The sequence below is a fragment of the Apostichopus japonicus genome, chromosome 19 (assembly GCF_037975245.1).
Source record: "Apostichopus japonicus isolate 1M-3 chromosome 19, ASM3797524v1, whole genome shotgun sequence".
NCBI lineage: Eukaryota > Metazoa > Echinodermata > Holothuroidea > Aspidochirotida > Stichopodidae > Apostichopus > Apostichopus japonicus.
In genome coordinates, this window is record NC_092579.1 from 19,859,483 (window position 1) to 20,003,661 (window position 144,179).

General features: G+C 39.1%; 6 protein-coding genes and 1 long non-coding RNA gene across 23 annotated transcripts in view; 2 read left to right on the plus strand and 5 right to left on the minus strand.

The window, feature by feature from the left end:
• Positions 1 to 549: 549 nt before the first annotated feature.
• LOC139960253 (uncharacterized) lies at positions 550 to 25,394 on the minus strand. Its single transcript, XM_071958461.1, has 13 exons — positions 25,245 to 25,394; positions 17,161 to 17,230; positions 16,405 to 16,582; positions 11,754 to 12,049; positions 10,849 to 10,985; positions 10,374 to 10,545; positions 9,120 to 9,239; positions 8,128 to 8,400; positions 7,299 to 7,447; positions 6,141 to 6,357; positions 5,246 to 5,617; positions 4,283 to 4,549; positions 550 to 2,353 (listed from the first exon to the last, which is right to left on the minus strand). Exons 2-13 carry the CDS (start codon positions 17,216 to 17,218, stop codon positions 2,292 to 2,294), a joined length of 2,301 nt encoding a protein of 766 aa, XP_071814562.1. The 5' UTR covers positions 17,219 to 17,230; positions 25,245 to 25,394; the 3' UTR covers positions 550 to 2,291.
• LOC139960258 (uncharacterized) lies at positions 18,500 to 61,006 on the plus strand. Of its 10 annotated transcripts, none has more exons than XM_071958471.1 (15): positions 18,500 to 18,729; positions 18,949 to 19,045; positions 32,651 to 32,833; positions 33,379 to 34,032; positions 35,812 to 36,044; positions 36,942 to 37,103; positions 37,403 to 37,550; positions 39,644 to 39,708; positions 40,788 to 40,909; positions 42,209 to 42,495; positions 42,876 to 42,984; positions 51,996 to 52,158; positions 52,766 to 52,891; positions 53,298 to 57,536; positions 57,908 to 61,006. In XM_071958471.1, exons 12-14 carry the CDS (start codon positions 52,095 to 52,097, stop codon positions 53,513 to 53,515), a joined length of 408 nt encoding a protein of 135 aa, XP_071814572.1. In that variant the 5' UTR covers positions 18,500 to 18,729; positions 18,949 to 19,045; positions 32,651 to 32,833; positions 33,379 to 34,032; positions 35,812 to 36,044; positions 36,942 to 37,103; positions 37,403 to 37,550; positions 39,644 to 39,708; positions 40,788 to 40,909; positions 42,209 to 42,495; positions 42,876 to 42,984; positions 51,996 to 52,094; the 3' UTR covers positions 53,516 to 57,536; positions 57,908 to 61,006. The 10 variants fall into 10 exon arrangements, with proteins under 10 accessions (XP_071814572.1, XP_071814578.1, XP_071814573.1 ...); XM_071958477.1 differs by having other exon boundaries at positions 32,651 to 32,690; XM_071958472.1 differs by lacking the exon at positions 18,949 to 19,045 and having other exon boundaries at positions 18,500 to 18,772.
• A 2,621-nt stretch (positions 61,007 to 63,627) lies between these two features.
• LOC139960260 (uncharacterized) lies at positions 63,628 to 72,511 on the minus strand. Of its 3 annotated transcripts, none has more exons than XR_011790457.1 (4): positions 72,275 to 72,511; positions 70,303 to 70,434; positions 68,919 to 69,003; positions 63,628 to 65,801 (listed from the first exon to the last, which is right to left on the minus strand). It is a non-coding gene; the product is annotated as an uncharacterized lncRNA (long non-coding RNA). The 3 variants fall into 3 exon arrangements; XR_011790456.1 differs by having other exon boundaries at positions 72,172 to 72,510; XR_011790455.1 differs by having other exon boundaries at positions 72,176 to 72,509.
• A 6,442-nt stretch (positions 72,512 to 78,953) lies between these two features.
• Positions 78,954 to 98,372, minus strand: LOC139960251 (zinc phosphodiesterase ELAC protein 2-like). Its single transcript, XM_071958456.1, has 24 exons — positions 97,409 to 98,372; positions 96,370 to 96,420; positions 95,830 to 95,903; positions 95,120 to 95,184; positions 94,381 to 94,435; positions 93,495 to 93,563; positions 92,973 to 93,026; positions 91,611 to 91,757; positions 90,952 to 91,010; positions 90,496 to 90,554; positions 89,950 to 90,010; positions 88,697 to 88,748; positions 87,743 to 87,803; positions 87,346 to 87,444; positions 86,519 to 86,734; positions 86,122 to 86,337; positions 85,105 to 85,243; positions 84,350 to 84,388; positions 83,287 to 83,393; positions 82,271 to 82,358; positions 81,447 to 81,567; positions 81,017 to 81,095; positions 79,882 to 80,026; positions 78,954 to 79,366 (listed from the first exon to the last, which is right to left on the minus strand). Exons 1-24 carry the CDS (start codon positions 97,711 to 97,713, stop codon positions 79,208 to 79,210), a joined length of 2,520 nt encoding a protein of 839 aa, XP_071814557.1. The 5' UTR covers positions 97,714 to 98,372; the 3' UTR covers positions 78,954 to 79,207.
• A 3,339-nt stretch (positions 98,373 to 101,711) lies between these two features.
• Positions 101,712 to 105,138, minus strand: LOC139960254 (uncharacterized). The gene is made up of 4 exons (XM_071958462.1): positions 104,949 to 105,138; positions 104,263 to 104,632; positions 102,470 to 103,520; positions 101,712 to 102,118 (listed from the first exon to the last, which is right to left on the minus strand). The coding sequence occupies exons 1-4, from the start codon at positions 105,136 to 105,138 to the stop codon at positions 101,795 to 101,797; spliced, it is 1,935 nt and encodes a 644-aa protein (XP_071814563.1). The 3' UTR covers positions 101,712 to 101,794.
• Positions 105,139 to 105,463: 325 nt separating this feature from the next.
• On the plus strand, positions 105,464 to 109,413 carry LOC139960255 (uncharacterized). The gene is made up of 4 exons (XM_071958463.1): positions 105,464 to 105,604; positions 106,192 to 106,561; positions 107,707 to 108,757; positions 109,007 to 109,413. The coding sequence occupies exons 1-4, from the start codon at positions 105,547 to 105,549 to the stop codon at positions 109,328 to 109,330; spliced, it is 1,803 nt and encodes a 600-aa protein (XP_071814564.1). The 5' UTR covers positions 105,464 to 105,546; the 3' UTR covers positions 109,331 to 109,413.
• Positions 109,414 to 111,354: 1,941 nt separating this feature from the next.
• Positions 111,355 to 144,179, minus strand: part of LOC139960256 (growth factor receptor-bound protein 2-like) — a 71,047-nt gene continuing 38,222 nt past the window's right edge. For 2 of the 6 annotated variants that reach the window (XM_071958465.1, XM_071958464.1), the window contains exons 2-6: positions 138,834 to 138,927; positions 136,349 to 136,446; positions 133,004 to 133,126; positions 118,229 to 118,391; positions 111,355 to 116,516 (exon numbers count right to left, since the gene is read on the minus strand). In XM_071958465.1, coding sequence (XP_071814566.1) covers positions 116,343 to 116,516; positions 118,229 to 118,391; positions 133,004 to 133,126; positions 136,349 to 136,446; positions 138,834 to 138,914 — 639 coding nt within the window. In that variant the 5' untranslated portion in view covers positions 138,915 to 138,927 and the 3' untranslated portion in view covers positions 111,355 to 116,342. The remainder of the gene's footprint in view (positions 116,517 to 118,228; positions 118,392 to 133,003; positions 133,127 to 136,348; positions 136,447 to 138,833; positions 138,928 to 144,179) is intronic. The other 4 variants (XM_071958467.1, XM_071958466.1, XM_071958469.1 and 1 more) reach the window with 2 other exon arrangements.

Genomic DNA, 144,179 nt, shown 5'->3' on the forward strand with positions numbered 1-144,179 from the left:
AAGATACTTTTGAGTGAGGGGGGGGGGCTGAAGACTGATGGCCGGCCTGGGGGAGGGGTTTAAGGGGAGGGGGTGTCCCCCTCCCCTTTGGAATTTTTTTGCATTTCTAGGTGGCCTCAGATGCAATTTGGTGCAATATAGCACACTTCAACACCCACTCCATTTTGTAAAGAATTTTGCATTTTCACCTGGCCTTAGATGCAATTTGGTGCTTCAAATGAGATTTTTTTTCTCATTTGGAAATGAAAAAGGGGTTTTCTGACTTGCGGAGCGGGGGGGGGGGGGGGCGGAACGATACTTCCGCCCCCCCCATATTTTTCAATGGGGGGGGGGGGGCTGGCGCCCCCCCCCCCAGCCCCCCGGTTCGTACGCCCTTGTTCATGGGCATCCTCCACTAACTTATATTTCAAGCAAAAGTGGGGAATAAATACACCCCCTACCCGCACCGCACCACACCCCCTCTGTCGCTGCGTTTTTCCTCGACTCTTATACTCAAAAATAGTGTCCATGTTTTATATAGGGAGATACACATAAATGAAACCATTTGAGAAACGATGTAGTTTATTCTTGCCCTTCAGTTATGTACATTCAATAACGATATTAAAGAAATTTTAAGCTTAGCTTATAATCATATCAAACTTTCACTTATATTGTAAGATTTTGTTTATGTTTTTCTTCCAAATGTATAACATTAATTTTCGAATAAACCAACATCTGCACGAAGCTAATGTAATATTAAACTATACACAAGATCCTGTTCATTTTTGTGTAACAAAAAAAAAACGAGTTTTCTTCAAACGCATGCTGCTCTGTTTATTTCATATTTGCAATTTTAATACAATTTATGTTGAAATGGATAAAATAGAGCAAACGTTATTATCATACCTTAAAGTCAGATATGGATCAAGAATAAAGGTTATTTCACAATGCAACAAGGTAAACACTGCCAAATATTTCTCTCTCTTTTTTTTTGGTATAATAATAGACAAGCTGATGCATCTGTAAGGTTAGTACTGATATATGTGATAAACTATGTTATTAGGATTATGAAGATCTTTCACTTGAATTAGCAAGATATATATATATATATATATATATATATATATAGATATATATATATATATATGTATTTGAAATGAAAAAAAAATGACACGCAAGAAAAAAGAAAATCTTTGATGCTGGTATTTTAAAAGTACCAAGCTATAACTGACCCCATTACCAATCTATCTTTATTCTTATATGCTCGTGATTCTCATGAAGAAATTATTGAATATGTAACTTTTATTATTATATTTTATAATTAAGGAAACATTTTTTTAACACATTCCAACCCCTTGACGTTGGGATTATACATAGACTAATAATGTATGTATTTTAGATCCTCCTGTAAGCAGGAACTCGCGAAGAAGCCTCATTGGCTTATCAAAGCCTCAAGCTGACCGAAGTCAGTCTCTTACATTCATATTTAACGTCCATGATTATAAATTGTCAACAATTCTGTAACTGGACGACATACATTAATCTTGGAGTGTCTCGAACTCTTGACCTTATGATTGAAAGGCACCGGCGTTAACCACTGAGCTAACACTCCCTAATAATTATGTGAGAATATGACTTATACATAAGCATATCATTATGTTATGAGAAGATAAATGATACAGACCAACTTGATATTAAAATCAATCGTGACATACGGACGGTTTAAATTGTAACATGTTGACTTTACTCGTAGCATGTTGATATTAATCCCGGCATCATTTGTTTTTGCTACAGAAAAGAGTCAAAAGCACAATAAGAAGTGACTCAGTGCAATGTCAATGAGCATTCCCCCCCCCCCCCTAATAAAATAATAATAATAATAAAGATGAATGGCTGGACTTTGACTCACCATGTTCAGGAGTGTGAAAGTCCGTCGTATAATAATTAACAGGTACGTTAATTGACTTCAGTAGTAAAGAATATCCAATTTGCACACTCTTGTATACGTTTCATCTTTCTTGTTCTGTTTTGTACTATATGTCTCAATATGAAGAAAATTATTGCTTAAGAAACCATTTTGGAAACAATCGGTGGCAAAAAACCCCACAGATAAACAACGAAGGGTCCTTGCACCATTGCCATCAAAACTACCATAAAATTGAAAATGAGTTAATTTTTTGGTTGGTCTGTTATGGTTTTGCGTTATAATAATAAAAAAGTAAAAGAGGATTCATGGATAGGTCTTCTTTCTCCCCCCAGCTTTTCTTGTTTGTTATTAATTAGTCGCGACTCTGCCAGCTACAATCTCTAGTTTAAGGATCGTCACTTTTATAATTGTTGTCGTAAGCCGCCGTATGTGCCATGTCAACGGAACCTGTAATGGTAATGAAAATAACATATTGCAAAACAGATCAACATAAATTAACATAGAGCAACACAGATCAACATATATCAACATAGAACAATACAGATAAACATAAATTAACACAGGGCAACACAGATCAACATAGATCAACATAGAGCAATACAGTTCAACATATATCTAAATAGAGCCATACCGTTCAACATAGAGTAATACATATCATCATAGAGCAATACAGATTAATTAACGTAGAGCACCAACACACATTAATATAAAGCAACACATCTTAACATATATCTACGTAGAGCAACACAGAATAATATATATTAACATAGAGCAACACAGCTTAACATATATCGACGGAGATCAACTGAAATTGACAAAGATCGACATATTTCGTCATAGATCGACAAAGATCGACATCGTGCACAATACATGAAAACACAATGAAAAGATCATCGATATTTTACCCCGATACCTACTGCCGTGTTAAATTAGACCAGTCGACTCCGCTTTTAGTATGATGACGTAATTTTAAATTAGTATATATAGTATATTTCCCCCCAAAAATGGGGGGGGGGGGTTAGACTACGACTAAAAAGTACAAGTCCGGGTTCATGCAGGTAGCTATGCTAGAATATACAATATGAAGTGTGGACTCACAACGCTGTACTTTCCTTCACACAGTTCACACGATAACAAACTGCCATTGTTGTAACTTAGAACCCTGGTATTTAAAGCGCATTTTGCTTAGTGCCTCCAATTTTCACATTGATTATGTTGGTGACCCCCTCCAGTGGTAGATGTGTTGTGGCCTGGTAAGATGCAGCGCAATCGATAGCACCTACTTAGAGTAATCCTATAACCAGGGGCGGACTGGGTCTTAAAACCGGCCCGGGCATTTCTCATCTAGACCGGCCCATTGTTCATTGATACGTTACAGTGATCGCCGTCCTGGGAGGATTTTTAGGGGAGGGGGTATCCCCCTCCCCATTGAGATTTTTTTAAGTTAAGGAATGCCTAGATGCAAAATGGTGCTATATTTCTCAAGTTTGTAGGTTACAATAATCCTTTAAAAAAGACCCAAAAATAATTTCCAGAAGCAACACTTGATTAAACTGAGGAAAGTTAAAAACGTAAACAAATATATACAAAAAATATATGTTTTAGACTGGATTTTAATTAGTTTTGCGAGCATTTTGTGACAACATGCTTGAAAAAAAAGAAAAAAAAACCTAAATTAAATCCACTAAAATATATATGTTCAATAACACGAGCACATGTCATTACTACGAGAGTAGGAGCCTACGCAGTTCGCTGCTTATGGCAGCCACACCATCAATGATATTTTTTGTGTAAAGTTTGGCCAAGATCCATTTTTCCACAGACATCAACATGAACGCCTCAAGATGTTCTTGTATCATTGTACTTCTCAAACGGTTTTTGATTCTCTTCAAGGCAGAAAAAGAACGTTCACATGCCACTTGTGACACAGGTAGCGTATACCAGCAGCTTGTAAGCAAGCTCAATGCTCTAGTAAGAATCGGTGAAAAGGTTCAACTTGAGGAGCACCTTGTAGCAGCAGAGATCGAGGACAGTCTTTACATGACTGATTCCCACAGTTAAAATTTATATTTCTACACAGCTCGTCTGTGTTCTATTAACTACTGTAAAAATGGGCTGTAAATTCTATCAGGCTCCCAGTCCACTGGCCCATCGGGCCACCGGCCCACCGGATATTGCCCAAATTCCCGTGTGGCCAGTCCACCGACTGCCTATAACCTATTCCACTGGGCTCAACGAAGTGAACTTGCCAAATGACAATACGTTTTCCATACCCCATTTAACCTCATTACACCAATATGGTAGCCATTTCTAAACTGGAACTTTTACCGAAGCTTTTAACCATTTTTTTCTGAAATTTAAATTATGGTTCCTTACCATCTGAGCCATCGACACCCATCTTTTCCCTTAGTTTAGTCTCCCTACGGCTTATGGTAACAATAGCCGCAATTAGCACTCCTACCAGTATAGTTCCAAGAATAATCACTGCTGAAATGCCGACCTTGTAAGATTTCAGTTCATCTTCCAAATCCTGAATTTGTCTCTCCGCTTCCACTCGCTCAGGATCCCTGGATGATGATGGTTCTTCGGTCGTGGCCGGTGGTGTATCGTGGGGCATACTAGGTGAGACAGTCATATTCGTCTCTGTCGAGACAATTTAAAACAAAATAGAAAATAATATATAATAAGTTATTAATCAACAACAATTTTCTGCATTGTTTTCTTCAATGCGTCGCAAATACAAACACAGCCATGCCCTCCGCCTCCCGCCTCCACCTTCCCATCCCCCTCCCACAAGGAATATATCATCCGAGCAATTCCACTGCATGCAGTAGGCTACTAATGGCTGCAATCAAATTGATCGTAACTGTAGAAAAGTGGACATAAGTTGGTAGAGGGTAACTGAATCATTTATATAATACGATATACCAACAAAATAAGCAAATGTTCGCCAGCGAAGGGTGCCAACAATTTTTTCTTCCATATGTTACTTGTTTTGAGCATAATTATGTTTGCAATAATAATTCGTAGCAAACTTCCTGCTTTTAGTGTCAAAACATTTCTCATGGGCCCCGATTATTCTCGATCTAAGGAGTGTTAGCTCAGTGGTGAACGCCGGTGCCTTCCAATCATAAGGTCCCCGGTTCGAGTCACTCCAAGAGTAATGTATGTCGTCCAGTTACAGAGTTGTTGACTATTGACAATTCATAATCATGGACGTTAAAATATGAATGTAAGAGATTGACTTCAGTCAGCTTGCGGCTTTTATAAACCAATGAGGCTTCTTCGCGAGTTTCTGCTTGCAGGAGGATCTAAAATACATACATCTGTAGTACGTACCTGCGATAAAGTAGTAGTTAAGTTTGTAACCGGTTTCTTGGGCTGAAGAATCGGACTGGAACACGACATATAGAACATCTGAAGTGGACATTAACCATTCTGGGATCTGGTCACCGCAATATCTGCCAAGACTTTCTGCATTTTGGTCATGGCCGTCAAATATTTCTAGGGTGTCCCAGTTACTGTCACAGCTGCCTTCTTCATCACCATCAAATTCGATTCGGAAAAATTCAACTTCTAAATAGACTCTGTGTCCCATGGGGGCGTGGATCATACTTCTGCACATAACGTTACCAGGGTATTCCGCTATCCCATATTTTGGAGAGACGAGATATCCAGGGGCACCGGTCTCCATGGAATCACAAAACCAACCTATCGTAAAAAGTGGTTAGTTGTAAAAGGTAAAACAAAGCATTTGTATTTCAATAATAAATCGTTCGGGATGAAAAATTACTGGTGACGGTAGAATTTTCTGCATGAAAACTGTTAAACTATAAATACAGAAGCAAGAGCTAGTTTCACTACAACAATAGCCATTTGACCAATCAGATCGCAGAATGCATGATATTGGTTCTCGTGACAATTCATATGTATAATTTTATTTCAACATCATATATATATATATATATATATATATATATATATATATATATATATATATATTGACCCATGTAACTAAATAACCATCACGTTTTCGTGTGAAGTAAAATATAGAGATAGAAGGAGATGACATAACCAAGTAATTACACCCCCACTTGTTTTAGAAGGCATATCAGCGGTGGGTTGTGCTTCAGATTGAATGACCGACTAACCGACCGACCGACCGACAGATCGACTTATTGATTGATTGATATGGGCAGATAAACTTGCTGACAATTTTCATATACATACTCACTTGCTCGATAATCTACAACAAATCCGTAATCGTTTGGTTCATGCGAATAAAGTTCCAAGATTGCATCTTCGCTGTCAATCTCTATGTTGGTATCCACGACTATATCACTCAAACAGTTTATATAAGCCATATCCGAGTTCATCGCTTGTATCACGACCAGATTCTGCTTCGAATAATCGTCACAAGTTGACGTGTCTCCGGCATCATGACCCTTAATCTATAAAATTAAAGACACGAAAAGTCGATGTTGAAGAATGGTACAATACTATACTTATAAATTTACAGGCAGGTGGAATTTGGCGGGCGAATGGGGGTAATAGGGGGTGGAGGTAGGTCGGATGTGGTCGGAGAGGAGAATAGTGGGGAACAGAGGCGTCGAGAGCTTAGTTTTGGAGATAGAATATTAAAAATTGTAATAGTGTTTTTTTTTTACCCAAATTTCTTCTATTACTAATATGTTCAAATTTCAGTGTTTCACCAAAAGTTTACCTTGGCAATTTTGAGGAAAAAAACCCATAACGTTAGACTATTATGAAGTATATGAACCGGGTAAAAAACGATAGGCTTGCTTATTTGACATTCCGTTTGCTAATGCAAAGGATCAAACTGAATGACTAAGCACTAGCATGTAGTAAACCCATGACGTCACACCTGTTTGCTTCAAGTTCACGTTTGGTATATACAAGATGTGTCAATTTCAAATATCTCGAAAACGATGTATGCCTATATAGGCATATAATGCACATTTTAACCAGGATGCTTAGAATTATGTTCTCAAGCTTTCATCCGTAAAAAAATAAATGTTCACCTGGACTATACTTATTAATAGCAATTTTTGTTTAAAATATTTTGTTTAAAGTATGTAACTAATAAACCTTCGTGTTTTCACGGTTCAATTATTGCGAAGGTTTACTGACCGACTGAACTCTAAGCCTACCAGAAGAAAGGGTAACATTGGGGGAGGGGGGGGGGGGATTCCTGCGCCAATCCTGACCCTTCATACATCCTCCTTGTTTAACTACGCTTTCCAAACGGCGACATTATTTTAACATATTCAGTTTAACGTAGTATAGAAAGTTGTTTTTATATGCGGATTATTGAATAAAATCAAAGTTTAATAATACTAGCTATATTACTATAGTTATAGAATATACTCACCGATATGAAGTTGAATGTAAGGTGATTGTAGTAGTCTCCATTGACGTCTAGGCTGTATCTGATAGCACCAGCACTGGCATTCACCTCTCCAGCCGTGTAGGCGGGGGAAACGATGGTTCCAAGAGCGCTAGTTAGTTCGCTTCCTGGCTCTGCAGAGAATAACAAAAAGTAAAGTAATATTACATTCAGGTGGCAATGAAGGAGGAAACTAACAGCGTATTCGACACTGATTCGCTTCCACTTGCTCAGAGATATGTATAAAGCACTGTATGGATATGGCATGATATCTGTACTAAAAAACATGTGATCCAGAGTCAGTACATTTTAAGCCTAGATGAAAAAGTGGAAGAGAAGTGGGAGAGAATGGGAATAAGTAGGGGAAAGTTGGGAAGTGGATACTGATGTTTCTGGGAGGTATTGCTCTTCCCATAATTCAGCTTGCTACAAACGTTAAGTCAGTTATGAATATTTATACTTCAAAAACAAGTCCCACCCCCTCACCACCCCCCCCCAATTAAAAATAATGCACATTGAAACCTCTAAACTTACTCTCGTTATAGAACATTTCAATTAAAAGAAAAATAATAATTTTAAAGTTTAGTTGAAATTATCATGACGGTTACGTAGACTCTATTGTCTCAAGAATCCATTGTAATCAACGCAAATGTTTTTCATTATTATTTGTAAAGTAAAAAAAAAAATGTTGTATTTAAAACAAAGTCTACTTCGACTGATTCAAGGTGTGACACGGACACTAACACCGTTACAATTAAGATTATGAAGACAAAAAGCTGGATTTAAAGACAATACAAGTAAATATAAAACAAACCAATAATTGGCCCACGACGGAAGTGGGTGATTCCCAATTCTCTGCTCTCATTTAGTGCAAGGTCTATCGTCATGTAAGCACCAGTCATTGCTAATATGCACACTGTCTCGTTATTCTCATTGAGGTCTGGCATAACATCAAAAGCGTGGCAGTCTGTCTCCAAGCACTCAAATCCACATCCATTGCTCTCTGAGGCATTGAAGTTGTCGAGTCCTGTACTGGTAGGATCAATCCGTTTATCCAAATATACGTCGAACGGTTTCAACGCACTCTCTACACAAAAAATGTGAAAGAAAAAACAGGGACACACAACAACTCATTAATTGAAGAGTACCTTCAATGAAAAAGATCCAAGGTTAAACATCACTACTCCCGCCAACCCCCCTCCCACCCCAGTCTCCGTCATCCGCCCATCCCATTCCCCTCCCCAGACCGAAACAGCTTGTTTTCTTTTCTCCAGATAAAATATGGTAAGACTATACCTCCCAAACCACCTGTTTACATCCAAACATGATCTCGTCTAACCAATTACGCCAATACCATACTGCGGAAATGATAAAGGATTGGTTACATGATTCTATTATCATATCAGCAAACAATGGCCAATGCTGACACCAACGATTACCGCTAATGACACCATCAGCTGTGGTGGTTGAAGTTATGATGCATAGCATGACGTCATAGTGAACTATTCAGCATTGCTGATGGAGACATCAGCAACCTGTAAGTCTGATGTAATCATACAAAGATTTATATCTCTAGTTCCGTGCAATGTTGTAAACAAAAATTGCGTTCTTCTGACCATATCCTGTAGTGTAATGTTTCGCAGAACTGGGTATCCCCTATTGTAGGGCTATAAGAGATCTATTTAAATACAACAACACAACAAAACTGCGCAAGTTATCGACCCTCTATTTAAATATAAACAATTTTGTGTCCCACAAAATTATTATAGAAAGAAAAAGAATTTCAATGATTTCTATAGACTTTACCGCAGTAATTTTCATCAGTTGATTGGTAACAGTCTCGATATCCATCACAGCGCCAATCTTTTGGAACACAGAAACCTCCGCCGCATTGGAAATCGTCATCACCACACTGTCCCACAGGCACTTACAATAGAACATAGAAAGGAAGATTTATTGATGATACTTTTATTTACTGACATCGTAACCAGGGGTGCAATCGTCCCGCCCTCTCTCATCCCTCAGCCGCTACGCATCCCCCCCCCCACCCTCTCAGCCCAACACCCACACAAAGCGATATTCTGGTGGCAAACGATGTGACACCTATGTGGAATAGAAAAATATTCGACAGTGTTAGTTGTAAATCCCATCTCTGTATATTGTCCCTAACGCAAGATATGGTTGCTTGAATGGAACATATTTTGAGTGGCTAACCCACCCCCCCCCCATACCCGCCCCCCCGATTGTTTTCTCGAGTCGTTGTCTGTGATGTCAAAACGGGAAGTGTTCTTGACAAGATTTAATTTTCTATTAATTTGTTCTTTGTTATTGACATATCCTTGAAGTGTGATACATTTGGAATGTTTGCTTAGCTCTCTATTACAGGTTTGTATATATACCTGCTGTGAATGATTTTTTTTTATAAGCGACCAATAATTTACAGTTACCATTAAGGTACTATAGGCTACTATCATTAATTATTTGACTGTTACCAATTATAGATCTATATATTTATGTAGGCAATATATTTATCGTTCATTTGTTGATACTGAAGTTGATATGGCATATATCGATAGCATATAATGTTAATAATGTATAAAACCAAAACAGTGCGACTATATACATAGGTCTAGGATGAATTATTGACTGAATTGACTAGCAAGTAGCAACGCTATAATGAAAGATACGTTGATATGTTGGGATTTTAAAGCATCGAACAGCATCGAATATTTGGCAAACTTCACTACGAAAGCAGCATGAAAGGTCTTCAGACCCCTAATAGGTTAGACAGTCAATGGTCACCCATGCTCAAATGTCGGCAAACCTGTTTTCTGCCCTTTATTGGTAGTTCTCCACACCAGAGATATTTTTAATTGTGTGGCTCAACACTCCTCAAAAGGCGCGGGACTAACATATAAGGCGAGAAAACAAAATCAGACACTCTAGGAAAGTACTGTTGAAAACTTTTAGCAATTTTAGCTCGCTAAAAATATGGCGACAATGCTGAGAACCTCTAAGCTGCTAGTGAATAGCAATGAAAATGGGTTTAAAATGACTTACTTCCATCAGGTTCCCCTCCAGAAAAAATGGGTTCGATCCAGTCCGAGAAACTGGTGACACGCGCAAATACACCAGGATAACCTGGTCGTGCACAGCCGGTACCCCAGCTCACAACCCCAATGAGATACCACTGCTCATCGTGTAAAGCGACCATTGGACCACCACTATATCCCTGTGGATAATGTAATGAGCTAGGTCACATATATAAAGTCAGTTCATGTTACGAAATACCAGTGAGCAGAAAGTGAAATTATTTGCCATTCTAGGCTATACTTGGAGGACAGTTCTACCAGTACAGACAACTTACCAACGTGATATGTTTATATATATATATATATATATATATATATATATATATATATATATATATATATATATATATATATATATCAATATTTGTAATATATATAGTTATATTATACTTATATTTATAAATTATTTATTTATTTACATATATATGCACATTTTTCCTTACCTGACAAGAGTCTTTCCCCCCTTCTGGGATGCCAGCACATATCATATAGTCACTGATGGATCCACTATATGATTCGTTGCAGGATGTTTGATCCACGATTGGAACTTCAACTTCATTCAAGTCGTTAGATTGGGATCCTGGAGAAAGCAAAGAGCGCCATGTTAAACAACGCGGTTAAAAGAGAGCAAAAAAATAACATGTCTCGACCATACATGGAGCTGGGCTGTGGTAACGGGTGAAGGTAACGGTCATTTCAGGTCAATTGGACAAAGTTTGAATGTATTTAGTTTTTATTTGCAAAGACTGAATCATTTTAGAGGAGGTCACGTGTCAATTTGGTCAACAACATTCAAAAACTTTTTTTTCTGTTTTTTGTGGTGTGATCATGGGTCAAATAATGTTAGTATAGATTGGAAACGGTAAAAATCTGGAAAAAGTCCAACATTTTTAAGAACGGTACAGGTACTTGCTCTTATGATATGATAACTTTCCATAACTTTTGGCGGTATCTCAAGAGGTGAATTCCAGCATTACTGTCTGTAAAGCGCTTTGAGACCTATCGCTGGTATAATGCGCTATATAAAATGCAAATATTATTATTACAACATGCAATATGTAGTCATTTCGACGAGCACTGGCTCCTTAAATTAATAAGGATTTTTATAAATAAATAAATAAATATATATAAACACACACACACACACACACACACACACATATATATATATATATATATATATATATATATATATATATATATATATATACATATATATATATATATATATATATATATATATATATATATATATATATATATATATATATATATATATATATATATATATATATATATATATATATATAACCAACGAGAGGACGCGATGATGCATGGAATTGAATACCTCCTTCTGTCTCAGCTCCCCATCCTGTTATTACACTAGGGTGCCCAGGAGGAAAGTCATCGACCATGTCTCCCGAAGGCACGCAGGCCGGGTACACGTAGCCTGCGTCGTCCCATTCAAAAGGCTCGGACATGCGCATCAGAGCTATGTCGTAGTCGCTACTTTCTAACCTGTAGTTAGGATGTACATACACTGCCGTTGTTTGGCGGAACTGGTAATATTCGGATTGATTGTAGTTCAATATGGTGTTACTACCCACCAAATATTCAAAGATCGGTGGATCGTTGATGACATCACTGTTACAAAAATGAAAAATAATAATAATATATTGGAATTCAATAATAGTTAATGTCATTTTTAGCACTATCAACGTCTTATGTAACTATGCATTTCTCGTTATATATGCATTCATTATCTGGTGTAGTTTACACGGTAGCGTATACCACAGTAGGCATATAGGCATATACACTACAGGCAATATCATCTTTGATTAATTCCACACTCCACTTATCTTTGAAGGAGCTTTGGCATCAATATTTGAAGAGAGCAGTGGCGGCGGAACCGGGGGGAGGGGGGGGGGCTTGGGGGGGGGGAAATGAGAAAGTTGAGGGGGCAAATGCATGATAAGCCCCCCCAATATTTACCAAGGCTCCGAAACGTGCATCTGCCCATTTTTCAATGCATACTTGTCGATCTGTCCGATGCACACGTATACTATATAGGTGTAATAATTTTAGTAATTGCTGAGGGACCCTCGGCCCGTCCCCTAGCTATAGACCACATTGTCACCCCAACCGCGTCTTCACGCCCCGTGAAAAGTGGAAGCAGTGAGTGTGAGTACCGGTAAGCGTAACACAACTTCGTCTTAGGCCAATGACTTGCCTCATTTCAGCCAGTTCTCCAACATCCCCTTACTTAGTGGCGGAGCGTCCATATATACAGTCAGGGGGGCGGATCCCCCCCCCCCGACGGACTCAAATGGACTGCTGGCGCCCTTTTCAGCTTTTCACTTCTTTTTACTTATTCGCGATTATTGACTATTTTATTGCGCTCTCATATACCTATTGACATTTGTCATATTCTGTTGGTGTAATTTTCAGACAAAATGGCGACGACACCTATTTATTCTCCGTTTATCTGCAAATTAGCAAGGCCCGGAAAGGGTCATTTCCTGCAATCTAGGGAGTATCTTTACTCAAAAATTTTCAGTAAGCTCCGCGCCAACCTGTGGTGTCGCTCCGCTTAGATAGTGTCGAAAGCGCCCCTATAGACCATTCTTGCCCCCCCCCCCTGACCAATACCCCTAGCTCCGCCACTGCCCTTACTACACTCAAAAACGCCTTTGCGAGTACACTACGAGTAATAGCAACTCTCTTAAAACACCATCGAATATACAAATTACAATATTTTTACAGACTTTAACGTGCAATCTGAGAAATTGCAGGCTTGAGACCCATATTTTAGGGCTAGGTATTCGCAGCATAAAACACTCGGGAAGTGCCGTTTCCGGCCATCTGGGGGTTTGAAAAAACCCAAAATTTTCTTGTACGCTCCGCGCCAACTGATGGTGACGCTCCGCTTAGATAATCTCCACACATTAGCCCCCCCAATAATTTTCCGTTCCGCCGCGCCTGGAAGAGAGCAAACTACACTCGTAATTAAAGATACTGTTTTGTAATTAATGATCGATGGATAAACAATATATAGGCGTTTCGTGATTTCAAAGGGTGATATTTGTGTACCAAACAAAATATATTCCATTAGCCGTTGTCACTCATATTAAATTACAGTGTATTATCACTTGTGTAAACAACAGAGAAAATGGAAGAATTTTCTGATACCAAAAACTTGGTGGAGAGAGAGCTATACCAATAAGCTAGATGCTTTTACAGGAAACTCGCCTTAAGATAATTGAAAACAACATATAGATTGATAAGAACAAGAGGTGTAACAAAAAACAAGAAAAAAACAAATGAAAAAGAAAAGATCACTAAACGAACGAAGAGGAAAAAAAAGGAAAGACAATGAAATGTATCTTATCTGAAGACAACTTTACACTTGTTCTTTTTTATTAATGTTTTTTTGGGCAAAGAGAAGTAACAGTCTTACAGATATTAGTATAAGTTTCGAGGGCGTCCCATAAGTGTGTAACAACTGACTAAATTGAATGATTAAAAATTGTGTACAAAGCTGTGCCTATAGAGTGTACGCTTGATGTAGCTTAACTTCTATGGCTACCAAGCTCGTCAACATGGTGCTATTAAAAGGGGATATTCAGAATTGCAGATAATGTAAACACTTAACTGAACGACGGAGAAAAATATTGAATTATTGTTTGTTGAAAACACCCTTCCAATATCTTGATAGTAACTATTGAGTTGTGATTGATTGATTGAATAGTAACCTATTTTGACCGGCTTACCCTCACCAACCCACCTCCTAACACAAATAAATGGATCACCATTTATGTTTTCTGTGACGTCAACATGGAAGATGTTCTTCAAAAGCTTTTCTTTTCTGTTTTAATTTCATTTTGATTTATCCTTGAAATTTTATACATTTAGAAATGTTTGTTTAGCTTGTAATGTTTTTTATACTTGATTACATTTTAATTAAAAAATAAGTAACCTTTATTCGTTAAACAATTATTTTCTTTTGTGGATTAATGATTTAATTATTACAAAAAGAAACATTTTCAGCTCAATTTGCCATGATGAAATCATTCACTTTACTGTTGCCAGATGCATTCACAAAATATCACCTTGAAACTTTGAAAAACATTCTTTCGTCGCCATACGAAATGCTATGAGATGTGATTTTGACGTACGGATTCCGCCGAAACACGGGGGCACGACACTTTTTGGCGGGGTGGGGGTGGGCACGTGCTTCCACAGGCTCCATTTCGGCGACACCACTGGCTGAGTGAGGGGGAGGTGGAAGTGGGGCTGAAGAGGGTGGGGGAGCTCATGGAAAACTTCCCGAACACACTTTCTCACAATTCCTGTTACCAATCAAAACACATGGTGGACCTACAGCACTTTGTCATTGTGTATCTACCATGTAATTTATGTGAGATTGTGACTTAGTGACGATTCGATGGCCCTAGATTTTAATCTCACCCGTCCTCTCTTTCTTTACCCCTCCCGCCTCCCCTCCTCCTCCTCCTCCTCCTCTTGTCCTCGGTCCTCTTGTCGCTCTATCATTTCTTGCATTACGTCATATTCACTATCCAAACTATGCGGCATCAAATTTGACAACATGAACATGCAACTTCCAATACACAAAGTAAACAGTAAGCACACTAGTCAATTGGCAGTCACCTTCACACTAGGGTTACAAGCAGAGTACGGTCAAGGGTCATAGTATGGAACGCGAAAAGGGAAAACTTATTTCGTTGACTAAGCTAAATTTATTGTTGTCTAAACTAAAGTTGTTGCTGCTGTTTTACCATGCTGTTGCTCAAACTAACGTTGATGTCTAACATGCCGTTGTCTAAACTTACGTCGTTGTCTAAATTTATGTTAAACTTAGCAACGAAATAAGTTTGCCCTATTCGCGTTCCATACAATAGATGGTTCGAAGAATAATTAAGGTAAACGGAGTCGAATTACACACCGAGCTGTCTCAGTTTTTAATGATTGTTTTCACGAGTTTCGCAATTGTAACCTTTCCTTATCATTAGTAATGATAATAAAAATAACGAGAGGGCAATCCATGGAGTTACATATCTCATCGCCAGCAAACACTGATTTCAAATAAACCAATTTTATTAGCGATGCAATCTGGCAATGACGTTTGTGAACCCTATACACTGAACAAAACTAGGATGGGAGTCCTGACTCCAGAATCATACTTTGAACAGTGATCAAAATATTGTGAAATTTTATACTCACTTTTAACACTAGGAAGATTACCACTCATTGTCAAATAAGTGAAATTCTAATGTCGCGTGAATGTAATTGAATTATACACAGACTAGGCCCACTTTGTCCTCTTCCCCCCCCCCCCTTTCGATGCAGGGAATAGACCTAGGCTACGCCGCGCCTAGGCACAGTGCTATATATATCACGCGTACTCACGCATGTGTTTACAATTAATTATAGGCTAGACCCGGCGAGAAGGTGGATCGTGTCACAAAACTGCGACGACTTTCCCATTTCTATCTTTGCAGGCGCTATCATCGCTTGGAAATTAATTGCCCGTCGATAAAGCCAAGTTTTCACACATGACTGGACCAGGCCAGGCACACATAATGTACTTTTGAAGCCTAATTGAATTAATCATTTGCCCAGGCCTAACATAACAGTTAGGTGCATGCTAGTGCCTTTTAAATGGACATTCCGGTATCTGAAATTGATTGCGTGAAGACAGAAAATAAGTCGTTACAAATAACTGGATTTTTTTTTATAGATGCAGACTTCCTAGAATATACCTACTGTGTTTCACTCTCTGGAAAAAAATCAAGGCTTAAGCCATTCAAAATAGGTTACATTCAATCAACCATTATCTCGAGTTATATTGAGATGGGGTTTTCAACTATTTGTGTGGAATATTTGTCTTTTTAAGGATATAAAATGATACATAAGTCTCTCACTAAAATGACCCTTCTAAAACATAAATCATAATCCAAATAAAATAAGTGTATACTAACACGCAGTGTGCTGCTGTGACGATCCATTCAGGATGTACCACTGTAGCTCCGCATATGCGTCGACCATACTGATAGAGGGCGGCCTGCCATGGCCACGCCCCATCTTGTGCTGGCTTCCCGCCTACGATTTTGATCTCTGGATCTAAATCATCTCTTTGTCTTCCGCATTCTGAATAATCTAAAAAAAAAAAAAAAAAACAGAAATGTTGAATGTCAGATATAACGGTGAATGGTGACGTTACCATCAACTAATTAAGAGACACGTAAACTTAGCAGGAAAGCCTGCGCTAGTTATGCAACACAAAGATTCATCCCCCCCCCCCCCACGCACCCCCACCCCTTCTGTGATCTTAAGTGCTACGAGCTTGACTACTTCTAAATATAAAGCATTCTATAAACTGAAGAAATATTATGATAGTCAGTTGACACGGTGAGTGAAGTGTTGACCAACGTAATGTGTTACTAATCTATTCCCGATCATATAGGGACTGGTGATACATACTTGACGTTATAACATCGTCATTGTCAAGCGGTTATAGTTTCGATGTAACGAGACTGACTAATTATCGACGTCTTTCTTCGCAAGGATCATCCGTAAGAAATGTTTGAAGGATACAGTTATGCGAAGGAATTGCGTTAAAGAACTACTTTTGTCAAATCTGGCAAAACATCCCAAGTGTAATGAAATCTTGTAAAAAGTCTCCGTTCTTTTCAATAAAAACTTAAAGGACACTTAACTTAATCAGTATTACTCACCGAACGCAGAGAGGGCGCTGCCGATTAAGACGGCGATTACGAACAGTGTCCGTAACATCTTTGCGAGTACCTGCAAGTTATAACAATATATGGATACACATTAAATAACAATTATTGTGATAACGTGTAGTTGGAGGTCTTCATCAGTGAACACGGTCTGTTGTAGTTACTCTTACTGAGGCCTGATTAACAGGGGCGTAGCGAGCGGGGGGTGTGGGGGGGGTGTCACACCCCCCAATAATTTGGTCGCTGTCGGCAAATTTTGGGTCTGTCGGCAAAAGGAGAAAAGGTGAAGAGAGCGGAGGGGAAGAAAGAAGGAAAGCTGAATAGAGAAAAGGAGAACGGGAGCTTCTTCCGTGCCAAATTTGACTTAAAATATGCACCAGATTGCATCTAAGGACGTTTCAAAACTAAAAAATTTCCAAAGGGGAGGGGTAAACCCCGTACCCTTAGACCCCTCCCCCATTTCAGTCACCACTTCCAGATCCGTCGGCAAATCAAATTTGACTTAAAATATGCACCAGATTGCATCTAAGGACGTTTCAAAACTAAAAAATTTCCAAAGGGGAGGGGTAAACCCCGTACCCTTAGACCCCTCCCCCATTTCAGTCACCACTTCCAGATCCGTCGGCAAATCAAATTTGACTTAAAATATGCACCAGATTGCATCTAAGGACGTTTCAAAACTAAAAATTTTCCAAAGGGGAGGGGGACACCCCCTCCCCTTAGACCCCTCCCCCATTTCAGTCACCACTTCCAGATCCGTCGGCAAATCAAATTTGACTTAAAATATGCACCAAATTGCATCTAAGGACGTTTCAAAACTAAAAAATTGCTAAAGGGGAGGGGGACACCCCCTCCCCTTAGACCCCTCCCCCATTTCAGTCACCACTTCCAGATCCGTCGGCAAATCAAATTCTCCACACCCCCCCCCCCAACAAAAACCCCTTCGCTACGCCCCTGCTGATTAAGCCGAAACCAACCGGAATCCTTTTTTAATCATACTTGTGGTTTGGAAGATATTCCGCTCCTTAAATGTGCCAAAACTCTGGAATGCTTCTTTAAAGCCAAACTGATGATGACATATCTTATATAATTATAAGCATTGTGAAATTTGTATTTTCAATCATACGGATCGCTTTTGGGATAACAACAGATATTGGCACATTTGTTAGCATATATATATATATATATATATATATATATATATATATATATATATATATATATATATATATATATATATATATATATATACATCCTTACTATAATTTGGCTAAGCTTATAATTGTTTGAAATCACTTTTCTCAGTCGTCTGCTGCTCGATTAGACTACAATTTTCGGAAAAGACATAATTTTTTCTTCTTATTGTCCTAAGGGGGTTTAGTTTTGGTATAATTGTCGCGTTTTGGTAACGTAAGAATAAATCATCTTGAAATATCCATTACAGATTGTTTTTCGCATCGTGAGCTTTGTGTTTTAGGTGATATTTGCGCTCCTTCGTCGACGTAGCGCTGCGGTATAAAAGTTGTTTAAATGAAACGAAGTTGTACAGTTTTTTAGATGTAGGCCTACACGCCACGGCAGTAGCGGGACAATTAGTAAGTGATTGGTGAGTTGTGTGATCGGCCCTTCAATTTGCAAGTGAACATGTGCCTCAAACAGTGAGCGAATTATGTTATTCTCGGATTCGGTGTGACCGGGACGTCACCGTACACACTATCCTTAGCCTAGCCTAGAGGTTACAATGTTACACTTGGCGCTGTTCATGTACGCACGGTACGGTAGGCTATATAGTATATCCGAACTTGGCATAGCCTTGGCCTAATGTTTACACCTGGTGCTGTTCGTGTGTAACGTGGTGATGTTCGTGTGACTACGATTGGTGAGTTGTGTGATCGGCCCTTCAGTTTGCATTCAAGTTATGTGCCTCAAACAGTGAGCAAATTATTCTATTCTCGAATTCGGTAGACCTGGTGCTGTTCGTACGCACGGTAGCACTGCAGGTTGGCTATCCTAACTTGACATAGCCTAGGCCTAGCCTTGGCCTAATGTTACACCTGTTGATGTTCGTGTGTAACATGGTGATGTTCGTGTGACTATTCTTAGCCTAGGTCTAACGTTATTTGCATTTAAGTGAACATGTGCCTCAAACACTGAGCGAATTATGCTATTCTCGGATTCGGCGTGACCGTGACGTCACTGTACACACACTATCCTTAGCTATTCTCGAATTCAGGAATTCAGTGTGACCGTGACCATTTTTAGCCATAACCATATGACTTTTCAAGAAGGACAGTACTGTAAATAGCCTACTGGGGTTAAGTGTTCTACTGAAAAATCTTGCATAAAAAGCTTTGTAGTTTTCAATGGTATACACAGTATGCTATGAACAGTGGATGCTTAGTGATAGCCACAGTAAAGAGACAACATGTTACTGACTACTGTATTTAGCTTGACAGGTACCAAATTTCATCTGTTACATTACCTGAAGGGTGCAGACTTAGTTGCAGTGAATGTAGATATATGTTTTCATTTGTTTTCATTGTCTGAAGGATGTAATGACATCTTTGTCATTACATGACAAAGATGTAATGTCATGTAATATTGGTCATGAAATATTGGTCATGAAATATTGGTCAAAAAATTGACCAATATTTCATCGCCTCCCTGCCACAGGCACTGCCCCTAATTCTATCTAATAATGCCTCTTCACCTTTCAATCGGTACAATTCAAAGAGCAGCCATAGTTACAGCCATAACTATACAACCACAGTATATTGGCATATTTTATGTACGGGTATATCTGCTAGTATATATAAATATGTTAATAATAAAAGCAGTAAAAAAATAACCATTAACAAAGAAATAAAAACAGTTATGATATGATCAATACCCAAACTCAGCAAGGCGCGCCCAGCAGTTCAGGCGATTCGTGTCAGTCAGTACTCGAGAACAAAGGTCAAGTCCTACAAGAAGTTATTCATAGACCAAAGCAGTTACTCTAAGAAGTTTGTAGGTGAAGGTCGCCAAGTCGATGACGTCAGAGTTCGCTATATACTTAGTATGGTGTATTTGAAAACAATAGCCTACTCATCTTAGAATAAAAGGCTTAGAAGCAGTACACAGAAAACACTGCAGACCGTCCGCTTGCCTTGCAACCTTTGACCCGACGTATTGTGTAATTAATGTATTCCATTTCATAGGGACTCGTGATACACACGTGAAGTAATATCGTTATCGGTTATAGTTTCGATGTAACAAGACAGAGGTTGATAAGTTTTCGTGACCAGACTCTATCCTGGCTGACTTCTCTGAAATACGTTTTGACTAACATAATGTATAGTAAGATATATGTGTATTCTTTGGTAATACACATGTTTACAGTCTCAGAATTAAAGGGACACGAGCTGCGAGTGGATCAATTTTTTTTACTTTCGTATACAAAGGCTCTGATTTGAGTGACTTTCCCTAAAGATATATATATGTATGCAGGCGCCATGGCTACGTTAATGGGATGTTTGTTCCTATGTTGTTTAAGGACACTTTAAGTACATATGCGGTTATAAGCCATTGTATGTGTCCTTATATGCATAAACCAATCGAAAAAAAGATGCAGTTCATAACTTCATTCTTTTTAAGGCGACATATCACAGACAACATCTCAAATCATCCCTCCCCTCCCCCTCCCGCCCTCCTCCTCTCTCTCGCTCTCCCAGTCCTTTATCCGTGTCCTGTAAACTCTTTTTTGGATGCTGATTATTACTGTGAAATGATTTTTCGAGGAAGTAAATACAGTATACGCTATACTCAAGTGTGTTTTGTGTTTTCTCTCGTAGGCTACATACAACAACCAGCCGTTTTAATCCTTATGCCGGTAACTTAAAAACACTTGAGCTTTTGTATCTCGTAACCAATTAGATGACGAATTTTTCGTTGTTATAGAACGATAAGAGTTTGATTATAAATCAGATAAAAAAGGCTGGGTTACACAACAGCTGCTGTCACAGTGTCACGTGATTAGGTTGAAATATTAACTAGAACGTGAAGACTTTGCTTTAAGAGTTACTTTCAAGTGTATATAGGCTTCTGCATGCGTGAGTTGTGGTTTCTCTGTATACGGGAATCGTATAATCATAGTCTACACAGCAATCACTAACAGAGTTAAACCGTGTTTGGAGGCAGCTGCTAAATATGGCTAAAGATCTCATGCACAACAAACACGCTGCACAACGAAATCAAATTTGGAAGTAAATATTGAATGGAGAGGGGTTATATAATACACCAGATCCCTACCGACCCTCCACCTGCCCCTTCCCGTATCGAAGTGAGCTTTCCTACCGATTGACAGTATTCCTTTTCACGAATCATTTAGTAAAAGTATTAATTAGTCACAGATGACACAGATTATTTTGGAGGGCGTGGTCAAAACGTAGTTTGGGCCACAGCCATTCCATTATGATTTACCTTTTATTTTGCGTTTTGCAGAGACCGAGTTCTGTGAGTTTCCGTTTCAGATAATAACATTTCAGTTGGTGCAAGTGGTGCATTCAATCAATGTTTTGTTAATGACGATTATTTGTATAGTATTTGTGATATCAGAATATACATAGTCCAGAATAAATAAACAACTAAACTAGGAAAGAATTAAGAAAACGAATAAACCAATGTTGCAGTAATTTGAACAGACTGATGTAGCAGAAAATGTATATATATATATATATGAAGAAAACATTTGATCAAGTCTCCTAAAATTTTTTGTTATCTTTATTACCGTTGGTATCTGAAGTAAACTAACGTGAAAATAGTACTGGCTACACGAATAGGATAGTTGTTGGAAATGCTTTATAATTTGTCTAACAATAACTCAAATTTTACAATTTTACAAAGTTGCATGTGGATCCTTCTTAATTTTACTATTCTTGCTGTTATTGTCAATGTTGTAATTTTGTCCCCGTTATTACCGATGTTGACATTTTGTTGTTGTTATTATTATTAATATTGTTATTTGATGATGTTGTTGTCATTATCGATGTTGTGGTTTTGTTTGTTTTAAGACCAATGACTTAGGCCAATTATCCTACCGTAAAGATACATGACAAAATATGTAATATCACGACTGCAGTTAATATAGGTAACGATTAACCTTCTTAAGTTAGTATATTAATAACGCGATGACCTTTATAGGTTAGTACATATATTATCAATGCAAGACCCTTTTATGTACAAAATAATTTACTCCTTATCATGTGTTTAAGCAAATTGACATATTTCAGAAATGAATAACGTTTAAAATGATTTATTATTGATTAAACAAATTAGCATTGTTTAATGTGATGGAAAACAGAGGTTTTGATTATTCATTAATTCTTCCAGCATTTGGAACGATGTGACTGCGATATATCTAATATATACACCTGATTATGAAGGTTAATATTAAATGCATGAGTGTTTAAAGTTAGGTAAACATTGTTACTGAAGCTTTATTTAATCTATAGTCTCATAACATATTTACAGATCTATTTTATTTTGATACGTTGCAGACCTGAACATCAAGAGGCTGATCAAGTAAAGTGACTGCAATACGTAGTCTAACACAGAGACCAGGAGCGTAACCACCATTTTTTGTTATGAAGGGTCGGGACTATGATGTTATGTGGTTATGTCGTCCCGGGGGGAGGGGGTATAAAAGGAGAGAGTTGCCAATTTTGGTAAATCTGCGGGACCTTGGATGCAAAATGGTGCTACATTTTTGGTACTTTTCAAAAATTATTGAAGAATTTTCAATTTTTAAGGTGTTACTTTATATATGTGTTGTTAGATTTACGTAATGTCCTAAACTGAGATTTTTTGTTATAGTAATATTCTGACAGAAACCATTACGCCAGTTCCTCGGATGCAACCGAAAACTCAATAGAAAGAAAGAAGGGTTTTATTGCTTCAATCAACGTGTTTATACAATGCATTAAACATTTATGACTTGAAGGTCAAATGGTTCTCAATGTCATCCAAGGTACCTCTGTTGTTTACATGAAGTTAAACGAACATGCAGTGGCGTAGGAAGGTTCTTTTGAGTGGGGGGCTGAGGACTGATGGCCGGCCTGGGGGAGGGGTCTAAGGGGAGGGGGTGTCCCCCTCCCCTTTGGAATTTTTTGCATTTCCAGGTAGCCTCAGATGCAATTTGGTGCAATATAGCACACTTCAACACCCACTCCATTTTGTAAACTTAATTTTGTATTTTCACCAGGCCTTAGATGCAATTTGGTGCTCCAAATGAGATTTTTTTTTCTCATTTGGAAATGAAAAAGGGGTTTTCTGACTTGCGAAGCGGAGGGGCGGAATGATACTTCCGCCCCTCCGCATTTTTCACTGGGGGGCTGATGCCCCCAGCCCCCCTGTTCCTACGCCCTTGCGAACATGTGTTGATTGCGTTATTTGGAGTTTATAGAAAGATGGATGAATCATAACATTGAGACCAGCAGTTACAAGGCGACGTCACCACCACTTTAGCCTTAAGGGAGCCTTCATTTTAAAGTGAAGAATTGAAAATATAGGAATAACTATAGACTGCATAGAAACAATACTATAGATCTCATATTTTTTATTGGCAAATCAAGACGAAAAATCTGCCTAATGTCATCATTGAACAGAGATTTTTGAGTTAATATTGAAGTCAATTTCAATGATATTCGAATAATTCGATTAACTATGTACAAATGGCCATGATAAAGTAAATGGTAGGTCATTATAGCTTGTAGAATTAACATCATCAATCATTTCACATAACCAGACGAAGTTGAAAAATATTAATATTTAATTAATATTTAATATTAATAATGTTTCTGGGAGACGAAAATCTAATCGTTTAATCGTTCATAATAATCAATCTTCATGCGGTGAAAAAAAAATCTATGGATGTCTAAATTTTGATCAACAACAGTCATTTTTGAGATACTATGCGATAAGTTTGCTTGAATGGCCGACAAGACGCCAACAAAAATTCAGTTTTGTTAACAGCATCTTGGTTTACCCTATGTGTCGTTGAAATGTTTACATTGTAGTTAAAGTTTTAAATATAGTTAAGGATGTAGTGCACTAACAAAACATTGACTTCCTTTAGAAAGACTATAATTGGTTCATCCGCTCTTTTATAACAAGCTTTACATCAATATATACAAATATATTGTGAATATCAAAACCGGAGAAATTCAATCTGTATATGTATCATTCAAATGAGAGAAAGTCTTATGAAATGAAAACGTGAACAAGTTTATCATTCAATCTCGCTTCATGTGGTCTGTTCCACAGAAAGTGATCACATATATATTTTTTCTTAGGAAGTGATTTGTAGGCAGGCGCGTAGCCAGGAATTTGCCAAGGGAGGGGCGAACTTGTAGGCAAACTATCAGAGCCGTAGATTCTGTATTGAAACTATCTAAGCGTAGCGCCACCATAAGTTGGCGCTACGCGTACACAAAAAGGTTGGCTGAAAATGCCTCCCAGATCGCTGGCAATGGCACTTCCCAGGCCTTGTAAGTTGCATCTAAGCTTGAAATTACTAGCGATATCATAAAAACATAGAAACAAAATATGCTCAAGGGGGGGGGGGGCGGTCGCCCGCTTCGCCCCCCCCCCTGGCTACGCGCCTGTTTGTGAGGATTGGGAAAAGGAATCTGTCCTAATAGTTTTCATCGTGCATCTTAGAATATAGGACCCGGAATGCAGTGACGTAATGCTCCGAGCATATATTCGCTTGAAGTCTTTTGACAGATTTTGAGGGAACAACGAATTAATTGAGTATGATATTGACACACATATTATGCTTTATTCATTCATGTACATAAAATGGACTTAAAAATTACTGAATAACCGTGAAAACTGCTGAATTTAATTTCATGAAACAGTCGATAGGTCTATTTCAGTCATGGTGTTTTAGTTGTTGGACATTGTTTGAGTATCTTCTTGGTTTCTATCAAAAGATGCATCAACAGTTTTTTTCTGATAGACAAACTTAGCCATTTAAATCAATAAAAAACAAAAACATTCTGTTGATAACCGTGTATAAATCAAATGTTTAAGCTTACCTTGAAATGCACTATATCTTAAAAATAAACATGTCCCAATGCTTTCTTCTTCTTACAAGTCTTGTTCGTAGAATGACGATGTAGTTTCTCCTCTACACAGCTTTATCTCTCTTACTGGTTAATTATTTGAAACAATTTCACTCTATACTTTATGCCTCACGGCATGGACTTTTTCATGGACTTTGGAACTGGGGAGGACTCTTTTCTCTAAACAGCCGACGTAAGACAGTACGCGAATAGAGGAATAAATCCAGCTGTATGGTCATAGTATGAGATAAGAGCGATACAGGGCACTCGGATCTGGAACCTCTTCATTTGTTTTTCTTTTTATTTGTTTACTTTTTTCTCGTTTCGTCATATACTACCGAGAAAGAATGTTAACAGTAAATGTCACTGAAAACCAATATAAAATTATTATGTCATGCTTAAAAAAAAATTCAATAGCTTGAATTCACCTTTGGCAAAGCTCATCTCCATTCAAAGAAAACAAACATTGTAATAAGTAAAGCAAAATCATACAGAATTGAAGCACAAGTGCCTCGATGATATCATTTCTCGGTTCCTTCAGTCTTTAGTAAATATGTCAAGGGTCATTAAATATGATAAATATATTCTGTTATATCTTCTTAGCTGTTTGACAAGTTGTTCATCAGACAAAAGCGCTGCAATTTATATCACAGAGACCAAAGGTGCGTATGTGTCCTGTAGGGACACAGCCTAATTTCAGTATTCAATTATTCAACAATTGACATGGTCAACACGGACGTTGTTATATAAGAGACATAAATCCCAACCACAATCTTTGGCTTATTGGACAGGCACTTTATCATAAATTTCATTAATTTCTTCGCTACATGTATACTTGCAGAGGGATTATTATAAATAGTACCCATACTGGAGTCTTAACAATGGTCCAGTGTGACGTAATAACATTAAATCGCCAATGTCGCCCTAAGTATTATGGAAAGAATTAAATTCACATAGGGCGACATAAACATGTGGAATTAGTTAATTAGTTAATTAAATTCCTTCCTATATGTATTAAACAAAGGGATTAGTATAAATAGAACCAACACTGGAGTCTTAAATGTTGCCCTAAGTGTTGTGAATAGAGTTAATTTCACATCGGGTGACATGTATATGTGAAATTATTTAATAAGTTAATTGAATTCTTTGCAATATGTACTTTGCAAAGGGATTATTATAAATAGTGCACATACTGGAGTTCCAGGATGAAAAGCCTCAAAACTGTCCGACTTGCCTGAAAAAAATTTCGCGCTCTTCGCGCGCGTTCAACGTGTTCATGTCAATATCATATAAGCAAGCATCGGTTATTACATCGAATGCCATCATGTACCGTACGGTCCGTTAAAATTCCGCAGTATACCGCGGGATGCTAATGTAAACAACGACATGACTCATGTAGATGTATAAAAAGCATGGAGGTCCAATTATGTCAAAACTCTCTTTTACATTAGTAATGGCGAATTAGGGCCTGCACCCCCGCCGCGCAGTGGCGGAGCGTCCATATGGTCAGGGGGCGGATGCCCCCCTGACGGAGGCTCAAATGGACTGCTGGCGCCTTTTTCAGCTCTTTACCAGTTTTTACTTATTCTAGATTATTGCCTTTTTTATTGCGCTCTCATCTACTTATTGACATTTGTCACATTTTGTTGGTGTTATTTGGCGATGAAACCTTATTCTTCGTTAATCTGCAAATTAGCCAGGCCCGGAAAGGGTCATTTCCGGCGATCTAGGGAGTATCTTTACTCAAATTTTTTTTGTACGCTACGCGCCAACCAGTGGTGGCGCTCCGCTTAGATAGTGTCGAAAGCGCCCCTTCAGACCATTCTCGCCACTCCTGACCAATACCCCTAGCTCCGCCACTGCCGCTGTGCCTCCTACGCCTATGTGTGTAGTGTTCGGTTTCGGAAATATCTGCTACTTTTTCATTGCCTTCAACCAAGTTTTATAATAGCCGTTATTACAGATTTTAATATTTGTACACCAATAAATTAACTGTGTCTGAATTTTCGAAAATTTCTGACCAACATTCTACATCACACTTCCCTCCAATCGTGCAATTTTGACCGGTCTGTTAGGGGTTGAAGGAAGTTTTTTCTATATTGGTTGTCTAAAGATGAAATTTTGTACAAAATTATGGGTATGTTTTGAAGTGAGTTTATTCACGAGAAATGTGAATTTTCAAATTCTGAACAAATATGGGGCTTAAAACCTTGAAAAGTGGGGCTGACGGGTATTGTGGGCCGCGACGTAGAATCACCTACAAAAGCAAAGACCCACAGGAGATGCGATCAGGTCGAACATGATGTGTGCCGGGTTGACAATCTTCAAAAAGGTTATGGATGAAAAAAAACTATTAGGAAATACTTGGTTCTCAGGCAAAACGTGTACATCTGGTTGGTCATTTCAAGCCCGAGAAGTGCCGTTTCCGGTGATCTGGGGGGTTTCAAAACAAGAAATTTTCGTGTACGCTGCGCGCCAACCGATGGTGGCGCTCCGCTTAGATAGTACTTCGCGCCCCCGGGTTTGAAAATCCTGGATACGCGCCTGATCATATATTCCATATCAGTCTTCACTACTATATAGTAAAAATAAATACTTGTCTTTGAAGTGCATCTTAAATAATTTTGAATCAAATTATGCTACATAGGTATTAATCATGGCATAAAGTGTAGTGTTTAGTGTTTATACGTTGCGATTGACAAGTAATACGATACCTTGTCTTGCCAAGCAGTATGGCTTCCTCCATTGTCGTTAATATATTTCGTATTTCTCAAGAGGGATCATAGAAGGCATATCATTTGTCTTTGGTTTGTGCTGTAACGACCAGCTTTCAAATATTATCTGCAGGTTATAATATGTATTTAGATTAGATTTTAATATGCATATAAAATTAAGCCATTTGAAGTATGTGCGTTAACGAAAATAGCACAACTAATTATCGCTTGATAAGTTATCAAGTTTTTCAAGAATGCAGCATTGATTAATCAGTGATTTGAATAAGAACGGGTTGGGGCTCAGAGGTCCATCAAGTCAACGCCCTTGTAATGGGGATTGGCCCCTTCCCCATTAAAGAGTCATAAATTTTGGCTATAAATTAGGTATTTCATAAGGTCTACACTGGGATTGTGCAAATATGTGCTTGACGTTTTTATTTTGGTTGTGCTGACAATAAGAGTTGGGGGGGGGGGGTAGGCTACACCATCCACACAACCCATGGAGTTATGCCTAAGGGGGGGGGGTTCTAAACTATACAGAAATTGAAAAGTTTACTGTTTTATCAAAAGGTGCTGTTCTTTTTGAGAAAAGGGTCTCTTTAGCCGCTGAGGTTCCCTTGTCACTGTGACCTGCCCTCCACCCCATATTCACATTGTTTTCAGGCTAGAAGGTTTTTCTCTCTTATTTCCATCTTATCGTTCACATGATTAGGTGAAAACCTGAATCAGCCCCGACACCGCGTCCTCTCTTCAGTTTCACCCTTCACAGAACCGTCATATTTGTCAAATCTGTGCGTTTCGCCATAGGACACACCAAGACTTAGCAAGAATTATAGTATTTTTATAGCTCATTACTGTGACTCATGGAATGTGTCAGTAAATTTCGACGTATATTTTGTCGCGATCGCCAGGTCTGTCAAGCGGTGCGGGGGGGGGGGGGAGAGGGGCGGGGGTCACAGGAAAGGGTCTGCGAACTTGCTCATGATTCCCCTTTGGCCGACCAGTACCATACATCTTATTAACCGCCCTTCAATATGCGGCGATGATAAGAAAGATCTCATTTAAAGTGATCAGGAGTGTCAATACTGAATATAGTGCCATGGGGCGGGGGATGCTCACCCCAGACAATGCACGTACGGTGAACGTCACGCGCACGCGCACACACTACACGTACGAAGGTCTGTTGAAAAGATGGCACGGTATTACTAGTGAGACCGTACAGTATCTCGTATCAACTTGGAACAGAAAATCGACTTCTGCTGTGACCAGGACATCAAGTATTGCATAGCGCAAGCTTAGCATCTTACTGAAAATCAAGGATGTGCACTTTTATAATTAAAATTCAGGACGTTTATAGGCCAAATAGTAAGTAGTATTAATGCAGGTGCTATTTGAGTATATTGGCTAGTTAAGTGTAAAGATAGGCTATATACACGTACAGCTTAACGAACCAATGTCAGCCAGAATATTAACACTAGGCTGCAGCTGCATTCGTAGACAATACAGACTCGCATTCATAAATGTGATGTAGCCTAACATTAACAATGCGTGCTTGCAATGTTAATGTTGTTGTTATTGGCAGGACATTACTAGTGGGGTTCCACAAGGGTCTGTTTTGGATCCCTTGTTGTTTGTTGCCTGTATAAATGACATTGATGGAGATATTAATTGTGTACAGCTAAGAAGTTTGCTGATGACACCAAACAGTATTCTTCTGACTGAGGTCTCTTTTAATAGCAATTCTGAAATTGACAAATTTCAAATGCATTTGGATAACGTTTTTTGATGGTCTCAGGGATGGCAAATGCTTTTTAATATTGATAAATGCAAGGTGATGCAGTATTAGTAGAAGTAACCAAAAGTATACCTATACAATCTTAATGGTGAGGAGTTACAGGAGGTCTTTGTTGAAAGAAACCTAGGTATCTACATTGACTCATCTCTGCAACCTTCTAAACATTGTCTCGAAACTGCTAAAAGAGGTAATAGGGGTTTAGGTATGATCAAGAGGAACTTAAGTTTTCTGAAAGAGGACATGGTTGTATGGCTTTATAAGCAGTTGGCCAAGCCTCATATGGAGTATGTTGTGCAGGCTTGGAACCAATATTTTGATAAGGATAAGGAAGTAGGCCTACTCAAAAGGTCCAGAGAAAGGCTACAGGATAACTAGTTCCTTAAAGGTGCCCCTTATTATAGGCGGTTACAACTGTTGAATCTCACCACACTGGAGGTTACCTGGTGACTTGATTCAGGTTTCCAAGATTGTGTATCATGTTGACAAAATTTTATCCTTCACTGACTTTTTCATGTTTGCTAATAGTAGTTGTACCCAATGTCATTGTCTTAAACTCCAAAAGTCACAAACTATTTGGCATCACTTTTTTATCTAATAGGGGTGTGAATGAGTGGAATGGTTTGCCTTAGAAAGTTGTACTGGCAGGTTATGTGAATGGGTTTAAGAATGCTTTGGACAAGCACTTTAACCATTGTAATCAGGTCTGAGTTTTTTTCTCCTATAGTTTCCTTGATGGGGACTTGAGTGTCCCTCCTGATCTTTTTTTTCTAATAAGCTAAAAAGTTTGAATAGTACTACTTATAGGCAGCTAGACCTGGCCTAATTGTCACTAGGTTAGGCCGAGCTCCCAGAATAATGTATGTGTGCTTAGGCCTTGGCAATTGCAGAAGCCAACCTTCTTAACCATTTTGAATTAGAAGTTTAGAAGGTTAACTTAACCTTTTAGAAGGTAAGCTTAACTTTTTCTTTGCAAATGTTACAAGAATAGGCAGAGCAAGAGTCGTGCCAGCAATGTCACTACATGAGGGAAATTCACAGTGACAGATAGCACCCACAGATGAACACATGTTCGGTATATTACTAATCTGGATTTAAGAATATAAACTGTTTAGTCAGTAACTAGCTATTATTTCCTTACAAAACCACTTCTTAAAGGATGTGACTGACTTTTTACTCTTTAAATCATTCATTAGAAGATTCCATGTTTTTGTTGCATGGTTTTGTAGGCTTAAAGTTCCAATGGTGGTGTTGTAGCGATTATAGTGGGCATGATTAGCATGCCTCGTGTTATCATTATGTGCATCTCTGTTACTGGTTAAAAAATTGTCAAAGGCAGCTGATAGTAATCCATTCCAGGTCTTGTAGGCAAATAGCTTAACTTTAATGAGATCGTGCAATTTTAGTAAGTTGAGTTTCTTAAATAGGGGACCGGTGTGCTCAGGTGGGGCTGAGTGTGTTATGTGGCGAATGGCTGCCTTTTGGAGTAATATAAGATTGTTAAGGTTGGTGTTGTATGTACCAGACCAAATAATGGAACAATAAGTGAGATGCGGGACAACCAGGGTCTGGTATAGTGTTCTGAGTATGTTTTCCGATAGATAATATTTCAACTTAGATAATATGCCAACATTCCGTGCAATTATACTGCAAATAGTTGAAATATGGTTGCGCCAGCTAAGTTTACAATCAATATTTACACCTAAGACCTTAGTAGTATAAACTTGCTTAATTATTTTCCCATCCATACATATATCTTTATTCCAAATATGTGTATTACGAGTATTAAAGACAATGCAATTACTTTTTTGTACATTTAGTGATAATTTGTTGGCTGAAAACCAATTACAGAATTTATTTAATTCATTTGACACGTTGGAAGATAATGTGATTATGTCGTCGCTCTCGAAGAAAATACTGGTGTCATCAGCAAAGAGAATGATTTTGGCTAGTTTGGAGACATGACAAATATCGTTAATATATACAGTAGAATAAATAACAAAGGACCTAAGGCTGAACCTTGTGGAACGCCGCAACGAATTTTAGCAAGATCGGATCTAGAGTTTTTATACAAGGTATACTGATATCTGTTCGAAATATAGCTTTCAAGCCACTTGAGAGTAGTTCCTCTAATGCCGTATGAAATTAATTTATTGATAAGGATGGTATGATCGATGGTGTCAAACGCCTTTGAAAGGTCGAGGAATACACCAATGCAATTTTTGCCATTATTAAGACTAGTATGTAAACTGTTAAGTGCATCTGCCAAAGCCAGTTCAGTAGAATGTTCGGGTCGAAAGCCGTACTGTTCTTTACAGAGAATATTGTATTGGTTAAGAAAATTAAATATGCGATTGAACATAAGTCGTTCTATGATTTTAGAAAAACAAGAAAGCAATGAAATCGGTCAATAATTCTCATATACATTTGAATCTCCCTTTTTATAGATTGGTATAACCTTTGCCGTCTTACGTTTTTCTGGGAATACGCCAGTGTTAAATTATAAATTACATATATGGGTCAAAGGCTTAGCAATAAAAGGAATAACATTTTTTATAATACCAGGTTTATAATGGAGTAATATTTACTCCATTAGTGATCTTCCCTTTTCCGACGGCATTACTGGAAAGACTCTTGCTCAGCCGCATTACACAAACACTTTACGAACAGAATACTGCAGATAGCTGATCGTTAACTATGTTAGGAATCCACATGCAGTTCTGGTTATAAAAATAGTAAGAGACAAGATCTGTTTTTCAAGCTACTGTATGTTTACGGTTAATTAAAATTAAGAAGAATGAATTGTAATTTTAATAAATGAGCCCTACTGATAACTAAGATTTTAATTATCTATTTTTTTCTTTCTTTTACAGTACAGAAATGCAGAGTTGCCCTACACCATTTCCCACAAAGGTAGTATGGCAGAAAACAGGTGGAAGTTTACCATATAATGGTTGATGTGAAAGATTGTCCAATAATTCAGAAAATTTTGAAGAAAAACAAACTTTCTGAAGCTATTGACCAAATGGCTAACAAGAGCCACCATGAAACTTCGGGTTTGTAGACAAAAGTTAAATATGGTGGCACGACTGCAAATTTGTTTTGGACTTGTGAGCAAACAGAAACATTTGAGCATTCTAGGTACCTTGCAGTCTTTGTTCCTGAATGATGGTATTTTTGCTCATGTGGTTAAATGGTCATTTGTCTAGGAATCCAGATATTGTGATGGACTATTGTGATGGAGCCAACTTTAAATCTAATGCTTTATTTCATTTTTTTTTTTCGCCTTTCCAATTGCTACTTCATTGTGCATGAAATGGACACTGATTGTTTAATAGGGATTGCCATGCATATGCTGTTGTAGAGTCATACAAAACATTAATTATTCGAAAGCCAGAGTTTTATTGATCACTGTACATTGCCATGATTCAAAGTTGATGTTAAGAGCTATGTGGTGATCAAGTGTAAGTTTCATGACAAGTATTTTGAGCTGTAGATGTCTATAGATAGTGATAAAATCAACTTTGTTGTTCCAACATCACCATTACTAGCTGCACAACGGTAATTGCTGTAATCTCATTTATTTTCTTTTTTTCATCAGACTGTACATTGTCTAAAAGAGCCAGCATTGTCACACAATGATAATTATGCCAGACCCTGCAACTTTATTCAACGATGGCTCATATTTTGTATTTGCACTGGAGAAGTGAGTGAAGAAAAACTAGACGTAATGGAACTAAATCAGTATTTATGAACTCCTCACATTGGCTATCTATGACCTCACCTTAAAAGAACAGAAACAAGTTGAGGAGTTAGCAACTTTAAATTAGGAAAAACTTTCATATTCAAGAAGAAATCAAATTTCAACTTCATGATAAAGAATGGGATGATTGCACGGGTAGGTGTGGATACCTCTCAGCTACCTCAAAGAGGAAAAGTGAAAGTATTACCCAGCACCTTAGAGCTTATACCATCACAGACTTACACTCACTAAGTAGTACATGTAGCTTATTTGATAGTGAAGGTCCACTATATAGTTTCCATGAATCATCGGTGACTGTTATGGAGCCATCCAGCATATAAGCAGTGTTATTTTCAACTTGCACAACAAATTGACAGTTGCTTATCAACTTCAGAAGCATGGGACATCTCAACAAACAGCCAACACAAAAAGTAGTCATTCCAGATAGGAAGTTAAGGAGAGCAGTGAAGACTCAGATGAGAAGAAGAACTTTATCTGCAAAGGAAATTAAAAGTTAGTAAAAGAAAATCCCAATATTAACATGATTGTCACATGCATTGCTGCATTATCTTAAGCTGTTCTTTTCATTAAAGTGCAATATGAGAACTGCTGTGTAGCATTGCAACACTGATACTAATGTCAGTGTGAAATCAAACTAGCTCTGACCCTACTAATGGGTGTGCAGAGGTGTCTGAGACTGTACAGTATGTTCCAATAATTGACATTAATGTACTTGGTAGTAGCAGTTTGGTGTTGTACTACCAAAAACAGTGTTTATAAGAGGGATACGAACCTTATCTAATTTTGTGCTAAAAGTTTTCATGGGATTCCCATGAAGATGAAATGAATGAAGCAAGAGACCATATTGTGGGATTGGTTTAGATTGAAATTGTAATACCATAGGGTGGCACACTCCTATTAGCGTCTATATCAATCCACGTCTAGTGTTCTCCTTTAATTTAATGGGCGTATGCTACCTTCAGTAAGATTGAAAATTGCCAATTTAAACTCTATCAGCCTTGATTATAGTTGAAGGTGTTGGGTACGATGTGTAATCATGAAATATTACAAAACATCTCATCATTTTATTAGCTTGAGTGATTTTGGTGACAAGTTTCATGAAATATCACCAAAATATCCAAATATTATGGCATGAGATTGCCACGGAAGTAACACATCGGTATACCATGTGCCCAAAAATGCACTGATGAAGTAATGGTTAAATTGGGAGAACATGTTCATGGACTGTATCAACTGTGTGTGTCTGTTTTGAGCTGTCTGCTACTGAGATGTGTAGTAGTGAAAGTAAAGGATGGTATAAGGAGCCACTAATTTTAATGTTAGGCTATGTAACAACTAAAACCTGCGGGACTGAGGTTGTACATCTGGTGACTAGCCTACTTTTGTGCAGTGTACCTAGCAGCTCAAAAGGGACAGTCAGAAGTTTAAAAGCTCACATTACTACCCAATGTGGTTCAAGTATCAGCTGAACTAATCCCCTAGCTGCATTCAGAATAAGCATAGGCCTATATACATTTAGACATATGTAACTGGAAAGCTCACACCTTTACAATGTCAGACCAAGATTGGATGGCATGGGCTGATGACACAAATGAAAAGTTGGCAAAACATAGTACATCAGCCCCAGCAAGTGGCACAATGGGATGCAGAATGTGGACAGGTGCCTACACCATCAGTAAGCGAGGGGCACCAGCATATGACATTATTTTCACAATGCTACCCCTGGCAACTAAGAGAACAGCCAACAGGCAGTAGGGTCCACATTCTGACATATATGCTCTTCAAAGTATTGTGCAAAGAAAACAAGTTTTAAGGACCAAACCGTTTGACGTCTCCCACATATGCCACAACAGCCTACATGTGGAGAGAGGTGTCATGTCTCTCAGCAGTATCTTGCAGTGTAAACAACAGCAGAAGGCCTTGCAACTTTGATGGCACTTGCCAAGGTCATGGTCATCAGCCCAATTGCTTACTTCCCTGAGTGAGTGATACTGTTTTAGCTCGTCACAGTGAGTGTGGATAGGACTCAGTTTACAAATTACTGGCATCACTGATAAATATTGTCATCTTCATCATCATTGTAGTTTTTCATCCTAGAGTAACTGTGGTCATGAATCAGTTGATCTCTTTATAGATACTGGACTGGTTTATGTTTTTAGTTCTACCATGTAGCATGTATGTTCTCTCTCTGAGATATGCTCTCCTCCATCTGTATGCTCTGCCCCTCTTACGTAATTCATCACATTGCTGTTTTCTTTGCATCTATTTCAGAGTCTGGAAACATGGACTATTTTGAGCTCACCTATAATATTGCAGCTTCCATCTTCCTGGCAATGGATTCTTCAGGCACATTATTTGTTATGTGTATGGCACTGGCCCCTGTACTGACTATTGCGTGAAAATGTGGTAGTATGTTTTGGATTGGTCACCTTGAAAGCCTTATTGACTGCCTCTACTTTTTGAGTGGAAGTCTCAAAATGAGTGGACCATAATGTTTGCTGCAGGTGCGTGTCTCAAGTATTTTGTTTAGCTTCCTGCTTTTAGTGTGGGATATTAGCAGAGAACCCTTTGCAGCATTTGGCATACATGGAAATGTGTACTTCCTGCCCCTCTTGCATAGAAATACATGCTTTGGGCAATGTGAATGATTTCCACTGTAGCATTTTGCAAGGCAGTCTAAACATGTTGATAAAGCTTTCAAAATGTTGCAGTGGTCATATTTGAGTGCTCTCCTGCAAGCAGTCACCTCTGCCTGTACATGGTACAGTAGGTCAACTCCTCTGCAAAGCACTTTTGTGTCAAGCGCTTCTTAGTCATAGTTTTTGCAGGAACATATCAGAGGAGAATACTGCTTTAGTCAGTGCTCTGCGGAGTGACTTGAGTAGGTGAACTTGATCTAACAGGTTCTCTGTTTCAGAATGAGTAGTTACAGCCATTGTACTACTGAACCCTTTACATATGCCTTGCCATCAGCATCATCTTGTGAGACACTTGACCATTAGTGGATTCTTACCTGTAAGTAATTTGGATTCACAAATCTTTCCATCATTTTGTTCATCTCTGAAATAGGGCATCTTTACTGAACTGCTCTCATGGTCTGGACATTGTACCTTGTGATCCCTTCTTCTTTTCATTTCACCCATTAAGCACAACTTGTTACTGTGATGGTAACTAATAACATATTTATCCATGGCAACATTCTCAACAGTCACATCTCTGCATTGGCTTGCAGGAGCAAATGGAGTCTTACTTCTAGCATTACTCAGAGGGTTGTTATATTGATGATCATATTCTGCATGAATTGGAGAGTCTTTGGAGAGGCCACGCAGTTGCAGTGTCTTCTTAATTAGACCCCTCTTTTGTGCCATATCATTTTCATTAATTTCTTTCATTACATGTAGGTCCAAATTGGTTGGCTGACTTTTGTAGTATACTGACAGCAGGACTGGGAAGAGACATGCTGTTGAGCAATCTACGAGCTGCACTAGAACTGCCCACTACTCAGAGGCAGCGGGGTGTACCCGTTCCTGGGAAAGGCAGCCATACCTGGAGCTCATCCTGTAGTAAGTAATGTTGATATGCACATGCTATTGTGTCTGGGCTGGGTAAAATATAATTCCTTATCCTAGGTTGCCAAGGTCAGCTCTGTGCATCGTTGTCTTTGTAGAGAGTTTCAGAGTATGTTTGGTAGACCAAACCAACTGTGGATAGGAAATAACAGCTTTTGAACAGCATGTGTTTGTATTTGATTATATGTGTGTGCATGAAGCTATGGGGTTGGAATGGGATTTATTGTGATTAGTGATTACCCAGTATGTGAACATAGAGCATTCGATATTATTTATAATTCCTTTTGAAACAGGAGTACTGGAGCATGAAGTTGATGGACAAATTTAGGAATGAGAGGAACACATGCAAGCAGAAAAGAGGAGAAGAAACAGTTAAGTGACACCTTTTCCACTGAAAAATAACCAAGTAGATGACCCAGCTAGCAAACAAAGGCATAAAATGTAAGTATAGGTATAACTTTTGAGAATGAAGCTCATCTTGAGGAAAATAGACATCATTAAATAATAAACATACAAGACTAAAATTGCATTATGCAGTCCTATTCACAAATGACAGAATAGTCAGGAGTTATATGCAATGTGCTAACACACCATCACATATGTAACAGAGAGCTCATATTTTGACACAAAGTTAGTGGATGTTTATTGTTTTAATGCCCTTAATGAATTGAAGTCAGTTTGAGGTATGATAAAATGTGTTATATTTACCACCAAACCAGACAAATATCCCCGCAATGGTATTTGTACCTACTCTTCCACCAAATTAGATTTCTATATAGAAAGGGTCCACAAGTATTCCTTCCAGTGTACATTAGAGCCAGACCCTGGAAAGTTTTCCTCAAAAAATCCCAAAACTTTCATTTTCTTTCATTGCTTTCTCTTCCATTTTGTTTCATTCATTGCTTTAAGTCTTTTTTTTATCTGTTCAGTCTAAACATTTACAATGTGATAAATATTTTTATTACTTTTTTTAAATTTTTTATTGGCTTCCCACACTTTTTTCTGCTTCTTTAGTCTGTACTCCTGTTTGTTCTTGATTTTTTTGTTCTTTGTTTGTAAAATTTTAAGTTCTTAGCTCCAATGAAAAACAATCCTTTGAAATATTTAAAAAAAACCTCCTGGACTCCCTGATTCCAAATCTCCATCATCTCCAAGTACATGATGAATAAACCTTCCCCAAAAAATAACTTAAAATCTAGATAAGCTAGAATTTTTAAACTGGGAGGAGCTAGGCTCTGACAGAGGGAGGGGCACCCATGTTTAGGAAATCGGTGGCTAGAGGGCTTGCGACTCAAACTCTCAATGAATAGGTCTTCCGGGGAAACAGTCAAGCCACTGGGAAATGGTTTCTCCTTTTCTCTGTTTTCTTAGCATTGTTCTCATCTCAGGAGGGTGGGATTGCCAGGTTTGGAGCAGCCTCCTAGTATTTAAGCTTCCCCTTAATGTAGTTTTTAAAGCTTCCATTCTGTGAATATTGCTATTGTCTTCTATACCCTTACAGTTGTATATTTTATAGTCTGTTTTTAAAAAACAGTTTGCTAACCTGCAGGAGCAGTGCTTCGTCTAGCTTGATCAGGCGTGTCGCCCCCCTGGCACTGATCTTTCTGTCAATGTAAAGTATATGAATTGAAACTTTTTCAAATTTTATCAAACAGAATTTATTGACAGACATGATGCATATATGATATATAATATAAATATTCAAAACATGGTAAGCTTAGTTTATGACAGAACTCAGTCAGCCACTTGTTTCCTTGTGTGTTGCTTTTCATTGCCGAAGATGTCATAATCTTTCACATTCACATTTCACATTCAATAATTCCTGAGTACTGTAAGTAGGTGTGTGTATGTGTATACATTTACATTGGAATGTGTGTGTATGTATTAGTGTATGTCTGCATATCTCAAAACAGGATTTTTCATTTTGAATATTCAATTTCCTCATTAAATATTCATGATGGTTGATTCAGAAACTAGAATAGTGTTCAAAATGTAATATCCAGTGGATCTAGAGTCTTAGTACATAGTTCCTTTCTTTAGTGTCAATGTCAAACTAAGACTTCATGAAGTCAGACCATCTTAAAATTGATCCCCAGAATTGGGCTTTTTGATAGGTCTATTTATATGTAGGGATATGCACTAGTTTATTGCAATTTCAGCCCTCCAAACTAGTGTAGGGATATGCACTAGTTTATTTGCAATTTCAGCCCTCTAAACTAGTGTAGGGATATGAATTAATTTATTTGCAATTTGGCCCTTCAAACTGGTGTAAGGATATGCACTAGTTTATTTGCAATTTCAGCCTTCAAAACTTCATGTAGTTGTGGGTAAGGAACCTGAAAATGTTTGTGGTCAGGACCATTGACAACATGGTTCACACACGAAATCTAAGATTTTTGTTTATATCCAAAAATATCTGTTATTTTTAATTAACTTTCCTTGCGGAAATTCATCATCAAAAGCTCTATGAGGTAATAATATGTTTCATTTGTAACTTTTCTAAGATTTTGACTGATATGATGCTTTTTTTGTAGTTTGATGTGAAGTTGCAGAAAAATGTACATTTGCAGTGTATGCTGAGGGCAGCTACGGAGATCAGGTACAATCAGTTCAGTTCGTTCCTCACTTTTTAAACATCTTAGGTCCAAGCATATTATGTGATAAGCCTGCTACTACTGTCCTAGATCAAATAATTATTTCAGTATGTGACAGAAGACGTTACAAGTATTCATATTTGCTTGAATTTCATTTGTATATTGTAGGTGATTTCCACTGGTAGACAGCATAAGGCTAGATAGGTTGTACATATTCTGCGGTATTTGCCAGTAGCACCCTCAGTTTTATCACAAGTGTTTGTAGTATAAGATGGCCGTGTCCATGTGTTCGTTAAAGGTAACTGTTGTGTACATATTGTTGTTGGCGTTGGTACATAATAGTAGTCCATTGCATTGGGATTAGTTGGTCATATGTATACTCAGAGTTGAAATAAATAAGCTGTATTCATTCCCTTCAGCTATTATCTATTGACAAAGCAAATATTTTTATATTTATTTGTGGATTTTGAACAAATTTTAAGTTCATGTATGAAAGCTGCAATGGTGTTACATTTTTTATCTTATTTTTCTTTACCATATGTACGTTAAAGTGATGATTTTTAGAATAGAAGGTTAAATTTTGACATGAGAAGCATTGTGGGCTGCATCTCATAAGCATTTAAAGGAGCCTTCTACTCCTTAATATTAATGTGATAAAGGGAAAAATTTGATAGTACCCCCTTTAACTTAGCCCTTGCCAACAACCCTATGTCAAACAGTGTTCTCTTTGTTTATTCATCTGTCCCTTGAGATTGAGTAGTTGTAGCAGATATTTATAGACCAGGGGTATGAGTTGCATATCCTGTCCGTCATTCACTCAGGTGTTCTTGGGCACAAACTAGTGTAGTGCTTCAATCTTTCCAGTGAAAATAAACTGAGATACCAGCAACAATCTTGTCTTGCTTTGTGTGCCCCAAGGCTTACTACCTCAAATCAAGCAACATTTCATTAACGGAGCCATTCACTCTTTAATATTTTCTGAGCATTAAAGGAGTGTTCCAACATTTAAAAGCTAGTTTTTTATGATTTTATCAAGCATTGTTTATTACACATTTGTTTTTCCTTTTCCTCTTTTTTGATTTAGAGCTCGCTAGTTGGGACCCAAAAACAAGATCCTATTCTTGCGTAACCATCGTCTGCTGTGGTGGGTCCATAGAGGAGGCGTACTTCCTAGCCCTCAACTGTGTAGCAGCATGCGAGATACAGGTAAAGAAGGTGGTCGGATTTCTTGTAAAACTTAGCAGTGTGAGGCCAAATGTTCTCTGGGTTATGTTACAGCTTGTTCTTTCTCCTCCGTTCCAGAATATTTTGGAGACCTGTGAAAGTTACAGGGTTTTCCTTTTTTTAAGCTGTGTTTTAAAGAACCGGGAATGGGGTGGGGGGGGGGGGGTTGAGGGATGAAAAGGGACAAGATTAGTCAACTCCAAACACAAAGTAAATGGTATGGATTGAGTTAATCTTTGATATGACCTTCTGAGAATAGTTATCTGAAATTTTCCAAACACAATAATCAATTTGGAAGATTTATTGTCTTGGGAATGATTGTATCTCCTAGCCTACACGGAACTTGATTTTGCCATTAGCGTAGTCTACTTCTGTTTCAATATGTAGTCATTACACACTCCTCAATTCTCTCCACCTCCAAAGATTCCACTTCTGTACAAACTTTTGTTTGCTTTTTCCCGAGTCGAACTAGGTTCTGAGTAACAGCAGAAAGCCACCTGCAATAGCAAAGCCTTCTCCATGAAATGAAAAGAAAATAACAGTGGTTGAAAACGTACGTTTGGCTGGAAAAATAGCTAGTCTTGAAGCGACTTGCCAACTCCAAATCGGATTTATGGATTTGGATGAAGGCATAGTTGGGGATGTTTGCTTTCTAACATGTATGTGCACTAATAATGTTGACATTCATCGATAAAGTTTCCATAATATTCTTTGTAATGTCTGACTCCTAGTGCAAGGTAACCCACCTGGGAGATGTGTTTCATTATTGACCTTGGAATCCAAGGTATTTTGGCTACTGTAAATCCTTAGAAAGCTACCAGTTGAAACTGTGGGAAAAATTTCCCTTAGAGATCTTTTATGAAAGTCATAATTGAGTTTCTATTTGTATGTCTGGAAGGTTCAGCAACACACTTTACTAGTGGGTTGGGATTACAAGTGGTGGGGGAAGTGGGGGGTGTTGATGGGCAGGAATGGGAGTACTTGGTCCTCTCTTCTCCCTGCAGCATCAAGAGCTGGTTGTCTGGGTTTTGTCAACCTACAATTTATCAATCGGTGTGTGTAGTTTTTTTTGTCGAGTCTGGGTAACAAACAATGGTCGTTACAAAGCGGAGATTTTCAAAGAGATACTTGTGGAAGACTTGATATGTAATCATTTCATGAGTAAAACCGCAAAGAAGACAAAGATGGAGGAATGTTGTGCTGCTGATGTTAGATGTAAGAGTGACTTAGATCTGCACCCAGCACAAAACTTTGATCACAGGAACTTTTTAATTGTGACAGGGTTACAGAACAGGCTACGTGTACCGCCAGCCGTTTGTGAGACACAAACTGAGCGAAGTCGCCTACCCAGCCGCCTCCACCAACTTCACCTACATCTACAACAACAAATTTGAGAAGAGCAAATACGAGTTTTACCCATCAAGATGTTAAACAGGAGGCAGGCCGGCGAGAAGACGAAATGGCTGAACATGCCAAACACATACTCCAAGGTGGAGGTAGCCCAAGAGTACGCCGACTGGGGAGAGAAAGAGGAAGGGGAAGACGAGGGCTATAAGACGAAGATACACGTGAGTAGTAGTGACATGTAATTGGTGGTAGGCACATCATCCGTTTGACAGAATCACCCGACAGAATCCTCAATTTTGGGCAATTTGGGGACTTTGTCAATTCAAGACATCGATAGGCACTTGCCAAGGTGATGAAAATGTTTTGATTTTAGCACTTCAGGAACAAAAAAATCTAAATCTAAAATGTCCTTCAGATGGAATTATCAGAAGTTAGTCATCCTTTGTTTGTTTGCTATTTATTTAGCAAATGTTTGATCTTTTCAGAGAGAGAACAGGGATAGAAGGGTTGGGGGGGGAAGGAAAAAGCGGGATTGTCACTATTCTGGACAATGTGATTATGCGTCATCCACAACTTTTCTCTCTCGTTACATTTTTCACAGTGGGTAGGTGACAAGGACCCCAAGAGTGGTGATGCAGTCGCTATCACCGATCCACAACAGTTTGCAAGACAGACAAGATCCTAAGGAGTACAAGAAGAAGGCTAAAACCGTACGTTGACGACGTTATACACTGTTATTTCTAATTGATTGTTTTATTTTTGTTATTTGTCACCACTTTCTCCTTCCTCTCACTTCTTTCCCATTTTTCGCCTTTCCCCTAATTCACAGAAAGATCAAATGTAAGAGACGATCAAGGTGACTTTCTTTACTTTGCATATAGCAGAAGGGACAGAGGTGATCAGGCTAATTAGCCATGTGAAGTTGCACCTCTTTGGGCGTTGGTTGGAGGGGGAGAAATACACCAAGGGTTTCGTACAGAAATATTGCATAATATTGCGTTCACCTGGTGGTAATTGGAATTGATTATAAAGTGTAGTAGGTTAAATGCTACTTCACAAAATTGATTGATCTTTTAGCTTTCAATTCAGTCTTCATCTCTGAAATGCTCTCTCAACCGATTCTCCATTCAGTGATTAAACGACATCTGGAGTCTACTTTAAGTCTCTGCTTGTTTGTTTGTTTCTGTCCTCTCTAAATACAAAAGTCTCAATGTCTGCCCCATCCATGTTTTGCCATGCCAAGCATCATACATTTACGGGCTAATTGCACCCATTTCGACGGCACTGAAGTAAAACTCATCAAAGTGTTTTTAGGGAGCTATCCAGTAGCTACTTAACCAGATACAGGTTATTTAAACAAGTAGTGAATTGCTACCAGCCACTCTACTGATTGCAGGTTTGGCTGCCAGTAATCAATGTGGTTTGAATACCTTCAACAAACTCTATATTCCTTGGCTTTTATGCTCTCTGTCTTTGGCTTATTAAAAAATGTATACCAAAGCTAAAAAGACGAAAACACAACCCATGTGCTGTAAAATGCTTTTCCTTTACACGCTAACAGCAAAATAATGCCTAACAATACTAGTGTAAAGCCGGGGGTGGTAAGGTTGTCGGTGTGGTGACGCCCATGGGGGGAGATGAGGTGACACAAATGACTGAGTCAAACAATAAGTATTGAGGTAGGCAGTATATTAATGGCTCCTCTCTAGCGAGCTCTCATAGAGCTTTTAATCTGCCACGCAAAGGTGAAAATAAACATCTTGAAACAATGAAGTGTCACACAGACGAGTAGTTATTGTGAACACTGAATAGTAAGTGAAAGTTATTAGAAACTGTGAGGGGTGTCCAACCCTCAAACAAAGGAGCTGTGGGAAGCCAAGGAGGTAAATAATGCATATTCCCACATCCTCCCCTGCTTTAACTAAGTTTGTCCTCAAACTTTTAAACGCATCAGTTTGTCACATATTCTTGCAAAATACTTATCACTTACAAAAGTAACATATATACCGATACTTGAAGGAAGTTAGTAAAAGGTGAACAATAAAATGAGATAGCGAGGTTTTGTAAAGATAAACCCTAAAAGAATTGTCAATATGACAGAGAATGCACAAATGCTATTCCTCTAAAACATGAATTTTCCGTAACTGTACGAAACTAAAAATTGTTGATACAATGTCAAACACATCTTACTTTTCAAGACATTAAGGTTACAACTCTGACTGCTCAGATTGTTCAAACTAGGAATGTAGGCAACAATTTCCTCAAATAAAAAGATTATCCAAACAGAGTTATGACATATTTCCAATCAAAAGCACTATACCTCAGCATGTCAAAATTTGGTGAACACGGCAATTTAGTAAACTAAAGATAAATCAAAAACTCCACCACCAAAGTAAGCTAATCTACTAAAATGAAACACTAAGAATGATTTTCTTCTCCCCAAGGTTGTCATGATATAAAACCTTATTGTCGAAGAATTGACCTCGGCTCGTGATATGGATTCCAATGGTGACCCTTATTGACCCTAGAACTCCTGCGTGCTGGTTCGGATTCGTCGCTTTGGAAGGAATCACTATCCTCCTCGCCCACCCCAAATGAATTATTACTACTACTAGAACCCCCACCCAACATGATACCTTTTACTTACCCCTCACTAGAACTGACACTAGAACTATCACTATCAGACATTGGTTCCACACTATGACCCTGACGGACGATTCGCTTATTCACAGCCCATCGTCGAGGCTCTGAATGTACAGCTAAGGGACAGAGGCGAAGCTCACGACGATGTACCACTTTTGTTCTGCCACTTCCATCTGCTGGTTGTATTTGATAGACACCCTCATCGTTGGGTCTTGAAATGACCTTGTACACCTTATCCCCCCCAAGCATTTGCTCACTTGTGTCGACCAGTTGGATGACTGCGAAGGTATACCCTGGCGCCAACATCTAGAGGTGTATCCTTTGCCTTCTGGTCGTAATGATCCTTTCTGGTTGAAGCATGTTTACGGATAGACTCCCCTGCTTTTTCAAATGCTCTGGTTAAGGCTTCCGTGTGGGAGGCAAGCCATTTGTGTACTACAGTTCCTTCTATGTTGTCTTCCTCTTCAGACGAATACGTTCCCAACAGAAAATCTACTGGCAACCGAGGGTCCCTACCAAACATGAGATAGAAAGGAGTAAACCCTGTGGAAGCATGCTCAGTTGCATTATAAGCATATGTCACCTCGCGCAAGTGTTCCAACCATCGACGTTTTTGTTTTGGCTCCAGTGTCTTCAGTAAGTTGTGTAATGTTCGGTTGAACCTCTCTGCTTGTCCATTCCCTTCTGGGTGGTAGTGAGTTGTTTTTGATTTTGTAATGCCATACAAATTACAGAGGTTGTGGATAAGTGACGACTCAAAATTTCGCCCTTGATCCGAATGTAGGCGTTGTGGTATGCCAAATCTGGAGAACCATTCTCTCATAAGAACCTTCGCAGTTGTCTCTGCAGTCTGATCTTTCGTCGCAACAGCAATGGTGTACTTGGTAAAGATATCCGTCATCACTAATACATTTTCCTTCCTATGGAGGTCTGGATCCAAAAGGGTGAAATCCACTGCTAGTATCTGATTTGGAGTGTTGGCAATCATTGGTTTCAAAGGTAGTCTAATTCTTGGCGGCATCTTCGCCTTGGTGCAACGGTCACAGTTTTCACACCACTCTTCTGTGTCAGCAGACATACCTGGCCAATAACATCTTGCTCTAATGGTTTGCAAGGTTTTCTTTACTCCTTGATGTCCTAGTGAATCATGACAGGCACGTAAGACATCCTTTCTCAAAACAGTTGGTAACAATAACTGTTTTGTCTCTCCCTCATTACAAATACAGTAGAGAAGTCCATCCTTCTCAACAATCTTAGTGCGTTGTCGGACAAGAAGCATCACTTCTTGGAGTTCCCATTCTCTTTCCTCTGCTGTGGGCACCTTATTCAGAGTATGATAGTGTTTGTACCGTTTAAGGGCAGCATCCTTGGACTGTAGCTCCCTTAAGTTCTCTTGGGTGTAAGCTGGAAATAAAGGCAAAGATGAGTTCAGAGTGGCACCCTCTTCTGGTTTCATTGATGTCTCTACCCCATGGCTCATCACTTTGGTCTGGACTAAATCAATGGGAATGGTAGTCAGCCCCACCAGTTGTGTAAAGGTACTGGAGCATGTTAAGTGTCCTTCTGGGGGTGGTTTGCGAGACAGTCCATCAGCTGCACCATTTGCCTTTCCTGGTTTATATATGACCTTGAAGTCAAAGAGTGCCAATTCTGCCATCCATCACTGGGTTACAGCATCTAACTTGATACTGTCAAGGTGGGCTAAGGAGTTGTTATCCGTAAATATCATGAACTTCTTTCCTAGCAGGTACTCACGGAATTTTTCCGTCACGGCCCATTTTAGCCCAAGCATCTCCAGTTTCATGCTTGAGTAACTCTCCATGTTCCTCCCGGCACCCCTGAGCGTTCGGCTGGCATACGAGATTACTTTCTGCATACCATTCTGATGTTGAAATAACACAGCCCCAAGTCCTTGATGACTGGCATCTACTTCCAATTCAAAAGGCTTGGTGAAATCAGCATACCCGAGTATCGGTTGTTCACAAAGCTTTGACTTAAGCGTTTCAAAGGCTACTTGGTGTTCTGTGGTCCATGCTAATCTCCGAGTTGAACTTTTCTTGCTTTTCTGGTCATGGGAAGTGGTTGCTACTAGCTAGGGTATGTAAAGGTCCAGCAATCTTAGAGAACCCTGGCACAAACCGGGGATAAAATGAACAGAAGCCTAGGAATGACCTCAGTTCCTTCACACTATAGGGAACTGGCCATGTCTTCACAGCTTCTATTTTGTCTTGCTGTGGCATCACTCCTTCCCTCGTCACTCGGTGGCCAAGATATCGTACTTCTGGCGAAAAAACTCACATTTGCTGGGCTTAATTTTTAGCCCATGTTGTGTGAGTCTCTGAAACACCAGGTTTAACCTCTCCAAATGATCTTCAAAAGTCGATGAGTAAACCAGGATGTCGTCCAAATAGCACAGGAGAGATTGGAAATACTGATCCCCCAAGCAAACCTGCATCAAGCGTTGGAACGTACCGGGCGCATTACAAAGCCCAAATGGCATACGCACATACTGGTAAAGTCCAAAAGGGGTTATGAATGCAGTCTTTTGAGCATCCTCTTCTGCCATTTCTACCTGATGATAGCCAGATATCAGATCAATAGTAGAAAACCACTTAGCATTCGTCAGGGCATCCAAGGACTCCTGTATTCTTGGTAACGGGTAAGCGTCCTTTCTCGTCTTACCGTTAAGTTTTCAGTAGTCAATGCACAACCTTAATGTACCATCCGTCTTACGTACCAGCACCACTGGAGAAGCATAAGGACTAGTACTTGGTTTAATCACTCCCTTCGCCAACAACTTTTGTACATGTTCCTGTACCTCTTCGAACTGACATGGTGGTATACGACGGTATGTTTGTTTAACTGGTTCATCATCCACTGTTGGTATGGTGTGTCGAATAGTGTTGGTTACACCCAGGTCATAATCAGTTGAGGCAAACACATCCTGGTTCTTCATTAGCAGACACTTAGCTTGTCTTAGTTGGTCTTCAGATAAGCCGGGCCAAAGTAGATTTGGAACATTGAACATTTCTGGAGTCTTGCTGCTATCAGTAGATACATGATTCACCTTGGCTTCACAGCCTTCAAATACGACAGTTGCATCTTCAACCCAGGAAACCCCTTGTAATTTACCACGTGGTGTCCTCGGCCTTAGCCATACCTCTTCATCAGTTAGATTGAGAACCTGTAGACAAGACTTTCCTCTAGGTGCAAAAGCCAGAGTTGCACCCACTGAAACTCCTTTTGGCAACACTTTCACAGGTTCCAGGATAACTTCTTTCCAAGTGGGAACTACTGAACAGGTGACCTCGACTGCCATAATGGATCTAGCTGCAATCCTGACTTTGTTCCTTCCTGCAACCCCTACCAAACCTTGTATCACTTTGGTGGGTGGTGTGTCCACCAGCAACTAGATATCATCAATTTGTTAACCAAAACTTCAGGTGACAATTCCTTAAGGACATTCATTCCTAGCAACATGGGCACATCCTTAGTCACCCGCACTACCAGTATACCACGGCAAGGTATGATGAGCTCACCTATATGTATATCTGCCACAAAATATCCAACGTATGGAAGGTCTCCTCCATTGGCAGCAGTAATAGTCAGCCAACTCAGCTGTTCGAGTGGGACACTGGAGAAACTACGCCGGAAGCATTCTTCTCGGTCATGGTGGTAACATCGGATCCAGTGTCTACAGTTGCTTCAAAATTTACACCGTGCATCCTAACTGTCGTTGTAGGACTCCTCCCCACAATCACTGGACTTGCCACCATCGAGCCTTCAGACCTACTAATTGCACCCAGTTCCTGGCTCTTGGTTCTGGGTGTTCCTAGTTTCCCTGTCCTGTCCTGTTTGAGGGTCCTGGTACACTGGGTTCGGGCATTCGCTGGCAAAGTGGCCACGCTTATGACAGCGATAGCACTCTATCTGGCTCTTATCACCTCTTTGTCTCGTTTGACGACCTTCTGTTGTTCTGTCTGTCATTTCTAGCGTCTCCACTCTTTTCGACAGTGCTGTCTGGTCATTTTTTAGTTCCTGCAGAATCCCTGTCTGCTTCTCCACAGTTGTCACAAGCATCTCCAGGATAGCAGACAATTGAGGGTTAGGAGTAGCTTCCATCCCATATACTCCAGGCTTCTGGGCTTTGCGCCGGGGCAAGTTGCTCGACTCCTCGGACATGTCTAAGGCCCAGTCTTGCAGAGCGATGAAAGAGAGGGTCGCATTATCCTTCATCAGACGTTTGACTTCCCTCCGCAGGACCATATCTGACAGGCCATCTCTGAACTGTTCCTTGAGTGTACCTTCCACGTCTGGAGCACCATCGAAGGTCTTTAACTTGTCCGACAGCTTCATCAGGGTGAACGCATATGTGGACACAGACTCCCCATCCCTCTGTACCCTGTTACACAACTCCCTCATAAGGCAGCTAAGGGAGCGCCTCTCTCCAAAAGTCTCCTGAAGGAGCATGAAAAGCTTCTTTGGCTCAGATACGTCACTCTGTGGCCGGTGCCTTACCTCTTGTCGGGCACTCCCTTCAAGATGTGCGATGACAAACTCTGAGGCATCCTGGTCTTCCAATTTCCTCAATCGCAGAGCTGCTTTAGCTTCCTCGATGAAGGAAAGCACATCCTGATTTCCTACCCCAGAGAATGATCTCAATTTCTTCTCCTTGGGCAAGAGGTAGACTACACCCGGGCGTTCGGAACTACCCTTCTTGGCCTCCACCAGTTCTTTCTCCAGCTCATTCAGACGTTGACGCATCTCATCTAAGTCTCATCTAAGAATAATCCCTTGAAGTTCCTACGTCCTTCAGCCATCTGTGTATTACCCCACTCGTACTACCAAATGTAAAGCCGGGGGTGGTAAGGTTGTTGGTGTGGTGACCCCCATGGGGGGAGATGAGGTGACACAAATGACTGAGTCAAACAATAAGTATTGTGGTAGGCAGTATATTAATGGCTCCTCTCTAGCGAGCTTTCATAGAGCTTTTAATCTGCCACGCAAAGGTGAAAATAAACATCTTGAAACAATGAAGTGTCACACAGACGAGTAGTTATTGTGAACACTGAATAGTAAGTGAAAGTTATTAGAAACTGTGAGGGGTGTCCAACCCTCAAACAAAGGAGCTGTGGGAAGCCAAGGAGGTAAATAATGCATATTCCCACACTAGTGTGGTGCTCAGATGTTCAAATCGGTGATCAGACGATTTTAAATGCAGGATAATTTCTTTTTTTAAGTCTTCAATATTTATAGAAAAACATTAACCAATCAGTTTTCAACAAAATTTTGAAAAAAGCAAACAAGGCAGACAAATAAAATTTTCAACTACATCAAGGAATTTCAACTGCATCAAGATTGATGTCAAGTAAATGAAATTAATACAAAATAAAAAGAACAAGGAAATGCTTATCATTTTGAAGGGAAAATTGAAGGGAAAAAAGGCTATCATTTTCCAATTAAGTTGCTTCTGATGTGAACATTGAAAAATTGAATGTACTACTCCAAAGAGAAGCAAACCCAATCTGGAAGTTAAGACACACCAGATGCAGTTCTGGTAATTATTGCATGGCACAGAAATTCAGTCGTGTAAACTACATAAACTCTGGGAAGTTTTTCTTATATCTCTCTTTTTTCCCAAACATTGCAATCATTTTTTTAACACAATTTTTTGCATTCTCGTCACAGTGCCATCAGAGGATTAATTTTCACTGCCAATATGTTATTGTGGGTGTATCAGGATGGTTCAAAAATTCAAACCCCTGTGAATTGAATGACAGAGAGATGATCAAGAGACAAAAACAAGAAAACATTCATTTGATGGTAATATGACACCAAAAACTGTCTAAGCCCTCAACAGTTATCCAGGTGCCTGCTTACTTTACAATTTTTGTGGGACTAGACAGGGTATGGTCAAATTTGTAGTCACAGCTTCACACAGAAATTCACAGTGTCTTCTGAGAACGCTGTTAGTTGCTTGACTGTTAGTTGTCAAGTCCGTCTGGGTGACTTCAATGCACAAATGAAGACCAAAAGAGAAAGCAGCTTGTCTTCCTGGTATTGAAATTCCTTAATTAATAAATCAAAGTCTTTCAGAAGAATTCAGGGCAACTGAAATGATTGATTAACAGTAATTTAACCAAACCTGTGGAGGAAGTTATCTTGGCAAGTTGAGCGCTTACAATCCAGCCGTGGCGAATCTCTAACACTTTTTAGCAGTCGAAGAATCAAGAAATATTACTCTTGAAATTAATTGTTGTTAATTGTTTTAAAAGTTGTCACATTTTGTGGCATTCTTTTCCTCTACTTCCTTGGATTCTTAAAAGCCATTGTTATTAAATGAGACAAGCTTCTTTGAACTGTTGAGAGAAGAGTGAACAAACAAGAAATTTAAAAGGAGACTATGAAACAAAGAGATAGCAGTACAGTTACCTTTAGTTAAAATTGGTCGTAATTATCGTAATGGGAGTCGGTGACGGTCAATGATTACTTCCTTCCTGGGTTTGGATAAACCGTTACAAGCTTTTGTCACTGGGTCCTGTCATTCTTCCAACCTGTTGTTGACAAATTTACCTGTTTAGAGTTCCTCCTGTCAAGAGTTACGAGTCTTACTTTTTATTGCTCTTTGCTGTCATCTCAGTGAAGCTTGAACATATATGCAAATGTAAAGTTGATAGGAATTATTAAACCTATAATGCATTTATCCATATAATTATTATTATGATGAACCTCTGCATATACATTATATCAAAAATAACACTATCACATTTCTGCTTTCCATCTTGAGAGAGAGATGTACAGTTGACAGTCTTTCTGCAATATTTTATGTCATATTTTCATGCCATATATATTACAAATGGAAGAAGTATGAGTTAATTTTATATTTAACACATATAACACAGAAGTATAAATTATATTATATTACACAAGGAGAAATTAAACTGACAAATGTGATGAATGGTTTCATCCTCTGCTGATTCTTGTCTTGGTAAAAAGAGGGACGAGAGAAACACAACAGAGGTTTTTAAAAAAGAATTAACAGCTCACACCTCGTCTTCCTTGATTTTGCCTTCCTCAGCCAATTGACCCGAACGCTCAAGTCAAGTCTAAATGAATTATCCAGAGGGAGTAACAAGACGAGGCTGTACTGTACACGGCCTACGCTCCCAATCCATTCATGTCAATGGCAGAGAGAGAAATCCTTGATTACAAGAAAGACATTGCGGACAAAACTGGTCAAGGTTTGTTCATCTCATTTTACAAGTCCTGTAGATAAGTTTTTTCTTATCTGGCCAGGTTTTTTTTGGGGGTGGGGGGGGTGGGCATATTGGTCTGATATGAGGGCTCACTGACACGGCTTGGGTCTATGACCTTTCAGCCCTTGTCCCCCACTCCCTTCCCCTACCCCTCCCAAGGAAAGGGAATTGCCATGAAAGACAGATTTACACCCTACTTATACTTAGTATAAGTCTGTTTCACTGTTCAAGGAGAGTGAGAAAACCCATCTTACGTTTCCTCCTCCGCAACACAGATGTGAATCTCTCCTCAACAGTTCCATTTCTGGCTTAAAACATGCTACCCCCCTACCCATGCCACCACATTAAAATCCTGCTCCTACACTCCCACTCCAATTCTGTTAAACTCCACTATCATCCCACCCCCCCTCCTCACCACCACTGCTACCTACTTACACCACCAACCCTAGCTTATACCCTGCTCGTAGGCTGAAATAGAATGGTCTGTCGTCACACCTATGGAGGGTGGTGTTGACCCACTCTCAGTCGATGGATTACATCATCATCATCTCTCACTCATAGATCTACTTTTCTCTCCTCTTCCTCGCTACAGATGTGAAGGAGATTGAGCGATCATGCAAGCCGAGGAGACTGAAATTAAAGAAACCAAGGAGGAGAGTGAGGATGGAGAGAAGATCAGAACACAGAAAATTACAACCAAGACTGACCATTCACGGAGGTAATAGTCTGCCAGAGCGTACCACTTACGGCTGGTGCAGAGAGAGAGAGATGGAATGTCGTTGTCATTCCTCCTGTTCAAGACGCGGCTACATTACCTAGCTGTTGATTGTGATCTTACAATTCATTTGAGTCCTGTATTCTCCAGCTTCCTCTCTCTTAACCCAGCACAACCCGCTTAAAATAAGTTGGCTATATTATGTAAGAGTGTGAGTGTGTGTATGTATATAAGTTCTAAAGCCATGAGAGACCATACTATGGCCCACTCAATACATCACATGCATAAATAGGTGCGTTTCTGTTGGGTTTGATACAGTCATGGTAGAATTTAATTATGATCTTGTCAATGTCTCTCTCTTGTACAATCGCAGTTTTCCATCCTCTCTCTCTCTTTACAACTCTTTCAGATCAACTGGGGATGGTAGAAACGACCACAGTCAGTATCGTGAACGGCGAGAAGGAAGGCAGCGATGACAGGGCACCCTCCCCCACCCCCGAGGGCAGTCAGAGCGTGGAAAGTTCCCCCTCGAAGGACTTGTCCCTCTCGCGGACCAAGAAGAAGAAGACGTTTCGAACGCCATCATTCTTGTCAAAGAAACAGAAGAACAAAAAGGCTCAGAGCTAGAGGAAGAATCGCTACTTTTAAAATGATGAGTCAAATTTCTTTTCATCAGTTTGTTTGTGTGGAAACTTGGTTGTAAACGTTAGTTAGCAGTACTGTTAGAGTTCAACTGTGAGATGAAGAGGCGGCCAGGATATCTCCCAAGTATTGATCACAATAATTCTCTCTCCCCTCTCGATATTACAATTTTTTTATTTATTTTTTCTTTCTTTGCAAGTACTATGTTTGTAGATGCATTATAACAGTTACATGTAAGTCAAGTATATGCCTACTTAGTGATGCGAGAAGCTTCTCTCCATTGTCCACGGAGACAGGAAGTAGTCAGGGCAGAGGTCAACTGTATAAAAATGTCCAGATTTGTTTGGCCAGATTTGTTTTGTTTTTTTAAAAAATTTTTTTATGGCTTCCATTATATAAGTTTATTGGGTTGTTGTTAAATAGTAAAATTAATTCTAGACTGGATTAGCATTATGTTTATGCATGATGCATTGTTTATGCATTATGCAAGTTTTCTCCCTCTCTTTATTTTTTTTGTCCTTACTTTTCTCTTAAATTTGAGGCTAACAGGATCGCAGAGCGTACACGGTCTATTTACTCCAGTCGCATAATGTAATTTTTTTGTATAGTACATAATATCATGTATTTGTCAGAACAGATTTTAAGCATTAAAGTCATATCACTTTCCTCGGTAAGTATTTTGTGTAGATATGTATGAGAATGGCGCACATAAAGGCTCCTTCTTTCCTTCTTGCATGCCCGGGTTTCTGTAACCGGACCACGTGTGGGTTCGGTTTGTGTATTTCCCTTAAAATGTTATTCTCATTTGTATTTTTTTTTTTTTTAACCTATCTGAATGTTTGCTTTTTTGTTAAGATCATGCATGTTGTGAAGAGAAAGTTTGTCTTTTTTTTTTCTGTTTCGAGGCCAGGTCACAGTGATAGAAATCATGATAACTACAGCTCTTTGACATACAAACTGCCTCCACGATCGAGAGAAAGCCACTCGTTCGTAATCTTATTACATTGGAGCACAAACGTCACTTTTTAAACATACTTTTTTTTATTTTAGTTCTTGAACTTCAAAAATCCAGCCAAGATTTTTAAACCACATTAGAACTGCTGTTGTGAAAGTAGACATTGAAAATCGCTTTGCTGAAATATTTCTGAATATTCTTGTGGATCAAGGACTATCAGACTAGCGTTATGTTGTAGCAAAACTCTCTTCATAGGATGAGAGAGGCATGTTTAGAATTAATTCTCGACATGCCACAGTGCAAAGTTCCAGTAACCAATGAAGCTAATATTTACTCGTGCGGCTCTGTTTATGTGCAGTTATCAGGAGCAACACACGGAAATAAGAATAGAAACAATCCCCTAGCTAATTAATCATTTGTAATTATTTTTTTGTGATAATTCTCTAAAATCACTAAGAAAAAATTGCACAAGCATTTTTTGCCATGAGTCTTTGCCATATCCAATTTCTAGTACGCCATGTACGATCCATGGAGATAGGAAATGATCTGGAATTGCTTTAATTTGGTTTGCCAAAGATGTTAAACATAGTAAACGAGCAAACACTGCTTTTCTATAATGTTAATAAGAAACACTTTGAAACTGCCTGTGTGCATTTGCTCTCATATAAACACATTGTGTAATGTACACTTCACAGGCATGCTTCATTTTGTTTCCATATTTGTAAGATAGCTTTCTTTTTTCCTTTTTCTTTTTTTTCTATTGGCTTTGGATTCAGACCTACTTAAAACCTAGTTGTAGGAGTACCTTAGTAAGTGCAATTTTAATAGTATCGAAAATAAAACAAAAATAACGTAATGATCATATATTTTAGGTCTTTATTTGAATTTTGCGGGTTTAACAAAAGGAAGAAAATGTGGAATATTTCAGTAACAGCATCTGGTATTCTGTATGGAATGTGGTTTGTTTTAGTAATGTAGTGTAGGGTAGCATGAATAACACAATTAACCTTGTTGAATGGATGAAGAATGAATGGGCTTTGTGAAACCTGGTATTTTGTAATAAAAGAAAGAAGGAAACAAACATTTCAAAGGTTATTTTGTTTTCCAAATATTACTGCATGTTGAAATTTTTTATTATTTTCCTTTGGATATGAGATGTAATCTTCATTTGTACAACAAAGCCAAGCTTAAAAACGATATTTACTGTTTATAGCTCATACCAGCATGCTGGTGTGAGCTATTGTTACAGTGCGGCATCTATCACTCTATCCGTCAACAATTGGTAAAACCGCTCCCACTCGCACAGTGTTTAATGGAATTTCATGAAACTTGGACACAAGGACCATTGGTTATAGGGCCATCAGAGATGGGCCGAAATTTGGGGTCAAAGGTCACTTGTGGGCCGTAATGGGTCATTTTGTGGAAATGCGCAAAATGCTTCTTCTCCTACAGATTCCATGGTACAATGTTGAGGGTTTGTCACGATAGGACTATGGAAGTTTTACCTTCAGGGTGTTTATGAATTTGAGATCAAAGATCAACTAGGGGTCTTTTGTGGCCCGGGCCGCGGCCCTATATTTTCAAATTGCTTCCGTTCGTACAGTGTATGGCCAGTTATAATGAAACTTGGTCACAATGTTCCCCGGGATGAGGGTTACGAGGGGTGTTCGGAAAATTGAGGTCAAATGTCATTTAGGGGGTCATCGGGGGTCATTCTTTGTAATATTTTCAAATATCTCAATCTCCTCAAGATTTTGATGGATCACATTCAAAGCTGATGATTGTTGGATTGTGTATGAATAAGGTGATGCCTAATAATTTTTGGTCAAAAGTTAATTAATTACAATTAATCCCCATTGTTTAAAAAAATTTGACCCTTCACCTTTTTGCCAAAGCTCCTTTAATTTGTCTCCCAGTCTCTGCAGTGTTTGTTTACATTTGTGGTTAAGCTCTGCAGAGGCTGTTAGTGGAATTAAAGCAGGATTGGGAGTTGTTATTAACTGTTGAACTGTAAGCATGAGAGCCCTATAGCCAATCAGCACTTGCCGATTCTTAGAAGTCTTTGAGCCTGAGGTATGTAGGCAGCCAGCCAAAATTTTGGGAAGGTATGCTTGTGAAGTTATGTCTGCTCAGGTAGAGGGGAGAAAGTTTAATAGGGTAGGTCAGCGGTATTGTTTGAGAGAGTGGGTAAAATAGGATTTAAAGGGGGAAAATAGGAATTATAGCCAGTGGTGTGGCCAGGATTCTGCTAACGGAGGGGGTGGGGGTTATCGCTGTTTTGAGCTAGGGGTATAAATTTGTCTTTGAACCTAAAATGTTTGGCCTCATGGGCCCAAAATTGGTGGAATCTGAAAAATGGCCTGAAATTTGGTGGGCCATAAAGTTTTGTGGGCCCTACATTTTTTAGCTCGAAAAGGTATGAGCTTCTGCACCATTGGTGCTCTAGTTTTTTCTGAATTTATAATAATTAAATGGCTAACCCAGATTTACACCCTACTTTAGATGTTATCATGATAAGTCTGTCTGTTTCACTCTTCAAGGAGAGTGAGAAAACCCATCTCTGTACGTTTCCTCCTCCGCAACACAGATTTGAATCTCTCCTTAGCAGTTCCATTTCTGGCTTAAATCATGCTACCCCCTCCCCATCCCACCACATTAAAATCATGCTCCTACCCTCCCACTCCAATTCTGTTTAACTCTGCTATCATCCCAACCCCCCCCCCCCACCACCACTGCTACCTACTTCCACCATCACACTAGCTTATACCCTGCTTGTAGGCTGAAATAGAATGGTCTGTCGTCACACCTCTGGAGGGTGGTGTTGACCCACTCTCAGTCGATGGATTACATCATCATCATCATCTCTCACTCATAGATCTACTTTTCTCTCCTCTTCCAGATGTGAAGATGTCCTCTTCAAGATGTGAAGGAGATTGAGCTGATCGTGCAAGCCGAGGAGACTGAAATTAAAGAAACCAAGGAGGAGAGTAAGGAATGGAGAGAAGATCAGAACACAGAAAATTACAACTACGACTGTGACCATTCACGGAGGTAATAGTCTGCTAGAGCTTACCACTTACGGCTGGTGGAGAGAGAGAGATGGAAGGTCGTTGTCATTCCTCCTGTTCAAGACACGGCTACATAACCTAGCTGTGGATTGTGATTTTACAATTCATTTTAGTCCTGTATTCTCCAGCTTCCTCTCTCTTAACCTAGCACAACCCTCTTAAAACTTAAAATAAGTTGGCTATAGTATGTATGTGTGTGTGTATGTATGTATGTACAGGTAAGCCATGAGAGACCATACTATGGTCCACTCAATACATCACATGCATAGACAGGTGCGTTTCTGTTGGGTTTGAATTTAAATTATGATCTCGTCAAGGTCACTCTCTCTGTCTCTCTGTTCACAACTCTTTCAGATCAACCGGGGACAGTAGATACAACCACAGTCAGTATCGTGAAGGGCAAGTAGGTAGACAACGATGACAAGGCACCCCCCCTACCCCGAGGGCAGTCGGAGCGTCGAAGGATCCCCCTTGAAGGACTTTCCCCTCTCGCCGACCAAGAAGAAGTTTTTTTCTCTCTTTGCAAGTACTGTGTTTGTAGACGCATTATTACAGCTACATGTAAGTCAAGTATATGCCTACTCCGTGATGCGAGAAGCTTCTCTCGAGTGTCCATGGTGACAGGAAGTAGTCAGGGCAGAGGTCAACCGTATAAAAATGTCCAGATTTTTTTGGGCCAGATTTTTTGTTGTTGTTGGCTTCCATTATATAAGTTTATTGGGTTGTTGTTAAATAGTGAAATTAACTCTAGACTGTATCAGAATTTGTTCCAGGGGAAAGTTTTCTCCCTCTCTTTATTATTTTTTCCCCTCACTTTTCTCTTAAATTTTAGGCTAACAGGATTGTAGAGCGTACAAGGTCTATTTACTCCAGTCGCATAATGTAACTTTTTAGTATAGTACATATCATGCATTTGTCGGAACAGCTTTTAAGCATTGGAGTCATATCACTTTCCTCGGTTAGTATTTTGTGTAGATATGTATGAGAGTGGCGCACATAAAGGCCCCTTCCTTCTTGCATGCCCGGGTTTCCGTAACCGGACCACGTGTCGGTTCGGTTTGTGTATTCCCTGAAATGTTATTCTCATTTGTATTTTTTTTTTTAACCTATCTGAATGTTTGCATTGTTGTTAATATCATGCATGTTGTGAAGAGAAAGTTTGTCTTTTGTTTCTGTTTTGAGGCCAGGTCACAGTGATAGAAATCATGATAACTACAGCTCTTTGACATATACAAACTGCCTTTACGATCGAGAAAAGCCACTCATTCGTAATCGTATTACATTGGAGCACAAACGTCACTTTTTATACATACTTTTATTAATTTTAGTCCTTGAACTTCAAAAATACAGCCAAGATTTAAACCACATTAGAACTGCTGTAGTGAAAGTAGACATTGAAAATCGCTTTGCCAAAATATTTCTGTATATTCAATAAGGAACACTATGAATCTGCCTGTTAGGTGTGCATTTGCTCTCATATAAACACATCGTTTTATGTACACTTCACAGGCATGCTTCATTTTGTTTCCATATTTGAAGGATAGCTTTTTTTCCTTCCTCTTTTTTTTCTATTGGCTTTGGATTCAGACCTTAAAATTTAGTTGTAGGTGTACCTTAGTAAGTGCAATTTTAATGGTATCGAAAACAAAACAAAAATAACGTAATTATCATATAGGTCTTTTGATTTTTTCAGGTTTAACAAAAGAAAGAAAATAGGGAATATTTCAGTAACAGCATCTGGTCAACAGAGGCCGATCTGTATGGAATGTGGTTTGTTTAGTAGTGTAGCGGAGCATGAATAAAACAATTAACCTTGTTGAATGGATGAAGAATGAATGGGCTTTGTGAAACCTTGTGTTTTGTAATGAAAGAAGGAAACAAACATTTCAAAGGGTATGTTGTTTTTCAAATATGACTGCATGTTGAAATTTTTTCCTATTTTCCCTGGATATGAGATGTAATCTTCATTTGTACAACAAAGCCAAGCTTAAAAACAATCTTTACTGTTTTTTCTCTTAATTCATAATAATTAAATGGCTAGACACATAAAAAGTATGAATATATTCCTCATTCCTTGTGTTAAGGTTACGTCTTGGATGCATGTATTCATGTTTAAAGTATTTCATTACGACTTGTATTCTCAATTATTGACATTACTAAGATAGTTCTTCAATGTTGTTTCGTCTATGTTATTTATATAGAAATAATAAACTGTGTTCGGTTTTTTTAAAGTTTTTACACAGAAAAAGCAGTGAAATACGGCGACCGGTTGTTAAAGTATGAAGTCTGTTAGCCCGCTGTTGACTTGTTATTTGTATCTAGTCTTGATCTTGATTTATGAAAGGTGTAGCTATGATGATGATGCAGAATAATATTTGCCTGTAAACTTCAAATGCATTTCACAAGTTTCAAAAGCCAGCATGGGGAGGTGTGAACAAACCTGTAGTTATGCATGCTGTGATTGGATAATAAGGGAATAGCTATCTTCAGACCACGAGGAAGTATATCCCGGTGTACCTCTGGGTGGGTTCATTCAACAACTTCCTTGGTATTTTGCCTATTTTTGAGGTTACCATGGTGATGTGATTGCAATTACTCATTCTGCAGCCATTGTGTGTATGTCGGGGTGGTGCCTTATTAAGAGATTTGTAATAATAGCAGAGGTTGAAGGGAAATATTAGAAAAAGAAATAGGCAGTATTTATAGAAAAGTTTGGATCAACTGATGTTCATTACAGGTGTACTGAAACTAATAGCACAATTAATAATTATGTCATATATCAAAATTAGCATGATTCCTATGCCTGATTTTCCATGTTGTTGTCATGTGAGCGTTCATGTTTAAAGTGGAGGGTTTTGCAGGCACCATGGCAACCGATACCCCACAGATTGTATAGTTCATGCATGTAGTTAGCCCAACTACAATTTTGGAAAAATAGATTCTTTGCACAGAAATATAAAAAAAAAGAATGGAAAAAGAAAATTTGGGAAGGTGAGGTGAGGTATAACTGCAAGGCTGTAAAATGATACAAAGTTCACAAAAAGTTTAAATTGAGATAAAAAGTTGAATGTATATCCTGTATGGTAGTTAATTAGTGTTATGTAACCAAATTTGAATATTGATATAACGAAACCTAAAAATGGTTATCGGAAAGTGAATGATGACGGTCAGAAACGCTGTAAAGAAATTGCCATGGTATTAATCCTGATGTTGTATTTGTACGGCAAGATCACCCAGGTCGATCTGAAGTGTTTTCTTTTTTCCTTTCCAGAAAAGAGTTTCTGTTTGTGAAGCGTTTGGTTGGTTTGAAGAGAAGACTTCTGATCGACTCTTAATCCCAGGCAGGGGAGTGACAGGGTCTTCTCTTTTTCAATATTGATAGTTTTCGGACAAAATTTACTGTTACCCTAACCTTTCTAAACTCGGTATTAATTTTCAATCAAAAATGGTGGGGCCGGGGGGGGGGGGGGTAATATCGTGATCCGCAAGAGGTGGAAAAATAAACAGGCATTCCTGAAATTCCTTTTCTTTTCGTGTTTATTTCTTGTCTGTCTGTCTCTCTCTCATTTCTAGTGTGTAGAAGAAAAAACAGAGAGTGATTTGAGAACTTGTCTGGTCCTTACAAATGGAACTGGAAGTTGACCTTGCTTAACATACCCACACATACATATAACAGGATGTTATGAATAATCTGACAGACTAGTTTGCCAACAAAATTGTTTTGACAAGACAGGATGATATTGCAGTCGATATGAAAGGTAGATATTTCTCAAAAATCGTTTTGCCCTTTGAAAGGCCTTGTAACTAAAGCAATAAGTCTACTACACCCTTTTAAGCCAATTGAAACATTCTGTAATGTGTTTTGTAATGCATAATACAACCCAGCCCACCCCCACCCTTTCCTACCCAACTTTCTGTAGAACAATTTTGTCAAAACTTAGAACCATATAAACCATAAAAAAATCAAGATGACAAACAATGGTTTGATTTGACAGCTTTGAAATCACGTATCACTGGCAAGATGCGTCGAGCTCACTCGTACGACAAAGTCGATAAATGTGTATCTTTTCTGGTAGTTCGCGACACGCTGATTACGAATCTGATGTTTATTTTGGAATTGGGTGTTGTGTGGGGGCAAAAAACCTGATTTGATTTTTTTCCCAAAACTGACCCAAAATCGGTTTCGCCCAAATGACGTAACATGGAGTAATCGATGTTCAGGAGCCCAAATCTGCAACTCCCAGGTCCATATCTGCTTCCGTTCGGGGGATACGTGGTCCCAAAGGACCCGCTAGAAATACGTGTTCCCTATAAGTGCACAAATTGGAAAACCCCCTCTTTTCAGCCCCCTCTCTGAAACACCCATCGACACTAAAATTAGACGTGGAGTAGAAGACACCCTTGTTTTTGTTATACACTAATTTCGTGTAATTATCTGACCGGGAAAGGCTTTTTGTCTATAGATTTCTATTTTTTTCATAAATCATAAATCATAAATCAGTTCCCCCCGCACGCCCCACACAACACCCAATTACAAAATATACTTCAGATTCGTAATCAGCGTGTCGCGAACTACCAGAAAAGATACACATTTATCGCCTTTGCGACAAAAAGTTTTTTCACCTTTAAAAACCTTAAGCAGTTTTATCCAAAATTTATGCCAAAATTTGACCCATTTATTCATAAATGTCAAGATAAAACTCAAGATGACAAACAAAGGTTTGATTTGACTGCTTTGAAATCACGTATCACTGACAAGATGCGTCGAGCGCTCTCTTATGAAACTTCTTTCGCTCAGTTTGCAACTTAAGAGGAACAATAGAAAAACTTTTAGGGGCAACAAAAGATTTTAAACCTTTGTTCGTCGTAAAAGTTTTTCGGTCTTACTTTTGCAAGTTTGAGGTGAAAAAAATAAGTGTCGCAAAGTCGATAAATGTGTATTTTTTCTGGTAGTTCGCGACACGCTGATTACGAATCTGAAGTTTATTTTGGAATTGGGTACCAAAAAGAGGTACTTTTTTAACTTTTCAGACAAAAAACCTATTTTTGGCGCAAATAAAAATTGTCAAAAATTGACCCAAAATCGATTTAGCCCAAAAGACGTAACAGGGAGTAATCGATGCTCAGGATGCTCATTTCTTTTATACGTGATTTGACTGCTTTGAAATCACGTATCACTGGCAAAATGCGTCGAGCGTCCTCTTGCGGCCTCGTTTTTGGTCAGTTTTTAACTTCAGAGGAACAATAGGAGAGCGAAAAACTTTTAGGACGAACAAAGGTTTTGAAATCTTTTGTTCACCCTAAAAGTTTTTCGCTCTCCTATTGTTCCCCTGAAGTTGAAAACTGACCAAAAACGAGGCCGCGAGAGGGCGCTCGACGCATTTTAATCTTTTTTTTTATCTTTTCCTTCCTGAAGTACAAGTATTAGATACGAGCACTCTTTTTCAACAGTCACTGTGGCGCAGTGGTTAATGCTCTGGACTGACAAACGCTCTATCATGAGTTCAAACCACAGTGAAGGCAGTTTTCCTTTTACTATTCTTATACCTCTTTCCTTCCATTATGAACCTTAAATATTAGAAACGAACATTATTTCTCAACAGTTGCTGTGGCGCAGTGGTTAGTGCTCTGGACTAAGAGACACAGACATCACACTGTCATGAGTTCAAAACCCAACCAGAGTCTTTTAGTTTTCTGTTCTTTGGAGCAGGTGGAAGTATAAAGGTAAGAAACGAAGGTTACTTTATTGGGAACCAAAATGGTGTGATCGGTTGTTCCATCTGCAATGATACTGAGCAGCATGGGTTCAAGCCCCGGTTGGGCCGGTGAATTCTGTAAAAGGAGCTCGTCGGTACCCCCTCCCCCCGACAAGGCTCCCAAGCGGCACCCGAGTTAGCTGCCCCCCCACCCCTGACAAGGTTTCCAAGCGGGTGAGGCGAGTAGGCAACCACCCCCCTCCCTGACAAGGTTCAGTGGAGGTGTATACATTTTACCAACAACCAGATCTTTAAATATTGGAAATGCATCCTAAGGTAGCTGATAGACGAAAAAAGTAGGCATTACAAGGTCCCTGGTTCAATTTCAACTCATGCTCTTCTTTTTTATTCTTCCAGTGAAAGCACAAGTTCAAAAAAACTCACCATACATTTTTCACATTTTCTCAGTTTGCAGCTTACAAGTAAAAAACAACCAAAACTTGCAAATAAACAAACTGTGTCCACTTAGTGACAACAAAATATTGTATCTATATCAAACCCCCCAAAGAGAGGAGTTTAAGCATTCTCTAGATAGGGGGCAAAGAATTGTGATTTTCTTGCCGTATAATTTGCACAAAATCCCACTTGACTATCTGACTGATGTAGAGTCAAGTGAGTTAACATTTGTTCAAGAATTAAGTGCGAACCAGAAATGATCAGACAATTCAAACTCCCTAGACCACAAAACATGTACTAACTCACTCTTTGGACATCAACCTATTCAGTCACTGATAACGTTTTTACAGTACATAAGTTTTATGGCCAAAAATGGATTAAATTCCAGAAAGAACAGTCTTCCTTTTATGTGAAATATAGACCCATAGATGTTGAATATGTATGAGCATGGACATTACCTTTTACCTTTTTTGAGTTAGCAAATCAGCTCTGCCACCAACCTACCCCTTCAATACACTGAAATATTTTCAAAACCAAAGCCATCTAGTATATATAGACTACACAGAAGAAGGCAACTTTTCAGACAGCCTGTTTACCCCCTTTGGACTCAACTAGTGACAATTACTGCCAGGAATCACTTAAGGTGTGTTTTAAGATCATCAAACACATGATTACCACTTCTGAAGCAGATATCATTTACCTGATTGACTGTTTTATGCATTTTTCAAGGTTACTTCAGACCTATCTGTAATTTGGGCCACTTCACAAACTAAAACTGAAGTTGACCAAATTATGTTCACCAAAAGGAAATGATTGCAATGTCAGTGGGGGCACCATCATACCAGGTGTGCGATTCATCAGACCTTAACTTTTGGAGTTATCAAGGTGGTCAGAATTTGACCCTAAGTGACCTTTGACCTCTTCATAGAACATTCAGTTCTTGTACATTTCTGAGCATGAGGATAATCGCAGCTTTGATTTTGAAGCTATGTCGACAAGGATTTCAGGCTATTGGCAGCTGATGACTCCAAGTTACATTTGACCTCAAAGTGTAATGCTAAGTGAGGGGGACCTACCACCTAACTATGACACTCTACCGATGCTAAAGATGTTCACTAAACTCGACTATGAAGTTTTTGTATTTTGGCTGCTGATGACCTCAATTGACCTTGACTTCGCTAAATAACTGGAGCAGCCAAAGAATTCAGTGCTGTAAATTTACATCCTAATTTTCATGAAATTCATGCAAGATATGCTTGGTGAGTCATCCCATTTACAAGTTGGAACATCACATAAACATACGTTTACCTGCGTACATACACCCTTAGCTTCCTTTTTGCACTTTGGCTAGGAATCAATCGAAGATTCCTGGCATAGGATACTTAAAAATTCCTCTCTTCTGAATTTACAGACTCTTTAGGCATTAGATTATCTTTTAGCATCATCACATGACCATCCTTAACGAAAAACCTTTCATAATTTCCATCTGTTAATCTGAGAAAATTTTCAACAAGATACCCCTGAGAATAGCACTTTGAAGACATGCAAGAGAGAAAAAAACACCGGTATTTTTAGGTGCAGGGCAGAGGATGGTCTTATGGTATTGCAGAAGTATTCAAGACTATGCATGAAATATAGATAGATTTCTGCAGAAAAAAGTGTTTTAAGTACAGCTTTCATAACAGTATTCTCCATTTTATCTGTTGCTATTTCAAGAAAAAAAAACTGCATATCCTTAGTGCTTCAATATTTACACACATGGTCATACATAAAAAAAAGTAGAAAAGCTTACATATATATATATTTATATATATATATATAAAATGTATATATATCTTTTAAGAAGCTGCAATATCGGTGGCTCAAAAAGTTTGTGATCCTGAAAGTCCGAGACTGGCAAGACTATCTGGTAGCTGGATCGAATCACTTTCCGATTCTTCTTCAACTTTAGTCCTATTTCTAATCCTTTTGGAGGAAACTTCCATCGGCTTGTCTCTTTGGATTGATGAAGCGTTCCGCACATCGCTACCAGAATTGGAACGAAGTCTTCTGGAGGTCTCTCGGGAGCTGTTCCATGGTGGACACCATAGGTGGTTCTGTCCATAGAAGAGTATGAAAGAAAATTACTAGATAGGAATACACAAGCCATTTAGACAAAAGTACTCTGCATAAAGTGTAGATCATGCATGTTACATTTGAAGACTCAAATGAGTCGACAATAGCCAACAATTTTAAGGGCACACACGGATTGCCTTGGGTGATGGGAGGGGGTGGGGGGGAGTAACACTTTCTTGGTGGGAGGGGGTCACAGCCACAGACAGACATGTAAGAACATATAATGATTTACCTAACTTATGTAATGTCAGAAATGTCAACAACAAAAATTGTATTTTTTATAACCCATCTACTAGTAAAATGTCTAGTATTGTTGTATCAACTACAGTAGTTACAGAATATTATTATAAAATGTAAAAAAATGTAAAAAAAAATAATATATATTACAACATAAAGGCCAAAAGTATTTGAGTTGCAATAGATTTACAAGCTATATTACAATGTAAAGACACGAAGGAAAACTACATTAAAAAGATGACTTTAGGAACAAACTTCAGTTAATTTGTTGTGAACCATTGACAACAGTGCCAGGTTAGAGTTTTATGCCACTTTTAATTTTTGGGGGAACGACCCTTTATTTTGCCGAGGTTCATCAGTTTAGAGTGACAAGACTATTTAGTCTAATACTTTAACCGTTTAGCTCAATTCATCAGATCAAACACGAAATCCCAAAAAGAGTTTTACCTGTATCAAATGACATGTTTACAGTGGTAGTACAAATTCGCAAACTGTTGGACAGATGGTATTTAATTTTCATTCGATGGGTGCAAGGGTGTTGTTGTTTTAATATCAATTTAAAGGAACATGCTTTGGTTGAGCGAGTTATTAGAATTTATGTAAAGCAATGGGTTAACATTAACATTAAAGCCTGTACTAGAAGAGCTGATAACATCATCAAGTTAGCCTTTGAAGGAACATACCGGAGGTTTAGCATATTTTAACAGTGAATAGCTTGAAACTGGATCAGCAGTGTATGAGTGTAAAATCTCAAATTAACCTTGTTCTGGTGGACTACAACATTATTGTGTCTAAAATTCAGCCTACATTTGTCATTTAGGTAGGTACTGAAGAAGTGACAAATATGAAGTCATGCTGTCGAGGAAGGAAACATTTCTTTTACAATTATATTAATTCTTATTTTCATTTCATTATCTGACAATAACATGGATGGAGAAATGTACTACATCTCAAACCAACCCATAATCAGAAAGCAAAGCCAGAATATTAAAGTGGAGGGTGGAGTGGAAGCAATAAGTATGTGTTTACTATTGTGAATACATGTGCTCAAAGTTTTTCCATTTTGTTTATCATCATATTGATGATAATACTAGAGTTTCTGTTCATGGAAGAAAAAATGCCTAATATCTTTGCAGTAGCTTTGTGTAGCAAGTCAGTCAATTTCATAGCAACATTCTCTCTGGTAAACGGAGCAACAGAGTTCGGAGTGGGTTTAGTGGTACTGGATATGTGTTTTGGTAGGGTTACAGACAAATTCTAAGAGATGGGGAATCTAGGTCCCACCACTGGATGCATCCAAAACAGCAAAATACTAAATAACTGTGTGTTTATTTACAAATAAATTACAGGTCTTTAATTGAGCTGGAGAACAACACACAATAACTGCAATGTCCCTAAATATTCCACCAAGACCCCCCCCCCCCCTCTCCCATCCTCCCCAACCAATTCTCACCTAGTCTCTTTACATGTAGGGTTTCCAGAAAGATCTGACCCAACCCGACGTTAATATTGTTACACCCTTTTCAAGATTTTCCTCTATTTATATTTATATCTCTGAGATTATAGGAAAAAATAATCACTGCACAGAACAAGCCTTATTTGTCAAAACAAACGTGACACAACGCACATACAATTTAAGGGACACCCCCCCCCCAAAAAAAAAAGAGATAATGCACAGTTGCATATTGCAAAACTAGTTTCCAATATTACACTAATGGCACAGCTACTTTCATGATGGGTTAAAAGAGCAATTTGCTTTGCATGAATACTTATTCAGTTCTAGGAAAATGAGAACGAGCTTGTTATCCTTACAATATTCACCAAATGTACTTTACACTGAATCTGAGGACGAAGGAAATAAACTTGATGTATTCTTTAACGTTCGGAAAATTCCACTCTCCTCAACTCTGTTGTACTCCATCGCCTTCAGTAAGACTGAATATAACTAATTGTTATTTCATCACAGTTTAATAGGGATACTTCTTTCCGGGGGTGGGGTTGGCAAGGACATAAAATTTAACAACTGCACTCATTCAATACAAAAACTTGGTATCAATTCCATATAAGTTAGGTAACATCTTCGCTTGTGAACTACCATAAATTAAACATTTTAACCAAAAGTTAAAAGTCCCTGATTTATGCTTGACACTCCTGCTAAACGTGCTCGGGTTTATTTAGCAGCGAAGTAAATCTTTGTACGCAAGACAGACTCATTGGTTAGTTTTGAAATTCATTCCAATTTTCTTTGCACATGACCATATCTGTGACCCGCTAACAATAGTCCTACAACCCATTGTCTCCAGCATACTGCTACCAATTATTTTATACAATGTGAGCATCATATCCATCTTGTAATCTCAATGTACCAAACCCAAATGGAAGAAACTTGAAAATGTACCCCACCAAGATGGGGAATATTTTCACTTTCATTAAATGACGTGTTAACGTTTTCCCCATAAGGTCTGTCTGTACCACCATCTCTTATGCTATTGTCGCGTTACAGGAGCAGATGTCACTTACTCTCTTCGTTGGGATCTGGGTAGGAGTAGAAATTTAAGCCCCAATGAATGAGCTGGAGCTTGCGGATTAAACACCAAATGTTTCATCACCTACAGCAGTGGGTAGTTTCACTCAGCATTCTATTAAACACAAAATGTAGTGTAAGCAATGAAACTTGAAATTTTCAACAAGTTACATGATGTTGCATGTTATTCGCAATGTGACCTTGCATCTAATGGTATATAACAACAACAATGTTAGGACAGCCCTTGAACAAAGCAATTAAACTTACATTAAACTAATGAAACTATACTCAAATTGACAGTTGAATGATCCAATAATTAATAGTTTTGTCATCTCACCTTCATTCTGTCATGGATTGCTTCATTAGTCATCTTAATTCCTTGCATACCTTGAAGGTAGCCATCTTGATCAATCATATCTTTCCTGTCGAGAAAAACAGAAACGAATGAAACTTGCTTAATAAACACCCTTGTTATAGGATCTTAGTATCTATTACGATTAAAACATAAGACAAGATGGCAATCCATGGCATCTCATCTCTTCTATGATGGAATGAATCTACAATGAACTTTGACCTTGACCCTTAACAACTGCATAAGTTCTAATTTAAAATTTGTCCCATTATATTCTACATATTTTGTGGTTTGATGACTTTTTTCCACATACTGACACTTGAGCAGAAAATGGCTACAGTTTCTGGGTAATTGACCTTTCACCTATGACATTTACTGTATACCAATCACCCAAGATCAAGTTTACAGTACATGGTTATGCACCTACCCACCAAGTTTGAACCTGATCGGACTTACAGTCTAGAAGAAATTCACGACACACTCTTTTGCACAATTTAGACCAATTTTAACTTTAACTCAAGTGACCCGTTAACTACAAGCCTAAACAGCTAAATCTGTCTGGTCTTAAACTTTGTCTCTTCATTCTCTACATATAATGTGGTTTAATGCCTTTGTCCAACAAATTGGCATGCAGAAAATGGCTAAAAACCAATTTTTAGATGTCTTGACCTTTCGACCTCTTTGACAACATCAATCACGCAGGCATATGTTAACATGGTCAGGCATCCACCCACCAAGCTAGGAGTTTGCGACATACTTAATTTTGCTCACTCACTCACAAACACACACACCCATGCACGCACCCACCCGCCCACCCACCCACCCACCCACATACACACACTCACTCACATTTCTAATGCGGGGTGAAGTACAATATCTAATCTCCCTATACATTATATGAAGGGAGATGAGATCAAAACAAACTCAACACAAAGTCACAAACAGTTCTGCTTTACAGCAAGAAACAGATAGTGGTCAACTTTAAAATGTACTGTGCAGTTTTCAGTACAGTCAACTGTTTAGAGTGTAAATTTAAAATCATATCGTTACAAGCAACTCATTTTAGCCACCCACCCCTCCTCCACTCACCCCCACCCCAAGTTGACTTATATTTACCTTCCGAATCCTTTACAACTTGAGATAGTTTTTACCAAGACACATCGTTACCTTTCAACCAGTTACCTTTATGGTAAGTAAACATTCAGTTTGGGATTATCCAATACTTGTCCCAATAAAGTTTATTGCATTTACTTTTCCCAGTCAGTTTCTTATTTTTGAATTGTTTTACAAAAGAATAAATCAGAGATAATATGTTGCCAGCTGACAAAACCTTGGTTCAAATAAAACAAGTTTAGAGAGTGAAACTTACTTATGTCTGGTTAAAATGTCCCTGTAACTATCGCTACCACTGGACTCCGTGTTCAGAGATGAGCCATGCTTGTACTCCGACTGAGCCGTATCTCCTAAATTTTCTATAGCGACCTTTTGTGGGGAGAATTAACTGCAGCGGAAGATGAAAGAAAAGAGAACCAACAATGTAGACAGACAGAGGGTGAAAGAAGAACAAACAAAACGCACTCAATGAACGTAAGAATATGTACGTCAGGAAGAAGGTCCATGGCAAAATACCTCTTGCGGTAATGAGCTTAAAAATCATCCATCACTGATAGCAACAACTGTGGTATGCCCTTTAACCCTTTCAATGCCTTAGGTACCCTCTTGATAATCCTACAACTTTATCATCTAAGTCAGGGCTCTAAAACTGTCCAAAACTCCAGGGAAATTTGTGCCAAGAGTCAGTAAATATTGAGCAGCTGCGGGAAATGTAAAGGATTTGTTGTACAGTTTTAAAAAAACCGCTGAAAGAAAAGTTGCTCTTGAAATTCTGTCAATTCTACATGTTTTTTCTCACTCTGGAAACCATGCCCCTTGGTGCCTTTTCACAAGTGTATGTAAATAGCCTTGTTTTCCTACTAAAACTACAAAGTTGCCGTAGTGCCCCTGCCATCTCAATGAAAATCAAAGGCAATTTCTAATTCTCTCCCTCGAAATAGTGGCTGTACTCCTCCAGATTTCTAATGAGAGTACATAAATAAACTGGGTACTTAGGTAAAAACTGTAATTGCTGATTCAAGGCACCATACTGCATTAAATAAAAGCTTTCAATATATATAGAAATATCTCTGCATCCTACCCTGTTGGTTTCTGTTACAGCTTATTGTTGCCCCATTTACTGATACTGTTAATATAATAAACTACTTATTATCGACTTTTGTTTTTCAAAATATTCTATTTAGATCATTCTTGTGTGCAATTACTCCACCGTAATGTTCAACTACAGTAGAAGCAGTGCGTGTGGTCTAACAGTTGAATGTTAAATGGATTCCAGAAAGTAGGGATTTGGGACAGGTACAGTACAGTGACAGGAATCACAGGAGTAAGGATTGGGGAGTACAACAATTATAGCACATCCATCATATATGGAGGGGCTACGCCTACCTGCGGAAAGAAATATGATGTTTGTCCAGACGAAGGACAGATTTATCCTCTAAACTTGACAACTTCGGGAAAAGGGCAGTAGAATATTTGAAAGAGCTACTTGCATTAGAAAATACAGGAATGTCTATGAGAACCGCCAAAATTCTGGAAGGATACAAAAGCTCCTCAAACCCTACTTCTCTTGTTCCTTGCATCATTGTCCCTGCACCCCCCCTCCATCCTTTCACTGCAATGTAATATGGATACATGCTGTACAGCACGCAGTGACCGTCGGACCACGGATAAGAGTTGTGTGTTAGGAATACAGTCAACAAATTCATTAAATTTCACTTTGAAACATGTTGACACGATAAATCTTATCTCCAGCTTTAGATGAGATGTTTACCGTTGAGCCTATACCAAGTAACGACATGCCATGTATATATGGCTACCCATATATATCAAAGGCTGAGTTTTGCACCCACGGATGTACGCATTACCGCACACAGTGCATTACTGAGCAGATGAAAAAGTTTAGCTTAGAAAAGCCTTCCCGTGTCCACATTATGAGTTGTCACGCCCTACGAATCAGAAATATGTGCTTGGGAGTCGAAGATATGCATATATCTGGTCAGAGTGTGGGTTGGGAAAGGTGTGGGAAGTTAGGAGATCGTTAGGGCCATGACGCAGAATCAAACATAAGCAGCTAGGCCTACTGCAGTGTCTCGAACAATTAAAAATACAACATCTGTAAAAATACCTACGGAGATAGCTTGGCTTCTGCATTAGGGCTCCTCGTCTTTACTACTAGGCATATACTATACAGAAACTAGGTGTGCGGGAGTCCTAAGCATATACAGTACCTCACTGCTACTTTGAACCGCTGCTCAATTAGAGCGGCGACTTCGTACAATTTCCCAATTATCTGTCTGTGGTACTCCTTTACACGCAATACGAGATTGATCCAAGCTTTCCTTTCCTTCTTGAGATAGTGTGTTTACAAGGTTTACACAATTTGACCCCTGGTGACCCCAAATGACATTTGACCTCCACAAACAAGAGTCTAAAGGGTTCCTTGCTTGTAAGGAATATTTACAAGGGTGCAGCACTGTCTTACAATAGTCATGTGGTCCGATGTTCACACACAATATTATTGCCAAAAATATCACAAATCAACCGTTGGTCCTTTTGAGAACCTGTTGAGCACCAGGTGTCTGATATGAGCTAAGAGTCGGCATTTTTTTTTACGGATCTCACAGAATCATCCTTACTGTACTTATTAAGAATTTTAACACAACCAAACCATTCCTTGATATCTAATAACTTCGCACATTAAGGTTGCAGAGGAGTCAACTTGTGGACAATTTAGATTGGAATATGGCCACGAAACTGCAAATAATCAACTTGAAAGAAACTAATACAGGTCACTGGAGGTCAACCTGAGGTCAAATGTCACCCAGATGCGGGTCGACTATTGGATTACAATAGCGTAACTCCCAACCTTGATGGACATTTGGTTCTCAAGTTATTGCAAAAATACTAGTTTTTCATCCCATTGACCTTTGGATCAAGGGCGTAGGAACCGGGGGACTGGGGGCGCCAGCCCCCCCCCCGTGAAAAATATGGAGGGCGGAAGTATCGAAAACCCCTTTTTCATTTCCAAATGAAAAAAAATCTCATTTGGAGCACCAAATTGCATCTAAGGTCAGGTGAAAATGCAAAATTATATACAAAATGGAGTGGGTGGGTTGAAGTGTGCTATATTGCACCTATTTGCATTTGAGGCAACCTGGAAATGCAAAAAAAAAATCCAAAGGGGGAGTAGTACACCCCCTCCCATTAGACCCCTTCCCCAGGCCGGCCATCAGTCTTCAGCCCCCCCCCCCCACTCAAAAGTACCTTCCTACGCCACTGCCTTGGATCATATAACCGTTATGTTTGGAAACGATCCCTTACCCCATAAACAACTAGTCCCAAAATATCAACGTAATAACTAGTTACATAGTTGAAGGTGACATACTTTTACATGAAAGTTTGGAAGATACTAGCATAGTTTATTTTTAAGTAGTTATTTTGCTACAAAGGACTAGGAGGAAAGGGGGGGGGGCGTTTAGACCGAATTACTAGAAAATCTGTATAGCAACCTTCAGATTTGACAGAACCTTGGGCGTTTTCTTCCACAGGCTGAGAAGTCCAGGATCATAGGGGAAGTTATAGCAGACCTTTTGGAAAAAATAAGCCAAGTCAGAACATAGACATACAAACCAAATGAACATCACCAAACTGATACACCCTCAGCCTTGGTTTCCATACTATGGGATTGTTAACCCATAGGGTTACTCTACATAAGAAAGGAGAAGGCACTTACTGCTCCAGACCGGAAGTTGCAAGCCATTCGAAGAATCCATGTATTGTAGATATCAAACGTTTGATTAATCCATGATATTGTGTCTCATTTAGATTGTACGGAAAGAATTATAACTTTGGGTCTTTTTCTTGATTCTCCATTTTTTTTCATACTTTCTTGCCAAATTAATTAATGAAGGATCTTTTACGATTTACCAAAGAAACATGGCTTATTCATTGGCTGACACAATTTCTTCAAGGATGGTCTAGACAAGTTAAGTTCGATAAAAGGTTATCGGAAATGTCGGAAATAAAGGTTGATGTGCCTCGGGGGGGGGGGGGGGGCATTATCTGCTATATTATTTACTATGTATACTGATGAAATTAGGTCAAATTCACACATTTCTATAACAAAATATGCCGATGATACTGCTGTATCATGCACAATTCCTAAGAGATCTGTTGAAACTGACCAATGAAATTATCAGTGTTCTGTTAATGACACAGTTCCAACATTTGACCGCAAGACTTTATTGCGTAACCCCCAAAATAAAGGAAATTTGTTTTTGAAAATAAAACCATAAAATATGAATGTCTCATTCTATCAAGATCGTAACGTATTGTTATTGAGGGATCTGATGTGGCTAGAACCTCTAAAAACTGGGAGTATACAGCGACGACAGTTTGATCTTTTCTTGCAACGTATCAAGGTATTAAAAAAGTATATTATACAGTATCTAGTGTGGCTTAAACGTTGTGTCTTTCTTTAACCAAAATGCTAAGGAAAATGTTTTCGATACTATTATACAACCTGGCACATGTGATCTATACAGTGCCTGTCTGGTACCATTTTATATTACAAGAAAGCAAAGAAAGAAGAATAAAGTTTCTTCAATACACATCAGCTATATTTAATTTAGATTACAATATACTTTTAGAAAAAGTAAATGCTGCTGCAAGAACTGAGTTTACGAGAATGGCAAATAAGATTCATTACTGCAGTGATTAGAATCAACCTTTGTATACTGTACTAAAAAGTCTCTTGCCCAAATCGAGCACAAATCACCACAGAATACCGAACGTAAGTTTACAGAAACTCATTTATTTACCATGCTGCTTTATACATACCATCCGAGCACTTGTTTGTTGTAGTCTGTTTGTTAAATCATTATATATTAACTTTTGTATGTGTAGATGTATTTGATATGATATCCAATCATCTTAACATTTTTCCCTCTATTATATTAGTTATTCTTGGACTGTTTGTTGAAGTCTGTTATATCCTTTTATGTATTAACTTTTGTATGTGTAAATGTATTGGATATGATATCCTATCATCTTAAAAAAAAATCACCTTTTATATTAGTAATTCTTCTTGTTGAGGTATTTTATGACTCCTCTCTATAAATTTTATATGTATAATGGAAGAAAATAAAAAAGAGAGAACCACATACTATTGTACAACTTGGAAACACTTGAACAATGGCACAGTTGTTTCCTTCTTTAAATCCGAGGATTCACACGAGGTTGGATATTATGAATGTGCCATGTGAGCGTAAGAAAAATTTCACATTCCGTTTAAGTGAGTAGTATATTGGAAAAGCTTCCAAAAGTTTTGAAGGATACTTACAAACGATTGTCAGAGACAATTGACCTAATACACTAACTTGAAAATGAAGAATTGCACACAATTTTAACAGATTACGTCACTGGAACTATTATTTTTGCAACTGAATGTGTTCACATTTCATCATATCCCTTGTCTATGTTATACAGTAGAAAATGGTGGGGGTTCTTTTAAAATAGGACCCATATGCCACCCTTCCAGCAGCCAGCTCTCCTTGCCCTCTATATCACCTCCCCTCATCATGTTCGACCCCATCCATGTCACTCAAGAAAAAATGACTAAAACACGTATGTTGATACCTGCGTATAACCCATGGGGACAGTGTTTGGGTTGTGTATTTGTGACGTCTTAGAGGTCGTGCACTGACCTTAATGGAGTGTGACTACTCCCGGTTTTGCAATTTCCCAAGATCAGGCCCCGAAAAATCCCAAGGACACTGTACTGTATGGATATCTAGCGATATCTAGTGATGAAAATCCCAAGATCTTTCCTTAACTGGAGGCACATAGAGAATCCAAGCCTTCAGTGTGTATTAAATGAACTTGAAACTGTGTGTCTTTCGAAATGAAAAGAATGTGGGGCATTGCACAGTAATCAGATAAAAGTTATTTATTTCAGTCTCATTTCAATTATTCGAATTTTTAAAGCAAACAGCAGATATCACATCATATCAGTGAGCATGAAAATGGCGTTCTAGGATGAACAGCCTCTAAACTGTCTATGTGTGTAGTGTTCGGCTTCGGAAATATCTGGAATTTTTTCATTTCCTTCGACGAAACAAAGTTTTATAGTAGCTGCTATAAGAGGTTTTTATAATTGTACACCAATACATTAACTGTCTGAATTTTCGAAAATTCCCTGACCAACATTCTTCATCATACTTTCCTCTACTCGTGCAATTTTGACCGGTCTGTTAGGGGTTGAAGGAGGTTTTTCTATATTGATTGTCCATAGATGAAAATCCGTCTTAAACAGTCATGACATATTGACAAACTCAACTGCGTGGTGATAGATGCTTTGATGTAATTTTGAAATTTAACAACATGAAACAAACTAACAAGAACTCCATTGTAAATTGTTTCATATTTCCTTTTATTTTATTTCTCAATGTACAGATACTCTTTATGTTTCTTAATGACACTGTGCTTTGAATTAATTAAACTGACAGACATAATTTATCTGTTAGAAACCAATATTAATAGTCATAAATGGCCTTGTTATACACAGCCCCACTCAAAGTTGTCGAAATATTAATTTGCAAAAATTATTATTGACATTTCTTTTCAAATTATTAAAAATGAAACCAATAAATTAAATGTTGTCACTGTAATTTAAAGACAAATTGTAATAGAACTTTTTATCGTCAAACGACAATGTAAGTAATATTTTCGATCTGATGTCAATTTAGTGGTCGGGTTGTCAATATCAAGATTCGAGTGAGAATTTTGCACAGTGTGTCAATTACAACTTACTGTAAGAAAATTCTTAAAATGTAAACCAAGATTACTACATTACAAACTGAAGTTACCAAACAATCAATTAATCAATCTATAAATTAAAACAATGACTCAATCAATCAATCAAGCTGTATTGATTGTACATTCAAATTTTGATTGTATGTTATTGCGAGCACATCGATTTCCTTGCTTTGTGGTGATTAAAGTGTCCAGTGTCTTCACATCGTAAAGGAAATAAAACTTACCAACTTACATATTCCCGACATTTCATAAAATTTGGAGAAGATATTTGGGTTAAAACTCCCTTAACACTCAACCGATCGAATATGCATGCTGCCGAACAATGTATTTTTGAAAAATCATAACTTGAGATAGGAATACACTTAGAGAACTTCCCATAGCTTTATTTTTGTCCAGAAAGCAGCCTGCACCAATATACCACCTTTTTCTGAGGGGGGTCATGTGGACTTTTTTCTTTTGTTTTTAGCTTCAAAGATTTGTTTACATTAAAAAAATTGTCGTTTTTTGACATTTTGACCCCTTTTAAAAAAAATCGTGAGACCAGTAAAAACCTTCAGTCAACTAAACTCATCAGTTACAACTAGCTATAACACAAAATAAGACTCAAATCAGGAGCCTAAAAGACATATGTAGATATATGGCTCTGCACACTAGAGAAGCTATAACAGCTTCCTCCATTGGGTCACCTGAAATCTTGAACACATCAAAACCAAATTTTCCAATGGCGTTTATATATTTTCTTCTTTCGTGATATTGAATTACTTTTGTGCAGTTTCATTGGTTTCAGAAATAATTGTGTGCGACACCGAGCTATACTAACAATCTCATGACTTACCCATGAACTCTAAAAGTAAAATAATTCAATCACTTGCAATCCTAGAAATTCTGGCTAATCACATGCTCAATGCAAGGAGAATAGGCTGTATGCCAGTAGATAAAAGTTGTATGCCAGTAGATAAAAGAAATAAAGTAAAGGCAATGGTATTTTTTCTGCCCGTAGATACTGAAAACCTAAACCACATGGTTAGTCGGTTAACGACCGTCAGTCAAAGAATCAACATGACTCACATACCTGACATAAGCCCTGTATTATTGCAGCTCATTGTCATCAAAATATTATAAGTCTGTGGTTAATAATCTTCAGTCAAAGAATTAATCTGCATGATTTCTGTCCCTAACATACAGTATAATGCCCTGTATTACAGCCGCTTATTGTCAAGTATCTGATTGGCTCGTTCTCAAAAGCTTGTACAGTTAAAACTGGTGTGTGTTGTAATTCGGGAAAATGCCAGTGAAAACCTGATTTTAACCAGTGATTTTTAAAGCACTTGGATTTTTTTTTTCTTGCAAAGCAGCTACAATTATGATATATCAGGCCTAATTTTTATTGGCCTCGAATTTACTAAAGACCATAAATCAAACCTTGGGGGATTCCTCTTGAACAATTCTCCACATCCAACAGCTTATCAATTGCACTATGCATACATCACCCAGTTGGGACAAATTTTTCTATACTGTAGTGTCATGTCCTGCTTCAGAGCACTCATATTGTCAGTACGAGCAGTATGAATATCATGTTTCTATCAGATCAAGGTTAGGAACTGTTTGTACTGAAAATACCAGTGCTTTGAGAGCATGATATTGGGGTACAGTTTAGAGAGGTATTAGCATTAGGAAATTGTCCCAACTGGCTGGGATATATAATGTTTCATGAGTATTAATGACACTTGACACTCCATTGTCAGCACTTAATCATGTATACATAAAGTCAAGGGCGTAGGAACTGGGGGGGGCTGGGGGGGTGCCAGCCCCCCCAGTGAAAAATGTGGAGGGGCGGAAGTATCATTCCGCCCCCCCGCTTCGCAAGTCAGAAAACCCCTTTTTCATTTCCAAATGAGAAAAAAAAATCTCATTTGGAGCACCAAATTGCATCTAAGGCCAGGTGAAAATACAAAATTAAGTTTACAAAATGGAGTGGGTATTGAAGTGTGCTATATTGCACCAAATTGCATCTGAGGCCACCTGGAAATGCAAAAATTTCCAAAAGGGGAGGGGGACACCCCCTCCCCTTAGACCCCTCCCCTGGGCCGGCCATCAGTCTTCAGCCCCCCCCCACTCAAAAGTACCTTCCTACGCCACTGCATAAAGTGTTCAACAATGAATACATGTTTCATGATTTTTCATGACACTTGACACTTCATTTTCAGCACTTAATCATGTATACATAAATTGTTCACTAATACTCATTAGCATTGACACTTCATTTTCAGCATTACTGCTCATGAATAAACAATGTTTCATGCATATTCATGACACTCTATACTCGGCAGTATTACCGTTCATGATCACCTGGCTTGCACGTCTCCGATAAGTTCATTTAATCTAAAGAATTCCTTCTCTGCTCTCTTCATCTTGTTCTCTTGAAGTTCTTGAATGTTTTCTGCGAATAAATGTTTCAAGGTCGGCATGAACCGAGGGAGCATGGATACCTCCGACAACGAAAACTGAGAAAGAAAGGAAAATATAACCAAAGTAAAGACACTGTGAAAGAACGATGGAAAGCATAAAAGAAAAAAACAACAAGTGAATATTTAACACAAATATGATGAGAAAGTTAAAGGGTGTGAAGACTCCCGCACAAAGAAACGTCTCATGCCGGTAATCTGACCTAGTTTCGAATGAGGTGTAACAGAAGTGTTAGACACCACCATCGATCCTAGAAAATTCACACACAGCTTGCTAACGTAGGTAATTAGACACTAGTGTACAGTCAATACATACAGCTAGGGTCAATACCCATTACACAGTGTACATAGATGGACATCTTAGGTCTAGATAAAAGATAACAAGGTTCACATTTCATTACTGTCTCCATTTTGTAGCGACAAGAAGAAAACCTTCACTTGCAAGCAACGGAAAGTTAACTTTTAGAGCCCGGCACACAGTTTGGGGCGAGTCTTCAATGCCTTTAACTTGTTGGTATTGACAAAGTACGCCCTGATTCAGAATCACCACTCACCCTCATAAAATCAAACGCGATGCCGACCTTTCCACTGACTCCATCTGGTAACAGAGGCATCTTGGGATACCTTTGACTGAAATGTGTTAGGATGATGAACCGTGCATTCATTCTCTCTCCAACGTCTATTGCCTGTGACATCATACTGAGAGAAAACAACAAACAACGAAAAAATTAAACAAATCTGACTATGCTAGAGAAATCGCATCCAGTACATTGATGATGGCAGTAATAATGTGAAATAAAAGTCCCTTAGTAAACCAAGGGTGAAGCCAGGATTTTATACAGGAGGGGATTTGCTAGGGGGGTCGTTGAAGCCAACCCCATATAGGGAGGTCCCCCCCCTAGCAAAACCTGAAATTTTTCAAGTCAAATGGCACATACCAAGGCATATTTTACACAATAATTTAGGCCCATATATAAGGAGGTTAGAAAGCTTGCTCTTGGATTTTCCTGTACGGAGCTTCTCCTTCTACGACTAATTTAAAACAGTTAGAATAAACGCTATTTTATTACACTGTAAACTTCATAACAGGAAGCAGGAAGAGTTAATTGCAGTATGAATTTCATGTGAATCTGTAGACCATATTTCAAAAATAACAAAACTAATTCTAAGCTGTCTCGGAAATATGTACATTTTTTTCCAGTCTTAACTACTACCGTTAAAGAGGCTGGAATTTGTTCGGCGTCTTAATTCACATAATTAACCGTGTTCTTGTCTAAAATCCCTTCAAGAAAAGAAGTTTAGAGCGTCCTTTCTCTATCTTTCATTTAAACAGGAGTACAAAATCTTCTCGAACATAAAACGACATCCTGTATATTTAAACATTTTGCTATTTCTCACAGCTCTCTATCTTCTTTGATCATCTTCTTACTTCAATCTAACTGATTGAAATCCAATCTAATTCTTTGGAATTAATCACTATTCTATTTTACATTTTACTTTTAACAGATCATGCAATCTTTTCAATTCCTAACAGTCAACTCAATATTTCATTATTTAGTCTGTCAGTTTTGGTTTTAACATTGACACCAGGCATTTGTGATGTTATCTCTTGTGCTGTGTTAAGGAGAAATTTGAGAATTTTTAATCGACACAAGATAGAGAGAATCTTATTTTTCTTTCCTTCCTCACCTGTGTTTTTTAATGACTGCTTCTTCATCCATGCCATCCTCTAAAGTTGCTTCATGCAAGAGTAAGTCAGCATCTTGGCCTGGGAGAAAGAGGCAAGAAGGAGATGCTGTTGATAACTCTTGTCTTTCACACAAGGTTTCCACATTTTTCAACAAATCTGCCACTCTATTCCGAATGACATGTGTCTACCATTGCATATGCATTAATGCAGACTTGCACAGCTTGACAGGTACCCTAGCCTAGCCTTACCCTCACCTGATGTTACTTAGGCATCACATGGCATTGTATCACATGGCACATGGCATTGTATCACCTGGCATTGTATCACCAGAGTAGCAATTTTCCATCCCTGCTGATGGCAGACTACCAGCCTGTTTGCATTACTGCATTGCCTGACATGTACCCTAGCCTAAACTAGCCTAACCCTCACCTGCTGTTACTAAGGCATCACATGGCATCGTATCACCAGAGTAAACAATTTTCCATCCCTCCTGATGGGTGACTACCAGTCCGTATGCATTACTGCAGTGCCTGACAGGAACCGTTTCAAACTGAAAAACAACAGCATGCATCTTAGTGAAAAATGTAATCAATGTCATATGAACCTTTCAATCTGTATAAGACTGGTGTAGCAATTTAATCCCAGGACACATCATTGTATTAATGAAAGAAGAAGAGAAAGGAAACAGCTCTCACTGCATTTTTAACCTTGTCTTATACGTGTTCATAGACTATCCCACCCCATAGCAGGGGAACTCTGTCTTAACCTACCAGGAGAACTCTGCCTTACCCTACCAGGAGAACTCTGCCTTACCCTACCAGGGGAACTCTGTCTTACCCTACCAGGGGAACTATACCTTACCCTACCAGGGGAACTATACCTTACCCTACCAGGGGAACTCTACCTTAACAACATGAATCTTCCATCATATATTACATGGCTGTACATCACTTCTAGAACTACAAGTCTTTTTATACTAGTCAAACTATGCAGTGTCCAATTTGCCCAACAGAGCAAATTTAGGTGCCGTGTCATGAGTAGTATGTTAATTGGAGGTGGGAGGGGGCAAGGGGGCTGCAACATCAGGCTGCGTAGGACATAATCTTTGATGCTGTGCGGTTTCACAAAATCAAATTGTCAATTGCTTTGCCAATATAACCACAACACCCTCCAAGCTGGTACAACCCAGAGAGCAGGAATGTGACTTAATCGGATCCTCCAAATTTCATATGTTAGTGTTAATAACATTTTACCTTCTTCAAACTTAGTTTGTTCAACAGAGTCTCCTCATGTCTACTTCTTTCCTCAGCTGAGTTGGTCAAATCTCCATTTTCAATGAACCTAATGAAGAAAGCAAGCACAAGAAAACAACACATGTCAATAGAGGCCAAGCTCTCCATTTGACTCTTCAAACATGTTTTGCTTAAACTTTGACACATTTGTGGTAAAGCTTAGAGCACTTTCAAACTGTTGCATCAAAACTTTACTGCACGATTGCTCTTTGACCTTATGATTATGCACTAAGCCATTTTAACCTTTGCCTCGTTGATTGATGTCTTAGCAGCGTGATGTTGCTGCAAACTGATTGGTCCTTTTTTGTCTCATCTTGTATCCAAATATAGTATTTGATTGGCTGGAAGTTCTTCACCCTCATGTTTCAAATTTAGTCAGTCTTGCTGCAAATCTCGAAGGCATAATGCCTCTGTGCTGTGCAGGTCAAAGTGATCATTGATTTCGATGGATTGCGATCAAATCACTGACCGAATAAACACAACAAATCAAATATTCTGGCTTCTGGAGTGACTCTCTGTTTTTGGTGATATGTTATCATTCGATCCCTACTTGGCAGGCTACAAGGGATCAATATTGATTTGATAAATTTCAAGAAGGGACTGATACAACACAATTGCATAATTTATATATATATATCTGTCCATCCATCTCTCTGTGTGTCTTTACATCAATCCATTCTCTATAGATCAACTTATTTATGAATTATAATTTTTTATCATTTCTAATTTATTGGAATTTAAAGTAAAATGATATTTCTTTGATCATGAATTTTCTGTTTAAACAGTATTATTTATAAAATAGTATAACAAACACTTGATCCCCCCCAGCTGTATTCAGAACTGCTGCACTTTGTTGATCAGTGTTTGAATTGATACAAGCTGGGAACAATACATAATACCTAACAATGAATTAATTTACAGATCTACAGGATTAGTTTAGCGTATCACATAATCTGTGGGTGCGAGTGTTGGCTTACTTGAGATGATGTATGATCCCTTCACAGAGCCTGTTATATTGATTCAACCAGATGAAAATCCTCTTAGGAGCTACAAGAATTAAAGGTTTGTTATTATTCTCCTTCAGCTGAAAGGATAAAAACAAAGCATAGAATATTAAGCAATGAATCCCTTCTGGCAGTCTGATATTGGTTTAATTAAACCGTGGATACATGGAATTCAGGGAAAATCAAGTATTTTTTAAAAAATATTTTGGCAAACTTGAAACCTGAAATTCTATACACAGAGAACATGGTAGCTAAGCAAACATTCCAAATGTATCACAAGTCAATAATAAATCAACTGGAGGATCATAATAGTAAAGTAAAGCTTTTGAGTAGTATCTACCATAATGACATCATAGAACACTGTGATCAATTGCCTGGAAAAATCAAGAGCTTTAGCAGATCAAAATATGTTAAATTCAACCAATCATATCTTGAGTTCAGGGATCAGATATTGTTTAGGGGTTTCAATTATTATTATTCTAAGGTTTTGCAGTCTTGTTCGAGGCCAAGGCCCCCTCACACGACTTTACAACTTAACCCCTGGTCATTGGTAACTTGTCAAATGTGTGCACAATTCGAACAATCTCTCCTGGGGCACCACAGTGCACTTCATCTACGTGTCCCCTGAGGGACTTCCCATAGGGTGCAGCCATTAACAAGAACACACAACTATATTAACAAGTTACCTCGCAAGTCCCCAATTATACACCTGGGTGAAGAGAGGCAATGGAGACAAAGTGCCTTGCCCAAGGACACAACGTAATGATCTGACCAGGACTCGAACCTGCGAACCTTAGATCACAAGTTCACTGTCTTTCCAATAAATAGTGAGAAATAATTTTTCTCTTCCACTAAGTGAAGTGTCATTTTGACTGCGAACAGAATATAAAAAATACTGTGTAGCCGAGATGACATAATATACATTGTTAGGCTAACCATTTGACAATTTTTCACCTGGAAGAACCTAGTTCACATCTGTGTCTGTTTAATTTATGAACTGTCAATTCTGAAATATGATTCATATATTTATACTCACCATAAGTTTCTTCCAATACCGTAACACCTGCAACAGTCCCTGTAAAATGTGTAAAATGCCAAGGTTGGTCACATTTAATCTTATTAAAAAAATGTAAATTCCAAAAAAATCCAAACAAATGTGGTATTATTTCAACTGAAGATTGAAACATTTTCCAGCCACTGCATAAATTTTCATAGATAAATATCATTAAATTACATAAAAAGAAATTAACAAAAAGTAAAGGAATTTTTGTTTATTTGAGTACAATGGCAATGTTATTTGTTATTTATTGATAAAAAATATGGCACAGCTACCCTAATACAAGATTTTATCTATCTCTACGAAACAATACCTTGTAAGACATTTGAACCAGGCCAAGTCAACATGTTACCATCAATATGAAAGTTTTCTTTTAAATAAATGTTATGTACAGAGCTAATAACTGTATTGTTTTCCACCCGAATCTAATTAATGTCATTTTGAAACTAAACCAACATAACTGAAACATAACATGTGTATATTTCAAACCCATAATTCTCTGTTTTTAAACCAACAGCTTGTATACTGGGAAAACAATATAGTTCCTACTATATATCCTTACCTTTCTCCCTCCAGAATCGTGAATGAAAATGGGAAGTGTCATTAGAATGGCATTTCACCAGGATCCTCCCTCAACCTTCTCCTCCCCTCCCAACAACCCCCCCTTCCGCCAAATGTACAAACTATTACAAATACATTTTGTGTAATGTTTATATTTATAATTCCATACTTACTATGTGATGATCTGCATGTCTGTGTGTGATGAATATACAAGAGAGGTTGGATATGACCTGGTCAGTACGGTCGCCGTAGAAACGACAGAGTTGATTGAAAGTACCCTCGCCACAATCCATCAGGAGGTTTTGATTCTCACTTAAAATTAAAGGGATCACAAGTAATGAATGCTGAAGCACATCCATCTACCACCGACTATAAAGAATATTGATTCTATTTATTTCAGTGAATGACATTTAACTTGATTAATATAATAGTCCAAGGTAAATTTGAAACGATTTTGGTTGTCCGAATAGCAAATTTTGTTGTCCTTTAAAAATGTAGCAAAATAACAAAGAATGACCAATATGTGCAGTATATGAGAGATGTGTACGTTGGTGCATGGAACAGCAATATGTTCACTGCAGGAGAGATGTGTAGGTTTAGTGAATGGAACAGCAATATGTACATTGTTGAAAGATGTGTAGGTTTGGTGAATGGAACAGCAATATGTTTACTGCAGGAGAGATGTGTAGGTTTGATGAATAGAACAGCAATATGCTCACTGCAGGAGAGATGTGTAGGTTTGGTGCATGGAACAGCAGTATGAACACTGTAGGAGAGGTGTTTAGGTTTGGTGGAGAGAACACCAGCTTTGGCCATTAAACACTCCCCTTCTGGTTGGAATCATAGGCCTACAACTATTTTTGATTTAATTTTCGTATCACCAAAAATTGGTGGAGCAGGATACCATATTTATCATTTTATCTATTTGGGGGGTATTAAGTAACAATCAATCTGAATTTGATGTAAACAACTAGTTGTCAGCCAGATGACCACCAAAGCATAGAAATTTGGTCATCTCAGAAGACTGGGCTATTGTTCAAAATTTGCCTAGCAGTCGGTTTTGCAGGTTATGACATTTCCTATTTTCTCAGTGACATTGTTTTGAACACTCTGAAGTGATGTCAACAGGCAATAAAACTCATTGCCATGAAAGGTAAATACAAAAAATCATATATTTTATGATCTCTTACCTCACGTGGAGCATAATTCCTGAGACATTCCGTTCTCTGTTTGGCATTGCTGACCCCGTACCGAAGAACACCACCTCCGGATACTTGGTGAATGGTTTAGATACTTTTGATTCCTCTGTAAACTGTGCTTTCAGATCTTTCAGACAGGCATCAAATTCCGAAAGTTCTGTCACTTCATCCAAGAACATCTGTGGGTCGTCAGTTTGAACAAATTCACTGAGAAACAGAAACCAAAGAAAACTAAATGGAAGATGTCATTTATGACTTGAAAAAAAAAGGTCCCATTCCCAATTTTATTTTCATCTTTACAAAATTTGCAAAATAACAATTAATTGATTATATTGACTAAACTCTTGTCAGACATTTTGTTTTGGAAGGCAAGAGAGATATCCCTTACCTGTCCCATCCTTTCATTGGTTTCAGACGGAACTTTTCGAAACTCTTGGCAAAGTGGATGTTTTTGCCGCGATTTTCCAACCCACTGGAAAAACTATTACAGGGGAAGATCTCTGGATGTACTAGGTTGAGTTTGGTCTGCACCCTGCGGCTTTTCAGATGAGTCACGCTGTGACAGTGATCTGTGCAGAAGATGTGCTCCACGGAGGGATCAAACCTGTCGATTGAAACATGAATGTATTTATCCAAATATATCAGAGATTTTACTGATAAATGTCTTTTTCTGTTGTTTACAAATGTTTTAATACATGATCCTGTACAAACATGAAAGGTTCACTAATAAAAGTGACTGGATTTCTAAGTCTAGCACATGGACACATATGGTTTATAGGCCTCATAAGTAAGACAAGATGCCATAGGAAAATATATACTGCATAGCCTCAATTTAAGAAAGTTTAAATTCATAACAAATATTTTAACAAAGACAAATGAGTTTTGTGATCCATATGTGCTCCAGAGAGTTGATGAAGCTATAATCAATTGTCTTGGTTAATTTATCACATTTCATAAAGCATGGGACCTTAGGCTTGGATCGAGGAGCTGACGTCATTATTGATGAACCTTAAAGGAGCACTCCAGAAACTAAACATATATTACAGGTTCAATCTTAAAATGTAGAATATTTATAGAAAAGTAATTAGTATTTCAAGTTTGCTTCCTTGGCTGAACTATGACACGTCCACGGCTATTAAAATGATTAATAAGAGAGATCCGTTAAAACTAAGTCGAAACTTTTAATTTTGTTCTATCAAATGAGAAGTCAATTACCTGTTCACCCAATCTTGGTATCTTTTATCTTCTTGAATTTTCATTGGGCAGATGTGGATGACCGCTGCTGGAGTATCACCATCACCCTCCATCTGATGTCTGCAGGAAGAAAAATATAAAAGAAAGATGTTACTGTTGCTACTAAGGAGGATTAAAATCAATTGCTTTTGGATTTTAAAAAAGCATATTGAAGATAACAATGTACAAGGACTTTCTCAAGACCAAGAAAAGAGGTTTTTTTTAAAAAAAAATTTCCTACTGTTTCCCAACTATACCCCGCTTTCCAGACTGTGTGGAACTACTGAATGTACAAATAACAGAGAAAGATTACATAACCATTCAGCACTTGATATCAAAACCATCTTTGCTTGCAGAGAAATAATTTATAAATACTGACCTTCTCAGAGCTTCATTCGACAGAAATGGATCTATGAAGTCATCAGACGGACACTCCAACACTAAAACAAAGAAGAATGATATTTATGGATATATAATTAATATGTAATCAATCATGTCAAGAAGCAAGTTTTTTTACTTGATACTTTTATCTTTTATCTAATGTGGCCATTATAGCATCTTTGGTAATGCTATGTAGTCCATTCAAAGAAAGTACATAATCCTCTGCTAAACATTTTCACAATGTAGACAGTATAATTAGCTGAGAAGTCTGGTTGACCTATGCTTCTTTAGCATTCCTTATGAAATTTCAAGGATATTTCAGATACAGCAAGCAGAGACCCCATGCAGCCATTTGTTTTTCAACCATGTTTCCACTTTGATAACTTTAGCATGAGATTTCATAGCATTCACAAATTTCCCAGGGTTACTGACCTCAGACCCAGCCTATCTACAAAATGTCTGTCTTATCTATTTTATGTTTTTATTTCTTCCTTATGCCTACATACCACATCATGTAATATTAGTGTGAAGCTGCTAACACATTTGCAAAGCAGGTACCCTAAAACGAAAGTAGTTGGAATGTGAATTTTTGTTAAATGTTTTCTGTATAACATTATCTTAAAATTCTTTTTTTGTAGCTTTAGTTAATTTTAGTATCATTTTGAGAAGGTGACTTTACATCTTACTGTGCAAAAAGAAAAAAAGAATCCAAAGTGATTTGCACAAAGCCTAGAATCACAAAGAAAGAGTGGAAAGACTGCTTCACAACATTTCCAATTCAATTTCTGTCTCCTAAATCTGTCCAAAACTTGCTAATGACTTGAAATGTGATGTCCTGAGGTAGATATGATTTTATGTTGCAGTAGCCCTCCCCCCCCCATCCCCTTCTTCCATACACACACACACACATCTCATCTCAAGTTATGTATATTATCAGGAGAGTAGCTCTCACCTATCATGACGGGGCCAATCTCTTTAGGTCCGACTACATCCTCTGGTCGAATCTGGCAGAGAAAATTCTAAAGTTAACTATGAAATAATAATAAAGGTGAAACCCTTTAACTGTTCTGACAGCCAAATAGTCTAATTACTAGAAAGATCACACTTTCAGTCCAAAGATTTATACTCAAATTAACCAAAAAGGCATGCATAGAGCACATCCTCTTGGAAGGTGTTGTAGACCCATGCTCCCTCAACCTTCTTCCTTGGCAACCAACATTTTGATTCCCTTAGGCTTGCAGTGGCCCATAAATTTCTAAGGCCTAAAATTACCTAATGTCTACTCCCTGGTTATTTTAAATTTGCACCGCAACTGTTTTAGATTTCAGTTGATTGCACAATGACTGATACTTTAGTAAACAACAGAAACCACACAAGAATGATCAAAACCTGGGCAACAAGTCACCACCAGACAGGAAGAAAGTTTACCACGAGAGAGACAACGGAAAACATTGCTTTGCAGATCATATTCATTGTCTGTTTCCACATCCCAGCTCACCACCCACCAGAAAAGCTTGGGAACCATTAAACGATGATTTTAGGCACAAAATTAAATTTGATGTCCAGGCTGGAATTTTATAACAGTTTTAATTTCTAAACAAGTGATGGTCATCAACTAAAGTGACTGGACTAATAAGTCTAACACACAGACCAACGAGTCAGTACCTCAGTTGCAACACAAACTGCAATGGGGAAAAAATATTATTTTATGGCCTCAACTGACATGTTTATAAAACATTACATACTTGTCAAGGACAAATGATGTTGATTGTCATCCAATGGTGCTCTGCTTTTTATGACAAGTTAAAAGAACATGTTTGGGTTGAGTTATATAGAATTGATAAAACAACCGATTAACGTTATTAAAAATTTACATTGACATCATCAGCATCGCTGAAGCCTTAAAGGAGCACTCCAGACTTTTAACATACATTAAAGTTATATTATTCCTCAATAGCTATAGAAGCATTGCTAGCATTAAATTATCTCTGATTTCCTTGAACTATGACATATCAACAAGATTAAAATTCTGCTGTAATCCTTTAAGTATACATAATTCTAAAGTCTTGACTACTTTCTTTTATTAAAGGTATGATGCATTGATTGATGTGTATTGATTGATTCAACAGTCCAGCGATACATTCTGTACAGATAGACACAGATTAAATAACCTCTACACAGCATTTAGTATTTTAGTTAACGTACCACTTGTCCGTCTTCTGTCGTTACAGAACCTCCCTTCTTTAATATACTGTACTGAGGACCTCTGATGAAAAAAATAATAATAATAATAATCATAAAAATAATTATAAAATAATCAAGAATGTGAAAGAAAAGTTTGATATATCAATAGGTACCTCTGTTGTCATGAGAGCAAACAGTACCCCAGTCAGATCATTAACTGAAGCTGGGTGACAACCGGTTCCAATTATACGGTTTTCTCTACTTTTTGTTTTTCATGCATGGCGCTAGTATTTGCACATGCATTACACACAAGTGCGTCTGTTCCCATTGACGCCCCAATATTGTTTATAACTGTTACACAGGCAAAAGGGGGCAAATCTTCCTGAAGGGTGCAGCTCAATTGGTTATCGGTCGATGAATGTTTGAAACCTTTGAAACATTAACGTTCTAAAGTGCAGACTAGTGTTGTGTATGTGTGCAGTGTGCAGTACTTTTATCCAAACTACATTCTTGAAAGTAAGATGAATAATTAATTAATTATATAATTAGAGTGAATTGGTTCCTTACGGTTTGAGACCGAGGGACATGGCTTTGTCTACCATGAGTTTGCCGTCTTTGTCATGAAGCTGTCGAGACGGGAAAAAAAGCTCATCAATATTATTGAGAGAACTACATTCTTAAAAATTCTTACAAACTTGCCACAATCACCAATGACCAACTGATCTGAAAGAACAGGTATTAATTGATGTACAACACTATCGACAAGACTCACATGTATGTGGAAAACGTATGGCTGAAGTAATTGTACGTGCAGCTTTAATAGACAATTGAATACAAATTGAAACAATTCTTGAATTTTCTGTGTAATACTCTTGGCTCTTTCCCAGGACTTAGAAATACCATTCCAGATTGATCATTTTTTGTGAATAAGAAAAGCATCATTTTTGCAGGCAGTAGTGTAATCCACAGATGAAATTAACACTTACCTTACCGATATAAGCCACATATCAAATGAACACTTACCTTACAGATGTAAGCCACAGAGATATTTCCAGGTGCGGACAGTTTACGTCTCTTTGACTCTGCGAGGTGGAAATACCAGAACAGGGAAGATGAAAGTACAGGTTATAACAGTTTTCAGATGAGTCGATATGGAAAAACAATCAACACTTTCAAATACATATTCGATATCAAAAGGTGACATTACATTGCACAGGTTTCCATCATAGCCAAATGAAAATAACAGTATTTAAATTAAGCTGATACTTAATGATTTAATATTTATAATTTCACCTTGGCAATAGAAGTTTCTCCATTTCAGATTTTCCTTACATTCACTTAAAAAGATCTCAAAACGTTCTTCCTTATTCCTTCACTTGTTATAACACTTTGTTTTTCTCTTATCATTGTATATTAATAATGACACATGTGATGGTGAAACCTTTAAAACAACCTACAGTATCTAGACAGCAATTTTTTTTCTTTTTTTGAATTGTTATGTCTAGATATCATAAATGAACAATTAGAGAGTTTGTTACCATGGTAACACATGATTGTGGAATACACATGCCAGTACTTTGCATCACAACATGTCAGTCACTAAACTGTGGTAGGTACAGTAAATTTACATGAGCCTAAGCTTTACAGCTCTCACACCATGATCGATATTTGATAAAACTGACCTTGTTTTCCCGCCTGAGGCTTCACCGTCATGCCTGATATCGTTGCTAGGGGATCTGCTTTCCTCTTCTTGGTATTCTGGTTTATTGGTATGTCTAGACTGGTGTCTTCAGTGTCCGAATTATCTGATAAATCATCAGCTATTGGAGCTATGAGCAGAAACAAAAGAGAAGGAACAAGAGTACTTTGGTATTATTCACAAATATCCTAAAACTGATTGCAACAAATAGTCATCTGTAAATTATACTTGTAACCACCAAATCTATGTCTTCCTCACAGAGCCGTTTAATCACATAATCTGATGCTCCTTAATGAGGATAAGATCTTCCTGGGAATAAGAATTTTTGGAAACATTAGTAGATAAATCCTTTTCACATTTGGAGGTTACACTGGATGAGCTTTAAAGCCTTGTTCACATTTGAGAATGCAACGAAGATCTAATAACACCTTTAAGTCGATAAACTTCTTAGCGAGCATCGTTCACATACTCTGGATCAGACTCTGCAATCAACTCCCCGAATCGTAATCTCACCTTCAGGGTGATCCCGATCCCATCAGGGATATCGAGATTGTAATTTGAAATGCTGTGGGGATCACATGCCCAGAGATCTCTGGATATTTGCCCTCGTCACTTCCACATAGACATAGGCCGGTGTGAGACGAAAGTTGGGCAAAAATAGCTACTTGACTTGTAAACAATTATTGTGACCTTTACACCCTGTATAATGGTAATACTGTTTCGTTAGACATTGATCCACCCACATCCAGGATTGGCTTAATTACCTCCCCGAGGGAAAGGAAAATCCTGATCCTCCTTTAGCTCTCAAAATGTGAACAAAGTCTTTTGCATACAAAGGTAGGCAGACCAATATCAACCCATTACCAGTGAGACCAGGTTTAATTTTAGCTAGGTGTTACGATCATCTCGCAAAGCATTTTATAAGTACCACTTTCCATGAACTAACAGTAATAACCTCAAAAGAACTAAAACCAGAATGCAAAAATGCATTGTGGTTTCGATGATGTAACATGAGCAGTTTTCTTCATGAATCTGATGTAATGTATAGTGAGGGTGTAAATGTTTACAAGGGTTTCACGATTTGACCTATGATGACCCAAAATGACCTTTGACCTCCACCAAAAACAATAGGTTCTTTAACTCAATGTGGTACTTCTACACACTACATTAGAGGCACTTTCCATGAACTAACAGAAAAAAACCCTCAAAACAATCAATAGTTGTGAATAGCTGGCTCATTCATATAAATTCATTCTTTATACATGTTTTAATTGTATGACAACAAAGCCAAAGGTTGATTACAACCCGCTAGCTTAGATTAAAGAAAAAAGAGATCTCCACTTACACGAAGAATTCGACATTAATTTGTCTCTCCGCTGCTCATCAGCTACAAGAGAACCTTGAAAAGAAAAGATTAAATTATTTTTATGAAAGACTGTAACAAAGCATATAGAGGTTAAACAATTGGAAATTAAAACATGTTGCTTTCTCTTCTTGAACTGTGAGAGAGGGAAATGCATAGCGATTGGAGAACTTCCCTAAACAGCATATTCATACTTTACATTTTTTACCTTTTAATTTATATATGTTGAAAAATGTGGTTTTCCCTTATAGCTAGTTTTCTGTTGTCAATTATAATTAACATGTCTAACAGTAATTTTGGTTTCAAAACTAACAACAGACTGATACCTCACATTGAAAATATCAAACAAAAATCAATTGTATAAAGCTTTAACTATTTCATATTATTGTATATAAAATCTATTGAATTAGTTGAAATGGTGGAAACAAATATTTTAATTCAAATCAATTAATTATTAATTTCATTACAGAAAAAAATGTGGAAATAATTGAGGAATAGACTCACTTTCAATAACCACCGGTTGGACAACCATAGTTTCATTTAGGAAAGGACCTTCTTCAGGAATCTTTACTTCTGTATAGAAAGGTCAAAATAATGTACAGGAAAATATGTATGTTGCCTTTATTTGGTGTCAAATTGAAATTGCTTTATTTATGTGTGGCAATATCAGAAGTACCAGGAAAAATCCACTATACAAAAAGATGTAAAACAATGACTTTAACTACTTGATAAATAGACACAAAATTCAAAGGAATCGATTAAGCACTACCTTGTATTTAGAACTACTGTAACTATAGACTGAACTTATAGTTTAAATTCAGAAAACATTTATTTGAAGTCTAACCTTTGACTTTTTCTGGAAAAACTCCAGACCCACCTTACATGAGAGGTGCATTCTACAAACCCACAGCCAAACTCCGCCACATGCACCCCCCCCCCCCCCCCCCCCCCCCGTTGTTAAATTGTTGGTACACCCTTTAACTATTCATAAGTAATGATTCATGCCACTATAAAAAATTTAAAAAATGGAATCTGCCTCCCACCCTTCCCTACCCTTGAAATTCTGTGCACATCACTGATTAGGAGTGTAACTTGTGGATGCTGATACTAACGATGGGGATAAAAATTCACCTGTTCCATCTGTTAATATGTAATAATCAATCAATCAAACTGAACCAATCACCTCCATTTTAAACTGGCGTAAGATTTCATCATGGCGTACCCGTTGATTTTGCAATGCATAAATCATTTCTGGTATTACAGTTTTGGATCATATTTAAATGCTCTATATAAACTGTCCTGTGATGTTTAGTAGAATTTAGAACAGAAATCCTTAAAATTGATAACTATTTTAGTGTGTATGTAAGTACTTGTATACATACAAACTTACCTAGTTTTAGCATATCTTGTTTTGCAAATATCTGTAGTGCCTGTACAAAGTCATTCTGAGAAAGCAAAAACATAAGAACAATATCAGAAGCAATCAGATTCCAAATTCCAACAGAAAATAAAAGCAGCATTCCCCCTTGCAGAATTAGAACAATTTTTCACCCTGCAGAGACTGTTTGGTAAGTTCTTTTTTGAAGTTTCCCTTCCTTCACAACAAGCCTTGCCAATGTTCTGTGTGACAACAGCCCCCCCCCCCCCCTCTCCTCAAACCCTCCTCCCTAAAATACCAAAGGAGAGTCTAATTGAACGTGACACTGCTACTTAAATTCACACTTCACTTTCCTTACCCCCAAATTGCAACCATAACTGATAGTACATTTCAGGGCCAATTTAACATTTATACTGTAGTTTGTTGCAGATTAATTGAATATTCAGTAGGCAAAAGCCCCATAATTAAGATGACAATGCTTTTATATTTTGCAACTGCAAACTTTGAAGCTTTTGACTAAACATTGCATCTGTACCTGTGTGATTTTGGCAGATTGAAGTGTAAACAGATACCATTTTTCTTTTCTTTTCTTCTCTCTTGCTTTTTTTTTGTGGCAGGTGGGGGTAAAGAGAGGAGCATTATATTTCCCCATGTGACAAATTTAATCCAAAATTGCAGCTTCAAATGTAAAATTTGACTAGCCCTATAGAATGGTATTGGATTATATGCCTGCTTTAGTTAAGGTACCTACCAGATTCTCTGGGCCATAGTAAGTTAGTTTAGGTAGCCCAACCTTCTTCAATGTTATCATCATTCCTGGAAGATCCAATTAAATCAAAGTAGTCGGTTGTTAAAGCTGTCAAAACTAAATTACTGTATTAAAGATGCATTGTATTTAATAAGGAATTAACAGCTTCAATTCAAACTAGAATATATGTTACAAATCTTTTACATTGATACGAAACAAGGTAACAAATATGTGATGGGGAAAAAAATAGATTAATTTCTCATGGTCAGGATATAAAGGTGTGCGATGGTACAGGCTCACTTAGAACAAACGTTGACTTTCAGTTCAACACCTGGCCAAAAAAAAAGGCTTGATGGGTTTTTCGTCCAAGCGTAACGCACAGGTCTTGATGTTTCTGTACAGCAGGCTTGTTTCACTACAGTGTGAAGTACACGCTCGTGGAGATGAAATTACGTAATTTTATCCCAATTAAATCCTCCTCATGAGGCTGTTTATGGTCATAAAATGACTCTCTCTCCAAATTATCACTGTCTATCTTTTAGTGATTGGATCCCCAGTCAATAATATTAAGTCTTTGAGGTATTAAGATCATCAACCACTTCTCCTGCTCTTCTTCTTTCAAATACAAAGAATGATCACGTTTAACAGCAAGTTACCCCACCTCATTCACACAAATGCACAGACACATGAAATAACAGGAGTTTATGTTGTACCTATTGCTCCTCCAAGATTGTCCCAGGTCATCCTGGTAAAGAAGATGTGCTCCAGTTTAGAGATGTTCTTTGTCCTGTGGGTTTGAGAGAAACGGATCACTGTGTAATGTTTGCGACTTTGACTTAAATACGTACAGTATATTAACACATCAGAAACTAGGAGTATGTGTTGACAGACTAAGCCGAAATGGAGAGAAAACTATTTCTAACGGTAAATATGTGAATATGCAGCAACAGTAGCTCATAATTCACCTCATTTTGTCGATATTTTTTACCACATCCAGCGTTATTATCATAAACATCTAATACTTTGCAAAATTATGGCACTCTGTGAATATAACATTAACACAACTGAAGCAAGTCCATATATTCACAAATCAACACTACCAGTACTTATTTGCTGCACTTTTTAAGTGAAATTACAAATAATAAAATTTAATATATAGAAAAATATAGAAATATATAGAAGCTTCAAAACTTAAGTAATACAGAAACGGCAGAATGAAGACAAAAGAAAATTTATTCCTTGTAATGTCTTACCCACATTCCATCATAAGTCTCTGAGTTCCTTCGCCACAGTTGAACAAATATCTGAAAAAGTTGGGAAATTGTTTACAACAGAAATTGAGTTTGAAATGACAGAAATTGGTAAGTTTAAAAAGAAATATTAAACGATCTGACGTAACCTACAGACTGGCAGAATAACATTCATTTTATGAAGTTTACCTGTGGCACAATATTGTGCCTTTCCTAGTTTATTAATATACTACATATCCCAATTAAAAGAAATATTTACTCCAAACATCAGTGGAAAACACTCAATGATGAATAGTCAGATATAACAGTTTTCCCAGCATTATGAAAAAGCTGTGGTGGTCCAATAACTTCCTCAATTTTAACACAGGAACCTTGAAGATAAATGTTTCTGTCAAACTAGAAAGCAAACAGTAAGTACTGCATATATTGCCACAATGTCCTTTATTTTCTAAAGCAAGGCCTTTAAGGAAAGCAAAAAATATTTGAAAGGTGCTGTAGCTTCCGATGACCTGGAGTCTCACAGATAGAGCTCTGCTTTCTGGTTGGCTCCCTGCAATCCCAGCCAAATTAGGGTACCTCCCCGCCCCCCCCTCCCACTGACTCCTCTCGCCACCATCAGAAAACCCTCCTACTTGTCCACCTCTGCAATCACAGTCCCTTTCTGAATTGGCCCCCACTAGTCTATTTTTCAAAAAAGCCACTGGCTTTGTAATGTTCAAGATCTCTGTTTTAAGCACATAAGGTCAAGTGAAGTAAAATTGTACAGTAATGCCTGGGGCATTTTAACAGCCTGGCATAAATATAAACTTTGGGGCATAGTTCTTAGACTCTACATACAGATGAGGGGGCAGAATTCTGTGACACTTTAAATCCAGGGACTGACATCTGGTCAGAGTGCTAATAGAGTTAAGTGATGAAAACCACAAAACATTTTATTCAAATTCACTCGATATCTCACACATATATCTTCAAGATTAAAATGTGCATGTTGCTTAATGATACATCATAGTTCTGTTAATGTCAACAGCATAGTTTACAATACCTTGTAGAGTCTGCAGCAACCAGCACTGAGGCTGGACTATCCCTGGTTCCTGATCCAATAATTTGGGCTGACACATTCACACTTGGGAACATTTGCCCACCCCTCTTCTGTCTGAGGCGAACATGTTTCAGTTTCGATGGGGCCTTCACCATATTGCTTCTCTTTAAATGAGGAGGCTGGGAAGCCATCGTCTGAACCGTAGTCAAACAATATTTGCTTGGCTGTTTTATAATCCTTGGTACAAAGACTCTTGATGTACGGCAATAAGCTCTTCTTAAATGATTAAGACTTATATTGACAAACATTTGGTTAGATTAACTTTGAATCTATAAGCTTAGATTGTCCTGTAAAACATACTCTTTACCTATAAACTGCTTACCATCCTTCAGCAAAATCAGAATAAGACTAACTTGAAGCTACAGTAATGTTCGAACTTGAAACCAATCAAAATTGCACCAACTAGGCTAGCCTAATGTTGCATCAGCAAAGAACTCTTCCAAAAGGATATTTTAAGACAGTTTAATTATTTATTGCACCATATGAGATAATGGATAATGGAACGTTTGTTGTAATATGTATACATGTCATAATTGATCCAATAAGGAAAAATCGACTTCTTGTTTCCTGCAAAAATGTCAATGTTCACTGTACGGCCGTATAGTTACTGTAGCAGGCCTAGACACTTCGAAACTGTTACGAAACGCGCAATGTATGCACGTTAGGCTCAATTATTAATGGTCAAATAGCGAAATTCGAGTAGTTACTAAACTATACGAATAAGGAACGTTCCTGACCATTTGTTACCACCGTATTGTGGAAAATATAGATCTCGTGCAACTGTAACCATCAGCGTAGGTAATGTGCTTGAAGAAGCGCAAAACGTGAAGGTAAATCTGAGAAACTTTGCATCCGATGTTGCAATGGTGAACTTGCTAAAGTCGTTTTCTGTGGTAGTACAGTAATAAATCAACAACTGCAAGTCAAACCGCATAGGTTTAGTCAGATTTGGAGCGAAGCACCTCCATTCAAACGGACATATTTATTGGCAGCACCTTTTAACCAGTGGCGGAGCTAGGGGTATTGGTCAGGGGGTCGAGAATGATCTGTAGGGGCGTTTTCGACACTATCTAAGCGGAGCGACACCACAGGTTGGCGCGGAGCGTACTGAAATTTTTTGAGTAATGATACTCCCTAGATCGCCGGAAATTGCCCTTTCCAGGCCCCGCTAATTTGCAGATAAACGAAGAATAAATAGATGTCATCGCCAACAAAATGTGACAAATGTCAATAGGTAGATGAGAGAGCAATATAAAAGTCAATAATGGCGAATATGTAAAAAGTGGTAAAAAAGCTGAAAAGTGCGCAAGCAGTCCATTTGAATCCGTCAGGGGGGGGGGGGGGCATCCATGGACGCTCCGCTACTGCTTTTAACAGGTTAACATCGTTGGAAGTTTTCAAAAGAAATTCCCTGAAGGTTATGGCATTTTATTATACAATACACAGACAGGCGCGGTTTCTAAGGGGTAGTGTGGGCCGGGTGCTCGTTTAATTTTTAACATGACAAACAATCGAAAGTAGTTATTATAGCACAACCTTGAGTTAATACCTACTTCAGGTGCGTATCCAGGGGGGGGGCATTGGGGGCGCGCGCCCCCCGGGTAAGGAAAAGAGGAGAGAAAAAAAGAGAAGAAAAAGGGAAAAGGAGGGGGAAAAAGAGAAGGAGGAGAGAAAGGAAGGGAAAAGAAAAAGAAAAAAGAGAGAAAAAGGAGAAAAGGAGGGAGTAGAAGATAGCCAAGACCTCTGGAAGAGAAAGAGGAACAGTCATAGTTAAAGCGCTGATCCCAATTATATACACAGGGTAGCCATTGACAGATCAAGGATTACGGAGGGGGTGTGCGCCTCACCCTTGCCCTTACACCGACAACTCCATTTTTGACGTTTCCATTTTTCCTCTCTCACTAATGTATCTATATAATATGGTCTATCATAACGCGTGTGTGTGTATGGACGCTTAACAATTGTACAATTGTGCTATATGGAACCAACTGTGGCTGGTCTTGAACTCGACCGAGTCGTCGGGGAACATGACGCATTTCGGGAAGGGGGCGACCGCCCCCCCCCCCAAGCAAATTTTCTTTACGACATCGCTAGTAATTTCAAAATAGACAATGCTTAGATGCAACTTACAAGGCCTGGGAAGTGTCATTTCCAGCGATCTGGGAGGCATTTTCGGCCAAAATTTTTCTTGTACGCTTCGCGCCAACTCATGGTGGCGCTTCGCTTAGATAGTTCGCCTACAGGCTTCGCCCCTCCCTTGGCAATTACTCGCTACACGCCTGTTCGAATTTGTAAAGCAAAGAGCAGATATAACATCATATCAGTGAGCATTGAAATGCATGTTCCACGATGAACAGCCTCAAAACCTGTCTATGTGTGTAGTCAAAGGCGTAGGAGCCAAATTGGATTTGGGGCTGTAACGACTTGCCCGAAAAAAAAAGCCAAAATTTTTCGCGCGCCAAGCGCGCGTTCAACATATCGATGCCAATATCATATAAGCAAGCATCGCTCATTACATTGCATGGCATCGTGTGCCTTAAGATCCGTGAAAGTTGCACAGTATACCGCCGGTTTGCTAATGTAAACAACCAAATGTCTTATGTAGATGGAGAAAAACCATACAGATCCATTTATGTCAAAACTCTCTTTTACAGTAGTAATGTCGGCCAAGCTTACAACTTTATTTTAATTACCAAGGAGATCATTTTTAAGCTATTCATTGCTATTTATTTTTCTTTCAGTATAGGTGCCCGAAAAAAATGAGAAAAATTGGGTTGCGGGAAGGGGGGGGGGCTGCAGCCCCGCCTCCTACGGGACCTACGCCTATGTGTGTAGTGTTCGGTTTCGATATACCTGATATCGGAAATATCTGCTATTTTTCATTTCCGAAACCAAGTTTTATAATAGCCATTATAAGAGGTTGCAATATTTCTACACCAATAAATTAACTGTGTCGGAATTTTCCAAAATTTCCTCACCAACATTCTTCATCATACTTTCCTCTACTCGTGCAATTTTGACCTGTCTATTAGGGGTTCAAGGAGGTTTTTCTATATTGGTTGTCCATAGATAGAATTTTGTGCAACATTATGGGTATGTTTTCAAGTGATTTTTATTCACGAGAAATGTGAATTTTCAAATTCTCAACAAATAATGGCCTTAAAACCTTGAAAAGTGGGGCTTTCGGATATTGTGGGCCGTGACATAGAATCACCTACAAAAGCAATGATCCATAGGACATGCAATGAGGTCGAACATGATGTGTGACTGATGACAATCTTCAAAAAGGTTATGGATGGAAAAAAAAAATTGGGGGGAAATACTTGGTTCTCAGGCAAAAGTGTACATCTGGTTGATCATTTTCAAGCCCGAGAAGTGCCATTTCCGGTGATCTGGGGGGTATCAAAACCAGAAATTTTCTTGTACGCTCCGCGCCAACCGATGGTGGCGCTCCGCTTAGATAGTAATTCGCGCCCCCCGGGTTAGAAAATCCTGGATACGCGCCTGTACTTACCCTAGTTTATTTAATGTGCGCCTCAGAATGTAACATTTGAGTTGTTATCTAGTAACCAAGGGGAACGTCCTAGCCCTCTACTTTGGAGTCTGCTTCAAAGACCGTAGGGGCCCCTTCTTTATAAAATCATTGTATTGTTTATTGAAAAATGTTTATTTAGGCAATCGGGGTGTGTAACGGTAAACAATAAACTGAAGAGACTATTGCCATTATTTGACCTTTTAACACATTGGGATCTGGGGAGTAGCCCAGGGAGGCCGGAGGCTTGTTGTCAGCGGGGAAATAAAATCCGGGACCCAACTTAGTGACTGGGATGTTGTGCAGGGGGGGGGGGCGGTGTCAGCTAAAGCAAGGCAAATTTGAGGAGGATAATCTTTTAAATCACTATCAGTCATCCGTATTTTTGTTGTTATTTGGGGAAAGACACTGCACGTCACCGGCCTATACGCGGTTCTGTTAATATTGTCTTAGTCAGATGGTCCCCGTGGAAACTGATGGCCATGGAAACCTATATCCACTTATAGCGTGTTTATTGTATGGTTAAAAATAACAAGGCCTACTAATGATTTATGAATCGAAATTGAATCATGTTCAAGCTATATTGAATCGATGCCTAATCAATGTGTAATTAAGCCACTTGGCAAGACCCCTAGACTGTAGCCCCCTGATCTCACGAGGTATTCTAATAACGCAATATCGAAAAAAGTGGATAAATAAATAACAAAATAGCCATTTTGGTTAAACCAATTTTATTTCCGAAGTGCATAATACTAAATGCTTGGCATTACATGCAGAGAAATGTTACTTATTATTGTCTAGAAATCGCTAAACCAATGCATGGCATCACCACGGCAACCGTCTATGGGAATGTCAGGCTCGTATTGAACGCGAATTTCGTTGACTTCTACACCTCTAAATATGCCATGATAGTTATCGCGGATGCCTTGTGTGCCGTCCTCGTATATCGTGATCAATCTGGCGACGTATGGTACGTCAATACTGTAACGAGTTCCAGTGATAATGGCCGACTTCGAGGAACATCGTTGAACTTCGACTTGAACACCGACGGAGTCTGTTTTGGTAACAGTTGTCGAACCACCCCATTCATGACTGTACGACGCTCTGACTGATAAAGAAACCTGAAAAGAGAAAAAGAAAAAGTAAACGGAACAAGCCGGTTCGAAAGAGGAAAACGTTAACTGAAGATATAATGCAGAAGCGGTGAGTCGTGCACTATATTGAATTAGGAACTGGATCAGTGGGAAGATGAACCTGCTGATGGAAAGTAGAAATTATAGCATAGTGAAAAACATAATTACTACGTTACCTTTCCACCATCGAAGAAGGGAACCTTTAGGGAGAAGCCCTTTGTTGATAAATAAGACATAGGACCACTTCATATTGGGGCACGAAACTTGTACATGATATAATCTGAATGGTGCGAGCAAATACAATAGGATATCGGGGGAACAAGTTCAATACTACTATACCTTTCCACCTCCGAAGAAGGGAACCTTTGCCGATACTTCAGTTGTGACCTCTACCTCTTCACCGGCAGCATTGTTCCATGTGTAGGATTCCTCATATGAGTATTCAAGAGTACGCGTTGTTTTTTGGGTGGTATTACCGGAGTTAATCACGACTGTTCTAGCGATGGTGCTTGGCTGGTTATCGAGTATTTTGTGATCATCTAACGAATATTCAATGTTTTGCAATATGTATTTCTTGGCAGGAGGACCCTGAATGTAGTAAGTCTTTGAAGCTCGTAAAACAAAGGCTGGCTCCGTCATTGGTCCATGAGAACTCATGGTAGACATGGCGGAAACGCCTTGCCCGTTTGACTTGGCAACCGATCTCCAGACACCAACATCTACGTCAGCACCGCTAGAGGTATCGTCCCATACATACTGCCAATCTCCTTGGACGGTGAGGGTCTCGTTAACGCAACGAATAGAATTCCTGTCAGGTTTTTGATTATGATTGCGCATAGCTACATGTCCAAGAGCTCGAAAACCAGGGGCGCAAAGAGGCCTATAGAAAGCTCCATCCCAAGAGGCTCCAGAACCTCTGTCGTTCCAGATTTGGATGAAGTCGTACGGAGGTGAGAGGGCGGTGTTTTGCCTTGCTTTAACTACATACCCGACAGGTGGTCTGTCATAGTTTCCTTGTGCAATGTCTCCCAGAGAGTAAGTGTCAGCTGGTCCTCTCGTCCTCCAAACGGAGAAGTCTCTACGTGCGCCGCTCGATCTGTCGTTCCAAATCTCATCCAAATCGGAGATTTCGTATAATTTTAAGGCATAATCCGCCGTTTGGTCGTTGAAGTCGATAATATTTTTGACTTTCCTGCCATCTAGGAGATACGGGGCGTCGGTTGGGGTAGCATGGGTAGCCAGAGAGGTGAACGTGTTAGCGTCCAGTCCGTATGTATTAGCTGTAGACCTTCGATTACTCAACAAGGAAACGTCTCTATCAGCCCCAGATCCCACATCCTTCCAGATCAACTCGTAGCGGCCAAGGGTAACGTAATCCGATTTAACACATCTGTAAAAAGATAAGTAGGCAAAATAAAAAAAATGTTTATGTCCATATGTTTCGGTTCCAACCTTGTATGCATCCAACGGAAGGGCAAATTCAAGACAAAATTTTCGTAATAACTTTTGATGATCTCTCGTGTGGTGTGAAGAAAGCAGGCATTTATCAAAGAAAAGCATTTATGCTTTTGCAAAATTGTCCATGCAATCACGACAGTATTCAACATTGTTGTATCAAAATACTTCAGAACATATATGCACTGTGTTATCTACAAAATAAATTAGGCGCGTAGCGAGGAATTTACCAAGGGAGGGGAGAACATGTAGGCAAACTATCAGAACTGTAGATTCGGCATTGAAAACTATCTAAGCGTAGCGCCACCATGTGTTGGCGCCACGCGCACCCCAAAATTTTGTCTGAAAATGCCTCCCAGATCGTTGGAAATGGTACTTCTCAGGCCTTGTAAGTTGCATCTAAGCTTGAAATTAAGCGATATCGTAAAAACATACAATGAAAATATGCTCAAGGGTAGGGGGGGTGGTCTCCCCCTTCGCCCTCTTGGCTACGCGCCTGAAATAAACAAGGTCGGATAAATGCATCCCAACTTCTGCATGAAGATATTATGCACAAAGAGGGTTTATAGCATAGACGAATGCTTCTACGGTTGCCAGTATTGCTTTACAGTATACTGGAACCGCAGTATATATTTATATAGGCCTATATATCATTTCAGTGATTATCATATACTAACCTGTAAACATTTCTGTCTGGTAAGTTGTTGTAACCGATGACTGCAACATGACCGAGACAAACGTATCCTACTGGTGGGTCCATTCTCAGTATTCTGACGTCAAAAGTCCCGCCACTGCCTCTGTCATTCCACACTTCGGTAAAACCCGAGGGTGCCCTTAATGCATCCCCCGAGTAGTCCCTCGCCAAAATGGAGGACGTGGTTGGTTGCTGATGGCTGGCGACTGCTACGTCACCGAGAGGATAGTAGCCGTATTGAAGCGTCTGTGGCCGCCATATTGAGACATCTCGATTGGATCCGGTGTTTCGATCGTCATATATCCTGATATAGAGGCTGTCCACCCGCCTATATACAATGGCTGGAACGTCCTCTGTTTTAAAGAGGGGTTAGAGAAATATTCGTGTTTAGACATTCTCAAAGTTATGAGTATAGAATAAGGAAGTTGCAAACCTTTGCCTAAAATATTCTGTCCATAGCAAATTTGCAAGGTCTGTCAGTAGGCATATTAGTAATTTATTACAAATTAAATTTAATTAACATAATTAACACATATATAATAGTTCAGTCTTTCTTTTTCTTTTCTACAAAATAACCCGAATATACATGGAGAAACGATGATGTAGAAGTGAAGAGTATAAACACAGTTAAACAAAATATTGGTAACATGGAAGAAGAACGAGTCTTACCTGCGGTAGCAGTGCTAACGAGAATCGACGTTAGGCACAAAAGTATACTGAGTAACATGTTGATGAGGTCGATAACAACGTTATAGAATGGACTGTGAACCACTATCCTTACTTCACCACCAGCAAGCTCTGAAAAGGAATGAACAAACGCAAGTGTTCTGGTTTTATACTCCATATAGCCGTTCTCCATGCATGTAACTAAGTTTCGTCTTATTCTTTGCATTGTCTGACATGCGGGATGATGTGTACATAGCATGCCGTAAATTCCTTGTATTCTAGATTTGATTTACATATCAATAACAAAATTTACTATTCAAAGTGAATCAAGTCGTTTGGTTTTCATTCAATTTGAATAGTAAATTTGGTTATTGATATGGAAATCAAATATAGAATACAAGGAATTTACGGTATGCTAAATACACAGCATCCCGCATCGGACGATACAAAGAATAATACGAAACAATTAGTTACATGGAGGAACGGAAGTATAAAACCAGAAAACTTGCGTTTGTTCATTCCTTTTTCAGAGTTTGTTGGTGGTTAAGTAAGGATAGTGGTTTAAAGTCCATTCTATAACGTTGTTTTCGATCTCATCAACATGTTATTCAGTATATTTCTGTGTTTAACGTCGATTCTCGTTAGCACTGCTAACGCAGGTAAGACGCGTTCTTCTGGCTACGTTTCTTCACGTTACAAATATATTTTTAACTGTTTACTCTTCAACTTCAACTTCATCGTTTCTCCGTGTATATTCAGGTCCAGGCGCGTAGCCCCCCCCCCCCTTGAGCATTTTTATTGTATGTTTTTATATCGCTAGTAATTTCAAAGGAGAAAATGTTAAGAATCAACTTACAAGGCCTGGCAAGTGCCATTACCAGCGATCTGGGAGGCCTATACAGCCAAAATTTGTGGACGCTTCGCGCCAACTGATGGTGGCGCTAGATAGTTTGCAATGCCGTATCTACGGCTCTGATAGTTTGCCTACAGTTTCGCCCCTCCCTTGGCAAATTCCCCGCTACGCGCCTGTTCAGGTTATTTAAAACAAAAAAGAAGACTGAACTGTTATACGTTTTCATTATGTAACTTAAATTTTATCTGTAGTAAATTACTAATATGTTACTGACAGACACGGCAAGTTTGCCATGGACAACATTCTGTAGGCAAAGGCTTGCAACTTCCCTATTCTATACTCGAACTTTGAGAATGTCTAAACACGAATATTTTTCTAACCCCTCTTTAACAGAGGACCTTCCAGCCATCGTATATAGGCGGGTGGACAGCCTCTATATCAGGATATATGACGATCGATACACCGGATCTAATCGAGATGTCTCAATATGGCGGCCACAGTCTCTTCAATACGGCTACTATCCTCTCGGTGACGTAGCAGTCGCCAGCCATCAGCAACCAACAACGTCATCAATTTTGGTGAGGGACTACTCGGGGGATGCATTAAGGGCACCCTCGGGTTTTACCGAAGTGTGGAATGACAGAGGCAGTGGCGGGACTTTTGACGTCAGAATACTGAGAATGGACCCACCAGTAGGATACGTCTGTCTCGGTCATGTTGCCGTCATCGGTTACAACAACTTACCAGACAGAAATGTTTACAGGTTAGAAGAATATCACATTTGCAAGGGCGGCGGAACCGGGGGGGGGGGGCACAGGGGGCACGTGCCCCCCCACTTTTCCTCAGGTTGAAAATGTGCCCTTTTTCTACATAAAAATTAATAAAAATCAAGTTAGCAAGAGGCCAGGGAACCAGAATGAACACTCGGGAAGGGCCGTTTCCGGCCATCTGAGGGGTTTGTAAAACCGATGGTGGCGCTCCGCTCAGATAGTCGTGCATATAACTTTGCAAATCCTGGCTACGCCCCTGACTTTGAATGAATTTCTATGGGTCAAACTCACAGCTATTTCGAATGGAAAAAATTGGATAAGATATTAACAAGGAATAAACTCTAATTCGGAAGATTCCTACATTAGCAACTAGCATGATTTCACCTCATTTTGTCTCAAAAGAAAACTTGTTCCTTGTTTTCCAATTTGCACATTGGATATTGCAGTGCTAGTAAGCATATTTTCCTTGAGGGGGGGGGGGGGCGTTGATGGAGTGATGTGTATACGCAAATAAGATAATACAATAAGAGTTATAAAGGGTACTAAATATAAGGCTGCATCAGTCCAATCGAATTTCTGCAAAGTGCCCTTTGATGTCGGTGCCCCCCCAGATTAAAAGTGCTTCCGCCGCCCTTGCACATTTGACTTCGTTACCACAAATAATAGTTTGGTGTGTTCCTCAACTGTTCAGCAACATGGCATCTTCTTTATTTTTATTTATCATTCTAAAGGCATGCACTTAAATAAAAGGGATTTATTAGAATTTTTAATGTTAATGTTAAAATTTTGTGACGAAGAAATAACTATATGTCGAACTTACTTCTAGTCGTTCCACTAGAACACTTGGTTTCTATATTTAAAAAAAATACCGATGGTCATTATTTATCACATAACCACTTCGGTAAAACGAACACTAGCTTCCCCCCCCCCCTTCCAATTTGCCCGTAATGTGTATTTTGTACAGGTGCATAGTTGGGCATCCAAACTGTTCGCCCACCAAACTGTTTGCCTGCTACCCACTTGATGCCACCATATAGCTTTGTGCCCACTGTTTTTGTATTCAGGGTTTTGACCCTCGCTCTAGCTGGCACTCAAGCCATAATTGCCAGTCATTGATAATGTCCCTTCCTTTTCACAGATGTGTTAAATCGGATTACGTCACCCTTGGCCGCTACGAGCTGATCTGGAAGGATGTGGGATCTGGGGCTGATAGAGACGTTTCCTTGTTGAGTAATCGAGTGTCTACAGCAAATACATACGGACTGGACGCTAACACGTTCACCTCTCTGGCTACCCATTCTACCCCAACCGACGCCCCGTATCTCCTAGATGGCAGGAAAGTAAAAAATATTATCGACTTCAACGACCAAACAGCGGATTATGCCTTAAAATTATACGAAATCTCCGATTTGGATGAGATTTGGAACGACAAATGGAGCGGCGCACGTAGAGACTTCTCCGTTTGGAGGACGAGAGGACCAGCTGACACTTACTCTCTGGGAGACATTGCACAAGGAAACTATGACAGACCACCTGTCGGGTATGTAGTTAAAGCAAGGCAAAACACCGCCCTCTCAGCTCCGTACGACTTCATCCAAATCTGGAACGACAGAGGTTCTGGAGCCTATTGGGATGGAGCTTTCTACAGGCCCCTTTGCGCCCCTGGTTTTCGAGCTCTTGGACATGTAGCTATGCGCAATCATAATCAAAAACCTGACAGGAATTCTATTCGTTGCGTTAACGAGACCCTCACCGTCCAAGGAGATTGGCAGTATGTATGGGACGATACCTTTAGCGGTGCTGACGTAGATGTTGGTGTCTGGAGATCGGTTGCCAAGTCAAACGGGCAAGGCGTTTCCGCCATGTCTGCCATGAGTTCTCATGGACCAATGACGGAGCCAGCCTTTGTTTTACGAGCTTCAAAGACTTACTACATTCAGGGTCCTCCTGCCAAGAAATACATATTGCAAAACGTTGAATATTCGTTAGATGATCACAAAATACTCGATAACCAGCCAAGCACCATCGCTAGAACAGTCGTGATTAACTCGGGTACTACCACCCAGAAAACAACGCGTACTCTTGAATATTCATATGAGGAATCCTATACATGGAACAATGCTGCCGGTGGAGAGGTAGAGGTCACAACTGAAGTATCGGCAAAGGTTCCCTTCTTCGGAGATGGAAAGGTATTGTAGTATTGAAATTGTTTCCCCGATATCCTATTGTATTCGCTCACACCATTCAGATTATATCATGTACATATGCTTGTAAGTATAAGTCTCGTGCCCCAATATGAAGTGGTCCTATGTCTTATAATCAACAAAGGGTTCCTTCCTATTGTGAAGTCAAAAGTTTCTCTTCGGAACTGGAACCGCGATTTTCCTGATCGCCCGCATGTTCTTAATTAACATATTACTTTTTGTTTCTCTTTTCAGGTTTCTTTATCAGTTACAGCGTCGTACAGTCATGAATGGGGTGGTTCAACAACTGTTACCAAAACAGACTCCGTCGGTGTTCAAGTCGAAGTTCAACGGTGTTCCTCGAAGTCGGCCATTATCACTGGAACTCGTTACAGTATTGACGTACCATACGTCGCCAGATTGATCACGGTATACGAGGACGGCACACAAGGCATCCGCGATAACTATCATGGCATATTTAGAGGTGTAGAAGTCAACGAAATTCGCGTTCAATACGAGCCTGACATTCCCATAGACGGTTGCCGTGTTGATGCCATCCATTGGTATAATCATTCCTAAAACATTTGTAACGTACATTTCTCTGCATGTAATGCCAAGCATTTGAAACCAGTGCACTTTGAAAATAAAATGGTTTAACCTAACTTCTCGAAAAATTAACTTTCCATGTCTTGTTTGTGACTTGGTTCGTAGCTATCCGTGGATTAACCTCCTGCATCCAATTGCGCCTGTGATTGACCAATATCCCTTTCCCACAAAACACTACTTTGGTGCAAGTTGACAATGATAGTTATTGCATTTGGAACAAAATATACCAGCTTTTCCCATCCATAACGCGCAGCGGCTGTTCTATAAAAACCTTACTGTTGATAGAATCGTGACACCCTTTTCTTACCAGGCGCGTAGCTAGGAATTTGCCAATGGAGGGGTGAAACTGTAGATTTGGCATTGCAAACTATCTAAGCGTAGCGCAACCATGATTGGCGCGAAGCGTACAAGAAAATTTTGGCTGAAAATGCCTCCCAGATCGCTGGAAATGGCACTTCCCAGGCCTTGTTAGTTGCATCTTAGCATTTTCTCTTTTGAAAATACTAGCGATATCATAAAAAAAAATATAAAAAAATATAAAAAATATGCTCAAGGGGGGGCGGCTGCCCCCTTCGCCCCCCCCCCTTGGCTACGCGCCTGTTTCTTACCCATTCCGCTGCAACATTTTGAAATAACTTAAGTCTTGTGATTTCAATGACAAGGATTACGATTTAAAGTGATAGCATAAAAGAGGGCTGGGATATAGCACGTGTATATTATTCAACAGTTCCGCCCAAATAATGGTCCAAAGTGAACGGGGAAGCGGGGAGGGATGGGGGAGTGGGGAACGTCCCCACCGTTTCTATGAATTCCGGAGGGCCCTTTACTTTCTGACTGAGAACTCCTTCGCAACCGTTCGAAAGCACTTTCGAAATTATAGATGGTTGTTGGTGACTCCTACGAGTCTTGCTTACATGCACATTGGTTAATCAGGCCTGTCTCGGACACACCCTCTACTTAAGGTCTCCAATCCTGTTCAAGTCCGCAGCCTCCTCCGATTCCCAAGAAGAGATTTTTGTCTATAGATAATAAATTTCAGGGAAATGTGATTAATAATCAAGTCAAAATTGAGCCTCGCGAAGGCAGTGGGGCCAGGGGCATAAAATTCCCCTTTTCAAGATGCTTGTCCCCATGCCCCCCCCCCCAACCCTATTCTGCAACAGTAAAACAAACCTGAGACATTCTTTTTTTTTTTTCCCAATAATTTGCTAATAAAAAGTCGCTGCGAGAGAATTATCTTGGATTCTAACTACGTCCCCACCGGATACATTCCAGTGTAGGTGTAATTCCTCTTTCTGGCATGTATTTTGGTTCAAAATAAAATTTCTATAAACAACCAACAAGACCTTTCTAAAGTGCTGCATTTTCTGGGTCACTGCACTCCCAGCCAATACCAGTGTACAGTTGTAGTTATTTAAGCAAGTTTTGCCCCTTTAGTTATTTTCACGGGACGTTGCTCAACTAATCACTGCAAGTGGGTCCCGAAATCAATCGGCATCCCTCTTGAAATGGTGAATGTACTACCCTGAATATGTCACTTTAAAAGTTGTCCCAGTTTCGAATTTCATGTAAACATTAAAATATTCATGAATTAAAAAACAGACAAAGTGAGGGACGGGGGGGGGGGATGATGTGCACTTATTTTTTGTCCCCCCAAAAAACTGTTTGCTTCCCCCCACTTAATCCCCCACTGTGTAATTTGATGGTGCCACCACTGTGCTGAGGAAATCCATCAAAGAGCTCGCATCTGCTAACTATAAGCGACCAGCACGACTGGAGCTGATCTGATTTGCAGGGGCACTGGAGTGTGATGTGGGTCAGGGCACTCCTTTTATCACCACTGCTTTTATTCTGGTTGTTTTGTAATTCCCCCCACCCCGGCCCCACCCTCTCCACTGCTCCAATGATCTTCTACATCCATAGTTTTCTGCCACAATTAATAATGAAGTTAAATGAAGACCGTATCAACAGACGGCTAATAACGAAAATCTGATGTCTCTTGTTTTAGTATTCTCTTTCTCTATTTCTGTATTTTTTTTACATGTGATATGCAAATAAATTTATGACATAACAAATTAATATTTAGTACAAGTGCTTTGATGATAAATGAGTCTCACACATAACATGATGGTAGCTTTTAACTCCCAACACAATATGAAAAAAAAAGAAAAAAAAAGTTACGGCATGGTGCATATCTTTCTGAGAACTCACATCAGAAATAGCTGCTCAATAACTAATCTCTACAATTGATATCAGCTCAAGCCAGAACAAGACTGATAATACAAGTAACCTTGAGGTTTAAAGAATGACCTTAGTATGGCAGAACTTTTAACTGAATTACAGAAAATGTTAGCTCTTCACTACATGACCATATATTGTCTATTTTACCCCATTGTTTTAATTATTGATATGTTGTATTGATTATGTTCATACATGCAACAGAGCACCCACGAGTGACAGTGAACACCATTTGCCCTTGACTAATTTGTGACTGATTCTAACAATGTTATTTGAAACGTATCAAAGTCTCACATTATTCTATTGAGTTTTGTGCCTCCTCCTCTTGGGGAGCTGACCAATTGGTCTGTATGCTAGACTAAGGTGTCCAGCCACTTTGATTGAAGAGCCTGTGACATTTCATAGGTCATTCCTAAAATATTTACAAATGGTGCAAAATGCAATATGCACTGCAACTTTTGTTTTTATTGGGATGAGGAGGGGGGGGGGGCGGTCTACAACATAACAACATATCACAATTAATTCTGTGCTGCAGTCACCTTTTAAGACTTAGACTAGAACCATTCAACAGCACATCCGGCATTAGGAAAAGACTAGTAAAGACTTCAGGTAGGACATACCCAGATATGTTTAACGGTATTTGAAGGTTGGTATTTGAGCCACCTCCAATAGCCATTTCATAAATCTTACATACGAAACAACTTCCCATTCTCCTCTAAGATTGCTTTGCTTTTGTTGAAAGGTATAAACTAATTAGTATACTAACTCACTTGTTCCATATCAACTGTCGCTTTCATCTAAGAATGACATGAAATATGTGAGCAGTAGGTTATCGCCCCCACCCCCCCCTTCCCCCCGCCCAATCCAATTTTGCCCCTCAATATATATATATATGTGTGAGTGAGCATCCACAACTAGGAAAAAATAGATAACAAATCATACATAATTTACATATAAATAGCAAGCACAGGTATGTATACACATAGGCACAAATATTTAGGTATATAAGATTTTCATTTTCAAAGACATGTGTGTATATAGATATTATAAAGGTTCCTTTTTCTTATTAAAGATACAAAGAAAATGTAACATAAATAGTAGATAATAATGTGCTCATATTCTTCCTTTCATTGGAAGAAACCATGAATAAAAAAAAACTCTTTTGGAAGTTTCAAGCCTCCTTTGTCTCTTTTTGAACTGTCTGATCATCCCTCACCCCCCCCCCAACCCACCTTCCCAATTTCAGCTTTTTGCCATGTACCTCTTCTCCCAAATATTGTTATATTTCATCTTCCCTAGATTGGCAGACAAACTCTAAGAGAAAGCTCCAAATGAATTTTGTCTCTTCAGGTTTTGAGACCAATTTTCAAAATATGAGTATTAAAGGAAAACAGTCTTTCTATGAACTTAGGAATTATGAAGAATAGAGTTGTATTCAAATGAGTGGAAATTACGGAGAGAATAATTTAATGCAATTATCGTACGGTTGCTGTAAACCAAATAATTTCACCTTTTGGGCAAAACTGCCAACTGGAATTTGGCAAACTCCAAAATGGTCAATACTTTGGTGACCAAATCAGTTCCTCGTTCTTCAGACCCAGTTTCGGGTTAACATTTCAGTAAACTGATACCGAACTATAAACTGTATATACACGCAACTAGAGCTCACTTATTTCACTCGATAGGAAATAGGGTACAGCATATCCGTCCAACTCGAGCAAGGTTCAAAGGTCACTCTACCACGTACATTCACTGGTTTCATATCCCGGATAAATTTTGTCTTTAACAAAAGGTAAGATACTCCTCGATTTTGAAAAGACAAACGTGTAAGGAAGTACAGTACTGAAATAATCCCGTAAGGAAATACTGAAATAATCCCGTATTACTGTAGATCCGCATTAATGAAATCGATATCATTTGGCAGCTGTCATCATGTGGTATAGTTTACGACTGAAGGTGTCACTCGGTATACTATTACTGATGTATCCCACCATGTAACTTAACAGCTTAAATAACTTATTTGACAGAAAATACTGTCTGTTATAAATGATTGTATCCAACAGAAAACAACATGTTCAGCACACAGATTGTACAGTGAAGATTAAGTAAACACATTTCCTATTATTTGTCAGCTGATGTTTGTTAACAGAGAGATTGTAACACATTTCCTATTATTTGTCAGCTGATGTTTGTTAACAGAGAGATTGTCCCAAAGACAAATATATTTTTTGACTTAACGGAAGAGGAATTACACATTCAAAGCATCCCGGTGAAATTTGAAACTGGAAAGAAAAAAAAACGTCCAAAAGAAATCAGTCAATCAAAGGAAGGATGGAACGGAAAAACAATTGCTTTCTATATGCTGCACTTAACCAGACATTTCATCAGCAAAAAAACAAAAGAAAAAAGTTACTTTCAAATTAAATAAGCTTTGTAAGTAATTGAATGTCATCAAGGTATACCAAATTTTGTACACAATGTCAACAAACATTCAAAGCATCCGGGTGAAATTTGAAACCGGAAAGAAAGAAAAAACGTCCAAAAGAAATCAGTCAATCAAAGGAAGGATGGAAGGGAAAAACAACTGCTTTCTATATGCTGCACTTAACCAGACATTTCATCAGCAAAAAAACAAAAGAAAAAAGTTACTTTCAAATTAAATAAGCTTTGTAAGTAATTGAATGTCATCAAGGTATACCAAATTTTGTACACAATGTCAACAAACATTCAAAGCATCCGGGTGAAATTTGAAACCGGAAAGAAAGAAAAAACGTCCAAAAGAAATCAGTCAATCAAAGGAAGGATGGAAGGGAAAAACAACTGCTTTCTTAACCAGACATTTCATCAGCCAAAAAAAAAAAAAACAGCAGAAAATAGTTACAAATTAAATAAGCTGTTGTAAGTAATTGAATTTCATCAAGGTATACCAAATTTTAATGTCAACCATCTTTTCTCCCAAATTATCTAATTTTAAGTGACAAACAGTGTATAGTTCATATTTACCCCCCAAAAAAGTCACTCTGGCACGGCCTCATACATACCCTAACACACACCCTCGCATGCACCCTCACAAACGCCCTAAATACTTCAGCACATTTCGACGCAAAAAATATATTCGCCACTCTGTATCTGAGTGACCGGAATTTGCCCACTTTAACCCACAAATCAGAGGCAACCTTTGGTTCTTCTGCTAGTAAAGAGTAGATTAGTGACATATCCCTAGGAACGACTGGGGCATTAGATTAAGAAAGTGACATGGATTTCTATATATGCAACCATTAGCTTAAGTAGCTGTCACATATGTTTGTACTACTGCTAAAATGTCTTGCAATGAATCAAGGCTGGAAAATTAAAAATACATCATCAAGAATTGTAGATGAGTGAAAGTAGTTCACCATCATGAAAGGCATAATTGAAGGTGATATAAGTTTTGAAACATCAACTGAAATATGACTGTTGTTAATATGTATGTGTTTGAACATTAGTTCTCAGCAGGCAAGGATTTGGGTGGGGACATAGTGGGGAGGGGTACACCACTAACCCACTTTTCTCAACACCAAATGAAAGAAAATAATGAAATGAAATTAGTTATTAGCACAACCTTGCGTGTAGAACTTATTCATAGATTAAAATTCATCGCCAAAATATGCCTCGGAATGGGACCATTTTCAGATTGCAAAATTTGAATCCTACCCACAACTACAAGTAGAAATATTCAAGGGTGCACTAATAATACGTTCTTTCAACTTGAGGGAACCCTTCAATATTAAAAATAACCGCCTGCATATCAGCGTCTCTATATATACAAAAATGAGTTGTTTATTTCGAAACGAAACAAAAATTATGACACATTCCCCAAAGTATTTAAAAAGAAAAAAAAAAGCAATATATCAACTTTGGAAAAATATCACTATGCAATGTAAAGGTTATAGCTATATATATGTGATTCTTTCAGAGTATTGGTGAATACTGCAAAAAATATGAGTTAAAAAGATTAATAATGAAATTTACATACTGGTAAGTAACAACATCATATAAAGTATGATCCACATGCGTGACAACATCTATACACATTTTCACCTGCAAAACCAATCCTCACCCCATCCAGTTGGTTCAAGCACCATATCTTTAGTCACTCCCTCCACTTCTACATGAATCAGAACAGATGGCCAGGGTTTTGAATTTTGCAGCCATAGAAACTTTTGAAACAGCCACCTATTGGCACCATTTTTTACAAAATGCAGCAAAGTAATTATAAAACACTCTGAAAAAATGATAACCTAGATTGTTCCTGCAAAATCTATTATTAAATGATCTGTTCGGTATAAACCAAAATGTAGGCCAGAAAAAACAATTTTGCAAAACTAAACCGATCAAAATTTGCTATAGTACTTCTTTGATTCCCCAAAATTTGGGTTATGTCTTTCTGATAAAAAATCTTGCACCCCATCCCCAGCCTATAAAATCTTGCCAATTGCTGGCAACGACAGACTTTTAAGAAGGAGAGCGTATCAAAAGTTCACAGTAATTCTGTTCCTTCCATTTATTTGTGTGTTTTTCTTCTTAAATCCAATCGACTACATTAACATCTCATCTCTGACTTTGTCCAATTTTTTACCTCATGTATGCATCCTCTAAACACTCTTCCCTCACTAGTAAATGGTAGACATACTTTCATCCCAAAAAAAAAGTAACATTGTAAACCAGAACCTTTTGTTCTTTCTTTCCTTTGTTTGTTTGTTTTTGTTCACAAGCACTCCACGTAAGGGGCGGGAAATAATCCCTCTTTTCCTTGACATCTCCCTGTCCACCAGTTCTGGTCCGAGTTGTCCAGCACTGTGATGATCTCTCCCCGTTTGATTGATAACTCCCCGGGGTCCTTTGCGGCAAAGTCATACTTTGCTCGAACCATAATTTCTTTCTGTGAAAAAAAAAAAAAACCAATTGTATATATGCTTGTCATATATTTATATAGTTTATATATATACTTGTACAGTATGTACTTCATTTGTGTATGTTTTTACAAGTGGTCTTCATGGGGAAGATCTAATATGCCTGCTTCTCTATGATTGAATCCTTTTCTCTACTATCCTAAGCTTTTTCAACTCATTTGCTTCCATTGTCAGTGCAGCTTGAGTACCGTTGTCATGGTAGCCACTAACATATTGCGATTTAAAAACTAACTAATGAAAAAGTCGGAACTGTGTTAGTAAGTTTGAAGATTTTGTTATCTTAAGCCCGGGTCACATCTGCGCGATTCAACAAGCGATTCAACTTGCAATACAATTGAAGGTTGAATCGCGTAGTTAGACACGGGTATCAACTTATTGCGCAATAAAAGTTGCGCCGTCGATTTGGGTTGATTTGCAATAGAGCAATGTCCTAATCAGCGCAACTTCTTAGAAGCAACTTTTCTGATTCGCGTGATTTTAGTTGCGAGTTGAATCGCGTGTTGAATCGCGCAGATGTAACCCGGCCTTTAGACTATGCTTTTTACAGAAAGAAAGGGAAAGATGTGGTGAATGTTACAGGGGAAAAAAAAAGAAGAATGTCACCTTAAATTTCGTTAGCTGTTTTGAAGACATAATTATTTATTTGAAGACAAGACTGTGGTGATCATACAAGGATCACAATTGCAGACCCATTAAAGGACTTTTGAGACCAAATTTTTTTGGAGAAATGACCCTTTAAAACAGCTGAGGTTCATCAATTAAAGTGACTGGACTATGAAGTCTAATTTGATCAGTTCTTCAGATAGCAAACACAAAATTCCATGTGAAACAAAAGACCTTTAAAGGGTGTGAAGACTCGCGCAAAAAGAAACGTCTAATGCCGGCAATCTGACCTAGTTTCGAATGAGGTGTTACAGAAGTGTTAGACACCACCATCGATCCCAGAAAATACACACACAGCTTGCTACAGTTGGTAATTAGACACTAGTGTACAGTCAGTACATACAGCTGCGGTCAATACACACAGCACAGTGTACAAACGGCACAGCGATGGCCATCTGAGGTCTAGATAAAGATAACAAGCTATCACGATTCATTACTGTCTGCATTTTGTAGCGACACGAACAAAACGTCACTTGCAAGCAACGGAAAGAAAATTTTTCAGATGGCAGCACGCGGTTCGGGGCGAGTCTTCAAAGCCTTTAAAGGAGCATTCCAGAGATTCAGCCGATATTGAAAAGTATATCAATCGTCAAATTTCAAGATCAGAATAGCTTATTGAAAACATTACGAGGACTGCGCGTTTTCTAATCTGCTCTCATTATTAAATATCGAGACTTAAATTTCTAACCCGAACTCATATTTTAATTTTAATTTTTCTGGTTCTTATCGAACCTATATCTATAGATATAGATATCGGTCTGCATTTATGACAGAATGAAATCTGGCATCCGTGTGTCCTTACAGTAGGCCTACGACACTAGACTAAAGCACGACTAGGGGACCAGGCCTCTTTGACTTTAATCTCATCAAGCATAACTCCCCACAACCCAACCCCCCCCCCCTGCCCCCACCTTAGTCTCACTGAGATATAACAAATTTGTCGACTCAAAACACTCCTAAAACGCTCCTGCTTTAAGATTTGAACCATGGTGGCCGACGTGGAGGATCGTTTCCTTACCTTGCCTGTCATTTCCTTCAAGTAGATAGTCTCCGTCCTGCTTACGCTGGAGGTCCGATAATATTCCACTAGCTCGTTGAGGGAGCGGAACTTGACCACGTAGAGGAAGTATTTCCCAGCTCCATCTCGCAGGACTTTGAAATGTTGGACTCTGTCTTTGAATCTGGAAGAAGAAGAAGAAGAAGAAGAAGACTTTGAAATGTTGGACTCTGTCTTTGAATCTGGAAGAAGAATGTAATGTAATGTTCACAACAGTAGAACAAATGTTTATACCTATCACAAGACGAGACATTCACTGTTGCAGCATTTTTCGCATGGATTTGTTTGTCAGGTCGATCGAGGGCACTCAACATGGAAATTCTTGATGTTAATATTCTTTAGTATGAAAAAACATTTTCCAAGTTGTCAGAAATGAAACTGGGGTTTCACAGAACCAAGATCAATTAGCTATGGCCTTTAGATGCTATTGAGGAGTTTCAAACTGGGGATTGCCATCATTTCTGGATATGGTGTAATGGTGTGAGTGTAAGTGTAGCAGAACCATGCCTAGAATTTCACGATTTTAGCCCCTTGCTAAATGAAATTTGCAAGCGTTCAAAAACTCTGCAAACTAGAATTAAGTTTCCACTTCCACATATCGTTTTTTATTTCCATCATTTGTAATTTTATATTGTTAACTGTCAACAGGCATACGTAGCAGCAGAACAATGCAAGTGGATTTCTTTTTCTACTGTTAAACAGAGAAATCCACTCTTGCATTTAGCCGGTTAATAGCCTGAATTCGGAGGCTTGCGCAGGATGGATGGCTTCAATCCACACCACTAATTTCTTATTACAAAAACAGTGACAAAATTAAAAACCCATTTGCTAGGAAACTAACATGGAGTAACTGCAAATAACAAAATGGAATCGCCCATGAACCCCTACAAATTATAGTTTCTTTTACTTTTTCAACTAGACCAATTTACATCTATAGGCTCTATAATAACCTCTCCCTAACTTATCCAACAGGAACAACCTCTACATATAGATTCATCCCCCACCCCCCTCCCATCCCTTCCCTCATCTGTCTCCCTCACATGGGCACTACAATCCACAGTACCTCTAGCCTGATGAACTAGTAACATTCCTCAACTGAATCCCCCAGCGACCCTCCTCTCTGAATCTCTAGGCAATCTACATTTAGGCTTTTGCAATGTACCCCATCCCTCACATGCCTGACATAATCAACTCCTATGAATAATGGTTTTATTTACTATAGAACAATTATCCAAAGGCTTAGAATGAAATCCTTCCTCAAAATACCCAACAGAATCAACCCCTACTGTATATAATGGTTCCTTCCATTCTCTGCTATATGGCATACAGACAGACAGTTGGACAACTGAACTAAAGGGTTGGAGACCTCTGACTGTGAAATATGTCCATAATTTATAACAGGAAATAACATGACGAGCTGTACTTTTGAAGGTGACATTACGATAGAAGTAGAATTCAGAAGAAATGAAAAGGAAAACTTGTATTAAAAAGCTGATATCGAGACAATGAAATGTACAGCTGCTATGTACATGAAAGGGTTAGCTTTCATCAAGAAATGAAAACAATTTCTATAATGAATGCAGTTGGTTGTAAGATCAGATAAGATAAGATATACTTTTAATATTAAACCCCACAAAGGGTAACTGAATGCTCTCATTAAAACAGGATTACACAAATTATACAAATATATACAAAAAGTTACAAAAGGGGAAGAACAAATAAACAAAGCAGGACATATAGAAACATTGCACAGCGACAAATTCTAAGCATTTATAATTTAAATTATTGAAGTATTATACATTGTGGAATAAAAGAAGAGGGGTGCCTAATTGTACTGGTCAATGGCAGCCTCCTCCTACTGTACCAATCCGAGAGAACACTGTTTTGTCCAGACACACAAGTACGTAGTGGGTGGTCATCGTCATTCATGAATTTGCAGTTTTTTCTCCTAGGAGCCGTTGCTTCCTTTAATAATGAATACCCATTTAATACCCCTTTGGACTATTGAAAATCAATCACCATTTCTTATTTAAGGTATATTTAAGTATTTATATATATTTATATTTAAGTATATTTTAAATGGGGAATATCACCAAAACAAATTAAATAAACAAATATACAGAGACATTATTTAACCTGCACTCAAGTTTTTAAATTTTGTTGAGCTGTTCGGTTACCTTTTCTTTCTCATTCAAAAAAAAGTACAATTTGTTGGAAATTACAACTTGTTAAGTATATCATGGGCTTCATGGCAAGAACATACTGTAGAGCTAGTCAAATTCTTATACATAAACATGCTAATAAAATCAGCAGAGATAATTTTTGCTATGCAAGTGTTTGACTAGATCTACAATTTCACATCCACTCGTTCTGGTTTCTATTTCAATAGTAACAGACATTCTCAAACTGTTATGTAAACACATGTACCCCCACAAAGCAATACTCCAAAACTTACTGGTTTGGATATTTACGAGTGACGAGCTTACCTGTCTCGCCACAACCTTAGCACCCTCATTCTACCGCGCCTAGAATGTCCTGGTAACCTTTTAACACTGTGCACCCTCTGTGACCCGGCTTCACGGGTCACTGCCCATCCTTCTCATGAGACCAAAGCCCTCCAAAGTGGTCTCTGCCTTGGAGTTGAGTAGTAGTCCTCCCCGACAGAAGGGGAAGACTACCCCCTCGACTCCTGAACTAACATCGAATTCTGACGCTACTGACGGGAGGGGGAGTACTACCCTCTACGACCCCGTCCACGTCTGACCCCTTAACTCTAACAAAGAGGCCTAAAAATAGCAGGAGATACTCTTAAGTTAGGCCCAACGCCCCGAACACTGTAGTGTAGATGTGGTGAGGAGACAGGTAAGTAACAAGACAACCGACGTGAGAAGAACATATTTCATAGAGAAAAGGGGTTATACGACACTAAAAACCCCAGTAACTCACAGTGGAACTAAGTTACTACAAGTTACTACACGTTACTACGAGTTACTACCGGTTACTACAAGTTACTACGAGTTTCTACCTGTTCCTACACGTTAGTACGTCAAAAAAATAATTTTTACCATGAACTCACCAATAAAATTAGGTGGCCGGGCGAGGACTCGTTCGGTGGAGGCCCTTCCTTTTTTCTCAGGTCTCTTGGCCTGTACAGGAAGGTGTATAGTCAGGTCAGTGCGACCGCTCCTCCGTCCGGCTGCGTCCCACCCCCCTCGGGGGAGGGAGGCGGGAATGGAGACAGGTAAGCTCGTCACTCGTAAATATCCAAACCAGTAAGTTTTGGAGTATTTACTTCGCTCCTCGCTTACCTGTCTCGCCACAACCTTAGCACCGAGTGGCACTGCCCGATGGTGGGAGGCCCGAGGGGTGGGACCTAATACCCGCCGGACCTCGCATCACCGCGCTACAAAACGCCGTCTCAGCCTGTAGAGAGTCCGAAAGGTAGCAGGTAACGAATGTTGTTGGCGTTCGCCAGGCTGCTGCCTTAAGAATGTCCTCCAATGGGACTCCCGCAAAAAGGGCTGTTGAGGCCGCTACTCCCCTGATGTCGTGGGCTCTCGGTGTAATTGTGCCGGTTGTAAACGGGCGGATGATCTCCGCCAGCCATCGGGAAATGGTGTCTTTGGACGCCGCTGAATAAGGTGCTCTCGGTAAGATGAACAAGGTCGTGGTTGTTCCTCTAAGGTGTTGGGTCTTGTTTAGATACCATTTGAGAGCTCGGACTGGGCACCACAGTCATTGAAGAGAGGGATTTTATTTCGGGGATAAAAATGTCCCCCGGCAGGAAGGATAGGACCTGGTTTTTGGCTAGGAAGGCCGGATCGGGGACCATCCTTACCCCGTGGTTCTCGAACCTGATATGGTTCTGTTTGGTGGAGAGAGCGTGGAGACAGCTTCTTCTTCTTGCTGACGCCAGAGCGATCAGAAACAGCGTTTTCTTTGTAAGAGATGCCAGCGAGGCTGAGGCCATGGGTTCGTACGGCGGTTTGGTGAGTGTTTGCAGCGCTGCTGATAAACTCCACGAGGGCGCGAGTCGCCTGATTCGGGGGCGCCTGTTCGCCATCCCCCTGATGAGCTGGGAGATGTCCCTGTTGCTGCCTGGGGTGGACCCATCTGCAAACCCACGATGTATAACGGTAATTGCCGACCTGTAGTTCTTGATGGTCGACACTTGCTTGCCTTCCTCGAAGAGGGAGTGAAGGAAGTCTACCACCTGTGCCAAAGAGGTTTCGGATGGCAGTACCTGTCTGTTGTGGCACCATTCCCCGAACTTGCGTAGTCGGGAATCGTAAGTAGCAACGGTTGTTGCCCTCCTGGCGTCGGCCGCGATCGCGGCAGCCGCTTCCGAAAAGCCCCTCTGTCGAAGGGAAGTCCTGACAACTTCCACGCAACTAGTTGTAGCCCTTTGATGTCTGGGTGGATGAGGGTCCCCCGTCTTTGGGACAGCAGATGGGGCGTGTCCGGTAGGATCGCTGGGGTGTCCATTAGAAGTTGTAGGAGCTCCCCGAACCATGGTCTGCGGGGCCAGAAGGGGGCTATCAGTATGACTCTTCCTCTGGAGTGGCGGATCTTTCTCAGGACCTGGCCGATCATGCAGAGCGGCGGGAAGGCGTAAGCCTCCAGATTGTTCCATGGGAAGGACATGGCGTCGATGTGGTGCGCCCTGGGGTGGAATTGTCTGGAGCAAAAAATCTGGAGTTTGGTGTTCTCCGCCGTCGCAAACAGGTCCACCATTGGTTTGCCGAAGATTTCGAAGATCCTGTTGCATGTTTTCTGGGACAGTGCCCACTCGTTTGGGTCCATCTGTCCTCTGGATAGAGCATCGGCCATCACATTTAGTTTTCCGGCGATGTGGGACGCTCGTAATGTCATTCCGGAGTCCTTGGCTTTCATCAGGACTTCCCAGGTCAGCTGGCATAACCTCTCGGAGTGAGTGCCCCCCTGCCTGTTTATGTACGCTACCACGGTGGTATTGTCCGTGAAGACGGTGGTTACTGTATTTTTCAGGTGTTCGTGGAACGACTCTAGGGCCCGTTTGACAGCCAACATCTCTAGTGAGTTGATGTGCCATGACTTTTCTGCTGTGGACCACGTCCCCCAGGCTGTCAAGTTCTTCCAGTGGGCTCCCCACCCTGTCAATGAGGCGTCCGTCGTGACCGATGTGTTTGGCAAACTGGTGGTGAAGGGGACCCCTTGGTCCCAATTGCCTGTGTCGTGCCACCATTGTAGATGGGGGGTGATGTCTTCCGATCGGCGGATCGGCGCTGTCTGGTCCAGGGTTAGCAGGTTGGCCGTTTTCCGCAGGTGGAGTTGCAGCGGACGCATGCGTAGTCTGCATAATGTCACCACGTCGACCAGGCTGGACATTAGCCCCAGGGCTCGGAGCCACGTTCCTGTGGGTGACTCTTGTGACGATATGATCTGGGCTGTGGCCGCTCTGACTGCCTCTATCCTTTGTTCTGAGGGACTGGCTATGCCTGTGGTGAGGTCTAGTCTGGCCCCCAGGAACTGGATCGTCTGAGTTGGTGTTAGCTGGGATTTTGTTTGATTGATTATCCAACCCAGTTCCTGAAGGGTCTGCACCGTTTTCTGTACGTTGTGTGCCGCGCTGGACTTCGACTCTCCTACTATGAGCCAGTCGTCGAGGGAGGCGTACAGCGTTACTCCTTGTTTCCTGAGGTAGGCGATTACCGTTCCTGCCACTCTTGTGAAGACTCTTGGTGCCATAGACAGGCCGAACGGGAGTGACCTGAATGTAAATCTCCTTCCGGCGTATTGGAAGGCTAGGTACCGCTGGTGACGTGGATGTATTGGTATATGTAAGTAGGCGTCCTGTAGGTCTACGCTTGCCGCCCACATGCCCTTTCTGAGCAGGGGTAGGATTAAATTTAGGGTCTCCATACGGAAACGTTTTGGTTCTACGTAATTTTTGTTGAGGGGTTTTAGGTTCAAGATCGGGCGCCAAGACCCGTCCCGTTTTTGTGTTAGAAACAGGGAGGAGCGGAAGAGGGGTCCCGCCTCTCCCGACACCTCTACAATTGCCCGCTTTGCCAGCAAGGATGATACTTCCCCTTCTAGTGCTGCTTGTTGGACGGGGTCGGTGGGTATTGGAGTAGGTCTTCCCCCCTCCCCGGAGGGCGGGGCGGAGGTGAACTCTATCTTGTACCCTTGTGAGATCGTCTCCAATACCCACTTGTCCCCGCCCAAAATGTCCCATTGCTGGGTAAAAAGTGACAGTCTCCCCCCCACCTGCGGCGTTGCCGTGGTGAGGTGGGCACCCCTAGGGCCGGGCGGCAAATGGTGGTCTAGTGGAGGAGCGGTCGCCGTCCCGTCGGGTCGTCGCCGGGCTTCTGCCTGAGCCTCGTGTTCCCCACGGGCGAGGTGGTCGGCTAGTTGTTCCTCTTGATCTGCCCCGTGGGGTTCCTCTCATGGGTGTCCTGAGGGACGTTCCTCTGCCTCCTCTGGTTGGTCTGGATTCTCTTAGGCGGTGCGGTCTTGACCTGAATCTCTCAGAGGAGCGGAATTCCGATTTGGCTAATGTCTCTCTGCGTGAGACTTCCTCCTGGAGTTTTTGTTGGAAGCTACCAGCGAAGAGGTCGTCTCCCAAGGAGGGCAGGGCTGGCATTCTCTCCTTAGCTTCCACGGACGGCCAGCGGATGGAGGAGATGACGTTTTCCCTCCTGGCCTTGACTGAACGTATAGCGACTCTAGCAAACTGGTCGAAGGCCAGTCTCACAAGCGGTCCGAGGAGTAGTAAAAGTTGGCCTGCCTCATTTCTGGACACGTAGGTATCGTCCTGTGGAAGTTGTTGGTGATATCTCATCAGTACCTCCGCGGTCAGCATGAGAACAGAAGTAAACTTCATTCCGGAGCGTGCGGCCAGGTCGACATCAACTAGGAGCTAGCTCTAGCTTCTTCTGGCTAGGATTTTTGAAGATGTGTGAGGAGGAAGAGCCCTGCTCGGACCTTAGCTTTTCTCTAGCCTCCTGCGGTATGGTCGGGCATTTGAAAAGGGTTTTCCATGCTTCGTCTGGGACCCTGATGGCTCGTTCCGCTTTTGCCGGGAACGCGGTCCATCTCTTTTTGTCCGCGATAGCCTCGAACCTGTCATAACAGGAGGCGTCGACTGGGATGGTAGATTTCGGACGGGTAGAGGTCTCCCCTGTGGCTGTGAGTTTGGAAACTCGGGTCGGTTTAGTTGTCACTTCGGGAGTGTCTTCGAACCCAAGGTGTTTGCGGAAGATTTCTGCCACCCGCGTGGTTAGTTCCGGGGGTAAACTGCCTCCCGCCGTGGGAGCTTCCTCTTCCTCGAAGATGCCTGGGAACTCCTCTTCCAAAGGGTCGAACTCCGGGGGGACGTCAGAGTTGTCCTCCAGACCCGATAGATTTACGGAGGCTCTGCAGTCCAGAGTGTCCTCTCCGAGGGTGACTGCCTCCGGTTCCAGGGGGGGTTCCGGGACCGTAGTGGTCGTTGTAGCCGCTTTTTGGCTCCCGGCTTCTGTTTCTGCCTCGGCTCTCTGTTGTTCTCTCTCGAGGAGCGGCTTTAGGAGACCTGTCAATTGGGCTAGCCACGAGGGCTCTTCCTCGTGACGCTGTTTGTGTGTTCGATACCTCCTCTTAGCCCTACGGTATCCGTCATCGGAGGAGTCGGAAGACTGGTCTGATGCTGGCGACCATCCCCTCCTGGTACCTCGTCTGGGGGATCGGGACCGTGATCGTGTGCGGTCCCGTCTGGCCGGATTGCATGAGGGATTCCTTCCTCTGCTCTCTCGGTCGGGGATCCCAGCTGGGGATCGTGATGGCTGTGGTTCTCGGTCCCCGCTCCGGGACAGGCTCTGGTTGGACAGCGATCCTCCGGCCTCTGGCTCTCTGCTGTGCGCCCCGGAAGGAGCTCGGGTTGGGCTTGTCGGTGCCCGTGGCACCTGCCTCTCCGGCGGGTTATTTCTCTGCGACCCAGATTGGGAAGCCTTCTCGGTGCCGGCGAGGCCGGACTTTTTCTTGGGCACTTTTCTCTTGGCCGGAGCCTTGCCCTTGTCTTTGCCTTTCCCCTTGGTCATGACTGATCCGGACGTCGCCGGGACCGTGGGAGGCACTTTCTCTCTCTCTTTCTCTTTCTCTCTCTCCTTCTCTTTCTCTCTCTTTCCCTTTCTCTCCTTCTTCCTCGGCCCCTACTGGGCCCCTCTCCAACACCTCTCCTTCTTCTTCCTCTCCTAACTGTGCTCGGTCTCCCGTTGTTCGGGACCCACTGGGGTTGGGGAGCAGGTCGAGTTTATCCTGAAGTTTGCTTCTCTGGCCTGCTAGCCAGGTATCAATGTCTAGCCATTGGTTGGGGGTGAAGTTGATACACACTAGGCAGGGGTCCCTCCTCGTACACGTACGGCACTTGGGACAGAGATCGTGCTCATCCCAGGCCCTCCCTGGCCGGAACATAGAGCAGTGAACGCACTTCAACTGACTTCTGGACATGACTGAAAAACCCCGGTTAAGGAAGAAAAAATCTAACAAAACGATAGGAGAGGGAAGCTAAAAGGGGGAGAGAAGCAATAAGATCTGTGGGAAAACACACTAGGCTTAACACCGTGCCTCGGCTAGAGGCCCGCGGCTTACAATGGTAACAGTTAGGCCTAAGCCGACCCACAAATGTCTAACTAACTAGCAAGTTAACGAAGGGCAGGGAGGAGAGAAGGCAATGAAATAACAAAAATAACGAATAATGAAGGCAGGAGAATTAAAGTGAACAACAAAAAGTGAACAACTAAACAGTGGGTGAGGGAAAAACGTGATAGCGTGTGTAGCCTAAAAAGGCGGGAACTAGCGTAACTACGGTAAACAAATCGCAGAACTGCTACCCACGCGAGTATTCTGCACAGAAAAAACGGCGCGAGCGCCGCTAACAAAAACCAGCCCTAAAAAACCTCCCAAGAATAGGAAAAGGATACTTATCGGGCTGCAACGGTTAGAAATGCTTCAGCAAACAGTAGGTGGAAAAAATTTCCGATTCTAGGAACCAAAATTGGACAGAAATCGATGGAATAATATCCGCTCGAAAATAACGATGTAGACGCTTTGGTTGGTAGAATGAGAAGGATGGGCAGTGACCCGTGAAGCCGGGTCACAGAGGGTGCACAGTGTTAAAAGGTTACCAGGACATTCTAGGCGCGGTAGAATGAGGGTGCTAAGGTTGTGGCGAGACAGGTAAGCGAGGAGCGAAGTAAATATTTTATTATCAGTCGCTGCTTATACAGTTATATATGGAACGCGAAAAGGACCACAACATATGATGATGTTAATGATGATCTAATTTTATACGATCATGTACTGAAAACTTACGATCATGTACTAGAAATACACGATCATGTACTAAAAATTTACGATCATGTACCAAACATATACGATCATGTACTAAAAGTATACGATCATGTTCTTAACATATACCATCATGTACTACAAACGTACTATGTCCATCAAAACAAATACGATCATGTACTAATAATGTTATGTTTAAAAAAAGTGGTGTCTGCATACGCGTATGTATATTCATATGTGGCGTATGCATACGGGGATGAATATTCAATATAAAGTCATTAAGAACTATTAGGGGCGGGGCTTCGGTATCAACTTTGATATTCCTAGGGACACTTATATATGGATATTCATACGCATATTCAAACAACAATAATGGATATTCATACGCCACTTTTTTGTAACTTGCGCTTTTTCATCATCATCACAAGTTTTCAGTACATGATTGTATATGTTTTGATGTACATCTTAGTTTTTAAGTACATCATCGTATATGTTTTGATGTTCATCTTAGTTTTATAGTACATCATCGTATATGTTTAGTACATGATCGTAAGTGTTTTAGTACATGAACGTATAAAATTAGATCATCATTAACATCATCATATGTTGTGGTCCTTTTTGCGTTCCTTAGTTATAGTAGTTTATTTACACATAAACTAGACAGGGTGAGTCAAAAGTTACCACATGGAAACACATCCTGCTGCTTGAAAATGAATTTAAAGGGGGAATTTATGAGAGAATAAAAAGTTTTATAGAGTAAAAATTCCCATTTCGAAGTCCTAGATATTGTAACCTAGTCCACAGTACAAAAAATATATTAAAAATATATATTTATTTTCTTTGTATGTGCCCAGGGGCGTAGCGAGCAGGGGGGTGTGGGGGGGTGTCACACCCCCCAATAATTTGGTCGCTGTCGACAAATTTTGAGTCTGTCGGCAAAAGGAGAAAAGGTGAAGAGAGCGGAAGGGGAAGAAAGAAGGAAAGCTGAATAGAGAAAAGGAGAACGGGAGATTCTTCCGTGCCAAATTTGACTTAAAATATGCACCAGATTGCATCTAAGGACGTTTCAAAACTAAAAATTTTCCAAAGGGGAGGGGGACACCTCCTCCCCTTAGACCCCTCCCCCATTTCAGTCACCACTTCCAGATCTGTCGGCAAATCAAATTTGACTTAAAATATGCACCAGATTGCATCTAAGGACGTTTCAAAACTAAAAAATTTCCAAAGGGGAGGGGGACACCTCCTCCCCTTAGACCCCTCCCCCATTTCAGTCACCACTTCCAGATCCGTCGGCAAATCAAATTTGACTTAAAATATGCACCAGATTGCATCTAAGGACGTTTCAAAACTAAAAAATTGCCAAAGGGGAGGGGGACACCCCCTCCCCTTAGACCCCTCCCCCCATTTCAGTCACCACTTCCAGATCCGTCGGCAAATCAAATTCTCCACACCCCCCCAACAAAAAACCCTTCGCTATGCCCCTGTATGTGCCACATGAGTTTTCCTTAAAATTATGTTTTAAGTCAGATCTTTTTTACTTGTTTTTTATAATACTTGAAACATCGTTAAGTTATCACAGGATGCTGGCCAAGAAAATTATGCTTTGACCACCTGAAAATGCGCAATGATTGAAATTTTGGCAAGTGACTCGGGGGTTAGTTTTTAAAACCTCTGTTTCATTCATTTGCCTTGACAAGACTTATGCAATATTATGAAGGCTACCTTTGCAAACCTTTTTATATAGGAAGTAAATTTCTGGTTCACCAAGTTTATGCTTTTAAACTAGTATTCGATCGATTATATGATAATCGGTTATTACCGATTACCGATTAGTCCATGTGACAATCGGGCCTATGCTGCTTACCGATTATTTCATCGTTTTCATGGAACTGGCCTAATATATGAGTAAGTGTGATGCATGATTACCAACTACTAGGCCAATACAATCAAAGATGTAAATGAACGACTTAACGTTCCACACTAAAGCAAATAAAGAACACTGTAATACATACATGGGGCGCTGTAACGTTTATAACGACGAGTCGCAATATTGCAATCCCACCACAACACAATAAATGGCAGTGCTGTACAGACTACAGAAGGGGCAAAATAGTAGCCATTGGCTACGAAATGCAAAAAAAAAAGTTAGGGCCAGCTTTTACAACTGGTATTATAACCATTACCAGTGTTACAACTCCAACCTAAATAAAGTGAAAAGCAGACCGAACAGAAATCAAATATTCGTAAATATATAATCTGATATGAAAAATAAAATAACCCTGGGCGTTTGCTTCAAGTTTTCAATGATTACCAACTGTGAGGGAAAACTTCCGATCGAACGTTGTTTCAAACGATTATACACAGTAGGTCAATGGCCCTTCTCCATTGACTTAAAGTACATGTGAGAGAAATCACATACTTAAGTCCCATTGACTTTGTCGCTGGAAAACAGAATTGCTTTACAGTAGTCAGGTGCGTGAGTTCAGTTACTGAATTGAAAGGGGTTATTTTAGCACGTATGGTACATGCGCACAGGGAAAAAATTGCTTTGTGTTTTTCGCAAAAATATGCTTAAGTGTGTTTGCCTAATCACAAAATACTGTAATGCAGTAGAACAACTGAGGACTGATTTTAGGCGTATTTGCCACCTTGGTTTCCTCATTTTATCGCATTTGTAAAATCTTGGGCGCATTTGCGAACTGAACAGTTATGAGGCTCAACCGTTCTCTAGCCAGACTAGCCTACTGTACGTAGAACTCACAATGAGCAAAGCCTAATGTTATTGTTTTAAACTTTCCAGTTTTCACGTATGGTGAAACGGCCAAAGTGGTTAAAAAGTCTATTGATTTGGAGTTTTATTTAGTCAAGACAATAAATCTTTCTTATCAATCGTTAAACATGGATAACAGAAGGCTTTCTTAGATGCCAGAAGCGAACTGAAAAAAATAATAATTACGTCGTCACCCTAAGCTTATCGCGAGTATACTGTATGATGTTAACTGCCAAAACTTGATAGTACAATCTCGCGTGAAGAACTTGCGATACAATTACACTGTAGATGAGCGCACCTTCCCGGATTTGAATAGCATTGAATCGAATGATCTACATTCTTTCCCCACTGTGGTTGTGGTGAAACAAAAGCGGGGAAAATACAATCCTTTATGTGGAACGTAATAATCGGTTCCGCATAATCGGTAGCCCAATGGATTTGCCGATATGACGATTATTTACCAATTGTCCGATAATCGACCCGATGCCGATTAATTAACCGATTATCGGTCAAACACTTCTTTTTAACTATGACTTACTTTTCCTTTCTTTTTCGTTACTGGAGTTTCAATTGAATATTTGCCTGCAGACATTTGATTGGCCTGAAAGGCAGTTATTTACGATGCTAATCAGCTACCATGTGCATGAAGCAGAATGGCTTATTACTTAAACTTCACTAATTCAGGTGGCAATCCAAAGTTTTCTATACCAATCTCATGGGTCATATACAGTATATATCCGATGAACTTCCTGGACTAATTGTTTGAACGAGAACCATTTGTCTGTGTTAACAAATCTATTGGTCATGTTTTGGACAGTTCGTTTGTGAGATCTCTGTAAATGGTACAATGTTTTGACTATAAAAATTAAAAAAAAAAAACTTTTCCATGATTGTGTGATTACTAAGTACACATTAGTACCAAACACAATTTGTCTAGACCTATGTAGTGGAATGCATACTGCCGGCTCAATATAACACGATATGAGCTGAGAGAGCTAAAGATAAAAACATCGCTACCATGGTTACTACAACTCAACCACCTGTAACCCTCAATAAAGACACTCTCACAGATTCTCATGAAAAACAAAACCAACTTATCCTTGCCTGTCATAGCATCATGCCACTTGAATCTCAAACTGTCACATGAAAGTTACCAATGCTTTTAATCACACCCTTGAGAATTGGTTTCCTTACTTCCAGTTTCTTACAGGGTTTTTGATCGGAATATCAATAAGGTAAACGGCAAAGCCATTTATGGCATGAATCGAACTAGTGATCTCTGGATTACTAGCCCATCCCTCTCCAAATTAGCTATCCAACCCCTTTGTTGGTGGCAATAACTATATGAGACCTTTTTTTTTTTTTTTTTTTGCTGGGGGCACCAGTTAGAAGCCCATTGTAAGCCTTGACTACACTGTGTAACCAGGGATCAGCCCTCAGTTTCATTTCATACAACCTAGAAATCTGCAGGGAAGGGATATCACAAGAGAGTAGGCTTGTAGCCGGCCCAGCTGTCACTGGTTTCAATCCTGTTCTAGCCATAAATTTCTTTGCTCTTGTCCATTATAAATTTTTTTTTCCAGTTTTCTATTATTCAATTACTTAAATAACGATATTAATTTGAACGTACGATGTCAGGAATAATTGATCCAGTACGGCATCAAAGTTGCTATACAAGTTCAAAGGAACCGTAGTATTTGAAAAAAAAAAGAAAAAAGGAACTAAGTAATAAGTATATATATGTAGAGAGCCAAGCTAAGCTGCATCTTGCATTGGGCTACAGTATAACTTTTGTGTCCCTTTCAACCCAATCAGCTACGATGTAGTATTTCTGCCCCCAAATCTGAAAAGTCCAAAATCTTACGAAAATGTATTTCTAAAATGGGCTCCTGGCACTTTGGCTGTACCCTTATACAGAATTGATCACCTGATAAATCAAACACAAAAAATTGTTTGTTTACCATACCTTTATGTAAACAATGTTTTTTTTTAACTTTTTGTCAATTGCAAAACCTTTGAACTTAGTACCCATCTTAATCATTTCCAGTTGGGATTTTAGCTCAGTTCAGATAACCTTCCTCGTAACACTATTTTTCATATCTCCAATCTGTATGTATGTTACCACATACAAATACAAACTAATAATACAGACCTGCATAAAGATTATGCAAAGTTTGTATGGACAGGAATGGAAAACCTACCAAGGTGAATTTTGTGTTGCCTGAAATCTAGATTATTAACAATATTTCTCTTACTCTCATTATAAGTTATGTATTACTGTAATGACGTGTGTTAACATACTAGTACAGAAATATGTACACTTTACTGTGAACTACCAGTCAAGTAAGAAATTAAGACTAAGAGACACCTATTGGAAAAGTACTTAAATATGTACTTAAGTGTGTACTTTAAATACTTATAAGAGATGTTTAATCGTACTATTAAAGATATGTAGGGGCAGGTCCATTATTTTAAAATAAAGGTGTGCCCCTGAGGTCCTTGCAGCCGACTCCCATGTTAGGGGGGGGAGGGAGGGGAGGTGGGGTTTTGGGATGCCTGGACCCACACAGGTTATAACAGGTGTGTAGACATACCAGTCAAGCTGAGTTACATGTGAGGTACACTTACTTGTAAAATGTACAGATGTATATTTCACTTACTTTACAGACAACGAGAAATCCCCTTGGCAACTTTCACTTTCCCTCATGAGAAAGGCACCGTTGTGCAACTCTTGAAGAAGCATATCCTCGGCACGCTTCCTGGATATCTTCCCGAAAAACCAACTGTGGACACCAAAACGAACAAAAGAATCTGTCTATATGCAATATCTACAGATAAAGGGGGGGCATACACATGCAAATTCATGTCACATGGGTTCACCCTTTCAAACACGCATTTAAATTACTTACTTAAGTATAGTTCGTAGCACGTTTTTTCCCTTCACCAAAAGAAAAACAAGAAGAGGTACAAGGATTAAATGTATTAGAAGATCCAGCTATCCTTGTTTCTATTGCAACTGGGTAGTTCTCCCCAACCTCCCATACTCAATCCCCCCCCCACCCGGCCTCCTCCCCTGCAAAATAAAATGATCTAAGAATGCCTTTTCCTGAAACATTAGTTCATAATGTACCACTTCTTGGCCTAGCCTCCACTTCCCCCCCCTGCCCGACCCCCGTAACACACATGTAAATAACCATTATAATTATAATTTACAGGTACAGTATAAATGACAGGTTATATAGACGAAAATAGACTCCAATTGTGGTATAATTCACCATGTAACTGAAAATACGACCAGCTTACTATTCACTACTTAAATTTGCCTCTTAATCGCTGAAAAACGGTATTTGATTCACTGTACTCTTTACGAAAGTAATTCCGAAACATTACTGGTTTGGATATTTACTAGTGACGAGCTTACTAAAATCGCTGTAGGAAATCCAGACAAACCCCCCCCCCCCCCCCCGATTTTGTCACTTTGGATGGGAGAATGAGAAGGAAGGGAATTGACCGGAGGGGCCAGTCATAGAGGGCGCACAGTGTTAAAAGGTTATCAGTTCATTCTAGACATGGTAGAAAGAGGTGCTAAGGTTATGGGGAGACAGGTAAGGGAGGATCGAAGTAAATCCTTAATGCCAAATTTGATAATACTATTAAATAACGTAACATATGAATCGTTTTTTGGTGAAAGTTACGCAGAAATACTTTTTGAAAGATTTCACATATGAATTACATTTGCCAATAGTTGCCTCCTCAGAACACTAATCAGAGAGATACCCTCACCATAAATATCTCACATTTGTAAAGTATGAGTCATATCAAGTTAAAATTTTCAGCCAGTGTAAAACTTTACATACATCCTCCTTGTAGCCTGGAAAGACCTAATGCATTTATAAATTAATATATATCATACATTCTAAGCTGTGCATAAAAAGGCCATCACAATACAAACATTTCAATAAAATATGTGAATTGTGATATATTTACTTATGGAGGGGTAGGATAGGGGTGACAAATAATGTGCCTGAAGTCTTTGTGCAATAATGGTGGTCCAAAAAGGGTTATTCTCTGCAAAATCTGGCAGTTATCAAAAGGTTTTTGTTTTTTGGGTCGGTGGTAATTTTTTTAAACCCTTCTCGGAATGTTAATATAATGAAAAATCTTCCGCAATTTCCCAATCCCCAATCGCTGTGTTTGTATTAAAAAAAAAATGAACCACAGAAATATATTTTTGTGCGGTGCGTGTAAGTAAATTACATCAAATTCCCCAAAATTCAATATCAACAGCACCGCATAGATATATACCGATGGAAATATTATAAACCTAATATCCTAGTTGCAATGAATATTTCATGCGAGCTTTAATGACTAGGATTCCAGATTTTTTTCTCTCTCTTTTCTCTTTCTGTTCGATGCATTTGATTTATCTGTGGGTCATTAAATATTCACGACTTCCGCAAGCTCATCAAGTTCTTCTTCCTGTGATTCAATTTCCTGGCCTGCATTTAACACATATTTACAATATGTTTTTTTTTTGGCAATTGAAAAAAAAATCTCACTCACCAACTGAAAGATCTAGCCAAACCTTATAAACGACATGCTTTTGAATAGATAGTTACAACGAAGGAATCGGATAAGCATAACATACTATTAAGGAATCAAAGTTGATCATAGAGAACTGTGTAGCAGCATCAGGAGAAGATCACTTTAATGTTTGCTTTTCATCTTTAATTTTGTTTTTATATCAAACAGGGAGGGAAAAAAAACAAACTGTTCTTTTGGATACACAACATACAAAGAAGGGAATTTTCTGCTTTCTTCAAAGGAGCTGGTTGCCTAACTTTTCCGAATTGTATTCCACTGGCCTCTCAGAAGTGCCTTGTATTAAACGAAAGCAAAAACTTTGCAAAACGAATCAAAAAGGCATAAAACTCTGAATTTTAAACTTATTGTTACTGTACAGTGAGAGTTTGCACAATTATACTCTCTCAATATTATAACATTTCATCCAAACTCTACCTTTATTAACAATGATACATGGAAGCAAATCAAATGAATATAAGAAGTCAATATAGAAGTACAAATTCTTTAAATTTGACTGTTCTAGTCAGTGGCGGAGCTGAGCTAGGGTTATTGGTCAGAGGGGGCGAGAATGGTCTGTAGGGGCGCTTTTGACACTATCTAAGCGGAGCACCACCACAGGTTGGCGCGGAGCATACAGAAATTTTTTGAGTAAAGATACTCCCTAGATCGCCGGAAATGACCCTTTCTGGGCCTTGCTTATTTGCAGATAAACGAAGAATAAATAGGTGTCATCGCCATTTTGTCAGAAAATTACACCAACAAAATGTGACAAATGTCAATAGGTATTTGAGAGCGCAATAAAAAAGTCAATAATCGCAATAAAAGTAAAAAGTGGTAAAAGCTGAAAAGGGCGCCAGCAGTCCATTTGAGTCCGTCAGGGGGGCATCCGCCCCCTCTGACTGTATTAACGCTCCGCCACTGATACATGGAAGCAAATCAAATGAATATAAGAAGTCAATATAGAAGTACATATTCTATAAATTTGACTATTCTAGTGCAATAGGCGTAGGAGGCGGGGGGGGGGCTGGGGGGGGCTGCAGCCCTGCCAACCAAAAAATTTTGTGAAAATTCGGGCAATATGGTGATAATTTTTCGGGCACCTACTGAAAGAAAAAAAATTTGCAATGTGTTTTTCTCAATGGTTAAACTGATATTATTATTATCATCATTATTGTAACGTCTTCCCAAATAATCATAACCAATATGGAAGGGTAATAACACGGCAAATGATTGTGTATTATTGGCATACAATGTAATAACCGATGCATGCCTATATTATATGCACATTAACATGTTGAACGCGCTTGGAGCGCGCACAAAATTTTGGTTATATTTTTTGGGCAAGTCGTTACAGCCCCCCAAATCAAATTGGGCTCCTACGCCTATGTCTAATGCTGAACGATTCAAACGTATATACTCACTCGTGCGGTTTTAATTGGACGTAGTTCTTCGGGATGAAGCCCTCTTTGCCATCTAACTCTGCTTTGTACCAGTACTGATCGACACTTTTATTCAAGATCTGTTACACGAAAACATTCAAACTGGTTTGAAAACAGTAGTTATCAAGTGTCACAGTTATAATACTCACATATATATACTGTACTCATACAGTTCATGTGTAAGCTAATTTTATGGAAAAAAAAGAAACTTTGTCATGACTCTCTTCCCCGCCTCTCTCTTCCTAAACTGCGAGAAGTTAAACTGGGGATGTGAGCCCTAGTTACTTTATTTATAGAGTAATGTAATTTATGAATCCCACCCCCCCCCCCCCACATCCCATCCTTTCAGTAGTGTATTATGCTGGACATTTAATGGCAAGTGAGTTTGTTAATGGGAGCCAAGTAGGGGGGTAGGAAGCTTCCAAAAAGTGGGGGGGGGGCACAACATCAGAGGGGCAGTTTCTCATTCCACAACCACCACTCTTAAGCCGATACACACCGGCCATATCACTTAAATACATGTGATGTGTAAGTATGCTATCAATACTATTATGGTGCACATGAAAATAAAATATTAAAATTAACAAAAGCTTAAGATATCCAAAAGATAGTTCATCATCAAAGGGACACATTTTATTTGCCAGTATTTTGGGACAAAGTGGAGGGGCACGGCTCCTACCCCCCCTGGAGCCAAGGGATTTCAAGAACTGACCTACTAAAGACATGACAGAAACAAAAAGAAGAGAGTATGTGTTAAATTGGGATGTGATCCCCCTGAGTTACTTCATTTCCAGGGTAACGTATCTTCTGAACCTCACCCCCCTCCCTTCCATCCCATCCTCCGACCCACGAGAGGAAAGGTTATATCTATAGAGATCACAATAAACCAATATGGCAGGATAGCTATTAGCTAAGTGCAGGACTTGCATTATCTAGTTCAAGGGTTAGAATCCTTTTCCAACCAAAATATACTTGTTTTGTACTTTCAAATTTGTTGACAATTTCCCATCAAATTTACTGCCAGTAAGTATGTGGATATACTTTATAAGGCCAGTTGTGGGCACTGTTTAATACAGTAGGCTGGACTTTTTAATGGCAAGTGACTGTCTGTTAATGGGAGCCAAGGGATTTCAAGAACTAACTGACCTACAGACATGAAAAACAAAAGAAAAAGAGTAAAATACACATGTTGGGTACAGTAATTTACGTTTCTTAATATATTCTGCAGCAGGGCTTCTTCATGCAAAGCGTGAAAAAATGTAAACGTCACATTTCATTCGTTCTCTGATGATTCTTCCTGCATTTTGAGTCGTCCAAGCGTCTCATTTAACTTCCTTCATACTTAAATGTATGTATTCTATTAAAAGTATTATTCATAGAGACTTGACATATATGTAACATCAAACCAGGCGCAACACAATATAACAGAGACAATATCATATATACATTTAGATTAGGGACAATGTTTGTCTCTAGGATGAGCATATACTGTACAGTATATATGTTTTAATATGTTTATATATATATAAATATATATATATATATATATATATATATATATATATATGTTTATATATATATATATATATATATATATATATATACAAGCATTTTATATGCGACTTCACTCAATAGGAAAGATGCAAGCAAGTTTTATTGCCAGAAAACTGCAAGCTTTAGACTGTAACTTTGGACGTGCACTTCAGCTACTGCTGCTATAAAATGAATTTATGGTGTTTACACAGTGCTCTCACATTTTCTATAGAGCTGTATGCATAATGTATATATATATATATATATATATATATATATATACATACTGGTATGCACTAGGCCGTACTATGTACAGAAAATATCTCATATTTTGATAACCCGTAGACTGTTTTGAGAAGCTAATAGAACTCTAACGGTCAGAACAAATACCTTCGCTTACTGTACATGACTTCCTCTGAGGCTAACTGAACACAAATTCTTTAAGAATAATATGTATCGATCCAGTAGGTGTATAGCTGATACAAAGAACATTGGGGGTGGGGGGGGGAGTGGGATGGCAGTATGAAATGCTCAATCCACATCTGCAAATTAAACATAATTGAATGTTTTCATTTGATACCTTGAACCTCTGCCACAACCACACACAAGATAGACAGACGTGAACAATCGAAGGTAAAAAAAATCTATTCCACCCCACCTCTCCCCCCCCCCCCCAACCACCCTTTCTCACCTTCACTCAGGTCTTGCATGGTTACATTTACTTCAAGGAACAACATAGCAAAAGCTCAGAAGAATTCAAAGTGTCATGTGATCCTTAAGTTAGGACCACTTACTGTAGGTCCCGTTGGAAGTCTTAAGACCTGTTGCCAATTTTCATGAGGGGTGAAAACATCATAAATTTCACGATGCAAAATGGTAGAAGGGTGATAAAATGATCTCCTACTGTAATAAGTAACATCAAACAAGGTCTCACCTTCATTATCTCACCCTGACGAAAGGACATCTCATCCTCCTCTGTGGATGTGAAGTCATGTAGTGCCACTGCCTCTACCATTGTGACTGACAGGCTGTATGAAAAAGGACAAATTTAACAAGAAATCTGAGTTTAAAGTGATTTTGCTGAAATCAAAGATTGGTTTAATAGGGACATTGTTTAATGTCTTTAAGTTTTAAGGAACTGTGTCTGATGAAGAATTGCAATTCATGGCACGTTTTGAAATTTCAGACGACCGTCCAGGTTTTCACCTGAAACAGTTTTGAAGTGGTTTCTTAATTAGAAAGGACATTAATATTATTGAATCCCTTTGATGATATAATGGTCAAATCTTCTACCGTTGAAAATCTCAGGTTGGTATTTTGATACGTATCACATAATCACACACTATGCAAATTCCAGAGTATTTGCAAACAGATTTAGACTTTTTCTCCTTGTTATTTGAAATGTATTTAATATACTCGCACCTACTGTAACTTATGAAATGTTAATTGGATTTCTAGTAAGCCGGATATGGAGTTCTAGAAATTAAACCACTGGCTAACGAATGCATGGGCTCATAAAATCCAGGGGCCAAAAATCAAATTTCCACTGGCATTTTACTTGAATCAGTACACACGTTAGTTACTGGGGTCTGACCACATTTACACTAAACAACTCAAAGTCGGACCAAGGGGGTGGGGGCGGGGGTGCATGTTGAACCCCTAACACTGGGTCTAATGTTAAATAGGACTCTACTGTAATACAATTTGTCATCATACCATACATGGCGAAGACCTGCCACATTGAACAAAACTCGCACAGAGAGTAAATTTATGTGAGTACCGTGTACACATGACACTACGTACAGTAGTTAGTGCATTGATGAATGGTGAATGCTCAACATGAAAAGGAAACTTGGGTCCTTTATTCCATGAAGGGAACAATAGAAGGCAAGTTAATGACTCACTTTACATCTAAAATTAACATTAACATGTATTCCATTCATCAGTTTTAGTTTTACGATACAATATAAATATGCAAATTATCAACGATGTATAGCGCAATGAATATAAGGTTGAGCCTCTGGAAACAGATAAAGCGCTTTGGGGAACTTTTGCTTTCAAAACACTGTAAAAACCCATTGAAATAAATGATGCATGTATATAGTGTAATCAACTCTATACACAGAGCACATGTACAAGTGTGCTCACAAAAGAAATTTCACGTACTGTATGGACTTATTGTACAGTACTTAAAAAAAGTGAAAGAAAACAAAAGATTTCATGGTCGGAAATTAAACCATAAATTCTATGCTGTATGGGTTGATCAAGTAGACAAAGTAGTTTACTGTAGTTAATGCATATATAAGACAAACAGGGTTACTGCACAATAATTTAGTATTGTAGATGCTTTTCAGATCCACATACAGTAACTATAAGTAGAATGCTCACAAGATGCCACCTTGTTGTACAATGATATTTAAAACAGCACTACAGTATGTTTTGAAGGTTTTAAGTCAAAGGATTTACTGTGACACAGATTCACCAAGTTACTGTAGTTATATCTTCTGCTTACTCCTAAACTACTGTACCTCTCAGTGCTTTTCTAAAACAAAGAAAGTTACACATGTCTACGAAAGATCCCTTACTGTACCACACATGATGTACAGTATGACACATGGTAGCAAGGGCGTAGGAACCGGGGGGCTGGAGGGGGGGGGGGGGGGCGCCAGCCCCCCAGTGAAAAATATGGGGGGCGGAAGTATTATTCCGCCCCCCCTCCCCCCCCCCCCCCCCCCCCCCCCGCTTCGCAAGTCAGAAAACCCCTTTTTCATTTCCAAATGAAAAGAAAATCTCACATTTGGAGCACCAAATTGCATCTAAGGCCAGGTGAAAATGCAAAAGTTGAAAATGCAAAATTATTTACAAAATGGAGTGGGTGTTGAAGTGTGCTATATTGCACCAAATTGCATCTGAGGCCACCTGGAAATGCAAAAAATTTCCAAAGGGAGGGGGACACCCCCTCCCCTTAGACCCCTCCCCCAGGCCGGCCATCAGTCTTCAGCCCCCCACTCAAAAGTACCTTCCTACGCCACTGCATGGTAGCATTGGTCGCCAAAGTGGATTGGAAATTTTAAAACTGGCGGTACTGTACCAAACAAACTTGAATGTTTCCGGAAAGGGATGGTGCATGAAAAATATGAAATATTTAGTCCATCAAGAATGCCTAATTTAATTATTAGAAACTGTCTAACTAGGAGTGACCTACCTTACAACCTCCTGTTTATATTGAGCAGGCTCCAATTTGAGTGAATATAATTTAAATATGTATAAAATGATATAAAGTTAGTTACCAAAACCCCAACGCACATTCAGTCAGATGTACAAATAACTTTATTTTGTTTGCGCATTTAAGCACTATAACTGCATAAATTTTACTTTTTGTGAAAAGAGGAATTTTGAGTTGTTACAAAGACAACCTCTTTACCACAAAAAAAAGTTATATTTCCCTAGCTGGATTACCTGGTCAACACAAATTGCAAAACTCTCATGGATCTTTGGATAACTCACAGTCAGATGTACAAATAATTTCATTTTGTTTGTGTATAAGTTTGAATGTTACATTATACTATAACTGCATATGTAATCTGTACTATAGTGCAATAGGTAGGTTGCATCTGAGCTATGTTTATAACTTTACTTCCTCTTTACTGGCAAATTTTTAATATTTCTTTCATTGTAATCTGAATTTGATCAGTGGCGGAGCGTCCATATAGTCAGGGGGGGGGCCCCCCCGACGGACCCAAATGGATTGCTGGCGCCCTTTTCAGCTCGTCTACCTGTTGACATTTGTCACATTTTGTTGGCGATGGCACCTATTTATTCTTCGTTTATCTGCAAATTAGCAAGGCCTGGAAAGGGTCATTTCCGGCGATCTAGGGAGTATCTTTTACTCAAAAAATGTCTGTACGTTCTGCACCAATCTGTGGTGGCGCTCCGCTTAGATAGTGTCGAAAGCGCCCCTACAGACCTTTCTCGCCCCCCTTGACCAATACCCCTAGCCACTGAATTTGATGCAAACAACAAGTCATTTTTGTTTTTGTTTTTCCACATTTCCACATTAAAGTAAATATATACTGTAGATAAATTCTTACATTTTAATGAGATAAATTGTATAATTACAACAACAACAGCCAAAAAAAAAAAAAAATGTTATGAGCAATCACCGAAACAACAGACATACTTCCATTATTTTATGAAAATTGTTATGAAAACTGACACATAGTAATATATACTGTAAAACATATCTATAGCTTTTTAGCAAACTGTGCGGCTTCTTCCCAGCAAGTAGTGACTTGTGATGCTAATTCATAAAACACATGGTGAGTACTGCATTGCATGTCATTTACACTGTCAGGCCAGGCGCCATATATATATTTGTATATATATGATATGCTTCAACTCTGAAATGTTTCAAGACTGAAAAGTTAATGAATTTACCAGACATTCAAGAAGGATCCTGGCTCTACATCCAGGATGTAGAGCTGCTATTATTCATGGCTAAAGATAATTTCACCTTTTTTTTGTTTGGGAACTCATAACCGGCAGATACATATCCCATCCATTGTCATTTAAATCCGGTTGTGTCATGGATGTGGACAACTGCCAACTTTTTTGTTTTTATATACAACTTCCTTTATGACACTAATTGTATAGTACCGATGCCTTAAATCTTGACACTGACGTCAGCATGCAAGTTTGGGCTGTAGCTGGCAGAACAAGATTGGGAGGATGGGAACCAGAGGTTTTCTGCAGATTTTTCATCTATTGTATAACCAGAATGCAAAAATGCATTGTGGTTTCGATGATGTAACATGAGCAGTTTCTTCATGAATCTGAAGTGATGTACAGTATAGTAAGGGTGTACATGTTTACAAGGGTTTCATGATTTGACCTCTGATGACCTCAAATGACCTCTGAACTCCACCAAAAACATTAGGCTTCTTGTAATCAATTTGGTACTTCTATACACTAAATATGAAATTGGTCTGATCTACCCTTCTTGAAGCTGGGCATATATTACATATTTATATTAAATATCATACACCCACACGAACATTGCAGATACTAAGTAATATATTTGACTTATAATTTTCAGGGGTAGGCTATAGATAACATGATCGGTCGATTCACATGTGAATATCATATACAGTTTGTGCACAAAAAAGTTAGACCTGGTGTCTGATTTAAACATGAGACAGTTTGAAAAGAGGGAAAGAAAGAAAAGTGGAATATATACAACCTGTTCTGGTAAAAGATTACTTATATCAGACATGTTGAAAAACCAAAAACATCAATAACATCTTTATAAACATAATTCAGATGTGCAGAGACTTTTGTTTACTCATGGTATTTGTCGAAATATTGACCTCCCCCCCCCCCCAAAAAAAAAGAGTCAATATCAGAGAGCCTTCTGTAGATACCATATATTCCAGAAAAATTACTAATTATAGCACGCTATATTAAATTGCTAGAAGTTTTCAAAAAGAACTTTCCTGGAGGTCTTTACTCTCCAAATTGTTCTCATACATTGTTAAGGAACACGCAAGATGACTGAATGTCCCAGTTTTAGGGGGGGGGGGCTTGCATTTTGAAGAGCATGAATGGAAGTATATATACATGTGGTGCCAAAATTGGATCAATTGTGGCAATTTTAGACCACTTTTAGGCCTCCCAGGAGCAGCATATGAAGATTGTTTACTACTGAGTGAAGAGGTTTGTTTACAAGTGGCAAAAACTGAATATAGTCATGGTACAGAAAATTGATGGTGCCATGAAAGGCCAACTTGTCAGCTATCCAGTGATGAGTAGCGTTTAGCTAGTAAGAACTTCTGTCTTGGATTAGAGACCATATTCCTGTTGTGATTTAGTGTGTAAGTCAATGGAGCTTTTCATTCTGACTGGCACAAGTGTTCTATATTTTATCCCTTAGGTGCGTAGCCATTGATGAACTGTCTTTTACTTTCATTCCCTTTGTATAAAATTTCCCAGTCAGTATTCTATTATTCATAATTTACATATTCTGTCCTTTTAACAGCCAGGAGATGCTAGAGTATAAAAGAGCATTATTTTAACCTTGAAACAGAAGACCTGTTACAAATTATTTAATTACTGTACATGTTTAAAGTACTGTACTGTAGGTGGGCTACTATTAATTGTCACATCTATCACGCTTCTAACTACTATTGTATGTTTTTTTACGTTACATTTACAGTAGGCCTAAAATGAAAAATATAAATCATAAAAAACCAACATAAAAAATATTTGAAGTATAGTCAAGTGG

What these genes read in the sequence shown, in the direction of transcription:
- LOC139960253 (XM_071958461.1), bottom strand. Translation starts at nt 17,218, where the DNA reads ATGTTACGGACACTGTTCGTAATCGCCGTCTTAATCGGCAGCGCCCTC. An exon ending in GTCACAGCAGCACACTGCGT is followed by an intron (nt 12,050 to 16,404) that starts GTTAGTATACAC and finishes TTTTTGTAACAG; the next exon opens with TGATGTCATCAACGATCCAC. An exon ending in TAACTACTACTTTATCGCAG is followed by an intron (nt 4,550 to 5,245) that starts GTACGTACTACA and finishes TTGTCTCGACAG; the next exon opens with AGACGAATATGACTGTCTCA.
- LOC139960258 (XM_071958472.1), top strand. Translation starts at nt 52,095, where the DNA reads ATGTCAATGGCAGAGAGAGAAATCCTTGATTACAAGAAAGACATTGCG. An exon ending in TGCGGACAAAACTGGTCAAG is followed by an intron (nt 52,159 to 52,765) that starts GTTTGTTCATCT and finishes TCCTCGCTACAG; the next exon opens with ATGTGAAGGAGATTGAGCGA. An exon ending in AAGACTGACCATTCACGGAG is followed by an intron (nt 52,892 to 53,297) that starts GTAATAGTCTGC and finishes CAACTCTTTCAG; the next exon opens with ATCAACTGGGGATGGTAGAA.
- LOC139960251 (XM_071958456.1), bottom strand. Translation starts at nt 97,713, where the DNA reads ATGTTTGTCAATATAAGTCTTAATCATTTAAGAAGAGCTTATTGCCGT. An exon ending in CGACAGAAGACGGACAAGTG is followed by an intron (nt 88,749 to 89,949) that starts GTACGTTAACTA and finishes TTTCTCTGCCAG; the next exon opens with ATTCGACCAGAGGATGTAGT. An exon ending in ACAAACTAAGTTTGAAGAAG is followed by an intron (nt 81,568 to 82,270) that starts GTAAAATGTTAT and finishes GTTGTTTTTCAG; the next exon opens with TTTGAAACGGTTCCTGTCAG.
- LOC139960254 (XM_071958462.1), bottom strand. Translation starts at nt 105,138, where the DNA reads ATGGAGAACGGCTATATGGAGTATAAAACCAGAACACTTGCGTTTGTT. An exon ending in CGTTAGCACTGCTACCGCAG is followed by an intron (nt 104,633 to 104,948) that starts GTAAGACTCGTT and finishes TCTTTAAAACAG; the next exon opens with AGGACGTTCCAGCCATTGTA. An exon ending in CCTTCTTCGGAGGTGGAAAG is followed by an intron (nt 102,119 to 102,469) that starts GTATAGTAGTAT and finishes TTCTCTTTTCAG; the next exon opens with GTTTCTTTATCAGTCAGAGC.
- LOC139960255 (XM_071958463.1), top strand. Translation starts at nt 105,547, where the DNA reads ATGTTATTCAGTATATTTCTGTGTTTAACGTCGATTCTCGTTAGCACT. An exon ending in CGTTAGCACTGCTAACGCAG is followed by an intron (nt 105,605 to 106,191) that starts GTAAGACGCGTT and finishes CCTCTTTAACAG; the next exon opens with AGGACCTTCCAGCCATCGTA. An exon ending in CCAGACAGAAATGTTTACAG is followed by an intron (nt 106,562 to 107,706) that starts GTTAGAAGAATA and finishes TCCTTTTCACAG; the next exon opens with ATGTGTTAAATCGGATTACG.